This window comes from Zalophus californianus, chromosome 1 (genome assembly GCF_009762305.2).
Source record: "Zalophus californianus isolate mZalCal1 chromosome 1, mZalCal1.pri.v2, whole genome shotgun sequence".
Classification (NCBI taxonomy): Eukaryota; Metazoa; Chordata; class Mammalia; order Carnivora; family Otariidae; genus Zalophus; species Zalophus californianus.
The window spans coordinates 132,675,624-132,819,802 of NC_045595.1; the positions used below are offsets into that span (position 1 = coordinate 132,675,624).

General features: G+C 40.5%; 1 protein-coding gene, 1 long non-coding RNA gene and 2 pseudogenes across 4 annotated transcripts in view; 3 read left to right on the forward strand and 1 right to left on the reverse strand.

Annotated features, from left to right (window-relative positions):
* Window positions 1-12,058, forward strand: part of LOC113916824 — a 507,068-nt gene extending 495,010 nt beyond the window's left edge. For all 3 annotated transcript variants that reach the window (XR_003518048.2, XR_003518047.2, XM_027583874.2), the window contains one exon: window positions 10,814-12,058. Coding sequence is in view for 1 of the 3 variants with exons in the window: in XM_027583874.2 (XP_027439675.1) it covers window positions 10,814-10,852 (39 nt within the window). In the remaining 2 variants the exon portion in view is untranslated. The remainder of the gene's footprint in view (window positions 1-10,813) is intronic.
* Window positions 12,059-29,243: 17,185 nt separating this feature from the next.
* Window positions 29,244-33,471, forward strand: LOC113917774 (annotated as a pseudogene).
* Window positions 33,472-43,855: 10,384 nt separating this feature from the next.
* On the forward strand, window positions 43,856-118,861 carry LOC113918116. The gene is made up of 4 exons (XR_003518445.1): window positions 43,856-43,912; window positions 77,398-77,508; window positions 112,834-112,915; window positions 118,028-118,861. It is a non-coding gene; the product is annotated as an uncharacterized LOC113918116 (long non-coding RNA).
* Window positions 49,098-49,372, reverse strand: LOC118356053 (annotated as a pseudogene).
* Window positions 118,862-144,179: the final 25,318 nt, after the last annotated feature.

Below are 144,179 nucleotides of genomic sequence, written 5' to 3' on the forward strand. Positions count from 1 at the left end.
CAGTTCATTTCCCTGTGAGGGCTTCTGGCTATGGCCCTAGACTGCCATATCCAGCGGGTGTGGGGGTACATCTCTTGACTTGTGAGGCTGTCTCTCTTCTTCCCAGTGCTGTCTTCACAAAGGCAAATTCCACTAAGATAAGCCAACCCTACAGGTTGGAAGAAGAATCCGAAAGGTGAACTTCCCAGGTTCCTAAGAAAAGCTCTTAAAATCAGTAGGATTTGAGATTTTAAAAATAATCTTGTTGGACTAAGAAAGCATCTTTAATGAAATACATTCTTTTTGAGGGAATGAAAGAAAATCACTTGTTATATATTCCTAATACTTTGAACTGAGCACAGAGATGCCTAAAACAGTGATTAATTTATATCACACTGGTGGAGCTGTTTGCACGCAAAAGCTGCTTTCCCCCCCCTTTCAGTTCGCTTTCCTGCTTCCCCCCACAAACTCAAAAAAGATCTTGTTTAGAAATTTGTATCCCTACTTTTTCCTTTTGAGAATATTATCGAGTTGATACGAACAAATTGCAGAGGATATACCATTTAAGTAAGATGCACTTTTAATCACTGATCATTAAAATGGTTATGTTAAATATACTCAATTACATGCATGACTTAACTCTAACAGTACTTTCTATTCTCCCAGCTGCTCACGTATTCCTTAACGATAGTCTGCGGTAGAAACTTGATTATGCTGAATTCATACATTTCGATGGATTTCATCAGCCTAATTAATGCCTCAGTGTGGTCCTGGGGTCTTGAATGAACCCTTTACTATGTTTGAGGTTAGAGGCAGTGTTGGAATGTAGAAGGTTTTCCTTTCTTAGTTACTCCTGAGGTGCTTCGGGAGTCCACTAAGCAGGGTAGGTAGCAGTTGTTAAACAGAAAGACTATGCAAAACAAGGAAACCCATCCCAATGGCAGAAAAAAAAAATAAGGCTAATTCCTCCTTCTTATTTCCACATAAATATTTTTGGATTCAATAGACAATCTCCAAATATGTAGGAAAGAGGAAATTACCACCCCTCTGTTGTACCTTAAAACTACACTGGAAAAGGAACGTTGAAAATAGATTTATAACTGGTGGCTACATAAACTTCCTTTAACTCATCAAGGCTGTCCCTGCTCCCTCCCTTCTTGCTGCTCCCATAACTTTTAGGCTGCATTTCTTCTCCATTTCAACTTTCATCTTTCCCAAAGAAACACTTAAGGCCAGGATTCCTGAGAAACTCCAGTCACCCCCCATGTGGGTGACTGCCAGTCTTTTCAGGTGTAAATTAACATTTGAATACATCTCAACCCTGCTGACCCTTACCACCACCACCACCATCCGGGCCTCCTCAGAGTGGCAGCTCATCTGCACCCCCACAACTGGCCGGGCGGGCGGACTGAGGTCGAATTTCCCAAACTCCACCCCCAACAAAAGAACCAAAAAGTGTATTGCCTACAAGTGAAATCCTGATATCTGTCTATGTCCAATGAGACACCTGTGGAGGAATATCATTTAAGACATACTTTCTCAGTCAAAGAAGGGTACCAAAAGAGGGGGGGAGAAAAGAGAGATAGAGGTATCTTGGTTCTTTAAGAAATGTCCCAACGTGGGCAGGTGAAACTTGAAACTTCCATCCTAGTCTGAGTTCCCAAGGACAAACTGTTCACCCCAGCAGAACTTCCTTCGAGGGGTAGGGGGGTGGTGGTCCACTGACCCAGACTGTGGTGGCAACAGGGAGGGTCACAGCATCCCTGGACATCTAACTGATGGAACAGGAAGGATTTCAGATCTATAACCAAATTACCATCTTGGAACTTGGTGCTTGTTATGCTAATGTAATGACTTCTGTAGTAAGAGTATATTTTCAGGGTTGGAAATAGCTTTTTAGAATGCTTTGTGTAATGACAGACAAAATGTGCCAGCGATGGTGGCACAATACTCCTGGCAAACACCCTGGGCCATTTTAACAGATAAATGGAGACCCAGAATGTTTGTGAAATGAAGCCGAGAGGGAGCTTGGTGAACTGGTGAGAAAGCAGGTGCTGGTGGCAAGAGCGCTGCAGTGGCAAAGATGTGCTCTCAACCCCCCCACCTTTTCTCTCAGACCTAGCTGGGTAGCAGCAGAGTGCACTGCTCAGTGCCTTGGTGGGGTTGGGGGGGCGGTGTCTAGGGAGAGAAAAAAAAAAGGTAAGTGTTTCATAAATAGCACTGCAAAGAAGCAGTTACCTCCAGCTCATGGTTTGTGTACTCTTAAGTTTAGATTGCAGAGAGTAAGGGAAAGAAATATTTCCTGTGGGTGTTTTTTTGGGGGGGTATGCAAGTATAGACAGAAATGAACAACTTAGAATTTTAGAACCATGTACACTGGGGTTGTCCCATACAGCTTCCGTACCCAGTGTATCATATCTCTGCACTGTGTGATTAAGAACTTAGGCAAATTCTACAATTTGTGATATTGACCTCATGTGGTTTATGTCTTGGGAATCAAGGACAAGATAGTTTAATGTGCCATATTTCTAAAATAAGTAGGTAAGTAAGTAAATAAATAAATAAATAAGACTCTTCCGTGTGGCATATAGGAGTGGGATGAGATAAGTCATTTCCCGTAATTATAATAAGGTAAATTCAGACACTCATGTATCCCAGAAGAGAACTCTTTTCGTCAGTTACCTGCCTTTGGTGGACATCAGCTAGGTCACTCACAGCCTGGTTATCCCGTACCTAGTTCTTTCCTTTCCCTGACCCCTGCTACCTCCTCCTCCCACCCACCTATGGCATTTACTTTGGAAATCAGTGACTCGGTTCCTAGAGGGTTTTTCACCCCTTCTGCGTGACACGAGTTCCAAATGTCAACTCGCAGCTATGGAGAAGCCTGTGAACTATGATAATGGATAAACTCGACTGTGTTACAGTCCTGTTTGGGGCTAGAGCAAGGTTGCCAAGACATAGTCTGAATGAGTTGGGGGCTTCTGAGATCTTGTAAAATGAGGCCAATTTGAAATGTTGGCACTGAATGCTGAGCTTTTTATAATAGCACATGTTGTCCCGTTTTCTTCTAGGGTTGAATAGGAGCAAAATACCTGGCTGGATGCAGTGGTTCTCTGATGACAAATGAACTAATTAGAAGTGGTGTTTCTTGGTTTATCCCAAAGATCTTAGTGATGGTAGATGTGGGAAATGCAGGCTCCAACAGCTTTAGTTTTACAAAAGAGAAGTTTTACGTACCTATGCTTTGGCATTGTAAACTGAATTTGTCTCACCTAGCTTGCTGCTGTTTGATCCCCTCTAGTACTTTTCTTCACATAGATGGGTCCGGGTAGGCTAAGTATAACTAATATTTTCTACATCAGCTTGCTGACAGAGCAAATTCATGAGTCAGAATACTTTTCACCTTATGTGTAAATGATTTGTAGTATGCCACGTTCATGAGGCTTCCTAGCAAGGTTCTTCCTGAGATAAATTAACATGTTTATCACATAATCTAACCTACCGAGCAGGATAGATTCCACAGTAAGGCTGCCCAGTACCACTTAAAAAAAAAAAAGAAAACCCAAGATGAAACAAGTCATTGAGTTAAAAGTCCAGAGTAGTAGATCATAGTTAAAGGGAGCGGATACGGATAAGGAACGATTATGTCTTCTTCATGGCAGCATTTGTAGGTGGCAGATTGTAGAGAAGGCTGGGAGCACAGCAAAATACAGTGACGTTGAGGCAGAGAAACATCTTGCCAGAGATTTATGGGTTGCTGCTACTTAAAATCAGATGCCAGTTACTTTTGAGCCGAAGGATTTATATACTGCAGAACTCCCTTTCACATTGATGGGAAGGATCCAGGACTTCAAAGGATAGGTTTTGAAACTGTTGGACATTTAGTTTCAGATTTTAACTCCAAAATCCAAATCTGAATTGCTTATAGGTTTGGAGAGAAAAACACCTGTTTGAAATTCTGTTATAAACTCTAGAAGAGCAAACAAACATAGATGAACTTAAAAATAGCCTCAAGTCCTAGATCCCAATACTCAGACTTCCTGTTGGTGGAAGAAAAAAGGGAGCACTTGGTCTCTAACCAGCAGAGAAGCCTATTCTCATATCTCCTTGGTCTCAGCAAATCAGTCCTCAGCCATTCATAGAAACTCTGACATTTATGCTGTCTGGGTAGTAGTTTTGGTCTCATGTCATCCAAATAGCACATTTTTCAAACTCAGAAATGCCAGATCATGTTATTTCTGTGGTGAGGGGTTGCGTAGGACCTGTGACAGCTGAGTTTTTCTTATCGATTATATGACAATGCAGTTCATTTATGGAGTTCAGGGAAATGAGAAAAGCCTCCAGTTTAACAAGAAGACCCTTAATTCAAGTGCTGTGTTGTGTTTTTAAAAAGAAATTTAAACTCAAGTTGGAGAAAGAAGAAGAGTGAATTAAATTGTGAACCCAAACTTTTGTAGCTAAATCAACCTTCTAGGAGGGCTGTGACTGATAATTTAATCTGAAATCTTATGATTAGTAACTGGATTTGTAAACCTCAAAGAAATCATATCTTACATAGAAAGTCATGTTTAGATCAATGTATGCATTTACAGTTGTTTCCAAATTTAAAACACAGAGTCCAGAATGTTAAAAAAAAAAAAATCAAAGGGTGCTTTTGTGAATGTGTGTCTGTGTTGGGTGGGGCGATGTTTATAGAGGTGATAACATAGAAGCACTTTGAAAGATCTTTTTCAGATCTCTCTTAAGTTCTGAAATGAATTAATATGCACACATTCTTCCAATGCATCCACAGATAAAAACATCACTATTATTTATCTTGAGCGTCAATTCCTAATAATTTTCTCTGTCTCAGGATACAGACAGGCATGCAGAAGTAACTAGACGTCCAACACATGCCAAGGTCTTGCGGGTCCAGCATTTCAAACAAAAGAAAACTCGGGTAACACGACTGTAAATCAAGGGCGCTTGAGACCACAGACACACGCACCCAGAAGGGTTAATTGGAGGAAAGGGTAGAGAGAGGTTTCCCTGGGAGCAGCCTGTGTGAGCAACAGGAAGAAAGAGCAAGGGCTCGAGCCGGCTGGTAGGCGCCCTGCAGTCCCGAACTGAACAGACGCATTCGCTTGTTGGGGGGCAGAGCATGGCCTGGTGGGGGGGCAAACCTGGAAAAGTATGCACTGGGTGGTTCCGGCATCCTGCGCCCCCCACCTCTGTGCATCTGCTTCTTTATAGCCTGAAAGCCATCCAGCAGTTTGAAGGCGTGATTATTGACAATTTGTCAGCCCAAATTTGTCGCTGGCAATAACTTTTCGTGAAGTTTCACTCTTAAGCACTGGAGTTTGAGGATTAGGAAACTGGTGGTGGGAGCGCACTTTCCCGTGGCCCGCTTCTCACTGAGAAATGGCAGGTAGAAGAGGGAAAAAAAGGAACATTCATCTGACTCCAGTCCCTCCCAGCACATGAGCCATGAAGATCCAGGGAAGAAACTGGTTCCACCTCCTGTTAAAAAACTCTGCCCTTCTCTCGAGTTCCTTCACAAAAGGGTCCCTCACCCCCCGCCCCCAAGGGCCCTGTTGTTGGGCCCACAGTTCAGGTGAGCAACCTGGGACTGAGACCTGAAGTTACCATTTTTTGTTTTGTTTTGTTTGCCACTTCTTTTGTATTTGTGGATGCGGATGACTCCAATGCCCAGGGCCAGGGCCCTTATTCGAAAATGGAAACTTTCACCTTCATGCCCCTCCTTTTCCCTTCCTCTTGTTGGCCTGGTGGGTGTGGTGGCCAAGGGGCTGGGCTGTCCTGCAGATGAAGCAGCTGCCGTGCCTCGCCCCTCTTTGCTGATAATCATTAAAATTCAATTTCAAAATTTCCGTCTTTAACAATTTCCCAAGGAGCCTATGAAAGATGCCAAAAGAGTAGGCCTTTTTTCACATGGCCCTGTCCTGGGAGCAGGCAGGCCCTGGTCAAAGTTGCTTCAGAGCCCGCTCCCAGGAGCGGTTCAGGGCATCGTGTCCGGGCTGGACTGCTGTGCCCACTTGGACGGAAGGAACAGCTCTGGGACAGTGTAAAGGCAGGTTAAGAAGCTGGGAAAGGGAACTAGCATTTTTGTCATCCACATTGCCCCTGAAGCACAGCCAGTCTGGTCCTGGGGGTGGAGCTCAGAACCAAGTGGAAAGTTCTCACTCTTTAATCTTCCAACTCCTCACTGACTTTCTTCTGCCGGCTCAGCTCGCTGGCCTCTCAGCCTTGATTCCAAGAGGAAAAATATTTCTCTATCAGCAAGTTCCCTTCTGTCAAAAAGCTTCCTTTAACAGCTCTTTCTCCTTTGGGTGGAGAAGTCAGCTTCTGGGTCAAGAGGAGGGTTTCTAAAGTGTTTTGAGAAACAGAACAATAGATGCGCATGGGCAAAGTGGGGTGGCTGAGCTTCTTCTGGAGCTTTGACTGAGAGTTGCCAAACAAACATTGTTCAGACCCAACCTCAGAGTAGTGTTTTTCGTTCCCTGCAATTAGTACCAAAGATGCCCCCCATTGGAATAGATGGAAAGAATACAGCATTTCTTTGAAATTCTAGGTGGCAGTTAGGTACCTGACTCCTATTGCCTTCACCTCTTAATCACGTATGACCATCTTCCTAAATACCAGCTTTCTTTCCTATGAAACCATTGGCTCCTCAGCATACCTGGTGCTTTTTAATCCTCCCCTTAAATTTTTATCCCTTGCTCTTTTTTCCTCTGGGGCCCAGAGGCAAATTCTCAGAATTAAATCATGATCTCACAAATGCCATGACAAGTTAATAGGAGAATTTGGGGGCAGTGCTGAAAAATACATGGTATAGAGAATAAGTGTTACAACTGGATGCAGCTACAAAGTGGCAGCTTGGGGTATCAGCAATGAATTCCACATTTTTCTATAGGCTTCTATTTATTTAATTTTCAGGATCTACTGATCCTAATAGATACAAGTTAAAACTGAAGTAAATTAGGGAAATGTTAAAGAAAGACCAGATTAAGCCCTTTCCGGACTGGCAGCTGGGGTATCTTATACAGTCTGTGATTTTTTGGACAGATTTCTTTCATACCACTGGAAACCTAGATAGACTGATACCCAAAGCCCTGCCTCTTGGTCTTTAGTTACAGACCTGGCAGAGTGGAGCTCTGTACCAGTTCTAAGAAAATCAATCAGTGCTTACTAGCCATAACAAATCAATAAAAACAATTAGCTGGAGAAATAATATTAACAACATGCCCTTGTTACCACCAGACAGGAGTCCCTAAGAACTTTGAAGCTTCCTATAACACGTATTATTTTATTGCTTTACTACCTGATTTTGTAGAATTTCTGCTCACGTGCTATCTAAAGTTGTTTCCTGAAAGTGCAACGTGAATGAGTTTTACAATCATTTTATACCATGGTCTCAGATTAACTGTATCCCCGAGGCTTTGAATATGTCTGTTGGTGTGGACTTCCAATATTCTTTTCCGCTATGAAGGGGCCACATATTGTAGTAGAGAACACACTAGGCTGGAAATGCCAAGCAGGATCTAGGTCCCAGTTTAGGCATGTAACTAATAGTTGGTATGCATGGCAGTTCGTGGTTTGGGGCTTCGGATTTCACATAGAGAAAGTAAAAAGCTAAGACTAGGTCATCTCTTAGGACCTTCTCAGTCCCTAGATTCTGTAGTCCTGTGACATACTTGTGAATTTTCAACCTAAGAAAAGATCTAGGTCTATGAGTTACTGAATAAAATATCTATTTCATCATCCTTTCAGTAAAAGTTTATACAGAAGATTGACAAATGATTTTTGTTTTTTTCCTAAAAGATCCTAAATTTGACTAGAGGAAATCAAGCTAAGAGACTTGGCATTGTTTTCTCGCATACAAATGAACCATTGTGTTACACTTAAACTTCTTTTCCTTTTCAGATCCAACTTAGAAATAATGTTTCACTCAAGATAAGGCTTGTGGTTTAGGAGATTCTGGTCTGGCTTGCCTCATTTTAAGACTTTCTATCATCTCTTTTCAAAACCTGAGGAGGACCTCATTTCCTATTGGATAGTTCCTCATACTTTGCCAGCCTCTGGGTCTTTAGGGAAGCTTGCCAAGAGTTCCCAACTGGGAAGGACAATTTGAGTTCATCATAGAGAATGAGCTGGTACCACAGTTGTAATGACTCACCAACCTGGTTGCCCACTTTGCGATGGCAAGAACCACACCATCTAGTTGAAAGACCTGTGTTTTAGCAAAGTGCAGTTGGATCACATGACAAAATCACCTCGTCAAAATAGTCTCTGATCTTCCCTTTTACTAGCTGTTTTGAGAACAAGGCAAGAAAGGAATTTATATCCTGAATTATATTTTGTTTCTTAAAAATTAAGATTAATTAACAGATCCTTGCCTTTATGTCCAGTCTGTTCTAAGAATTTAGTGGTGATTACAGAATGGGGGAAATAGGTCACAGTAAAATGAACATTCAAGATTAGGTTAGAACATACCTCTGAAATTTGAAATGAATCAGTATTCATTTTTGGAGTGTCAGTTACTACATTTCTATAATTCATCTTTTCTTTTTTCTTGGCTTAGAGTCAAGATGAGAAATAATATTTAGACCAAAGACATTGTTTTGTTATATAGCCACTGATTTTTAAAATGCAAATCCACTCTCCCGCTCACCCTTGCTTCATCATTTGTGCGCTCATGCTCACACACTCACACACACACACACACACACACACACACACACACACACACACACACACACACCCAGCACCCAGATGCTGGAGAAAGCCTTTTCAAGGCATCTAGGACCTCAGTCATGTACAAAGTAGATGGGAAAATTAAGGGAGGGCTGGAGCAGCAGCAACACTAAGAGTCATTGGTTTTGCTTTACAAAAAAATCACTGTATAGTACATAGGCATTTTTAAAAGCAAGTATTGTTATGATCAAAGAATATTATCCTTCTAAGTTATTGCAATTCTCGTCTAATTTCAAGTCACATATAGGAGCCATTTTAAAGTATTTTGTATTACAATCTGTCACCAAAAAGCAACTAGTAAAGTCTTAAAATGTGTATAGGTTTACCCCATGGGGAATTAAATTTTAATTTATAAGTCTTTCTATTGTTGTGGAACTTTAAGACAAATTAGCATTTGATATTAATATGGACGAATATGCTATGGCTTTTTTAGCTTTAATGTGCATGGCTCTAAAATAAAGTGCACATTGCATTTTTTCCTCCCTGCCTTCTTTTGTTATAGTAAATTATTTTTGCGATGTTGTTTTTCATGTACACATTATTTTTATAAAGTCACTTGGTAAAAGATAGAATATATAATAAGGGTAATAGCCCCTTGCTTTTCTTCTAATTTTATTATTTCAAGTTAAGCAAAAATGGACACTTTTCTTTCAGAAAAAAATATTGAGTTTATTTTTGAGGCAAAAATGATTATTTAGTTACAGTATTTTTTCCCTAATAGATTAGCATTTATGATGGGTCTTATTTCAAAGCTGATTATTCTCAAAGAAAAGCAGAGAGTTATTAGATATTCCAAGTAAATTACGTTGTTTAGAAAGTATTTTAATACATTATTCAAATTGTCAGCTATTGGTAAGGAAAAAAAAAAAGCAGTATCTGTTCCAAATGTGAATTTTGTGGCTTGAAAGACCTTAGAAATTCCAATTTCTTTAGGACAGCAGTAGAAATCAATATCAAAGACATACACAATTTAGAACTCCCTCAATTTTTTTTTAAACTTTAACTGTGAGAGGCATCTCTGCAAGGTAGGTTTTAACATATTTTTTCCTAATTTTTTTTCCTCCTTTCAGTAAGAAGGATAAGCTTTTAGAGTACCCAGTCACCGTGGTAACTGCCAAAAAAATTCTCCTGAAGTTTGAAGAGGTCAGCTAGCAGGGTCAACCACTCTGGCCTCTCTCGGAGCTCCGGCTAGCATGCCCCAGCCTGCAGTTGGAGTGTCAGGCCAGATCTGACCCTGGGAGGTGGACTATTCCGGCTCTGATATAAATTTTTTGAGTCAGTTCATGGCCTGGACTCTCCAGGTGGCCTCCAAAATCTATTTTGACCCCCTGACCCTGTCTCACGGAAGCATAGCATCCACGCTAAGTAAGGATTTAGCCAGGAATGACAGCTTTCTGCTGAGTGTTATTGGGGACAGTGTAAACAGTTTGGAAAGCAAGTAAGGAGGTGTGAGTGCTAGAAATTGTTAAAAGCACATTAAAAAGCAACTTAAGAAATCTTTCTTTGTAAAGAAAAGTTTAAAATAGATATTTGTTACATAATTTTTATGTGATTTGTAGGATTTTCTTAATCTAAGGAAAGTTTTGAATATAAATACTCAAACCAGGCATCTTTCTCCTTTTATATACTTTGTTACAAATATGCAAATAAGATAGCCTGGCTTGCAATGAAATAGGCACAGCAGAGATGTAACATATACAGAAAGAGAAGCTAGTTATTAAAATACATTAATAGAGAGTTTCTCGGATTTTAAATACTAAATTATGTGTGTGTGTGTCCTGATATGTTTAAAATGGGAAAATTAGGAACCTTAGAATGAAGACGCACCTGCACCAACTGGCCAAGTACCTTGTTACTTTGTAAAACAAAGAGCCGATATACCTATTTGGATACAAATGAGATTAAAAATTATAAATATGGAAGGTTAGCTCTTAAAGCACAAAAGGGGAAAAAACCAATAAATTAATAGTGTCTCTGAATTAACTATGTATTTTCAGTAGTTTAAGATGCCAAAAGCTTGAAAAAAAAATAATGTATATAAATCATCAGTGATTCTTTCTTTTTCCTCCTTTTTTTTTTCCAGGATGCCACCCTGAAAGTTTTATTTTCTCCAGGAAAGTAGAGTTCTCTTTGAGAGTTCTAGCCTGTGAACTCAGTATGTAAATGTGGTCATCAAGCAAGATGGAGCTGCCAAGAGGGAAGATTTTGAACGTTTCTCTTTCCTAAAACCCTTCCCAGCATTCCTTCTTCTGGGGGTGCTTTACTTGAAGGTTCCCCCTTTCCCCAACGCTGTTAAAAATAGCTCCCAAGCAACACTGCAGTAGCTAAACCAATTGTACTGTGAAGTTGTTGAGCTGGCATTTCATCTGAATCCTTTGTAAAAATTAGATTTTAAGTAGGGGTGAGTGTCATTTTGGGAGAGGGGACAAGGGTGAGGGGAAGAAGAGGGGGAGGGGATGAGCAATTTATACACATATATACTCTTTGTGTTTGAAGGCCTCTGTGTCTTGGCTTCTCACTATGTTAAATCCCTATTATAAAACTTATCTTCACAAAGCCTATTATAGTATTCTGAGAACAAATTGGACCATGAATAACTTAGTTGGAAGTGTAGATTATTTTCTACTCAGGAAAAGTTAGAGATGACAACAGCTTAACTAAAAGAATAGTGATTAATCTTAAATAGATGGATTTCAAAGTTTCACTCTTGATAAAGAGTACCTTTGATAGTTCCCCTCTTCAGACTCATGTTTCCACTTTCTTTGTATTAAGAATTGTCCTAGTGATTACACTGTCCACCTAATACAGCATGACTCTGACTGTAGACCTTTTTCTTACAGGTTGCTAATCTGTCAGAGAGGTGAGCAGAAAGACACTTGACTTCCTATTGATTAAATATATGGTTCCAAAGTGGGACCTGTGCATAGAGATCAGACTCTCTGTTAGAAATACTATCTGGCATAAATCAAAATTTCTCAATTAGATAAAATTATTATTTAAAAACACCTTAAATTTGTTTAATGCCCTACAGCTTACAGAACACTTCTCAAATCATAATTTTGTTTGATCCTTAAAAGACTGTTATGATATAAACACATAACACTAATCTCATTTTACCAAGGAGGAAGCTGAGTCACTTGTACACTGCGAGCCAGCTGATAAATGGAAGAACTGGAATACCCACTCAGATTTTACAGCTTCTGTTTTAAGTGATTAACCTGTAGCAATAGGCATTTAAATTCCTTTTGTGTTCTACATCCCTGAAAATCAAGATTTTGTATGAAGGAGCAAAGTTTTTATATTTCACAGATACAGAAGTTAAAGGACCTGATTGAAAAAAAAAATTCTATTCACTTAAAAGTAAATGTCATGAATTAGTGTTTTCCCCTGTGTGTGCACGCACATGCATATGTGTGCGTATCAATAGTCTTTCAGAGGTGACAGTCTTAATTTCTAAAAACCAAACATGGGCAACCCTGTATAAACTAATAACTGCCTGGAATTTTTTAAAGTGTCCTTGAAAACCATAAATTGTTTCAAAATAGAATGTAACAACAAATAAGCCTTTAGGACCACGTTCTGCCTATAAAGTACTGGATAACATGGCATTGATCAAGTTCTAGAGTGTTATAAGTGAGGTTCCCTTCATTTTCACTTTCAATGAGATAAAATCGACAAAATTGGAAGATATTTAAAGTATATATCCTGATGATTTGATAAACGTAAACATTGTGAAAGTATTCCTCCTATCTGCTTAATTAACACATCTATCACCTCACATATGTCTTTTTTTTTTGGTAAAAACATTTAAGTTTTTCTTTCTCTTAAAAAAAAAAAAAGATTTTATGGGCGCCTGGGTGGCTCAGTTGGTTGAGTGACTGCCTTCCGCTCAGGTCATGATCTTGGAGTCTCGGGATCGAGTCCCGCATTGGGCTCCCTTTTCGGCGGGGAGTCTGCCTCTCCCTCTCATGCTCTCTCTCTCTCTCAATAAATAAATAAAAATCTTAAAAAAAACTTTAAAAAGGATTTTATTTATTTATTTTTCAGAGGGAGAGAGAGAACAACAGGGGGAGCGTCAGGCAGAGGGAGAAGCAGGCTCCCCGCTGAGCAGCGAGCCTGATGCGGGTTGGATCCCAGGACTCTGGGATCATGACCTGAGCCGAAGGCAGACGCTTAACCCTAACTGACTGAGCCACCCAGGCGTCCCTAAGTTTTACTCTCTTAGCAAATTTCAATTATTCATTACCATGTTATCAATTACAGTCACCACGTTAACCATTAGATCCTCAGACAGTATTCATCTGGTAGCTGAAAGTTTCTACCCTTTTACCAACCTCTTCCTAATTCCCTTACTCCCCAGCCTCTGCCCTTCTAGTTTTTATAGACTGGTATCTTTTAACATCTTAGCAAGTTGGATAAACAAAGTTGTATAGGACTACTTTTGTTTCTCTTTCGTTTTTACTTTCCATATTAAAAAAAAAGTTTGCAAAATACTCTAGAAATAATAAAGAAAATGTTTAACTTGCTATTGATATAATCTATCTAAACAAACAGAAATCAAGAAATACAAAAAGGTACTGCCCTGTGATTCTTCTTAAGGAGGTTTTTATTTTTATTTTTTTATTTTTTTTAAAGATTTTATTTATTTATTTGAGAGAGAGAGAATGAGAGACAGAGAGTATGAGAGGGAAGAGGGTCAGAGGGAGAAGCAGATTCCCTGCTGAGCATGGAGCCCGATGTGGGACTTGATCCCTGGACTCCAGGATCATGACCTGAGCCAAAGGCAGTCGCTTAACCAACCGAGCCACCCAGGAGCCCTTTAAGGAGGTTTTTAATTACATTGTTTTAATTAATGAAGGCAGTGTGGTGTGGATGTTAATACAGAAATTATTTGTTTATTTCTTAAATTGTATGCACTTAAATTAGTCATTTTATATATACTTAAATTAAGGTTTTTGTCCTTAAATTATGTGGGCAGCCAGACAAATCCAGTTAAGATTTTTGGGATTAGATAAAATGAAAAGGTATCCAGAAAAGGAAAAGCAACTGTTCTAGCTGGATGTTGCATCTGTCAATTTGTTTCAATAATGACATATATGATAACCTTTCTTGTACTAAGGTTTGTCAATTAAAAACATTAGACCAGAGATTGTTCATTTTGACTTGGAGGTAGATGCTCAAGCCTCCAAATTCAAACTTGGATTATCTTCTCTACTAATTCTCAAATTAAGAAATGACAAAATAAGGACTCTCATATTAGCACTAATATGTTTGTTTAGATGCCTTTTGCAATTTTTAAGTTTCTTATTAGATTACCGATTTCATTTAGTTTGTTCATGTGTGTCTTTAACATCTGTCATTGTCCAAAACAGGTTTCCCTCCTCCTCCCTCCCTCCCTCCCTCCCTCCCTCCCTTCTTGTCTTCTTTTCTCTCTCCTCCTTCTTCCCCTTTTTTCTTTCCTCCCCCTCGTGTTACTCCTTGGTTTTTAGGTAATTTTGTTTTAAAATGTAGAGCAGCTTGGGCCTTAAGGGGCTTATCTAATGCAATCTGATGCTAAACTGATATGCTGCACAAGAAAACATTTACTTTAGTTAAACTTACAGCAAGTCAGAGAACCCTGAAGTATAATATCAATAGTTCTCTGACAACCAAAATTCAATCCTGAGGGATCAACTTTTAATGTTATAGATTCTGGCAGTTCTCCTCTTGTACTGTCTTGATGTAGTCTTTCTAAGTCATTTAAGCTATCAGGTAGTTTTCAGGTAAATTTCTCCTGTTGCAAAAGAAGAAGATGAAGGAGGAGGAGAATTATTTTAGGAATCTGAAAAGAAATTTTGTCATATTTATATATAAGTACATAGAAGCACCATGGAAAACATTGAAAAGCATAAATAGGGGCGCCTGGGTGGCTCAGCTGTTGGGCGTCTGCCTTCGGCTCAGGTCACGATCCCAGGGTCCTGGGATCGAGCCCCGCATCGGGCTCCCTGCTCAGCGGGAAGCCTACTTCTCCCTCTCCCACTCCCCCTGCTTGTGTTCCCTCTCTCGCTGTGTCTCTCTCAGTCAAATAAATAAATAAAATTTAAAAAAAAAGAAAAGCATAAATAAAAATCAGAGATTCCTCATTTTTCTTTTAAGTCATCCCTGTCCAATATACTGTGGTAGCAAAGGTGTGTTTCCTTCCTCCTTCCCTCCTTTCTTTCTTCCTTCCTTTCTTTCTTTCTCTCTCTTTCTTTCTTTCTTTCCTTCCTTCTTCTCTCTCTCTCTCCCCCTTTCTCCCTCACCCCTGAAGTTGTTATCAGCCTGGACAGATTCATATAATTTTGGCAAAATAAGGTGTTACTTTAAATGGTACAAGAATTTTTTCTAGTGACATTTTTAAGTAAGTCAACCAGGCATAAAAAGGTTCTATATTCTTAGAGAAGCAAAAGTATATAACTGTGTAGTAGAAAAATCACAATGCATTGTGAAAAATTCAGTCAGCCGTTTGAGGATTAGTTTCTATAATATCAGATTTGTCCCTCTCTCTCCCAGTATTGTAAATATATCTCACTTATTTGAGAGCTGATGGATGCAATTCATTATTATGAATAAAGCATGTGACTTTTGATCTTGGGGTTTTACATTAGTGTCCCACGTTGGGTATAGGGGATACTTAAAAATAAACTTTTTATTTTATTTTTTTTAAGATTTTATTTATTTATTTGACAGAGAGAGAGCGAGAGAGGGAACACAAGCAGGGGGAGTGGGAGAGGGAGAAGCAGGCTTCCCACCAAGCAGGGAGCCCGATGCGGGGCTCGATCCCAGGACTCTGGGTTCATGACCTGAGCCGAAGGCAGACGCTTAACGACTGAGCCACCCAGTCATCCCTAAAAATAAACTTTTCAAAAAAAGATTTACCTATTTATTTTAGAGAGAGAGAGAGAGAGCGAGCACTGGAGCAGGGGGAGGGGCAGAGGGAGAGAGAATCCTCAAGCAGACTCCCCACTGAATATGGATCCCAGAACCCTGAGATCATGACCTGAGCCTAAATCAAGACTTGGTCACCCAACTGACTGAGCCACCCGAGTGCCTCAAAAATAAACTCTTAAAAAAATAAGAAAAAAGTAGGGATTGGAATCAGAAAGTACAAAAAATCTCAAGATTTGGGCCCAGCTATCTGGGAAAGAGAAATTGGCGTGTGCACAAATGTCTTTTCAGGATAAGCTATGGTAAAGGTGTGAACAAACAGCTATCAAAATACAGAGTAGCCTAGAGAAGCTTGTTGGAGAAAACGGGGATTGAAGAGTAGGTAGGACTATGGTAGAAAGACATGGGGCCGGGCCGTATTCCAGGTGGAGGGGAAAGGTAGAGGGGTGAGATTGTACCAGGGCACCATAGAAAATTGTTTAATGGATTTAAGATAAAGTTTCTAGAATAACATAAAATAAGACTGAATATTATCTATTTTAATAGGCTGATTTATAGGTTTATTTGCCCAGGAAACAAAGTCCTCATAAGTGCCATGACAACATTTTACCAGTTATAAAACCATTTCTTTTAAAGAGAGTTAAAATTCAGTGAAAAAGAGTAAGTATGAGAAATCTAGTGCTTCTCACACCAGATTATTCTTGGACCTGGGTGCCTCTGTGACCTTCAGTATCCTCATCTGGATATCTATTTCTCATATTTGCAAAATAACGTCGAATATCAAAATGAAGACTCTTATGGAAAATTAGTTATCATTTTTCAAAGATATTTTGTGGGTCACTTCTTATATGCCACTTGCTTCCAGCATTCCATTATAGAGTTACAAATAAACACTGAATCTTAAAATGTATTTTTAAATGAATGACTCTTCAGCCTAAGAGAAGAAAAAAATCATTTTTTAAATTCTGCATTCAGAAGCCGTACATTCATGCTTATGCAAGTGAATGAAAGTTTAGAAATATATTTAAATATGTTTAAAAGCCCGCAGAGATATCTTGCAATCAGGAAGTATCAGCAATTGTATGAACAACCTCAGAATCTTCAATAAAAAAATACTAAAAGGCAAAGAAGCAGGGAATAAAGGCACACTGCCTACATTCTGGAAACATCAGAATCATCCTGCAATAATCAAAATAGTAAACTAATACAAATGTTTTTGGTGATGTAACATGCAAGAGTCTAGGAATAGAATGTTGTTAACTGTCAATCTTCCTGATAAGAAATCTCAAGTCAAGTAGAGACTAAATCCTAGATCTAAGGCTTTGAAATCAGGCCCAAGGAATATTTTACAGGGGAAATGGGTTGAAATGTCTCAAACATCAAATTAGAATGAAATGTGAGACAAATACTATGGATGGATGCAAGGGTTCTCAAGGGTACAAGAAACACTCATTCTTGTATGTGGCTGGTTAACCAAGTTGGATAAAGCACTGGTTAATTGTCCAGAACCATATATTTAATTTCAATTTAATTTTGCTCTACTACATAGCCTCAAACTATAGCCCCGTCCTAACAGAAGTCTTTCACTTACAGTCTCCTTTCAGTCAGTACATACAGCTTTTGAGTGCCCCTAAGGGACAAGGTGCTACATAGGTGCTATTGAAAGAAAAAGGTGTTCAAATTAAAAGGAAAAGTGTTATATCTCCTGCCCTCAAAGATACAAACAATATTCATATTTAAGGCTCCACCTAAAGCAAATTATTGACATTGCAATACCCACTTAAGGACCACTTGTTTGCAAAGCTTTTCCTTTATATTTACTGTAGCTGTATATCAGATATCCCCAGTACCATAATTCTAAACTTGACAACGGCACTGCAAACAATATAAAAGTTTACAGAAGCAGAAGTGAAAGTGGTTTGTAGAATTGGTAAAAGTGCCTGTTGTCACTTCTCTGGAAGCCTGTATCCTTCTAGCTCTCAGATAGAAAGACGTGTATGTGAAGGCATATATGGAAAGATAGGTAGACAGATGGTGGCTAGTTGGTAGGTAGATAGATGATTGATTGATCTGTCGATAGATGATAGCAGTTAAGTACATAGACTCTGGATCTAGACAAAGCTTGAGTCCCAGCTCTACAACTCACTACATACATGATCTCAGTTTTCTCATCTGTAAAAGTGGGGATGACAGCAGTCCTATCTCATTGGGTTACTGTAAAGATTTAAGTGAAATTCTATGGGGACTGCTTACAACCGTGCTTGCTACATACTAAGCATTTTATAAGGGTTAGCTACTCTTTTTTTTAAAAGATTTTATTTATTTATTTATTTGAGAGAGTGAGCATGAGAGAGAGAGCACAAGCAGAGGGGAGGGGTAGAAGGCAAAGCAGACTCCCTGCTGACCAGGGACCCCGATGTGGGATTCGATCTCAGAACCCTGGGATCACGACCCCAACTGACGGCAGACGCTTAACCAACTGAGCCACCCAGGCACCCAGAGTTAGCTACTCTTATTCAGCACACGTATATGCTAAGTTTTTTTTTTAACAAATGAAATTTTATTATGTGTATTTTCTCACTTCATAATACGTCAAGGAGAACAGACTTATAACATGGATATCTGTTCACTCTTTGTAACTTGCTGCAGTAGGGTTGGGCCAGAATTTCTTTTACCATTCTCCTGTGGATGGTCATTTAGGCTTTTTCCAGGTGTTTCTGCTTCAAAGCAACTGCTAATATCTTATCCTTGAAAATAAAACAAGGGATGCAGAAGGGGTGGGCATATAATACACCCTCATTTTATAAATGATCAAAATGAGGCTCAGGGAAGTTTGGTAAATTGCATAAGGCCATATAGCTAGTAAGTAGCCGAGTTCAGAGGAGAACTTGTTTAACACAGTTGCACACTCTCTTACCTCAAATTTTCCCATGTGATGAAGAATAGCTTCACAAATACAGTGGTTTTAAGAGGTTTTAAATGTTTTAAGAAGACATTAAAAAAAAAAAAGAAGACATTTCTTTCTGAAATCAGCGCAAGGCAACCACAAGTTAATGTGCGGACAAAGTGGATAGGAGTAGGGAGATATAAAGGAATGTGCTAAAAGATTAAATAAAGTAGTAAGCCTGGCAATGTCCTCGGTACTAAAGAGAATATTAAGTTTATGACACCAATCTTAAATGTTTAAATGGTTTGAAACCAGGATAAATAAAACATAATGGTGGGAGTGGAATAGAGAGGATGACTTGCTATTTGACTGTTTATGGAGAATATTATTTGAAAAACTGCCACATTTGACTTCTAGTCTTCCCAGATGGTGTACATCCATTAATGCTGATTCTATTAAGGCTGATGATACCTGTGCCCCGCTATACCCAAACTCTACAAACAATATTAAGATAATCCAACTTCATTAATACATTAATACAAATACATATAAAAGCCAATGAAATCGATTTTTTTTTAGAGAGAGAGAACACGTGAGTGGGTGTTGGGGGGGGCAGGGGCAAAGGGAGACGGAGAGAGAGAATTTCAAGCAGACTCCACGATCCCACAACCCTGAGATCATGACCCAAACTGAAGTCAGGAGTCCAACACCTAACCGACTGATCCACTCAGGTGCTCCTAATTAAATCAATTTTAAGTTATTGTGATCTTAGAACATTCGGTCCATTTATAATACAATGGAGCCTCAGCCAAGTATAGTCCTCCCTCTCTGAAACAAGATACTATGGTACAGTGACTTGAAAATGTGCAGGGGGGCGCCTGGGTGGCTCAGTCAGTTAAGCGTCTGACTCTTGATTTCGGCTCACATCATGATCTCAGAGTCCTTGGATCAAACCCCCCCATCAGGCTCCTCGCTCAGTGGGGAATCTGCTTGAGATCATCTCCCTCTGCCTCTCACCCCACTCTCACACATTCTCTCTCTCTCTCTAATAAATAAATATTTAAAAAAAAATAAAAGAAAATGTGCAGGGCTCATTGTGGGAATACTCTTAATAACCCATGTTTTTGGAGCACCTGGCTGGCTCAGTCGGTTGAGCGGGTGACTCTTGATCTTAAGGTTGTGAGTTTGAGCCCCACACTGGGTGTAGAGATTACTTAAAAATAAAATCTTAAAAAAACCCAAAAACCCACGTTTCTAATTCCAGCAGTATTTGGCATGTAAGAACAGAGGACAGATTTCTCTAATCTCATATATAGTGTATATATGTGTTGCTGTTCTTGCTATGCTGCCAACATTGGACAAGTATGATGAAAAGACTAGAAGATTTAACTTCTGACTTTTATTCTCTGCTAGGTCATTCAATAGACATCAGGCCTGCGGCAAAGGACTTTCCCAAGTTGAAATTTCCTCTTTATAAAACAGGGGTAGTGTGTTTGTTTTGTTGGGAAATAGGTAGATTCATTTTGTTGATGTTTAGAAAGTTTGAGGAAGACTAAGAGATGCAAACTCTAATATTTTACTGCAATAAGAGAAATGCTAAAATTTAGAGACGCGAAGGACATAATACAACTTTAAAGCAGAGAATGGAAAGAAATGAAGCACCATGGCTTTTTCCAGATATATTTCTTAGATAGCGCTGTCAGTTTATTTATCAGTCTGTTTACCTTCTCTGCCTCTGTTTTGGAGTTATGATAACATATAAGAAGCTTCCAAAAATACTTACCAAAATCAGTCGGTCACAGTGCAGCGATTTAACTCCTAATGACAACCACCTCTAACTATGAATGACATATAATAAATTATGTTTGAACTGCAGATTTTCAGCTGCAGATCTGTATTCTGCCACCCAGACAGGCCTATAAAGTTGCACTTGTGGCCTTAATCCCACTTGGATGTGTGCCCCGCTGCCTCTACTTTCCATCATTCTGGTGCTTTAGTCTTCTTGAATAAGTGAACAATCTTTGTTTCTGTACCTTATTAGGCCAAAGACCATAACAGCTAGTGATGACATCGGCAAGCCCTGCGGGCAGGATTCTCTGCAGACCCAGCCAACCTCCAACAAACCCCTTTTTATACTCCTGTTTCTAGGAAGAATTATGATGGCGGTGCCCTGCTGTTGATCAGTCAAATCTGTGGTAGGCCTAGAGATAAGTCCTGTAAGTGTGGTGTACTGTAAAACAGCGGCTCCCATTCATTAGTAGCTTGTGTGTAATAAACCACCAAAAAGGAGGGGGGGGGTGGGGCGGGGCAGCAGCTGCAGCGTGCAAGGGCAAACAACGCATCTCATTCTTGGGAGCCAAAACTTTGTAATTTGCTACTGGGCAGCCTGCTCTGGCTGACATTCTCTCTGATAACATAGTAGTGCCCTATCTATATTTATAGTTTGACTACTAACCCCAGAGATTCCATGTGGTAACTATGTATATATATATTATAACAGATTGTTAGTAAGGAAGACATGAAAATAATATCCAACCGACTCTGGCAAAGAAAAATTGCCGGGTTAAAGGGACATTGTCCTCCACCAACTGATGACCTTACAAACATTTATGTTAGCCATTGTTTTTAGAATACTGGCTTTATAAAGATGGTACTTCAACAGATAACCAGCTAACATGCACACAGTGGGAATAGTCCCTCGGAATGAATTATGTTTCTTTGGTAATACTTTTTTTTAGATGTAAACATGTTCATCGAATAGAAAGGTATTTGGGGGATGCTTGTTGTTCTTTTTTTTTTAATTAAAAAATAGCCTATAAAAGTGTAAACTCAATTTTATTTTTAGGCTAATTAAGGATCTAAGAAACACTAACTTTGCAACACTACTACAAATTACTTATCTGCCTAAACCAAAACGTAGGGAGCAATTTAATTGTGAAAGGAAGACAATATACCTGTTGGGGGAAAAAAAAAAAAAGAGAACACTCTCAATAGACCCTTTTCATTCAGGATGGGTCAACCTAATACAAGGGAGACATACTTGAATTTGCTCACCACTGCTTAATGAAAAGATGAAAAAATGCTGCGGTTCCTGTAATAAACTTTTTCTTTTTACATCCAAAGCAGGTGCATGGCATTGTGATATCAACACTGTATTTGTTCCTCATCAGCCCCCCACCACTCTTCCAAATGGGAAGGGAATACTGTACATTCTAGGCATTTTTTCTTTACCACTCGGGACTCAGGGTCAGGAGAGTGGCTTTAGCCGAGTGGAAGGCCTGCCAGTTGTTTTGGAATTCTTGCAGGTGTTTAAAAAGCAAAGGATTCTTTTCAGAAGCACATCTGCATTTGTCATATGCTATTTGTGCTAAAGCCTGTGGTGTTTTTGTTTGTTGGTTTGACAGATTGACATGTAATGGCCAGGACCATCGGGCGGCTACTCCCAACAAAGTCATTCTATTCTGATAGCTGGAGTTCTCTAGAAATCAACTGCCCTGAATTACCCATGATTTTTCTCTGCCCTTCAAAGGGAAATGTGTTGTTCCAATGTTCTTTTGGCTTTTTGTTTGCTTTCACAATTTTTTCTGGTCACATTGTTTTAAATTCGAAGTTTAGATGAAAGAGGGACTTTGATAGGACGGTAATATCCACAAAGAGTTTTCAAAACCAACCAGTCCTTAAAATTTGCTCAGAAATTGTTCAAGAGATTTGTGGCATTTAAATACAGATCGGGATGTCATAAAATTTCAAAAAATTAAGAGAACACCTCCGTGTCAGGGAGGAATAAGGGAACTTAAGAGAGGCAAGAACCACAACTTTTAAACTTTTTAATATTCTTAAACACTAAAATAAAATCCTCATTTTAAGTAATTTTTGAAACCTTTTTTCCTTTCTCATATCAGTGAATAATATACCTGAGTTTTATACATTAGCCTGTGTCTTACCACCAAGCCAAGTAAACATGTGTGAAAGCAAACTTTAGTATGTTGTCTTTGTTGACGATGCTAAATCAGAAACCCTTATTAACATTCTCCATACATAGGTAGTGTCTCACAGAATTAAGAGTTCAAAGCTCACACTTCAAGTATTAACTTTATTGTTGACGTAAGTTTCTGAATTTTTTTACGCTCTTGCATCAGGTCTTTACCCTGTCAGCACAGAAGACCTGAAATAACAAAGGAATACCGAGTGTTAACGAAACACACGCAAAATGTCACAGACATGTCCAGAATACCACTTTACGTTTACTCCATTGACCTACACATGTCCTGAATGTACATCTCCCCTCACCTACATAATATCACTTTACTGAGGGGAACCATTCCTTCAGCCTGAGAATCTCGATTTGGGTGTCTTATTCGTCAGGCTGGTGTCAGCGCCACTGGTCTGTGTGCATACTCCAGTTTCCATGGAGCCCTGCACTGGAGAAAGAGGAAAGGCAAAACAAAACAAAACTGTTCCAGGCCTGGTAGTGGCTGGTTCGGAGCTGGCCGAGGGAACCTGGAAACAGCAGCACATCGCCATGGTGTGGGTGCGAGATTATTAAAAACCAAAGCCACGTGGTTAACTGTGAAATGGGAAAAGGGCAGTTGTTTTCCTTCTGATAGCGACAAGTCATGTTCTGGATATTTGAAACATTTTAATAACATGAATTTCATGTATTAATAATTTTTTTAAAAAACTTCCTGAAATAAGGATTTCTTCCCTATGACCTCCAATGAAACTTGGGCTACAGGAAGTAGGAATTAAACATACTCAGGTTTTGACTGTTTGCAGTTAGGTTGGCAGATTTAGCAAAAAAAAAAAGTTCAATTTCTATTTAAATTTTAGATAAACAATAATTTTCCAGTATGATATTGCATGGGACATACTTGTACTAAAAATATTTGTTGTTCATATGATACTCAGATTTAACTAAGAGTCCTATTTTTTATCTGGCAACTCTGTTTGTAGCCATTTGATTAATGACAGATTCATGACCAGAAACCTCATGGTTTGAAGGGCTTAGGGTATTTTTTTAAATTAGATTTTATTTTCCTGGGGTTTATAATTTTCTTAAGAATTTCTGTTACCTACTAAGAGCAATGGGGTTAATTATAATAATTATAATAGCTGTTATGATTGGGCACCTGCCCAAATACAACTAGGTGCTTTCCATTTATTATCTTACTTAATCCTCGCAGCAACCAGAGGAGGCAGATGATGATAACCCCATTTTGCAGATGAGAAAACTGAGGCCCACAGACATTACATAATCTTTCCAGAGTTAGAGAACTAACAAGTGGAAGCAGTAGGATTGGAAACCAGGTCTGTCAGCTTCCAGAGTTGGGACCCTTCCTTTTATCTGCACTAACTTGTTAAGTGTGGAACTTCGTTGAAATCACAAATAACGGTGGAATCCGCTAACTACAACTCATAATGATCAATGTCATATTGCTAGTCATCTTTGTTGGGATGTGTCCTCTCTTTCTTGCTAGTTTCCAAGACAGCATCAGTGTCTCAGATTCTTAGTACCTTCCCTTACACAAGTAGTCACATAATTTTATAATGTTACATTAAAATGTCAGTTTATTTAAGGTAGTTTGGATTGAACCAAGTGTGTCTTCATTATTATTCCAAATGTAAAGTATATTGTCACAATAACCTTCACTTGGTTAACAACCTCTGACTTTGTCCATTGTCTGTATATTCTGTATTGTTGCACTTCCAAAGTTTTACTTGCTTTATAAACTCCTCACAAAGCTCGAACATCAGCATTTCCCTTGCCGAAATACCAAAATAGACACAATTATTGCTTCCGCGCCTTATCCTTCCTTGCTTTCGATGGGCCAGGGCCATGAAGTATTGAATTTTAGGCTCCTCTCCCCCTAGAGATACTTCAGCCGGTCGTTTACCTTGGCCTGCGGTGCCTTGTATGATGTAAATACTATTATACGGTGACGCCCCTCCCCCTAGCCCTTTTGTGGTTCTTTGATATTACTTAGAAGGTGATTACATAGCTTCATGTATTTCTATGAATGCATAGGTTTCATGGTCATTAAAATAATCAGACTCATCAGCTCTCCCCATGCTTAAATAAGATCAATACAGACCAGAACAAGGGGCTTCTTCACTCCTCTCTTTGAGATTTCTCTTTTCCTTCTCTCACTCCACCCTCACCCTCCACTCTAAATGCGTCCCTTCTTTCCTACCCTCAAACCCAGCATATAGGAGAATACAGTAATTTTTCCCAGTTCTTTCTGTAATGGGTCACGCCACGCATTCACCTGTTTTCCAAGACACAGTGAAGTTTTGCCTTCCTACAAACTGTCAGAAGCAGCTGTAGCAATTTGAGTGTTTGCTAGAGGAGGAAAAAAAAAAAAAGCCTGCTGGCCCTGCCTTACAAACCAATTCAGCAATGAAATGGTTAATGGGATGAGTAAAGGCTATTTTTAAGTCTGGCTCCCCTCTCTGATGCACTCTTGAAAATTCACCCTGTACTGCAGAAATCCTAAATTGCAGTGCCCTGCACCCCACTGAAACTCTTCAGTCTGCTGTAAGTAAGCCTCAGCATGGGCAAGATTGGGGGTGAACAGCTGGAGGAGGGGCTCAAGCCCTGGGCCTTTGTAATGGAGGGGCGAAACACTGAGATCCTGCGGAGAAGGAACACAGAAACCCTCAAGGCACAGAGAAATAGACCCAGACAAAAGCCCCGTTACATGGTTGCAAATCACCCCACTGCTGTTATTTTATTTATTGTGGTCTGCAGGAGGATTGTTTTCTCTTTGCAAAATTTTTAAGCTTCGTGGGCTTTTCTCCTCCACAACAGCGGTCACTTATACCACAGTGCCACATAGAGACCGTCTTCACCTTCGGTTTTCTTAAGGAAAGGCGGGGGAAAAGATCTTGCCCAGTCAGGACGCAACAGACAGAGACTGAAACAGATGAATTTCTAGTCTGCCAGTTCTTTTCCCGAGATGACAGATTGAAATACTGTGTATTTAAAATATTGACTTATATTGGTTCTCTTGGTGTGGTTTTGCTCCTTGTTTTTCTGTCTTTATTTGATTATTTTTCTTAAAGATGACACCTGCATTCATGCTTTTGGACTTAGGTTTATTTAGATGTGGGAAGGAAAGCCAAGGCAACACAAATTTTGTATTGACTCAATCACAGCTATATAAATGAATAAACATTTTTCCGCAGTAAAAAAACAATTTTTTTTTCAGTTTCAAAATTGATAGAGAAATACCGTCCTGTCACTATGGCCAGGCACTGGCTGTGAGTTTGAGGTTTTTTTCTGTTGGAGGGTTACGAGAGGAGGAAGGCTGACAGAAACAGTTATTTTTAAAATCTGAAGGGAAAAAACTGTGAGTGCCATTCTCTTTTGTACAAGTTGCTTCGGGTATTTGTAAAAAGGGGTTCTTGCCTCCCTGCAGAGGGAGGGAGAGAGGCCCCGGAAGAAAAAGCAGCTTACTTCTCTGTATAGAAATATGTGGCTGACTTTGGTAAACATTTCTCTACAATTGAGCCAGAGCGGCAAGCTATGCCTCGGGGTAGCTGAGGAGGAGTGAGCTTCACTTCACCAGAACCGGAGCGGTAGAAGGCCTTCATTGTCACGACTGGGAAGTTACAAGGGGAACTTGCAATAAGTGTGCTCAATTTAAGAAAAATTAAAAAAGTGAAATCTTCCTATGACAAATCCACGGAGGTGTTTACAAGGTGTTTGAGCAGGTAATTAGCACCCAAACCAGGTTTCAGGAAATAGTTCTGGTCACCTCAAATGAAGAATATATAATGAGCTGAAGAGCTTGATTTTCAATGGATGATTTACCCAGGACAATAGGCCAAACAGAACCGGGTAAAGGGTTTACAAATGGTAACTTGAGAAGCAGTAGGCTTCCTTCCTGGGAGCTTAATTCTGTCCCCTTCTTCTAGTACCCTCTCCTTTCCCTTTGACCTCTCTTCTTCCATCACTAATACACACAAACCATAACTTTTCTTGAAAGTTTGAACGGAGTCCTTAAAAAAAATTCTGTCAGAGAAACATGGGGAGGATACAAAAAATACAGAGTAAAATTTGCCTGTTGGCATCTAGACTTGACTAGTTCCGGGCTATTTCGGGCTGAAACTTTGGAGACTGCATTTTAGCTTACTTGCTGAGGGACGTTGTAGAGTCTTCCCTTATTGGTCTCTCGCACTGATTAGGAAGTGAGGCTGAAAAGATAACCTATTCTTTTCCAGGGCTATTCCAGAAGACTGACAATACCGAGAACTGAAGATGACCACGTTCAAAATGGTCACCATGTCTTAACTGACAACGTCACATGATTTTGTTGGTTTAAGAAGACTTCTCTCACCCATAGGCACTTTGGTTTGCTCTGCTGCAAGCATTAGTATTTCTAGTAAAATGGTAAAAAATGCCACGGTAACTCTGGTTACAAAATGAACAATAGCAGATACCTTTCATCTACTGAGCCTCTTGTATATGGAAAGGTGAATTTTACTTTATCAAAATGTTTGCACGATTCTTATTTTGCTCATTTACATTTAGGTTCTCCCCCACCTCCCAATTACCTTGGGCACACATTTAAAGCAAAAAGAAGGTAACTTAGATGTCATGTTTTAAACTAGGAAATAGGTTCAGAAAGTTCAGATTACTGCCCAAGGTCACCTAGGTGTCACAACTTGGACCAAAATCAAGATTTCCTAACTTCTAATTTTGACTGTTTTTTTCCAGGGCATTCGACCATCTTCCTATGCGGTTAATAATATATGAAGGTGCCTAAGAATACCAATTTCTACTGAGGCATGCTCTCTGTCATTAAGTGCTCCAACAAACTGTTAATTAAGATTGTTTTGAGCTGTTTACCAATTTAGGTGATGTCAAGATACTTCTCTTGGATTCTGTTAGCCTCTTGGGATGGCAGAATATTCTGTTGATTCTGTTGCCTGCGGTTTGGCCATCTGTTCTAAATCATGATTGCGGCTGCCATTTGGAAATCCATAATCTGACACCGTTACCAGAATTGTACATTTAAATGCATTAGGCTCTTTGTGAGTCACAAGGCCTTCATAAGATCCCCTTAATTTTATAGGCTGTCCACAGAGGGTGCTAAATTTTAAAGTTGAAGGGTATAGTGGAGAAATTCTACTATTGTTCTCCTCCCCAGGCATTTTGTTAAAGAGGTCTGAGGTAGAAAAGAGAATACTGGAAGGTGCAATGTGATGACTAAGCACAAAACGGTCAGGAAGGGTCAGAAATAGGAATGAAATCATAGGTATTTCTGTCAGACATACAAAGTTCTCCCACAAGGCACACTGGGTATTCATCTAGGAAATGATCAACACAATTCAATGTGCATGGGACTAGGGAAGACTTTCGAGAAGTATTCTGTCTTAATATAAATGTTTACTTAAAGAAACAAATTTGGATGTCACACTTTACACTTTCCAGAATTAATTCATAGTTCCTTAATGTTCCTAATATCCTTTATCATTCAACTTAACTATTAAGCCCTTAAGGGTTAAAACTTTTTCTGAAATAATGAGTAAATACACAAAAAATACATAGAACAGTGTCTGGCACATAGTAAGTGTTCTGTAAATGTTTGCCATTATTATTTATTTGTTCACGTATCATTTACTGGGTGCTATTCTAGTCATTGGAGACTCAGTAAGGGTGACGGTCATGGGTCCTGCCCTCAGGGAGGTTACAGTCACCTGAAGGAAGCAGGTAAGTCGGTTCTAACACACATACCTACAACAGTATACAGAAGATGTTGTGGGAACAGCTAGGAGGGGCAAGCAGATTTCCTGGGCCCATCCTAGATTTGCTAAATCCCAACATTAGGTGGTAGGGCCCAGAAAATACCTGTATTTTCAAAAGCTCCTCAGGCAATTCCAAAGCAGCCAGGGGTGTGTGTCTAATCTAAGTTAGGCTGGAGGAAGATTTCTGGAAGAGTTGATATTAGAGTTGGACTCTGGAAGAATGGACCTAGGCTGAGGGAAAATTGCTCAAAGAAAGGTACAAAAGCGCCTCTCCTGTTTGGAGACCTGCTGATAGATGGGTGTGGTTGGAGGGAAGGACTTGAGGAAAAGGGTTTATACAGGTTGGATGACCACATATATATCATTACTCAAAATAGTACACTTTTGAGAATGAAAAGAAGTGTTATTAATAATTATGTGGGAGAATAGATACCCTCTTTAGGAAATAATGCAAGGGGGCACACAAGAGCTCGGAAGAGATCTCAAGGGTCCTTCAGAGTGGAGCTTTTGAGTATTGCCCAGAATGACGGCAGCCACTGAAGAATGGGGCAGACTGATGACCAGATCAGATCTGTGTTTTAGAGTTCTGCTTGCTGTCTTGCCTATGGCATATTATTCTAAGCAAAATTGCCAATTTTAGAGAATAGTTCATGTTTATACAGTTTCTTTGAGTATGTCATTTACAGTTATTCTTTATAAGGATCCTAGTGTAAGGCTGAAAATGCACTTAGCAATTAAAATCAGATGTAAAGGTGGCAGTCTGAGAAATCCACAGTACTAGCTAATATGGTCCTAGAATAACATCATTTCATTCATAGAACAATATCCACATTCACTCATTCATTATTTATTAAATACCTACTATTTATTTTTTAAAATTTTTTAAAGATTATTTATTTGAGAGAGAGAGAGCCAGCATTGGGGGGGGGGTGAGGGGGGGATAGGGGCAGAGAGAAAGGGAGAGAGAGAATCCCAAGCAGACTCCCCACTGAGTGTGGAGCCTGATGCTGGAGTGGACCAGTACCTGAACCAAAATCAAGAGTCAGACACTTAACCAACTGAGCCACCCAGGTACCCCTAAGCACCTACTATTTACCATTCTTTCCTTTAGGTACTGGGGAAACAGAGTGAATAAGCAGATGAGGTCCCTGTCTTTATGAAGCTTACATTCTAGCAGAAGAGATAGACAGTAATTAAATAAATATGTAATATAATTTTAGGTATCAGTAAGTGTTGAGGAAAAAGTCCAATCAAGATAAGAGGCTAAAGGATTAGAGAGTGACTAGTAGTCAGGGAGATGGTATTTTAATTAATTTGGTTAGAGGCAGCCTCCTTGGAATGGCACAGCACGTGTGAAGGAGTGAGCTATGTGACCACTTGAGATTCACATGTTTCAAGTCTGCTTGAAAAGGAAGAGGAAGTGCAGAGTCCCCAAGGTAGGAACAAACTTGGTGAGTTGGAGGAGCAGAAGGAAGAACCTTAAACTGCTTTCTGATCAGGCCACTCCGAACTGCGTGTCATGGCCTACAAGGCTTCATGTGATCTGGCCTTTATCTACCGATCCTACCTCTTGAGTCCTACAGTTTGGGAGGGAGCTATGGCCTGTAAGTGGACAGTCCTTGAGAAGTGTGAGGGAATCCTGGAGACTCAGGTTAAGGAAAGCTAAGTAACTGAGTAACTCAGTTTTCCTTAACCTGAGTCTCCTAACTCTGTTATTTTGAAAGCATTTTTTTTTTCAAGAAGAAGAAAAGAATTTTAACACTGAGCATCTACAATCTACTAGCACAGTGCTTTACGAATGTCATTTATTGAAGCCTTATGCCAGCACTGTGGGATTAGCAATATTGTCACCATTTTGTAGGTGAGGAAACAAACTCAAAGAGTGTAAATAACTTTTGCATGGTTAGATTCTATTAAAAGGTGATTTCAGATCTTTTTGCCGCAAAATGTCTTTCAGTTCTGTGAAGCCATAAGTAATATGAAATAGGGTATACCAGTAAGGCACTCTACCTGAAAGTCAGTTCCTGACAGCAGCTCCAAGGCACTTTGGAGAATGGTACCTTTTTTTCTGCATGAGGAAATCTCAAAGACTAGTATATAAACCTTGCATAGAAAGTAATATTCCATTTCCCCCCACAAAAGAAGCCCATAATAAATAAGAAAGGCAGATTTTAATTCTGGTGCCATAGCTAATTAGCCCTGTGACCCTGGTTTGTCCTTTTGTCCATCTGAGTCAAGTTTCCTGATCTGCAAAATGGGTGCTATAATTTAAGTCTAGAGAAAGTGCTTTGAAATGGGAAATGATAAACACATAAAAGGAATTACAACTTTACTGTAAATATATTTGGCTAATAAAAAAAACCTGCCCTAGTGAATGATGGGTTCAATTTCCGAGGTTGGGAAGATTAAAACACACATTAAACACACACAACTGTTGGAGTGATAGATAACTGTAAATTTCTCTCTCTTAGCTAAACAGGCTATTTTCACCTTTCATTCTTTTTCATCTTTGAACTCGAAAGTCTATATAGAAAGGGAGATGACGTCACCTGGAGTTTGAGCTGCTCCACGAGGGTTATCGAAGACAATGGCCAAGAACAAACTAAGAGGGCAGAAGTCCAGGAATGTATTTCATATAGCCAGCCAAAAAAACTTTAAGGCTAAAAACAAAGCAAAACCAGTTACCACTAATCTTAAGAAGATAAACGTTGTGAGTGATGAAAAAGTTAAGAGTGAAAAAAGCTTTTGTAGATACACAAAGGGAACTTCCACATTTCTCAAAAGACCTTTCCCTTGAACCTCTACAGAACAGCTGATTCCTCAGCAGTGTCATGAAAATGAGCCCGTTAATGTTGATGAAGCAACAAAATTAGCGGCTCAGCTATAATACACTGGGGATACATCAAATACCCCCCAAAGAGCAATATATTAAATGTTCTGTACAGTTTTATTAAAAAAAAAAAAAAGTCTAGGGGGTGCCCGGGTAGCTCAGTTGGTTAAGTGTCCAACTCTTGATCTTAGCTCAGGTCTTGGATCTCAAGGTTGTGGGTTCAGGCTCCACGTTGGCCTCCACTCTGGGTGTGGAGCCTACCTAAAAAAACAAAGGCTATACAGAAAGGATAAGGAGCTGTTGAGGTTACCGCCAAGTGAGATGAACTGTGGGGTGCCTTCATTTTAGGCAGTAGAAAAAGAACAATTATTTCTAGAAACTAAAAAAAAAAAAAAAAAGACAAAAGGAAAGAAAAGAGAATGGAGGGCAGGTAAGATTGAAAAATTTCCATCTATCTAGGGCCATTTGGCCTTCTGTGGAGTGACTTAATTTTAATCAGCTGTTTTTGGCCAATTATGGTCTACCTAACCTATAGTCAGGGCTAGGCGCTGAATAGAACCCAACTCCTCCGTGCTGCTGATATCCTAAGGAGCTGTCCATTTACACCTGCCCTGCAGAGAAGTCTTTAGCCTCTGCAGGCACTAGGACTCCTGGGTTGGACTTGCACAGGCTATCACTATTGTTCCTGCAGCCCAGGGAAGGAGGCTGAACCAGGAACAGGAAAGGTTCACTTAGGAAGAGCGGAGTTTGGGGAAGGCTGTAACATGTAGAGCTGGTGGAGAAAGATCAGTTGACACAGGGGCTGGCTATAGCCTTTCAAAGCAAGGTCCGAATGGTGGAACCTTATTTCCTGACTTTTTGATTCACAGTTTTAAATTTTTGTGCTTCCCCAGAAAAGCATATGTGCTACTGAAAGAAAGAAAGGAGAATTCAAGTCCTCACAAATGTCCCTGTCAACAGTAATCTTTTAGAACTGAAAAAGGAAGGTTCTACCTAGAAGAATCTAAGCGGAAAGGAAGGACTCCCACTATTACACTACTATTCAGAAGACTGAACAAGAAGTTAATTATTGCGGCATTTTTCTTCTTAAAAATGTCCCCTTCACTTGAAGAAGACCCCATGTCACCCTTGTGTTTTCAGATGAGGATTTGAGATCTCTCCATGAGACCTAACCGGATGCAGGGGTTAGCTGGTGAGGCTGGACAAGAGCATGGGCTCTGAAACCACATACCATGGTTTGAATCCCATCCTTTCCGCTTCCTAGCTTTTGTGACCATGGGGAGGTTACTGATTCTCCTTGAGCCTCAGTATCCCCATCTAGGACATGAGACTATTCACGCCTGTCTACTAACTGGGATTTAACAGGACAATGGGAAAAAAAGATGCAAAATCACCGAGTTACAGTCAATGAGGCAACACGTATTAATTCCTTTTCTCTTTCTTCCTTATTTGGTAAAGCACCCACATGTCCTTAGTAAATCTTTCTAAAGGGCAATCAATAGGAGAGTATTTTGATCTGAGATTTGCATAGCTAAATCTTCAAAGCTTTTCAAATTTTAGGGTCAGAGGCAAAAGGCAGGGGTTTTAGAATAATAATTCATTAGGCTGTAAATCCCTTAGCATTTGGGAATTCTCCTTTCATATTTTTATACAAAGCTATTCACTCAGTATTTATTATGTGCCAAGAACTGGTTTTAAGTGATTTACATTTGTTCTTTCACTTAATTCTCACACACCCTAAAATAAAGGGTCTCTGTTCCCATTTTAGAGGCAAGAAAACCAAGGCTCAAGCTCATAAGCACTGGACAGCTTCCTTGGAACCTGATGCCTAGTAGATCCTCAATAACTAATTCATGGTTGAATTAATAAATTGCCCCGTTATACTTGTAGAGCACTTTCAATATATACATCCTTTTCACACACCAGATCTTGTTTTATCCTGTTTTAGGCAATCAAATCATTCTTTGCTTCTTATTTCGCAGACTGGGAGGGACCTCATTGCTCTTAAATACAAGTAAGTGCCTTAAAATATTAATGGTTTTGAACAGAGTAAGACAGGTTTTCCAATGCAGTCCTTCTGATTGGTAAAGTCTTCCAAAGGAGGGAGGGAGAAATTGGCAGGAGCGTGCCCGATTCTAAATAGCCCAAACCTGCTGCTCATATGCTCTATTCCTTGCTAAGAGTGGAAAGCCAAATGACAAGACAAAAGATGAAAGTAAGTTTTGATGTTAAAGTCTGCTTTGGCGTCCTTGTAATATTGTCATAGATCATTTATATTAACTTAATATAATTACTTCAATCATGATGCATATTATAGATAGATGACTCATCTTGAATGCAAACCACAGAAATTAAACAAATTTAAGTATTTAGCTCAAAGGTTGTTTTTTTTTTTCTTCTTCTTCCTTCTCCTCTTCTTCTTCTTCTTCCTCTCCTTCTGTGTCTCTTCCTGAACACAGGCAGCCAGAGATTCAGGCCCCCAGATTTCTCTCTGCAGAGTGTACTTTACCTTTTGGATGGGACTTTAAAGACTTTAAACAGCTTGAGACTTATAGTTTGCCACAGGAGCATGTAGCAAATTCCTGTTTCTACTTTTTGAACCAGGAGCTGGAGTATAAGAGCCCCGCGCAGGAAGTCGCAGGTGGTGGGAAAGGGGAAACAAGGTCATTTTCAACCATGTACATTGAGGTTGTACCTTTAAAGTCAATTCTAAATTTAATTGAAAGCTGAGGGCAGAGAAGCCAAGATCGGAGCAATGTGGTGATTTATTCTGAAGCCTGTAAGAAGTCATGCGGCTGAATGTGGGATGAGCTGGGGCTTTAATAAAAATGGCACTGGGGAAGCCAGCGGGAAGAGGCACAAGAATGGAACTGGGTTAGATGAAGGATCTCCAGGCCTGAAAGGGAGCGGGGGTCTGAGAGAGCAGTGTTTGCCCAAACTCTGCTGTTTTCACCATGATGGATGCACATAAGTAATCCGCATCAAAAGCAAAAACGAAGATCAGACAGAAGCCACCAAGACTCTTTAGACAGTGAATTTTGCATGAAATCATTAAGGCATCCAAATTGCAGTAAGGCTCTGGAATGAAGGGCAATGAGAACTTACCTAATATTATTTCTAGCTGAAATTTAGCTGAAGAAAAATGACATGTTCCTTTATTAAAACACTACAGGACTTGACAGCAAAGCTCCCACACATTTCTATGGGTGTTATTGTCTACTAAATTATATCGGACCATTGCTACAGAAAATCCATAACGTGTTCTCAGGATCAAATCTTCTCTGTTGACAAATGTTTAGGAACAATCTTTCTGAGCTAAGAGGAAAAAAAAAAAGGAGGAAACAGAAACTTGTTAGCAGATATTAAATTAGAAAGGAACTGAGCTAGAAATTGTACTTCCTGCCTGGGTTCTAGGCTCTCTGACCTGAGTAAGGGGCTGTTTGTCCCTCTAGCTCTAGGGACTTAAATGATCTGTTCCCATGACTCTAATTTTTATAGTATTTTTTTGGGGGGGTCAACGTCACATCCTATTCAGCATCACTATTTTTTATCTTAATCTTAGAACAAACAAATTACATGTTCTTTGCAGAAAATTCAGCCAATGCAAGAAAGAATCAAGAAGAAAATAAACATCACTTGTAATCTTACCATCCAGATAGCCACTGTTAACATTTTGGTCAATATCGCTCTGATTAAGATAATATTCAAAGGACCGGGAAGGTTTCACTTCAGAGAACCAGGCGCTGCTTCCTGTTGAGGAGTAATTGTCACATTCAGAATTTGGATGTGGTGGTGGTGGCTCTTGTACAAATCTTTAGAAAAAGTGATCACCAACTTCGAGTGAGCCTTTTTTCATTGCTCTCTTCTTTCTAGTTGGCTGGGTTGCTATGAAGATCTACATCTCCAGATGAAACCCACACGAGGGTCAGTCTGGATTCGGTGAATCACGTGCTTGTGACTACCAACTTTTGGCCACCACCAAGTTTCAAATAACTTCGTAGGGGAGTTTAAATCTTTATTTGTGTGTGCGTGCGTGCGTGTGTGTGTGTGTGTGTGTGTGTACACACGTGCGCTTTTTGGGTAATTGGACAAGGACTGGATAGCAATAATAGAAACCTAAAAATAATTGATAAGTTGGGGTACAGAAATGAGGAATGAAGTTTCTTCTAATTATTTCCTTTATTCTTGTCACAATATTTGTGGAACAAATGAAAATAGTAAGAAAAAAGGTGACGGGGAGGGGGGCAGATGAGGATGAGGGAGTGGGCATGAACCAATTCTTTAAAAACAAGCAGTTTTGTAAATGGCAGACTTTCAGCTTTCTAGTTTCAAAACAAATCTCAATAACAATGCTTTTGCGGGGCACCTGGGTGGCTCAGTCGTTAAGCATCTGCCTTCGGCTCAGGTCATGATCCTAGGGTCCTGGAATCAAGCCCCGCATCGGGCTCCCTGCTCGGCGGGAAGCCTGCTTCTCCCTCTCCCACTCCCCCTGCTTGTGTTCCCTCTCTCGCTGTGTCTCTCTCTGTCAAATAAATAAAAAACAAGCAAACAAAAACAATGCTTTTGCGTTGAAGTTTATTAAATTCAAAAGCAAAAGACCCAGGTTCCAATCCCCCGGCTAGCTGCTGTTGTTTCTCTGAGCTTCAATCTCCTCATCTATAAACGAGATCATAATACTGCTCTTACCTAATTGACTTTACAAAAATGTAAAAGAGAAGTTCGAATGAGGTAATTATGTGAAGAATAATGTTATTTTAGGATTCTGAGACCTTGTGGTTTTACACTTATGTTTGATGGTTAGAATTACTTTGATTTGCCATAGAATTTCACGTTTCTAGGAGATTTCCCTCATGATAATGTTGCTTCTGTTATAGCTGATGGTGTTTAAGTTCTCCTTTCAGGGGGTCAGAGTAAAGCCGTGGAAATTTAGGCATGAATTTTGAGAGGCCTTGGACAAGTAACTTAGGCTCACTGAACCTCAGTTTCCTGTCCTGTAAAATGGGGATATAAGATCTACCTTTCAGAGCTGCTAAAAAAATTGGGAATAATGTATGTAAAACACCGATTGGCCACAAAATAAGTACCCTTTCTATGGTGGCTTTTATTGTTGTAGCAGGATAAATTTTTAAAATACTCTCCCTCAGCTCTCTACTCTCACGGTTCATATGTAACATATGTAAAAATACAAGGACGGGTTGCTCAGAAACTCCTGATACACTGCCCTTCCAGTCTTTGGGAATTTTTTTTTCTCCCTTAGGAAATTTTTCTAACTCAGTACTCTGGGAGCAAGTCCAATACCTTAGTCTTCTAAGGGATTCTGTTTGCTGATGATTCTGTTCGGAAAAGGCAACCAGTGAATACAGTCAAGACAGAGTTTAGTTTTACCAGCAAATTTGGACTTTTCTGTAAACTGTCAGCCTGGAAATAAGACTAAAGAAAGTCACGGCCATCTGCCAACCTGTACCAAGAGAAACAGGCACATAGTCAAGAGGTTTGTCAGCATGTTATGATTCTGGTTGTTTATTCAAAAGCATGTCTTGGACACTAATTATGCATTATCCAGAGCTGCCTGGGCTCTGGGGATGCAAAGCTGAGAGGTAGTGTTCACTGTGGTTACTTTTTTTCTTTCCTTTTTTTTTTTTTTAGTTTTATTTAAATTCCAGTTAGTTAACATTCAATGTGATATTAATTTCAGGTGTACAATGTAGTGATTCAACACCTATATACGACAGCCCGTGCTCATCACAAATGCCCTCCTTAATCCCCATCACCTGATTAACCCCCCCACCCACCTCCCCTCTGGTAACCATCAATTTGTTCGCTATAGTTAAGAGTCTCTTTCTTGGTTTGCCTCTCTCTTTTGTTTCCTTCCACAATCATTTGTTTTGTTTCTTAAATTCACTGTGGTTACTTTCAGTTTCAACTCTCAGGTTTGGCTTTGGAAGGATATGAGTTTGAATCCCAGTTTAGCAGCTTCGGGGACCACTGCTCCAGTGGGGTACTAGCTGAGTGATGTTATGTAAGCTGACCAATCTCCCTGAAAATCAGTTTTTACACTGGTACACTGGATAAAAACAAAGTGTCTGCTTCCTAGACAAAAGAATGAATTGAGAAAATGAGTTAAAGTGCCTGGGTCTGCCACATGATAGGTATTCGGAAAATTATAATAGTGGTTGTTATTAGTAATGATGAGATGGAATTTTCATCTGCGAGGAATGCTCACAGAGTGGCAGGAAAACGGTGCACGAATCAAGCCCTGAATAAAAGTATGTGCTCGCAGTGCTTCGGTATTATGAAGGCAGAGGTAATGCAGGCTGTGTGAAGAGGATAAGATCAGGGGAGGTTTCAAAAGAGGTATTTGACCCTCACCTGGAAAGGTGGATAGAAATTCTCCAGGAGGAGATGGGGAGAGGGTGGTCCAGGAAGAAGAGGAAGCACAAAGTGGGCATAAGGGTACAAAGGATGGTGCTTGGGCAGGGATGCTGTCCTGTGTCTTGCATGGAGCACGGTCCCATGGTTAAGAACGGTGGGAGATGAGGTGGAAGGGCACTGCGGCTCCAGACTGGAGATGGCTTTGGATATGCATTGCCGCTGGGCTTGGTTTCTTGAGCAAGAGACAATGCAGTTGTGCTAGACATCCTCCACTTGCTCCTGCAGATTCATCCTTCACCTACCTCCATCTGCTCATGACCTAGGGGGCTGACATGTTGTGGACCTCATCCACAGGCTCCCTTGACCTTGGCTTCCAGTAGAATCTGGCCAGTGGGACACAGGGAAGAAATCAGAAGGAAGAAGACTGAGATTAGGGTATTTATTCCCTTGATGGAAGTCATAGCACCTGTCAGTTGGCTCTCCCACAAAGCTCTCTACAAATACTCCTTCTATTACCCTTTCCTAAATTACCCAGTTTGAGACACCAAATGTTCTGTGCCAGGACTTCTGACTGAGACGTAATTTAAATAAGTAATAAAAATCAATGTGTTTGTTGGGGGAGGACAAGGGCAGAGAGACCATGGCGCCAATGCCGAAAGACACGAAGTTCCATGGCATGCGATTTAGCATGCGATAAAGCATAAAGGTTTGTCCGTTCCTTTGTGGCTGCTAGTCTGGAACAACACGGAGACACGGCATGGCTTCTTGGAAAGTGTCCTCTTATCTCTAAGCAATAATGAGGACATGACTGACTCATGACATGATTGAAGGGTGCCACCGTGAAATGCTGTTCCCCACCCCTGTGGGTGGACTGACTTCAAGAGGAAGACCTTGAGATAAGCGGTCTCATGTCAAGATTGTTTTTATTAGGATAGCCACAGAGGATAGACAAAAGGTGGAAGTGGTTGTGATGACTGAGGGGGCAGATTATCAAGAAAACCCCCTTCTTCTAGGCCCATTTTTCCTATGCAAGGAGCCAACAGAGCTGCTCTTCTCCACCTCCGCTCTTCACCTTACCCCAAGTATGTAGGCAGAGTCTACCCCGTCTCCCCCCCACTCCTGTCCATCCTGTGCTCTGGGAAGGATGGGATGCAACCATTTCCTTTTTACGGCTCTCCCCAGGGGTTTGAATTCTGAGCCTCAGCTTTAATTATGTAATAAAAACATATGTTTTCTACTGCAAGAATTTTAGACAGCAGTGAGGAGGAGGAGGGGGAGATGGGGTGAGGATGTGAGGGTAGACAGGACTAAGTGACTTCCACTGAGCAGTAATTGCAGTGGAGAGTAGAAGACCATTCTCAGACCTCGGAGGCATAGCTGGAAGCATTTCATTCAATAATCATTTCAGATTGAGAGCTGTGTATGCAGGGCACTGCTGGGCTTTGGGGAAATGCAAAGTGGAATGGAGGGGGATAATGTGGGGAGAGCAGGAGACCTATACACACATATGTAAGTAGATGAAGGAGCTGGGATGGGGTTTAGAAGACAAAGAGATGAGATCAGGTTGTGGGAACTGGACCATAATGACAGTATTTGAACTGGGTCTTGGAATGTGGGCAGACATGGAAATATCAGGGGATTTCTGGGCCCTTCTTCTTCATCCTTGCCACCTTTCTTGCCCTTCCCCCAGAGCAATGAATTTGCTTCATTATGTGTAGAGAACAGTTTCAAATATTTGATGAATAAGTATTACATAGATAAAATTTATCCAGGATATGCTTCAAGGTGTATGTGGTCTAGCACAAATCATATTTTGCATCAGCTACCTTCATCATCACCTCAACCACACCAGCAGTAAATTAATATCTGCTTCTGATTACAGAATTAATACACAAATACTTTTTGATCTTAACAAAATTGAACCATTTTATTCATGACAGAAGTTCCCATTGAAATCACCACCCCCAAACCCATATTTACTTCTAGAAATATATTGTTCTGTGTGTGGGTCTGTGGTTACATAATGGTATCACACTGTGTGTTCATTCTGCAGTCTGCATTTATCACTCAATATATCTTGGAGCTCATTCTGAGTTGCTTCACAGAGATCTACCCTCATTCTTTTTAATCCCGCCTAGCATTTCTTTGTTTCTAGAGATAGTTTTGGAAACACTTTTCATTAGTTTTTCAGAAACATTCCTGATGATAAAAATCACCCAGACCTATCCACGGCCTTCCCCAAGAGAATGTGTTTCTGTAGGACTGGGAAGGCGGTTGAAGAAATTATTTTCCAATATTGCAGGTGATTTTAATTTTCAGTAAGTCTGGAAACCCTCTCATGGTTTGCTTAACTATTTCCCTATCAAAGTGCATTTTAGCAGTTTGAATTTTTTTGTATTACAAATAATGCTGCAGTGTACATCCTTATACCTTCTTCCTAGTGCATGTGTATTTTTCTGAGGTTGATACTGAAAAATGGAACTGATGGGTCAAAGAATGTGTGCATTTTAATATTATATTAGATACTGCCAAATTGCCTCCTAATGTGGCTAGAGCTGTGTTTGGCCCCATCACTGTCTCAACCTTATTCTACTTAGTATATTAGAAAGATGAATTACATCTGCTTTTTCATCATGTCCCAACATCAAGTTGTACCAGAACTCATCATCATACCTCTCCCAGGCTGTTCTTTACTATTCCAGTAAAAGGAACTAAAGCTCACCCAGATACCTGGAGGTTCCCGGCTGGCTCAGTCGGTGGAGCGTGTAACTCTTGATCTCCGGGTTGTGAGTTCAAGCCTCATGCGGGGGGTAGAGGTTACCAAAAACAAACAAACAAAAAATAAATAAACTTAAAAAAAAAAAAGCAAGCAAGCAAGCAAGCAAGCAAGCAAGCTTACCCAGATACTTAAGCCAGAAATCTGGGAGGCTTCTTAGCTTCCTCTTACTTCTTCTCACTCCCCAGCACTAACTGGTCACAAAGATTTAGCAAATTTTATCACTTTACTACCTGAAGACGTGTTTCCCATCACTACATAATTCAATCCCTCCCTTTTTTTTTTTTTTACTTTAGACAATGTAATAAACTCCTCATGGATCTCTCTGCTCCTCCTTCCACAACCCCCTAATATTCGTACATATTAATTATATCAGCACACTGATTACAACACTTTTTTTAAAAGATTTTATTTATTTGTTTGAGGGAGAGAGAGAGAGAGAGAGAGAGAGACAGAGTGAGGGAGAGAAAGAACGAGAGGGGGAGGGACAGAGGGAGAGGGAGAAGCAGGCTCTCTGCTGAGCATGGAGCCCCTTTGAGGGCTGGATCCCGGGACTCTGGGATCATGACCTGAGCCAAAGGCAGATGCTTAACTGACTGAGCCCCTGATTACAACTCTTTAATGCCTACCAATTACCACCCAAATCAACTTTATACTTAAGGATTTGCAAAGAATACAAAATCAACCAACTACTTTTTGTCCAATTCTTGTCAAAGTCCTACTCGATAGAAATGTTATCTATGAAGAATTGTTTGAAGGACATGCAGCCTATCTATTCTTCTAGCTATTCTAGATTTTGGTTCATTAAAAAACCATAAACAATACTTAGTCAAAACTATTATAGTTCCCTGTAGAATTGCTTTCTATGAGTTATTATTTGCTTTGTCTATTTTCCTTGTAAGAAGCACGGCAAAAAAACTCTCTCTATTCTCAAAATCTAGAACAATGTTTTATTTACATAAATATTATCATATATATGCGCATATATATATATATATACCTACACACACACACACACACACACACACACACACACACACACACACACACACCGAATTGAAACCAATAGGAAAAATCCAAACTTAATCATCCTCCCTAGGATGTCTTTTCTGGTTATTTTTACCTACTATACATTACGTAACCCCAGACCTACTTACTCTTCCCTGCATGATCCAACCTTTGTTATGCCTCTGTGCTATATCCTCTGCCTGGACTCCTTCCCCCGCCCCCCTTCTTGTCAAGCTGAGGACTCTATTCAGCCAAAAGACCAACTCAAAGTCACTCCAGGTAAGCTGAGTTGCTCCTTCCTCTGTGCTCCCATAGCACATTACCTATCAATCAGCGCTTCTCACACTGCTTTGCAGTTACCTGCTTTTATGTCTATCCCCTCCTCTAGAATGTGTGTTTCTCTAAGTCAGGGCATGGGTCTTCCTCATCTTTATATCCCTCACACTGCCTAAGAGAAGCATGGAACTTCACACAGTAGCTGTTTAATAAGTATTTATGGAATAAATGAGTGGATAGCAGGGCTTTGTGATATGAACAGAGGCAACTCCTTTTAATCTTCCTTCCATCCAGTGCAGCAACCTGGAGCCCCTGAAATGGCCACAATTACCCAAATTGTCATAACTGCTATGGACAGCTGTGATTGCAAAAAAGAGAAGTCTTGAGCTATGAAGGACATTTCACCCCCTGGCCTTTGGCACCGAACGTATATGGCTGAATGTCCATGGCCAGAGGACACAGCCTGCCATGTCTGAGATTATCCTTCTGCCTAAGAGCCTGGCTTGTGGGGTAAGAGCAGAGGCTGGGGTGGGGAAGTTTGGACATATTATATATTTTTTTCTTTTGATGGTACCACCTCTTCCTACAGAAGGCTCAAAAACTTTGGAAATTAAGTCATTCCACAAAGGGACAGTTTGCTGTGTTTGTTTTTAATACATCACAATGTATATCACAAACATATATACTAAATTCCATTAAAATACACAGATTTTTGGGTGCCTGGGTGGCTCAGTTGATTAAGTGTCTGCCTTTGGCTCCGGTCATGATCCCAGGGTCCTGGGATCAAGTTCCGCATTGGGCTCCCTGCTCAGTGGGGAGTCTGCTTCTCCCTCTCCCTTTGCTACTCCCCCTGCTTGTACTCTCTCTCTCTCTCTCAAATAAATAAATAAATAAATAAATAAATAAATAAATAAATAAATAAAATCTTTAAAAGATTACACGGATATTTTTTAGCGTCAAAGAAGTCAGCAAATATTTTCTATCCTAAGGTGAAGTTGTGTCTCTTGAGCAGTCAGAGACCACGCTTTGGGTTTTGTCCTGTGTGTGAGATAAATGTCATACTATGTATTTTGAAAAAGAAAGCAAATTTTAAAAAGAGAAAGCAAACCAAGGACCCATCACAAGCAGTACAATGGAATGAGGAACAACTGGGTGTAGAAAGAAGGACATCTTCATTAGTACTTATTAGATGTCCCATGGGTATGGTAAAGGCATAATAAAGCAGCAGTTTTGACTGGACCCTGTGGAGGGCTTGGGGGGACATGGAGGAAGGGAGGGTGGTCTTGCTTCCTCCTGGGAAAAGCCTGACTCCTGACTTGGGGTTAAGGCTTCCTGGGAGGCCTTAATTAACCACCAGGGAGTTCCATTCAGGGATTTTATAGTTTTCCACGACAACTTTTAATTTAGGGTTTTTCTCAATGTTTGAGCCCGAGTTTCTGTTACGGTTAAGTTGGTGCCAAATTGTGTTACTTTCGTTGTACCTGGCTAACAAGAAAAAAGCATTATTAGACCTGATGCATAAGAGACATGCTAGCACCATGCCAAGATGTAAGAGTGCCATAGCCAGCGGTGGAGGGCGGTTTCACAGAAAAGCCATGAGAAATTGGGTCATCAACTAGTACACAGCGTGGCCTGGGCATGGGGACCAATGAGAACCTGCTATTGCGTGTGCTCTGGAAGAGCCATGATTTGGTTTCAGCAAAATGTCACCAACTGTCACATTAAATTAGTGTTCACTTGGGGGCGCCTTGCTGACTTGGTTGGAAGAGCATGTGATTCTTGATCTCTGGGTCACGAGTTCCAGCCCCATGTAGGGTGTAGAGATTACTTAAAGAAAGGAACAGCTAAACAAACTTAAAAAAATTAGCGTTCACCTGAATTCCACCAGTTTGGGATTTGGTTTTCATTTAAATTTATTTTTACTGTATCGTTGCTTAAGTTCCATGTATTGAAGGAGTTAATGCCTATAAAAATAATACTATCTTATTTAAATGATATAATTAAAAGAGCCTAAGTCAACACTGGGTTCCTAAGAGTTTGGTGTTTTATTTTGTTCTCCTTTGAAAGGGATCTGTACCTTGTTCAAGACTGAGAAACATTGATTTGAAATCTCCTTCCTCCAACAGTTGGACATCGGCCTAAGTAGAGCTCTGCTCTAAGGGCAGAAAAACTAGGGCTGCTAGTCTCTTACAGTGGTCACATGAGAGCATGAGAACCTTGGCCATTTGACCGACGAGCTGACATGAATTGTCCAATATGGACAAAGGACCTCACACATTAAACCTCATTTAATTTTCACAACCGCCATTGTCCTGATTTTACAGGTGGAAATCAATAGGCTCGGAGACGATAGGAAGTCAAGCCCGGGCGGACTTAGGTAAGTGCTACGGTGGGATTCCAACCCAAATATATGTATAGCTCTAAAAGTCAGTTCCAGCCTTCGCTTTTTAATTTTTCATTTTTTTCTAGTCTTCTATCAAAATTATATATGCCCATGGTTTAAAGAATAAAATGGTTCCACAAGGTTTACAAACAAACGCAATAGTTCTCTACCTCTCCGTCCGCCACTTTCCCCACCCCAAAGGCCATCACTTTCATGTGTCAGCCGCTGCTTTTTATATTGACCTCCATGTCTCTATCTCATATGCTTAAATTGCAGACTTCTTGATTTTTTCAGTTGTAGGTGCTAAGTAATAACTTTTCACTGTGGAAGATGAGGGTTGGCTCTCTTCCTCCCTGCCCCCCAGGACGCTCTACTACACACACAACCTTCCTCATCCCCTCTGCCCTCCCAATTTAATTATGTCAGATTTTTTGTACCATCTGCACGAGGGTTTACACGACAATGACCATTCACAGCTGAGTCATTTTGTAAGCCATGATATCGCTTACTTTTTCCATTTGCCTTGTGTTCTGTGTGTTTTGTTTTATTTTCTTTTAATCATTTCAATCTATACTTTTTGGGATTTGGCTTCACTGGAGATATGCAGATAGATCACATACCCTACCAGTTTTATCCCTTGTAGATTCTCTCCAGGGGCATTATGGTTTGCAGCAGTTTGGGCTAGCTGCTCTCAGAGATTCCTTTTACCATCACCCTGTAAACTCCCTTCACTCCCCAGTGAACTGAGGACCACCCAGACGCCCCCTGTTTATCTGTTCTTTTTGGAACTCCTGTTCTTTGGATATTACACCCGTAAGAATATCTTTTATCTTTTCTTTCCTATGTTCTGTCTAATTTTTCTTACCTTTAGTTTTCTTACCTCTTAATTTTCTGGCATAGTTTATGGGGCATCTGGGTGGCTCAGCTGGTTAAGCGTCTGCCTCTGGCTTAGGCCCTGATCTCAGGGTCCTGGGATGGAGCCCCGAGTTGGGCTCCCCACTCAGCAGGGAGTCTGCTTCTCCCTCTGCTCCTGCTCCCATTTGTGCTCTCTTTCTCTCTCAAATAAATAAAAATCTTTACTAAAAAAAATGTTTTTGGCATAGTTTTATCTTTCAACACTTTTGTTGTGTTTTTCATATTTTTTATTTCTAATCATTCTTTTTTGTTTTTTGAATGTTCATTTAAACATAATAGTCCATCCTTGTTTCATAATTGCGGTATTTTATCTGATAGTATTTTTTTCTTATTGTATAATCTTTGTTTCATTCAAATTGCTATTTTCTGTCCATTTGTTTTAGTCACTGTTCGAGGCCTTTCTTAGCAATCTGTCAATCTTATCTGTCTGCTCTGATCTTAGTGGTTGGGGGCTTATCAACTGGGGTTCATTGGGGGGCCATATGGCTAGACCTTTTAGTTGGGGAAACTCTAGGGTAGGTTCGTATCTTTAGATTTTTTTCCTTTTCGGTTGTCAGAGAAGTGCTTCCATTTTTTGGTTGAAGGGTGAAGGCATGGCAGCTGAGTGTGGAGAGGGCACTGGCGCTGTGCACACTGGTGTGGTGTGCATGGGGAGCTCTCAGCATCTGCAATCAGACACCCTTTGACTTTGTACAGTACTTCTGTCTTCAGCTGTGCCCCATCTCTCTCCACTCCAGAGACCCTCTGTTTTACTCTCAGAAAATACATCTTCAATCCTTTGCACGGATGGGGGGGGGGGTTGTTTCTTACCCAGCTATACAGGGTGGGGGGCAGGACCTGGAGTCCCCCAGGGGAGGAAAAATAGCCTTAAATGTATTTTTTAAATTAATCAATTAATTTTATTATTATTATTAACATATGTTTTATTTGTTTCAGGGGTACAGGTCTGTGATTCCTCAGTCTTACACAATTCACAGTGCTCACCACAACACCTACCCTCCCCAATGTCCATCACCAAAGCATTTTTCTCAATGAAAGGCAAATAGTTGTTAAAAGTAGAAAAATTATAAGTAGACCAAGACAAAAAAGTAGAAAATAAAAACCATTCCAAATCTCAATGTCCAAAGATAACCACTGCTAACCTGTTGGTATATTTCCTTCTCATCTTTTGACCTGTGTGTGCATTTTTTTATGTTTGTTTTATTTCTTCAAGTAGAATTGTGGGAATGCAATGAGTATTGCTTCTTCATTGTATGAGATTTTTCAGGAATGGCTTTTAAAGACTCTTACCAGCTTCTTGTAGGTAAATGCCTTTTGGAATCTAATAACAAACAGGACTGAATTAGTAAGCCAGTCCCTGAATTTGGAGGTTAAATCCTACCCCTGTCCCCATGTGCACATTTTATCCTTTTAAGTTAGTTAATAGGGAAGGGAAACATTCAATAAAAAGAAGTAAAATGCCCTTAAACCCACCAAAGGTTTTTAGGAAATGCACTTCGTTGCATTTTTAATTCATTCCTTTTCACTAGCAACACCAAAGTTGAAAGTGTCAGGAACTCACTGTGAGAGAGAAAAAATAATTTGTTATCAAAAGTAATAGGATGAGATCTTGGAAACCCAATTCCATTGTTTTGTAGAATTAATTTCAGCAGGTCACGTGCTACTTGCATTGACCTAAAGCCAAACAGGGGCAACACAGACTGGGCATAAAAGAAATGCGTGTTTCCTGATACAGGGGGGTTGCGGGAGGTAGCCTTTGACTTCTTTCTTCGTTTTGGGGAATTCGGTCCCCTACATTTGGCCCCTTTCCCCCAACCTATTTTGCACCTGCCCCCCATCAAAAAGAACAAAAACTTGTCTTGCTAATGTGCCTGGGGAAGAACTCACTAAAATAGGCATTGCAGATTAAATTTCCTTCTGGGTATTAGTCACATGAAGTATAACTACCTATGTAGGGATCCTGGCAAATTGTGTATTCTAACCAGGGTTATAGGTCCCTCTCCTCCTCATGCCTTGTGGGTTATCTATTCTCTAAGAAATTGTGTACAACTTTCTGCTTATACATAATTGGATTTGTTAGGTATGTCCCCATCGAGGATAAGATTTTTCATGAATAGGTTTATTAATATTACCATAGAGATAAAATACAGGAATTTCTCCAACTGAATATGAGTACCTTAATATGCATGCGCAAAAAAGAAATGAAAAATAAAGCAAACATATTTTGTCTCTGCTACCCATCTATTAGCTCTTGAAAGCTGGCCAAAACCAATCTTATTAAGGTAACCTTTCCCCAGTGCACATTACAAGGCCCAGCCATGATAGGGTCCTAATAAACATTGAATAAATGAGTGAAACTGAATGTGACTTCCATTTTTCAGATTGAGTTTAGGGAACTGAATTCCACGTTAACTCAGAAGAAATCCATGGGAGGGACTCATTTGCGAGGAGGCCCCCGTGGGTGGTTGTCAGCACAATGCAAACATTCTTCGCTTTGTCACCCTGCCTCCTTCTTACCACTGGCCCATTCCCTCCCTCTGTCTGGGTGTCAAGAATGTGGAAGTGGAGAAGCCCTTTGCCCCTTTCCCTGCCCTTTTCATCCTCCATTTTGCTGGACTCTCTGCCGCATTCCGTCGCGCACCATGGTCTCCCTTTCGAGCCTCGTGATCAGCGTGGACAGCCTCCCCCCATCCCCGGCTGCTTCACCCATTGCCGAGGTTGAACCAAGCCCCTCGCTCACACTGGCATTTGGGCTTCCCTCTTCCAGTTTAAATGATGCCAGTGCTACTTGTGGGCCAGTTATCCTGGCTGTGAAGGAAGTAATAGTCAAAGAGAGAAATGATAAAGTGGAAGGGAGGTGACAAGGTTGGGAAGGACGGGGAGAAAGCGTTGGCAAGGAGGCAGTTAACATACAAACAAACAAACAAAAACAATGTCCGGAACTTTTTATACAGTTAAATGTATCTAATTATTTTACTCTGAGATGATGAGCTCTCAACAGTTTCTGGGTTAGTGCGTTCTTTCTTTTATGAGCAAATGGCAATGAAATAAAGAGTTGGTAAGTTGGTTCATAATTTTATGATTATTTTTTAAATGAAATTGTATTGGTCTGGGAAATCCCAATGCCTGGCAGAGAGATTGAGAACTCTTAATGGCTTTGGAGTCAGTGTCTAGGCTTAGACACTACTTTGTGTCCTTGGGCAAGTGACTTAACCTTCTGGATTTCAGTTTCCTCATCTGAAAATAATAAGTCCCTGGGGGAGGTTAAAGATGACAATGAAAGACACGTGCTTAGCACCACGTGGAGAACATAGAGCTCACTGTTAGTTTTTATTATTATTAATCTAAAGATAAAAGGAATTCACTTGTATTTAGGTACTTGTTAAGGGACTAGCTTCATGTGTGGGGGTGGGTTTTAAGTGTTGGCAGACTGACAACAATTTGGGAGGACCAGGTTGATTTTTCTCTAGTATAATTGGAAAGGCGATGGCCTTGGTAGCAGATCTGTGTTTGTAGCCTGGTTTTGCAGTGTACCAGCAGAGTGACCTTGGGTAGTTTAGTTGACACCGGAGCCTCATTATCTCCTCATCCATCAGATGGGGTAATCATGCTCACTATGCAGCGTTCTTGGAAGGCACCGTGTTCAATGATGGGTACTAGTAATGGCCCAGCACAGTAAATAGCTGTTGGCATAATTAATTTTCACATAACCCTTTAAGGCAGGTTTCATTATTACCCCCAGTTTAAATATAAGAAAACTGATGCAACAGTGTTGTATGGTATCTGATGGTAGCTACGCTTGGGGTGAGCATAGCATAAGGTAGTTGTCCATTCGCTAAGTCGTACACCTGAAACTAATGTAACATTTGTGTGTGAGCTATACCTCAATTTAAAAAAAAACACATACGTGTAAGAAAACTGAGAATAAAGTACCTTGCCCAAGGTCACACAGGTGGAAGAGCCCAAATATGAACCTAGACTGTCTTTATTTTATTTTCCTCTGACCAGATTTATTGAACATAACAAAATTCTATGTACAAAGTGACCTGGATCTGCTGCTTCAAAACATGATCTTTTCTTACTAATATTTTGATAAGTCAGTCCATCGAGTGTCAAAAGCAGCTTAGTCTAAAATTAATGGAAAAGTGCCCAATGCACACTAAATAAATGGCCTAACTACTGGAACTGTAATAGTTCTGCAATACAATCAACATCGGTAGGATCGAGCCCCCGTGACAGGCTGTTGGAGAACTGATATGAGATGTCAAGAGGCTGCTTTGGGCACTGCCGCTGTGATGCTGTCATGTTTCTGGATCCTAATGTTCCCATTATCTGATTCTAGGCACACCACAGGAATATCAGTAGGGTCTGAGGTCAGCTGAGCCACTTGCTGGGCTAGAACAGATATCACCCCAGCACGCTCATCTGACAGGGTCCCACGGCAGCCCAATGAAGTCCTTGTGAATCTGTGCACAGGACTCTGACGATGGATGGATTCTTCTTTGTGTCCTCCAAGTGCTGCTCCAAGGTGGTCTCCATCCTGCCCGCTGTCTGCCCCCCTCAAACCTAGACTGTCTTTAAAGGCCACTCCCTTAACCACTAAGCAACACTTTAAGGATAAAGGTACCCTGTGGAGATGGTCTGGGGATGCTCACCAGTGAACTAGATTTGGGAGGAGATGCAAATCACAAAGGTAAACAACATCGATTTGGAGAGGAAAGACATTTCCTAGGGTGTATGTTCTTTTTTTTTTTTAAGTTTTTATTTATTTATTTAACAGAGAAAGACATAGCTAAAGCAGGAACACAAGCAGGGGGAGTGGGAGAGGGAGAAGCAGGCTTCCCGTGGAGCAGAGAGCCCAATATGGGACTGGATCCCAGGACCCTGGGATCATGACCTGAGCCCAAGGCAGATGCTTAACGACTGAGCCACCCAGGCGCCCTAGGGTATATGTTCTTAATTCATATTTCTGAGGGGCCATAATTTGTTAGATTTTTCTATATACACAAAGTAAGCATCTAATAGCATTTGTTTGCTGAGTCAGTCTCCAGTTTGGGATTAACATACCTTCCTAGAATAAGAGGACTAAGGCACCATCCCTGCCTTGGGCATTGGGCACTTATTAGAGGGAGACCCACACACAATCGCACTGCAGGGAGATAAGCTTTGGAGCCGTGCTTGAATGCCCAGGGTTAGAACACTAGGCTGGGGGGAAAGGGGAGATGAAGAGAGGTGGCTGGGGGCAGCTTTCCCCACACAATTGTCTCCCGAAGTGATTACCTGACGTTGAGTAGGAGTTAGCCACATGACAGGGAGATGAAGAGCCTTCCAGGCCAGAGGTTGCAAAGTGGCTGCTCCCTTTTGGTCTGCAGATGTGTTTTGATTATTCACAACTACTTGCCAATGTTTAGCTATTGGGAGCTTTCACATAAATAAGACGATTTCTAGCTTCTCTTGAAAATCTGGAAACTCTAGAGGCCCTGGGCCCACCTTCCTGCCTGACCACAGTTGCTGGACCAGGGTGAGGGACACTCTGAGTGCGACGGCTCACTAGCACTGCTCCTAGCAACTGAGTTTCCTAGCCCTCTCTAACCCAGGGCCCCAGAAGAAAGGAAACAACATGGGGTTTGTACTGGCAGATGTTTAGTTGCTCGGATATTAAAGTTCCTGACACAGAGCTTCTGAAGAGGAGCCAAGCAAAGTGATTAAAAATCTTAATGGATTTATAAATGGCCAGTTGATTATATTAAATGACAACAGGAGGAATGGCAATAGTAAGAATGATTTCCTCTCTCTTTGATTAACTTTTCAGCTCAGAGGAGGGGGAATTTCTTTTACCCTAATTTATCGAAGGCATAAATGTGAATTTTGTATACTTTAAAATAATGATCCTCAAGCTTTGTTGCTTTTAAAAATACCAAGGCCCAGGCCATATCCCAGGCCAATGATATCACACCCAAGCATTCAAAGAGTTTTTTAAAACTCCCCAGGTGAGTCTGTTGAGCAGCTAGTTTTAGTTTTGAGCACCAGGGGTCTGATGCCGGCCTTTTTCACTTAATGTCCCTGGAGCACTGGCTCATCTCGGTGACCTGTGAGTCCATGGCAATGCTGTCCTTCAGAACATCATGATTCCAGACTGTTGGAAAGAAGCTCCAGCCTGAAGGCCACACGTGTTGGTCCCTCTGAGTCAGAGGAAAGCCCAATTCTAAACCCTAGGGAAAAGCAACTTCTCTGCATGTTGAAGAGGACTGTTGCTTTTTGGCACCTGGAGCATTTTTACCTGAGGGTTCTGACAATTTAAATAATTGGTATATGCTCTAACTATTCTGGCTGACAGAAGTGTGGTTTTGCTGATGGGTTGTAAAAACATGTAACAAATAGGCTTCAGGCTAAAGATATTTGGAGAGAGAGAGAGAGAGAGGGAGAGAGAAGGAAAGAAGAAAGGAAGGAAGGCAGACAAAACAATTAAGTAAGCTAGCTCTCTCATTTTATTCCACTGACTTGTTTAAAACATTTTAATCAGATTTCTTCCTTCAGGATAGCAACTTAGTGAATATGACCACATTTCCAGAGGTCCAGGTCCTTTTGGATGACTAACCTGTATAAAACTCGGCTAGTGTGAGCGGTAAATTATTTCAGCATAAACTAAAACAATTTCTCAAAGAAATGTTCCTGTGAAAAAAAATTGCTGAAAAAGACCCCCAACTGTCTAAACCCAATCTATACTTTTGGCCCAAGCACTGAATTCTCTAGTCCCCAGAAGGAAATATCAGTGAAAATTGTAGCTCTGCCTTCATATAAGTAAGCCATTGTAACAATACTTTTTGGCCAAAATACAAATGGATCATTGACTAAAAATGATGAAAAGTGAAGACTTCCTAAGCTTTTTCCACCCCCCCTCATAATCATCTCATGTCTTGGAGCTGAAGTATCTTTCTGTGAGACTTAAAACTGAAAATACATGAGTTACAAATTTAGCAGCTCTAGCTTCTCTACTAAGACAATGTTTGGATGCAACTCTTATTTCTGGGGCAGATCACACACTTGTTCGATACTTGAAGAAAATGAGTCAAGATAATGTCTTACACTGAAACTTGGCAGTCACTGGTTGAATGAAGAACTTTTAGAGCTAATCAGAATGTTGAGTTGTCTTCAGCTTAAAAATGATTTTGTTTCAACATATGTTAGCTGAAGCAAAAAATAATACAGTAGGAGCTATGCGTCTATCAGAGTGACTGACAGATTGAAATTCTCTAGAAAAATAGATTATTTTCCCTCAAAGAGAGTAAAGTTTTGGTTTTCAAAGTCAATCAGAAAACTAATAATTTGGACAGGAAAGGAATCAGCTTCTCTCTTTGAGACAGTATATTTCTAATGATTTTTATGGAGACTATAATAAGGATCAAGAAACAAAAGCTTGATATGGACATGTTTTTAGCTAGCAGATTGAAAAGAAATAATGGCATGAAATAAAGTGTTTTTTTCACACTGACAAAATTCTCCTGTCTTTTATATTGTCTGAAATAAAATCGATAAATAAAAAAAAAAATCTGTAACAGTTCAGATCTCTAATACTAGCTATCTTTTTGGTATGGTTAAAACCTTATCAGTTATGTTCCTATGTATTTTTTTAAATATTTTTGGGAAGATTCAGTCTTCTAAATACTAAGTATTTATATGTATATATAGTATTAAAATTAAATTTCGATGATAAGAAAATTTCCTGATATTCAGATTTCAACACACAATTTAAAATGTGATGGCTTATCTTGGCAATACTACTTCTAAGACTATGGGGGCAAACATACTTAAAAAGACATTTTAAACACTTACATTTAGGGGCGCCTGGGTGGCTCAGATGGTTAGGCATCTGCCTTCGGCTCGGGTCATGATCTCAGGGTCCTGGGATGGAGCCCCGCATCGGGCTCCCTGCTCAGCGGGGAGCCTGCTTCTCCCTCTCCCTCTGCTGCTCCCCCTGCTTGTACTCTCTCACTCTCACTGTCGAATAAATAAATAAAATCTTAAAAAAATAAACGCTTATATTTGTAAAAATATCAGCATTCTTTGATGAGGAAAGGGGAAACTCCCTCACATATCTGCCTGCCTTTAGTCTTTAATTTCCTTTCCATAAAATGGCATTGATGGGCTTGAGCGAAAAGTAGGTCAGCATGTGGAAGAAAATTTCAGATGCAAACATCATTCTTTCTCCTTTCTCCTCTAGATGTGACATCGCACCTGGGTGGTTCCCTGAAACAACAGCATAATTTTGTGTAATTTCTATAGCATCCTTCCTTAAAGGCTTTGGGGAGATGTCTGTCTCCTCCCTCATCCCTGAGAGGAACATGTGTTTTCTAAGCAGTGATGCTGTTACCTCCATTTTGTCACGTCTTGTCATGTCCAGCCTCAAGTCCTCCCCTCCCTTCTCCCGTCGGCTAACTCCAAGCTCAATGGAGGTGTCATGGACCCCTTTTCAGGGGAGCCCTCCCTGACCGCCCCTCTCCGGACAAAGTCTGGATCTGTGCTCCCTCTCCAGGCCCCCATGCCCCCTGCGTCCGGTTGGTGTCACAGTCTGTACGAGCCTATTGTCATTCTTCATTATTCCCCTTTCTTTAGACCGTCCATGAAGGCTGTCTTGTTCACTACTGTATTCACAGTGCCCAAAAAGTTGCCTGGCAAATAACAGCCCTCAGTTAATATTGGTGGAATGAGTAAATAAATGATAGCTCTAGAGAAGAATTCTCAGATAGAGGTGTAATAGAGCCATAGAGTAGGAAAACCTTAGTGAAATCTGGTTGGCAGTTGGTTAGCAATGCCAGTTGACCACACAGCTTCCTTCCATGGGAAATGAGAAAGTAGACAGACGTCAGTGGTCTGCAAATTTAGCTTTGGAAGCTACTTCCTTTAAATCTGTCTCTCCCTTTCATCTGCATTAAAGAGCCTCCCTGGATCTATAATAGACAAGAATATAAAAGCATCATTCTCTTTCTCATCCCATCCTGTTTACTCAGCAACCCCAGCCCCCGCCTTTGCCTCAGCCCACATGTTCTCTATTAATAAGAGTTAGGAGAGGCCAACCTCACCCAGCACAGTTTCCCCCCTTTCTTTTCTCCTCAGGGAGGCCTCAGCCAACTGCCAGAACTCATGAGTGAAAGGCCTTGCCTGCTCTTGGGCGCTTCTGGGGGAGGGTGAAGACAAAGGTGATGTCTGGGCCTCCAGTGTCTCTGAGGCCCAAATAACCTCAAATGTTTTCAAACCAGCAAGCAGCTCATTTAAAATTTGGTGATAAGCCATGGCCCTCATTTGGGGAAATTTAGAGGCACATTTTAAGGAGTAAACACATTTACTATAACTGGAAATGGGGCCAAATTCTGTGCTTTTGGAAAAGTCAGTAAAGCAGTCACACCCTGGTGCCTTCTAAGTGAATTAACGTACTGTATTCCGTTTGAGAGTCATTTCTCTCTTCATCTTTAATTCCTGCCCTGAGGAGCCATCTGTACTTGGAGGGTTATGTGCACAGGATAACTCACTGTGGACCGAGGACCTTCGTGCTCAGCCCTCAATGAATGACCCTTTCATACGCTGGGGGCTCCCTCTGATTTTCCAACTAACCCGAACTTAGCTGGGCGTAGAAATTTCTAACAGCAGAAAGGTTCACACAAATGTAAAAACAAAAGGCAATGGGTAAATTTTCTACATCCTTTTGGCTGGTATTGTTGATGTGGTGGTTCTTTTTTTAATCCATAAATGCCATATATTAATCCATGATACAATATTATTCATCTCAGGATCTCCTGCTTACCTTTGAAAAAGACAGATTAAAGTTCAAGTTATTTTAGGGCTTTGGTGGAGGGATGTTGCATGAATTCTTCTTTCAGGAGAGGCAAAATCCTAGAGTCCAGGAAGAGTTCATGCCTTTATGAGGTGAAGGGTATATTTCTTTCTTACCAAGGCTGAGGCCCAATGCTTGATTTAAAAAAAACAATCAATTAAGTAGCTGGAGTCATGCTGTCCATCAATACGATTGTCAGTCAACTATACCAATCAATGGACTTATTTACATTTGAATCTCTTCCTTCTTTTGTATAGACTTTTGGGGGCTCTTTTCTTTTTAAGGTTTTTACTTTATTATTTTCTGTTTATGCATTGTATATCCCTATTGTAGAAAAAAAGTAGAAAGTATAAAAAAAAGCATCACGAGGGGAAAAAGCCCACAGTGTTACCCCCGGAGACATACAGACGCCATTAACATGAGGGCCTGTTTCCCTGGAGACTTTTTTCAAGCCTACTTTTTGAACCCTGCCTGCTCTGCTTCGGAAATGCTTTTTTCCTTTTCTCTTTCCGCAGTACTTTTGCCAACAAAAGAGAATCCTTGTTGTGGCTGCATCTGAACGTGCAAAAACCCATCCCGCGGCTGGTTCTCATATGGCACATAGTAGGCACACAGGAAAAGTTTGTTCACTCAATAGGACTGATTATTTCCAGAGACCCAGTGAACTAACTCTTGGCTAACAGGTGCTATCCATCAGCTAAGCCACATGAGATAGGACATTGAATGCAACTTAGAGAGAATGACATGTTATAGGAATGTTAGTAAGTATGGTTTTTAACAGTTGCTCAGCAGTTAGGATGAAGAAGCTAAATTAAAGAGGATGGGTACTACTGAACTTCTCTTTTCTTGCCAGAACCCTTGTGAAGGGTAAACTCTGGGACGCCATAGGACCCTAAACGCTTCTGAAACCCAAGCTTGTGCATTTGGTTTCCACATTTTATGTCACCTAAACCTACTCAAAGTCTCCATTAAAGACTGTGAAAATAGCCCTTATTTTACATAGAATAAAATTTGGGGTTCTGAATTTCTAATTCATGCCTCTTACTTAAGTTCCCACACAAAACCTAGCATTCAGTTTCTGTAGCACCTCCACTGGGTTTCAGCATATCCTTTTCAGATCATTCACCAGACAGCATCCTACAGCTCTCATTCATAAAGTCCAATTATAAGACAAGAAATGTCAGGAATATACACTTTGAGAGTGGGAGGCAAACAGAACAGTACATTGTGACTTTGTAAGAACAGCCATGCATTTCCTCTGGGCTTGTTTTCAGTTCCTTTGTCAGCTGATTACATGGTCTTTTATAATTTCTCATCTACAGAATGGAGCTATTTGCTTGTGGATTATTTGAAAGACACAGGCTTATGCAAAAGAAAAACGAAATCATCATGATCTAGAATGATATTTCTGGCTACATGTTTTTGCTTTTCTTTTTCTTTTTTAACATAATTATAAGAATATAATTTATACTAGTGACTCTTTAGATGTATGAGACAAGTAAATATCCTATTAATTCAGTCTTATTGCATATGTAATGCTATATATGGATTTGTGATTTATATAATCGCATTGTCAATAATTTTATTTATTTTCATGTAAAGAAGAAGAATGCTATCTTACAAGCATTTTATTTTCAAAGCACACATGTTTTTAGAGCACACACTTTGTGCTCCTTGATTCCTACAAAAGTCATTTTAGTTTAGATACTTGATAGTTTACCAAATGCTTTCATTATACGTTATGTTACTTAATTCTCAGACTGCTCCCCAAATGTCAAAGTACCCTGGGCTTGAAATCCTTATCTGGAGGAGGCCTGGCTGGCTCAGTCGATACAGCATGTGACTCCTGATCTTGAGGCTGTGAGTCTAAGCCCCATGTTGGGCTTAGAGCTTACTTTAAATAAATAGATAAGTAGATAGATAAGTAAATAAATAAGCAAATAAGTAAATAAATAAATCCTCTTCTGTGGCTTTACCTTTCCATCCAGTCCCATAGATAAGCTTCCTCTTCTCTCAGCCTGCCATCCTTTTACTTGCTAACGCTAAGATGTGTGTAGTTCACAATGATGGCTCCTTCATGAATCTTTTCCCTAATTAATTAAGGTGACGTGAACTTATCTATTCACTGTGTCCCTTCACTACTCTATAAATTCAATTTTCATGTGAAGTTTAAAAAAAAATAGTTCTTTTTTCAAATTCTCAAAGCACATGACTATATCTTTTTTTTTTTAAGATTTTATTTATTTATTTGACAGAGAGAGAGAGACAGTGCACGAGCAGGGGGAGCGACAAGCTGAGGGAGAAGCAGGCTCCTGACTGAGCAGAGAGCCCGATGTGGGGCTCGATCCCAGGACTCTAGGATCATGACCTGAGCCGAAGGCAGACGCTTAACCAACTGAGCTACCCAGGTGCCCTGCACATGACTATATTCTTTTTTTTTTAAAGATTTTATTTTTTTATTTGAGAGAGAGAGAATGAGAGATAGAGAGCACGAGAGGGAAGAGGGTCAAAGGGAGAAGCAGACTCGCTGCTGAGCAGGGAGCCCGATGTGGGACTGGATCCCAGGACTCCAGGATCATGACCTGAGCCGAAGGCAGTCGCTTAACCAACTGAGCCACCCAGGCACCCCTTTTTTTTTTTTTTAAGATTTTATTTTTTTATTCGAGAGAGAGAGAATGAGAGAGAGCACGAGAGGGAAGAGGGTCACATGACTATATTCTTATAAAATTATTATAAAAACCTCTTAGCCTTGTGAGTCAATAAGCACTTAAATAAAAAGTGAAAAGCAAGCAAACAAAAAACTCCTATCCTTCCATGGCAGTATATAGGGAACTTCTGAATTCTGTTAAAATATGGTGCAGTATTTCATACTATATTCTATGAGTATTCTAGATCAGCACTGTTCAATGGAACTTTCTGTGACAATGGAAATATTCTGCATTTGTATTATCCATTTTGGTTATCACTAGTCCCATGTGGCAACTGAGTACTTGAAATGTGGCTAGTGAAACTGAAGAACTGAATTTTTAATTTAATTTAATTTAATTTAATTTAAATTTAAATAGACTTATGTGGCTAGTTGTTACCATACTGGACACTGCAGCTTTATACTTTATATTAAAATCTGTTGTTAGTTTGTTTCCTAGTCCCACTCCCCCCATATAAGCAAATTAAGTGTTATAACCAAGTAAAGCATGAGACCAGAAAGGAATTATTCTTGCCTTGTTCTATGTATTAATCCTTGGAAAGTTTGCATTCATTCAATTTTTTAAAATTTTTATTTATTTATTTGAGAGAGAGAGAGAGAGAGAGCATGAGAGGGGGGAGAGGGAGAGGGAGAAACAGACTCCCCACTGAGCATGGAGCCGGAAGCAGGGCTTAATCCCAGGACCCCAAGATCATAACCTGCGCCGAGAGGCTTAACTGGCTGAGCCACCCAGACACCCCAAGTTTGCACTCATTCTAATGCAGCCTTCTTTGAAGCTCTATCAGATGTTATTGCATCCAGTAGGAAGAAGGGCACTTCTACTACGAGTATTTTCTATGTGAAAGAATGCTTTAGAACGTGCAGCAAGTAAAAATATTTGTGTCAGTGTTTATCATTATAGTGATATACTGGAATCGATCCTGTACCTAACAGTGGGGAATTAGCTCCAGTATTTTATGATCCTCCGTGTAATGAAGGGCAAGGTAGTCGGTCATTAGATATGATGAGGAAATTATAATTTATTGAGATGAAAACAAGTCTAGGGTATATTTTCAACTAAAAAAACCAGGTTACTAAATATGTGCATAATATAGTCCTTTTTTCATAAATATAGGTGCAAATATTTATATAAGTTTTGGTTCAGTGGTGAATCAGTGTACCTGGTTAAGAACACGGTCTTCAGAGTCACACTGATCTGGGTTTGCAACCAGGCTCTACCATATAACATCTGTGTAACTTTGAACAAGTTTCTCCCCTCTCTGAACTTTGGTTTCCTCATTGCTAAAATGGGATGATGATATATATATCTTGGGGTTGATGTGTTAAATAATATATGTAAAGCACTTGGTACGGATGTAGTACTTAATCCATGTTAGTTGTTTCTCTAAGACTAGTAAGTGCAGGCATAGAAAGAAATCAGAAATGATATTGCAAGATCATATTCTGAGAAATGATATTCCAAGATGTTGAAAATGATAATCTCTCAGTTGTGAAGACACGGTTGATGTTAGTTTAATTAATTGGATAGAACATTGCTTTCTTGAATATGAAAAAGTCCATTAAAATTATGTATACGTGAAACTAAAAAAAAAGTGAGTAAACTCTGGATGTCATGGAGAAATATGCCAAGATAATAAATTGCAGAGCAGTATGGATAGTGTGATCTCATTCATGTTTGAAAAAAATCTTTTTTTTTAAAATGAAAGATAAAGTTACTTTTGGTAAGCGACACTGGATGACCTAGCAAGGAGAAGCAGAGAAATCTTTTAACTTTTACTTTATGACTTTTGATTCTGTTTTAAGCTTTTACTTGATTTTATTTAAAAATTTTTATTAATTGTTAAAATAATAAGTACTGTGAGATCTTTCAACAGAAAGAGAGATAAAAAGAGTGAGAAAGAAAAAAATTGCTTTTCATTCAAGTCTACCTTTGCCTAGTCTGAAGAAACATGGTTTTCAAAGCCATATAAAGGACTTTGAAATTTCTTCAATATTAGCAAGTTTCCAATTCAGATGAAAACCAATGACAATTCTGCCACTGTATCATAGTATTTGTGCAATGTCTTGTTTTCTCTACTGAAATACTACAAATGTTTATTGAGCATTTATTAAGATAAAAATGAGAAAGTTAAGAAAAGGTAATTCCCCATTTTCTTGTATTAAAGAACATTGCAGAAAAACAGATATGGCACTTCATTTATGTTCTTTTGGCCTGTTTCTATAATTTTTTGCCTTTTCCCTTTAATGTAACATTCCACAGACCAAGCTCCACAGACTAAAAATGTAGGTTTTTCTTAATACGGGATTTTCTTAATACGGAATATGTGTTCCTTACAGAATAGAAAAAATAAAACACTTGTGAGGCACCCCAGAAACAGTCATTGGTAATATACTTGTGTGAAATTACAACAGTATTTTTTTATGTCTACTATATTCCTTTACATTATCTTTAGACTCCATAGTGTTACCTTCATGAATCTATAGGGATTTACTAACTAATCCCTTATTGCTGTCAAGATTGTGTCTAGCTTTTGGTCTTTGTGATGCACATTCTTATAGGTGGATATTTGTGCACAACGATGACTATTCCTTTGGAATAAATTTTTAACGATGTCACCGCTGAGTCACAGTTCAAACAAGAATCTGGGATTTTGATGTGCCTCAATAAATAACTGTTGAAATGAATCAGTGAACGGCTGTGAGTTACAGCAAACATGGGACGTCTGTGGAAGAGGCATCTGCAGTCAGGCGCAGAAGTTAAGTTCCCGAACGGGATAACTAGGGACGTGCTTAAGCCACTCTGGGGTCAAGAGAGTAAAAAGCGTGGAAGAATGTTCACATTCTCATGAAGGCAGTGCACTAGCTGCTCAAGAAAGGAGGCTTAACCTTCTTATTACAGTCAGCTCCTGACACTCCTCTACAGTGTGTCTTGTAAAAGAATATTTAAAACAGAAAAAGAGCAAGTCTTCATCCAGCCTCTCTCCTGCAATCGTGACTATTCAGAATCTACTCATCTTTCAAAGAGTAATTTAAGTCTTCCCTTCTTCATGAAGCATCCCTGACTTTCAAGGATGTCTTCCTGTATTAATGCATAGTGTCTCTTGTCTTCATCTCCATGTTCAAGAATCATTTTTGAAACTACTTTGTGCCAAGCACCAGGCTTGCTTGTCACTTTAACCTTCACAAACATCAAGGGAGGTGGTTGTCATCACTCTCGGTTTACAGATGGGGCACTGAAGCTGGGCTAGATGAAATAACTTGCCACAGTACAAAGAGGCTGACGCAGAATGAAACCAGGGTCCTTCGCTCTCCCCACCTTTGTTGAAATCTATTTTTCCTAAGAGGTAGGAGAAGGCAGAAGGTGGAGCGCATGTATAAGTGAGGGGGAATGAAAGTGAAAAGAAAGAACAGTGGTTTAGGGGATTGTGGGGAAAGGTCCAGTGCGTCTGGCGTGGAGAATTCGGGCTGAAGTGGCAGGAGATGCATTTGGGAAGGCAAGTTGGGACCAGATCTTAATGAATGCAGAAGCACATAGCACAGCTCTTGGAACACAGTGAAATTCAATAAAGGCACTTGAGTTTTATAATCTGTTGAAGATTGAAGGTGTCCTTGTTAAGTGGTTTCCTTTCCTAGTTAGACTGTGAGCCCTATGAGGCCAGTGGTTGTTTCCACAGAGTTCATCTTTATATCCAAAGGGTCCAGCACAATGCCTGGCATGTGGTAATGCCATGTAAATCTTTGTTGAATAAATTAATCGACGCATGAACATCCTCTTGGGAAGCAGCATAGACAACACCAAGCCAAAAACAAAGCTCAATACTGCTTTTAGAATCAGAAGACCCCGTTTCAAATACCTTCTCTAGCTTACAGGGTGTGTGACTTTGGTTAAGTTATATAACCTCTTTGAATAGCTTATTCACCTGATGATAATACTCACCTCAAAGTGTCATTACGAGGATTAATTGAGATCACACTTTTGAATTGCTCAGCGCAGTGCTTGACAAATTATAGACATTCAACAAATGTCAGTTTCCTACTTCCACCTTTCTACTATCCAGAACTGAACCAAGCGCTAGGAGAGCATATATGCAGATTGAAGGGAAAGCCTCCATTTCTAATATTTGTTCCTATTGTCAGATCATGGTTCTCAATTTAATATTTAATATTTAAAAGCCTGGGTGACTCAGTCAGTTAAGTGTCTGCCTTTGGCTCAGGTCATGATCCCGGGGTGCTAGGATGGAGCCCCTAGTGGGGCTCCCTGCTCAGCGGGGAGTCTGCTTCTCCCTCTCCCCTCCCCCTCTCCCTGATCATTCTCTCTCTCTTTCTCATGCATGCACGTGCTCTCTCTCGCTCAAAAAGATTTTTTAAAATCTTAAAAAAAATAAAATAAAAAAGATGACTTTTCTTTAAAGCATGGGTTATAAAGTGCTGCATATGGTTCTCAATAAACAGATGTTGAATGAATGGAGGATGGATGGATGGATGGAATTGGATTTGAATACTCAGAATTTTGTCAGGGTATCCACAGCACTCTCAAGATCTAAGATATATAAATATGTCAGTCACTAGCTGAGTCATTCTTGAGTTGATTTGAAAGACCCAGCAAAAATTCCTTTTGTTTTGATTCTATTTGCAATATTTAATCAGCCAAACAAACTTGTGATGACCTAATTAGTCTCCTAGCTATCTTTTTTTTTTAAGATTTTATTTATTTATTCAAGAGAGACAGAGAGAGAGAGGCAGAGGGAGAAGCAGGCTCCCAAGGAGCAGGGAGCCCGATGCGGGACTCGATCCCAGGACCCTGGGATCATGACCTGAGCCAAAGGCAGATGCTTGACCATCTGAGCCACCCAGGTGCCCCTAGCTATCTTGATGCCAGAATAAGAGGACCCTGGAATCAGTAAAAAGGAACAAATATTAGGAAAATACCCTGTTGTTGTCTGGCTTAGATATCATTTCTTTCTTTTCTTTTTTTAACAGCTTTATTGAGATAAAACTCACGTACCATGCAATTCACATTCATAAAAGTGTTTATACATTTACATTTAAATGTAATACATTTAAATATTTATATACATTTAAAGTGTACATTTCAATAGTTTGTAATATAGTCACAGAATTGGGCAACTATCACCACAAAGGAGTTTTAGATCTTTTTAATCATCCTGAAAGAAACCCTGGGACTGTTAGCAGTCACAGCCGGCTCGCTCTCATTTCCTCAGACCTGGGCAAACACTAATCCACTTTCTGTCTATAGATCTGCCTATTCTGGACGGTTTTGTGAATGAAATCATACCATATTTGTGTGTATATGTTTTTAAGAATAAATTTATTTATTTGTCATAGAGAGAGAGAGAGCGCAAGCAGGGGCAGCGGCAGGCAGAGGGAGAGGGAGAAGCAGGCTTCCCGCCGAGCAGGGAGCCTGTTGCGGGACTCGATCCCAGGACCCTGGGATCATGACCTGAGCCGAAGGCAGACGCTTAACCCACTGAGCCACCTAGGCGTCCTGCCTTCTTACTGTTTTTACGATAATGTTCAAAACACTATATACGGTTTTCAGTGCTCAGGAAGTTTTGGCCCCAGTGATGGCTCTGGTCTGGCCTTACACTCTTTACCTCTTGTTCTCTGTGCTTCATCCTTACCATCATTCTCTCACTTCTGCAAAAGAACTAAGCCAAGGTCTTTGCATGTATTTTACCCGCTTCCTAGAGATGACCACCTCTTTACCCACCCACCTCTCCCCTCCCCCACTTAGTTAATTCCAATATATCCTTCTTATCTGAACGCAAATATTTTCTTAGAGAAGCATTTTCTGAAATTGATCTCCTTGTCCCATCTCTTCCCCATCCCCAACCAGACATAGGCTCTGTTTCATTCTCTGAGCTCCATATTTCTTTCCCTCAGTTTATAATTAAGCATATATTTGTGCAATCATTTTTAATGCTTTTTTTAAGTGTATTTATTTATTTTTAGAATCTCTACCCCCACCGTGTGCCTTGAACTTACAGCCCTGAAATCAAGAGTCACTGGCTCTTCCAACTAAGGCGCCAGGCACCTCAGTGCCGTTATTTATTTATTTATTATCATTATTTTTTAAAGATTCTATTTATTTATTTGACACAGAGAGAGAGAGCACAAGCAGGGGGAGCGGCAGGCAGAGGGAGAAGCAGATTCCCCGCTGAGCAGGGAGCCCGACGCAGGACTCGATGACCCGAGCCGAAGGCAGACACTTAACCAACTGAGCCACCCAGGCGCCCCCCCAGTGCGGTTATTTAATCAATATCTCTTTCCCCATGTAAATAGGTGTTGAAATAGGTTTTGCCCCTATTGCCTAACAATGAACACAGTACCTAGCCATTAGTAGATAATAAATAAATCTCTGCTGACAATATGAGTAAGAAAGACAACCAAATTTTTGGCTTGAATAACTAATGGATCATGAGGCCATGCGCTAATTTAAGGAATGCAAGATGAGGAGTATACCTGATTGGAACGAGGAAAAGAGAGGCGTTAAGTAGTAGGAAAGTTGCAGTTGAGGAAGTCGCAGTGAGCAAAAACAGCAGGAGGCTGGACTATAGATTTAGAGCTTTGGGAAGAGATCAGGGATGGAAATGTGGGTTCAGAGGTTATGTGCATAGAGCTTTTGGTTAAGATCTTGGGAGTGGCTGAACTTGCCCAGGAAGAACCCGTAGCATAAAAGGAATAAAAGGCAGAAGACTAAACTCTAGAGATACCCATATTAAGAAACAGGCAAAAGAAGTTTTAGAATAAAGTTTGGAATGAAAAGTCAAATTATGGGAGAAGAACTCTGTCACATGCTTCAGAGGGAAGCTTCTAGTTTGGTCATTTGGGTGAGGTGATGATCATCAGATCTTTCCATTTTAAGGGATTTTTGAGGATCCTATTCCTCAACAACTTTTCACCTACTGGTTTTAGCATCCATAAATGATCCTTGATTGAATCAATTATTTCACTGGGGTTTGCTCAATGGTGATTTTTACATTTCATTTTGATTTCTTCAAGAACTCCTACCAGCCTACACCCGCCCTTAACAAAAGTCCTATGTTCCTCTCAGGGAAAGATCCCCCAGGGCACCTCCCTCTTCTGTTAGCCCATGGCTGGAATAATTTACCCCGTGGGTTCTGGACAACAACAAGGCTCCTTCCTGAGAAGGTTGCAGGGGAATGGAGCATATGCTGGAGTGAGATGTGCTTAATCTTTGGAGAGTATATCCAAATGGATGAAGACTATTCCTTTTGGTAAATAACAGCACTCCTTCCAGCTGTATACCTCATCAACAAAAAATGCAGAGAGATGGGATTTGCACAAGGTCACACACCACATCCCTTTACAGCCAATCTCTAAACACAATCTCATTCTTCAGACAGCTTTCCACCACCCTCCAAGTCTAAGTAAGCTGCCCCTTCCCGCACACCCTTAACAGCACCTTGGTCTTTCCTCTCACATTGGTCAGCATCCAGAATTGTAATGGCCACTTTCCTTCCCTGAGCCCTCACTAGGACGTCAGGGTCTTTGACAGCAGGGGCTGTGTCTGTCTGGTTGCGTAGCTGCTTCCCAACATTTAATCCAGGACCTCATACATAACAGGGGCTCAAAAATTTTTGCTGGGTGAATGAATGATTAAGGAGACACAAGCGGGAAAACTGCATCTAGGGAAGTGAGAATAGCATTCTATGGCTGGAATCTGGAGAGGGAGGGAGCGTGCAGAGACTTGCTGAGGAGGCATCCAGTGGGGTTGGATTTTACCAGGAAGGCACAGAAGAGCCCTGGGGGCCTTCGAGGAGTAGATGTCAACCTTCTATTGGATTGGCGATTCAGAAAGATCTCATTTAATCCTCTTAACAACTTGATGAGATAGCTGTTCCTATCTCCATTTTACTGATAAGGAAATGGGCCTCAGAGAAATGAAGCAACTTGTTCAAGGACACCCAGGTAGGAGGTAAATGGAGTCAAGATTCGTGACTACCTCTCCAGCCTGCCTCTGGCTTTTTGTAGGAATGAGAATAGATTCAACAGCAGACAAGGGACATAAGCTCTCTTGGTCACGACTTTGACAGGCTCGTAGCCTGGCTTCTCAGTACTCAATCCTTTCAGCCTTTCTTTACTCATATAGGTCCAAGATGAAAATAGACGTACCCGGGCGCCTGGGTGGCTCAGTTGGTTAAGCGACTGCCTTCGGCTCAGGTCATGATCCTGGAGTCCCGGGATCGAGTCCCACATCGGGCTTCCTGCTCAGCAGGGAGTCTGCTTCTCCCTCTGACCCTCTTCCCTCTCGTGCTTTCTATCGCTCATTCTCTCTCTCTCAAATAAATAAATAAAATCTTTAAAAAAAAAAAGAAAATAGACGTACCCATTTGACTTCACATGATATAGCTGCTTGGGGGATAACTGTCCATTTGAAAGTTTTTCAGTGTTTGCATCTGGCTGCATCTTCTCTATCCAAGATCCCAAGGTGAAAATGAGTTTTAACTTGGTGCAAGGTCAGCGGCAAAGGTCTGTGTGGAGCCACTGCGCGTTCCCACAGGTAGTAAGACTTCCAAACTTTGTACCAAAGAAAGAGTGAAGACTCCTCTCCCTGAAGACTTCCTCTTAGGCGGCTTAGGAAAATGAGCTAAATTTTTATTTTTTAAAAAATTTGATTAATTAATTAATTAAAAGATTGTATTTATTTCTTTGACAGAGAGAGAGCACGCACATGCACAAGCAGAGGGAGCAGCAGCAGACGAAGAGGGAGAAGCAGACTCCCTGCTGAGCAGGGAGCCCAATGCGGGACTGGATCCCAGGATGCCAGAATCATGACCTGAGCCAAAGGCAGATGCTTAACCGACTGAGCCACCCAGATGCCCCTGAGCTAAATTTTTTAAAATTACAGCTATGTGCCAAGCTTTACATTGTTACTTCACTGGTCTTGGCTCCTTTGCTTGTTAGCAGTGTGAGATCACTAAGCCTCAGTTTATTTGATTATAAAGTAGAACTGGTACCTCTTTTCTCATTGGGCAGTGTATTAACTAGAAGTACAAGTAAAGAGTCTAGCACATGGGGGTGCCTGGTTGGCTCAGCTGGTTAAGTGACTGCCTTCGTTCATGATCCCGGGGTCCTGAGATCGAGCCCCACATTGGGGTCCTTGCTCAGCGGGGAGCCTGCTTCTCCCTCTGCCTGCTGCTCCCCCTCTTGTGTTCTCTCGCTCTCGCTCTCTCTCTGTCAAATGAATAAATAAAATCTTTAACAAAATACACATTAAAAAAAAAGAATTTAGTACAGCACTCAGCACATTAGAACCATCCAATGCATGCTAGCTACTATCATCATGATTTATTTATTTATTTATTTATTTATTTATTTATTAACCCATGTAACAACCACCTCCTGAGATAAATGGCATTATTACTCTCTTTTATGTAGGAGAACAGACCAGGAAGATAAATAACTTGACCAACATCCACCAGCTAGTAAGACAAAGCTGTTGAGATTTAAATTCAAATCTGATTCCAAAGCTGTTTTCTTTATTATTATTATAATTTTTTAAGTAATCTCTACACCAACATGGGTCTCAAACTCACCACCCCAAGACCAAGAGCTGCATGTTCTACTGAGTGAGCCAGCCAGGTGTCCCTATTGTTATTATTTTAAACAATATATTGTCTCCCACAGGGAGAAAAATAGTGGTGGGAAATGCTCAGGAATTCTTCATTTGGGGAAATATAATGAAACAGTTCTAAGTGTCCAGCTCAGAGTCTTGCTTAAATTTCTAAGACTTCTCTGAGGAACTTGCATGGGCTGAGTCTTTAAATCCTTCAAGGTGGTCTCCCCACCTGAGTAGGGAAATGGCTGCTTCCACACCCTCCTGGATTTAACCAGAATTTTTTCTTCAAGTCTTTGAAATAACTCATTATTTCAGCTAGAATAAGGTCTCCAAAAGTGTTGCATGAACTTTAAAATTGCCCCTTCTTTTAATAAAGGAACAAAGAGAGAAAATAGTCTAGTTACTTGTCTGATATAGCCCAAGAGAGATTATGTATTTTAATCAAATAAGGAGTTTAGATATCACCAGAATTGCCCTTGTTCTTTATTTGCAATTTTCCCTCTCATAAACAGCTTATTCATTTTTTTTTTTAGCCTACATGTTAATAAAAACAGTAGAAGAAACAATTGGCTAGTTCAAGACTGCTTGTGAAAGTGCTTTCACACACATGATTTAATTTTATTCTTACAAGAAGTGTGTGGGGTGTTTATTCCCATTCCCTTTTCACAAATGGGGAAATGAGGCCCAGAGAGGTTAAGGGACTTGTTTAAGGTCATTCTGGTGGAAATCCAGAGCCAGGATCTAAGCCCCGTCTTTCTAGATGCTGGATAAGAGCATGGGCTTCGGAGACATGCTGCCTGAATTCAAACCTCACTCTCACCTTTTACTTGAGTGAGGTTACCTTGTCTACCTCAGTTCCTCATCTGTGAAATAGGGATGACAACAGTATCTACCTTAATGGCTTGTTCTAATGATGAAACGAGTTAATATATTTATAGTAAGTAGGAATGTGTCTTAGCTATGATAGATAATCTGTCCTGGTTGTGACATAAAAGGATTGGTGATGATGATGATGATGATGACTCTAAACACTGATTTGTTCCATTACCTTATGCTAGATGTACACCGTGTAATTATGGAAATGAGTTAATCCAGGAATTAATGGAAACCTCCAAGTCAAGTTGGTTCAAGATTTTAAGAATACAATTATCTTAGAAAAACTTACTAATTAAACTTAAATAAATTTGTAACACCAGTATTTAGTCTACAAACCCAAAATAAGGAAACAAATTAGTCAGACAATGCTTTTATTGACTTATGCAAAAAACACGTTATTCTTTTATTTTTCTTCCAAAATTATATATTTTCAAATAAACATAAATGTTGTTAGAATTCAACCTGGCCTTTTTATAGCTCTCATTCACTCACCATGGGTCCCCAACCACCTCCCACAGTTGTATAAAATGTTCTCAGTCTTTCTGAAGAGATAGACTGGTCCCTTTGCAGATAGATCAACTTTTTTTTTTTAAAGATTTTATTTATTTGTCAGAGAGAGAGAAATAGCAAGCACAAGTGGGGAGAGGAGCAGAGGCAGAAGCAGGCTCCCTGCTGAGCAGGGAGACCGATGTGGGGCTCGATCCCAGGACCCTGGGACCATGACCTGAGCTGAAGGCAGACGCTTAACCAACTGAGGCACCCAGGCACCCCGGATAGATCCATTTTTGCGTATTGGGCCCACATTTATAGATATCTCTGAAACTTTGTCATACGAAATTGAAAGCATCCGTGTCTTGCCTCTGCTTGTTATGTGTGATCTCACGGGAAATACCATCCCTTTATGGATCCATTTAGAGGTAAATTAAGGAGCAAAATCTTGTTTTATAACTCTTAGGGAAACTAAGTAGTCTGCTAGATCCCAGGTTGAGTTCCTAAGAGGAGATTAAAAATATGGTTACTCTGATTTTTGTATGGGCGATTTCCCAAAGTCATATTATTTTCTTTATGTGTTTAATGCCTTCAGCTAAGTTAGAAAGAGAGAGTTTCATTTAGGTTGAGTAGATAATCCTGGATTAAAAATAAATTCTTACAGTATGGCTCAGTCATTCATTCCATGTTTATTGAGAACCTACTATATATTAACTACTGTATTCACAGATTTTATCATAATAGCAAAAATTTAGTAATTTTAAGTGCTCATTATAAGAGAATGCTGAAAAAATATTATAGACCACTGAAATTATGTTGTAAATTTTATTTAAAATCATGCCATTCAACAATGTGGTAAGAGGTTATAATGTTAAGTGAAAAATGAGTTATAAAAATAAATATGATCTCATTTTATAATTGGAAGGATATAGAGTAAAACAATAACAAAAATTCAAATCTAATTTTCCTACAATAAGCTGGCATAGATTTTGTGATATGAAAAATATATATATTTATTTAAAAGCATATAAATCAGTTGGACCTTAGTGCCACGAAAAAGGGAGATATATCTTTAGAATTTGTTTTAAAAAAACATAAGTAGTACTTAAAAACTTGGTGTAAATATGTATGTCTTCAAATGAAAAAATATGTGGGTGCATGTGTATGTCTTTTTTTTAAAGAAGAAAGCAGTGCATAGAGAAATATGTTTTGAATAATTCCATATTGTAAAAAATCAAAACAAGACCAAATAACTTATATGGACGCATATCCATAAAAGTCTGGAAAAATAATACTAAAATATAGAAATAATATTTCTAGATGGAGAAATATAATCAGAATAATTTTTTAAAAAGATTTTATTTATTCATTTGAGAAAGACAGAGAGTGAGAGGGAGAGAGAGAGCACAAGTGGGGGTTGGGGGAAGGCAGAGGAGAGGGAGAAGCAGGCTCCGCACTGGGCAGGGAGGCTGACACAGGGCTTGATCCCCAGACCCTGAGATCATGACCTGAGCCTAAGGCAGATGCTTAACTGACTGAACCACCCAGGTGCCCTTAGTCAGAATAATTTTAATTTTTCCCTATCTTTTGTCTTCTGCTTTCATTTTTAAAATGAGCATATATGATTTTTTTAGCTAGAAAAAAAAAAAACAACCCAGAAAATGGTGTAAAATAGATTAAATTGAATGGCAACGAAAGCAAACCGTCTCTTTGTCTGGCTCCTGTTAGGTGCTGTGCATTGTGCTGCTCTACCACATACAGCTTTACACACTCCTTCCTTGGGAGGAAGACCTGTAGCCAGCCTTATAGGAAGGAGACACACACAAGAAAAAACTTAAAAAATGTCCATCCTCTTGTTTATTTCTTGCCTACAAGGTTCCAGACATTGTGCTACATAGAGCTTTATATACTTAATTTTGTATGCTATAGCATCCCTGCAAAATAGGTCTAGTTGTACCTATTTTGCAGATGAAGAAAAAGGACACAAAGCAAATGATGTGTGGGATCCAAGCTTGTCTTGCTCCAAAAAGAGGCATACAAGTATCTCTGAGAAGGGAGAGAAGAAAATCCTTGCAGTGGTTGCAAACTGGTGACTTGTGTGGCCAGTGTAGCCTACAGACATGATTAACCAGCTCAAGGTTTTTTTAAAAAAATATTAAAATCTGGATGTCTTCACTCATGGTTATATAGTAGTTATGGACACAAGCTCTGTAACTAGACTCTTTAGATTTAAATCCTAGGTTTATGTCTCAATATAAAATGGGGGTTAATAATTATACATCATATAGTTTTAATAAAGATTAAATCAGTTTATACATGTAAAAAGTGTTGGCACAGTACTTGACATGTGGTAAGAATTCAGTATTTAGCTCATCTTCCATTGCCTATCCTGGAGATTTTCTATAATTGGAATCATATGTGGACTTCTGTATCCAACTTCTCTCATTCAGCATAATGTTTTCAAGGCTCATCCATGTGTAGCATGCATCTTCATTCCTTTTTTACGGCTGAATAATACTCCACAATATGGATTTACCCCATTTTGTTTATCTACTTATCAGGTGATGGACATTTGTGTTATTTCCACCTTTTGGCTACTGTGACTAGAGATGCTATAAATATTCACACACAAGTTTTTGTTTTCACTTCTTTTGGATATATACCTTTAGATGGAATTTATGGGTCATATGGCAAGTCTCTGCTTAACTTACTGAGGAGCCACCAAATTGTTTTGTGTAGTGATTGCACCATTTTACACTCCTGGCAGCAATTTATGGAGGTTCCAATTTCTCCCTAGCCTCATCAATATCTGGTATTTTCCCTCTTTCTTTTCTTTCTTTCTCTCTTTCTTTCTTTTATTTTTTAAAAATATTTTATTTATTTATTTGAGAGAGAATGAGATAGAGAGAGAGAGCATGACAGGGGGGAGGGTCAGAGGGAGAAGCAGACTCCCTGCCGAGCAGGGACCCCCGATGCGGGACTCGATCCCAGGACTCCAGGATCATGACCTGAGCAGAAGGCAGTCGCTTAACCAACTGAGCCACCCAGGCGCCTCTTTCTTTCTTTCTTTCTTTCTTTCTTTCTTTCTTTCTTTCTTTCTTTCTTTCTTTCTTTCTTTCTTTCTTTCTTTCTTTCTTTCTTTCTTTAATTATGGCCATCCTAGTATGGTGAAGTGGTATTCCATTGTAACTTTGATTTGCATTTCCCTAATGACAAATGAGGGTCAACATCTTTTAGTATGCCTGTTGGTCACTTGTATATCTTCTTTGAAGAAATGTCTGCTTGAGTCCTTTGCTTATTTTTATATTGGATAGTATGCCTTTTTGTTAATGAGTTATAAATGTTCTATATACATATTCTGGGTACTGGACCCTTATGGGATACATGATTTGCAAATAATTTCTCCAGTTCTGTGGGTTGTCTTTTCACTCTCTTGATAGTGGCCTCTGAGGCACAAACATTTTAAATTTTGATTCCTATATATTTTAAATGTGTCGCTGAAGATGTTTTTGAGTGTTGTGCCACTAAACCCCATTTTCCCATAAACCCTGTGGTTTTTATTACACAATTTTACATAGCATGGTGGTTTCTAGGGCCACCTATGTCTCCTTACAGCAGAACTAGGAAAAGACCCAGTGGCAAGAAAGCTTGGCTCGTTTGGCTAACTGGAAATGGTTCAGCATTGCCATGGCACCACCCTTTGCAGAAACTTAGATTAGAGCTCACACTCTAAGCTCTTGCTGTGTGTCAGGCAGTATTGGAAGCAATCATCACACACATTAACTTGCTAAATCTTCATGATAACACTTGGTGGTAGGTTCTATTTAAAATATTTTATAGATCAGAAACAGAGGTGCAGAGATTTGAAGGAACCTTTTCAAGGTCACACAGGGATAACTGGTAGAGATAGTCTCTGAACACAAGCTACCCCAGAGTGCATGTTCTTAACTAGACCCCAGGACAAAGGTTATTCTGTTTCTCTCTTCTTTCTTTTTCTTAAGATTGTGCTGGAGGGGGAAAAAAATGACACACACACACAAAACTGTTTTTCTTTTCCATCTCTTTTACCTTTCTCTTCCCAAATCTTTTGTACTTATTTTCCAATTATACCTGAAAGAAATAATTGCTAGTTCCCATCTCTGGAGAAGAGGCTGCTTAGCTCAGTGCCTATGAGCAGATGGGCTCAAGCAGTTCTAAGGCTTGATACCCGAATACCTGCTTTTCAGCCTCAGTTTCCTTTTCTATCATTTATTGCTTCTCTAAGATATCTAACAAAAATTTCCAGCCAAAACAGAGCTCTCGATTCCGAGTCTCTCCCCCAGCCCACCACACAGAACCCAATCCTGAATGTTTCCTTACCAAACCTTCATCAATTCAATCAATACCACCAATTGCTACCTTGGTGCTCAAGCCAAGACATCAGGGTCATCCTTGATTACCTCCCCCTGACTTCACACACATTCAGTCTATCACCAAGGCCTTTTAACTTGACCTCCAAATGACATCTCTGCCATGCCTACTTGTCTCCATCCCCGCCTTTGCTCTCCTACCCCAAGTCTGAGCAATCATCACCTCTGGCCTAGAATCCTGGAATAACTCCTTCATCTGTCTCCTGATCTCCTGCTCTTTAATCCACTCTCAGCAGGGACCAGAGTGAATGCCTTAAAATTTTATTCTGACCAAGCCAACTCCCCTGCATAAAACACTTCAAAGACTTCTAGCTCAGAGTAAAATCTAAACTCCTTACTGCACCCCAGTGAGGTCCTTCATACTGGGGTCTTTTTCCAACTTCATTTCATACCACTCAACCCTGCTCACTATGCCCCAGCCACGTTGGCCTTATTTCAGTTCCTTAAACAAGCCAGTCCCTCTTCCTCTTCTGCTGCTGCTTTTCTCAACTTTCTGATCTCAGCTCAAGTGTCATCTTCTCTGAGAGAATGCTCCTGATCTTCCTGCAAAGAGTGACTCCCCCCCGCGGGCTCTATCTCATCAGCTTAGCTCCTTCATAGCAGTGATCTCAATGTGTAATTATCTTGTTTGTTTATTTACTTTTGTTTATCACCCCATTTGTTTGTTTTGTGTCTCCTACACTGTAATGTAACCTCCATGATGGCTGTGACCTTGTCTATCTTAGTCACGGTGAGAACTTGACTAGACATGGTGGTCTCCAATGAACAAATGAAAGAATAAATGAAAGAGGGTCTCAACTCATACTATTGATATAAACAATGGAGTGTCTTCTAGATGTGGGGTACTGTACTAGTTGCTGAGATGATTAAGATTCACAAAGTATCTTGGTGTTGAAAGGGAAAGCAGAGACAAAACAGGTAAACAACTATATAAAATATCGATATAAATATGAGTATAAAGCAAGAGGAAATCATAGATAAAGGGGTAATTAAGTCTGGGAGAAGAGGGATGCTGGAGAAAATACAGAGAGCAGCATGAGCTGAGCTTTGAAAAATGGAAGAGCCAGGGAGACATGGAAGAAGAGGCATTTCAGGACAGAGGCAGCAGTGCGAACCAAGGTGTGGAGGTGTAACAAGGGTTCGTTGTGTGTCTGAGGAGCTGCATGGAGCCCAGAGTGATTAGAACTTAGGGTGATTTGGGGAAGGTGGCTAAAGATGAGGCCAGGAAGGTAGGATAAACCCAGTTACCCAGGGTTTTGGAGGGTCAGGAGAGTTTGGAATGTGTTGGACAAGGCAACAAGGCACTCTTGTGTAAGCAGAGGAATGCCATCTTCATTTTATTTTTTTTAAATTATTTTTTAAAAAATTTATTTATTGGGGTGCCTCGGTGGCTCAGTCGTTAAGTGTGTCCTTCGGCTCAGGTCATGAACCCAGGGTCCTGGGATCCAGCTCTGCATCGGGCTCCCTGCTCTGCAGGAAGCCTGCTTCTCCCTCTCCCACTCTTCCCTGCTTGAGTTTCCTCTCTCGCTGTGTCTCTCTCTGTCAAATAAATAAATAAAATCTTTAAAAAAAGATTTAAAAAAGATTTATTTATTTGAGAGAGAGAGTGCATGCACTGGGGGAAGGGGTAGAGGGAGAGGGAGAAAGAAACTCTAAGCAGACTCCCCGCTGAGCACGGAGCCCAATGTGGGGCTTCATCCCACGACCCTGGGATCAGGACCTGAGCTGAAACCAAGAGTCAGATGCTTAACTGGCTCTGCCACCCAGGCACCCCCTTGAAATCTTCATTTTAGAAAGTTCTCTCTAACAGCAATATGGCGGGAGCCAAGTCTGGAGACAGGGAGCTCAATTAGGAAGAGACCTAAAATATGGCAGAAGACAGGGCAAGGAGATGTGAGGTGCATTTCAGGGACAGAATCCACATGACTTTGTCCAGCTGGATATGTTTAATGGGGGAAAAAAAGCCAAAGAACAGTCTGTAGGTTTTAGTTTGGGTAAAGAGTGATGCTGTTAAAGTATGGCGGTATGGTTAAAGTCCAGTGAGCTCCACTCCTTTATTATAGATGTGGAACTTGTACGCTTTGCAACGAAGTGAGTTGCCCATACAGATAGTTGATGAAAGAGCAAAGCAACAGCCCAAGACACCTGAATTATGTATAGTGCTCCATTATCTGTGCCAGTGCTTCTCAAAAATATCTGTGGGAATCCAGATTTTTTTAAAAATATGCTCTAATTCTCAGCCAATATATACTTTTAAAAAAATAAAGTAAAAATGAATTATTAGAAAAATGATTTAAAAAAAAGACAAGCCTAACTTTTTAAATGATTAGATATAACATTACCTTTTCTGACTGCTAATATCGTTTCTAAGGGCTTACTTCCAAGTTCTACACTCATGGCTAACCAGCATGGATTCCCAGACCATACTTAGAAGTCTCTGGTCCACGTCATTCTGAAGGAGAAGTGAGCTCTGAGTTTCCTGAAGTGAGGAGACTAACAAAATTGAGACGAGCTCTGCTGGGCTACCATAGAGAATGATGCAGCCTGTCTGTCCTGTTCACCAATTACAATTTTACTCTCTGCTAAAAGTGTTCTTTCCACCGCATCTCTTGTGCATGGGAGGTCTTACTGTCACAACTGCACTGAATGGGGTCCCTTACAGAATTTTCTTCATAAAGAAATCATTTCCGGTAAACCCCACCAGAACAGTTAGTGGCCATCTTGAATTTCAGTCCCTAGGTTATTGGACACATTCCATACCTGGATTGGCAGTCTGACAGTCTTCTCAGTTCAATATCCCTGTCTGCCAAGGGGAAGAAAGGTATGACTCTTTGCTTGTTCATTCTATCCTTCTGCAAGGAAGGGAAAAAAAGAAAAAGTTCTCAAACATGGTTTGCTGGATTAGCACTGGAGGGAAGAGCTAATATGCATTTACACAATCCTACTTCTACTTGCATAATCTGTTGAAGGAAATGGCAGAGTGACATTTGTACTTAATCCTTCCATGGGGCTGTGACTAAGACTGCAAACAGCAGAGGGAAAGCACATAGGTGCCTGGAACATGGGGGCGAATGAAAGTTATTTGATAGGTAAGGGGCACCTGCAAAAAGAGGAACACATTTTTTTTTTTTTAAAGGGCCTTTTACCTCTATAATCCTCAAAACCACAATAAACAACCGGATTATTTACAAAGCTGGGATGTGAGGAATGGAGCCCAGGCTGGAGGGGAGATGTAGGACGATGGGGGATGAGGGGAGGGAGAAATGAAGGGGCAGAGAGTCATAAGGGCTTGGACGCCATGTGGACCCGGCAGAGTTGGGCGGTGCTTATTTTACACAAGTGACTGAGGCTTTTCTCCTGGCATCCGGTCACATCGTGTAGTTGGCATTTCCTTGTTCCTTATTCAGACGAGAAAGGAGGGCAGTGGCCTGTGTGTAAGTGCTCTTGGTCCTGTGAAAAGCAGATGTGAGGCCAGAGCACAGCAACTCCCCAAGCTAGAGTCCTTATTCTGCCTTAAGCCATTTCAAGTCTGAACCGCCATTGCTGTCATTTTGCTGGTCTCTTGAATGTCGATGTGTTTTAGTGACAGAATGATAGCATTCTGGGGCCAGCATGACGATTTGGGCCTTCTTGGTATCTACATCAATGTCCATTTGGGTGCTAGTGTTTGAATATTTCTTGTGTAAATGCAACTTAGCTGTCACTCACCAACTGTTCTAATAGGAAGACACCTCTGAGGGGTTCACTTGTTGGCCTTCGCACTCCAGGCGCACCTGAATGGCTCACCTCCATTGCCCTGATGTACTCCTCCGAATGCAAGTGCTCTCTCACCAGGCCTCCACCCCCACCTCACCTCCCGGTTATCCAAGACAGAGACACTGTTAGGAGACACTAGGACACTAGTAGGAGACACTATGGACCACAACCTTTTCTTCGTTTCTGCCTCCATACCCGCACATTCAAGCAAGCACACAGTCTTACCAGCTCTATCCTTTGCATATTTTTGATGGCTACTGCCTGATTTCTTACCTTATTATCTCCGGGACTATTATACTTCCTGTCTCCCTGCCCCTACCCCACATACACCTGTATCACTACCTTCGTTCTTGCCCCTCTTGGTGACATCTCCACTGTCACCAAGAAATCCAACTAAAGCACAACTCTAACCATGTTGCTCTCTAGGTTAAAAACTCCAATGGCTCCTCCTAGTCAAGAAGGTAAAGCCCCGGCTTTCAGCATGGTAAACAAAGCCTTCTTTGTCCTGTTTTCTGCTCACCTCTGTAGTTTCTTCTCTCCAGACCTTTTGCTAATGTCTAGTGACTTCTGAAGTAGGGGGCTTGGGGTTGCCTGGTGTACCTTACTACTTCATACCACTTCTCCTTTGCTTGTCTCATCCCCTGCCTGCTGACCCAGCTCAGGTGTCCTCCCTGACATCCCAGACTGGGGGAGGGACCTCAGTGTTCCTCTATCACATATGGTAGAAATTATTTTTCATGGGCCTGTCTTCTTTGCTAGGCTGTTAAGTCTAGCAGTAGGGATTGTGTTTTCTTCAACTCTGTGTCCTTAGAATATTGTTTAATACTAAATACTATTAGGCATTCAATTAATATTTAAAAAATTTTTTTAAAGTTTATCTATATTTGTTTTTAGTGATCTCTACATCCAACACGGGACTCAAATTCATGATCCTGAGATCAAGAGTCGCATGCTCTTCCGACGGAGCCAGCCAGGCGCCCCAGCATTTAATTAGTACTCACTGAAGTGAGTAGAATTCACATTCTTCTGTTTTTCCTCATTTCCTCATTTTATGTTTATTCTTTTGCATGAGCCAAGTAAACCAGTACTTGTTTTCATATACTAAGAGCATTTACTTGTGAGAGATGATGGTAAAGGGGAAAAGTACTTATAGTGAAAATAATGTATGTGTTGCGTATGTGTGTGTGTATAAATGCTGGATGTGAGTGCCCTTAAATTTAGATATCACCAGTGCCTTTAATTGTTCCATTTTGTTATTTTTGATTTATTAATAATAATAGTAAGTAACAAATTAGGGTCCAACTCCCTGCTCAGCGGGGAGTCCGTTTCTCCCTCTCCCTCTGCCACTTCCCCTGCTTGTGCTCTCTCACCTGCACTCTCTCTTTCTCTCAAATAAATAAATAAATAAATTCTTAAAAAAAGCAAAAAACAAAAACCAAGGGGAGACCTTAACCGCATGCATTTATAGACTATTTGGCATAGTGTTTGTCACAGGGTAACTGCTTATCAAACTACCTCTTCATATAAATTTTAGAATAATCTTATTTATATCTAGAAAACATCTTGCTGTGATTTTGACAGGAATCGTTTTAAACCTGTATATCAGTTTGCGCAGAATTGATGTCTTTACTATGTTGAATCTTTTAACTCATCAGCCTGATATGTCTCTCCATTTGCTTAGATCTTCTTTGATTTATTTCATCAATGTTTTATACATATAAATCTTATACATATTTTCTTAGACTGACACGTAAATGGGATGCCTAGGTGGCTCAGTTGTTAAGCGTCTGCCTTCAGCTCAGGTCATGATCCCAGGGTCCTGGGATCGAGTCCCACATTGGGGTCCTAGCTCAGCAGGGAACTTGCTTCTCCCTCTGCATGCTGCTCCCCCTGCTTGTGCGCTCTTTCTCTCTCTCTCTCTCTCTGACAAATAAATAAATAAAATCTTAAAAAAAAAGATTGACACCTAAGTATTTCTTTTTGGGGAAATCATTATAAATGGCATTGTACTTCTAATATTGGTGTCCATGTGTTCATTGCTAGTATAAAGAAATACAATTGATGTTTGTAGTTTACATCCTGTGCTGAACTCACTTATTTGTTCTAGGAATTTTTTTGTAGATTTCTTGGGATTTTCTATGTAAACAATCATGTCATCTTCAAATAGGGACAGTTTTACCTTTTCCTTTCTGATCTCTATGCCTTTTATCCATGTTTTTTGACTTTTTCCACTGGTTAAAATCTCTAGCCCTGTGTTGAATAAGAGTAATGAGAGTGGACATCCTTCTCTTGTTCCTGATCTTAGAAAAAAAAGCATGCAGTCTTTCTCCACTAGATATAATGTTACCTGTGGGTTCTTAGTGGCTGTTCTTTATCAAGTTGAGGAAGGTCTCCTCTAATACTTTTTTTTTAAGTTTTTATCATGAATAGGTGTTGAATTTTGTCCAATTATTTTTCTGTATCCATTGATATGATCATGTGATTTTTTTCTTCTCTAACCTGTTAACGTGGTAGATTACATTAATTGGTTTTTGAATATTGAACCAGGCTTGCATGCCCGGAATAAACTCCACTTAGTCATGTGAATCATTCTTCTTATATATTGCTGAATTCCATTTGCTAATGGTTTGTTAAGGGTTTTTATGTTTATATTCATGAGGGATGTTGGCCTGTAGCTTTTTGGGTTTTTTGTTGTTGTTGTTTTGTACTGTCTTTGTTTAATTTTGATATCAGGGTAATACTCTGTAAAATTAATTCAGAAGTTTCTCTTACTCATATTTTCTGGAAAGAAATTGTGTAGAATTGGTGTTCAATCTTCTTTAAACATTTACTCGAATTCTCTAGTGAAGTTACTTGGGGAGTTTTAAAATTAGGAGTTCAATTTCCTTAATAGTCCTAGGACTATTCAAATTATCCATATTGGGTGAGTAGTGTATTATTTGAGGGCTTATTACATTTTATTTAACTTGTCAAATTTATGTGTATAGAGTTGATCATAGTATTCCCTTATTATCCTTTTGTTGTCAACAGGGTTTGTAGAGATATTCTCTGTTTCGTTCCCAATATTAGAAATTTATATCTTCCCTCTTTTCTTTGTCAGTTTTGCTAGAAGTTTGTCAATTTTATTGATTTTTTCAAATAATCAACTCTTTGTTTCACTAATTTTCTCTAATTTTTTCCTTTTCTATTTCATTGATATCTGCTCGTAACTGTCCCCTAAATATTAATATATTTTCTTTTTTTAAATATTAATGTATTTTCATTCTGTTCAGTGTATTTTTTATTTCCCTTGATACTTTCTCTTTGACTCATGGATTATTTAAAATTATCTTGTGTAGTTTCTAAGTCTTTGGAGATTTTCCTATTATCTTGCTGTTGTTGATTTGTAGTTTGACCTCATTTTGGTTGGAGAGTACATTTTGTATGATTTCAATTTTTTAAAATATGTTGAAATTTTTTTAAGGACCAAGATATAATCTATCTTGGTATGTGTTCCATGGGCATGTAAAAAGAATATATATGCTGTTATTGTTGGGTGGAATGTTCTATAAATGATGAGTAGATCCTGTTGGCTGAGAGTGTTGAAGACTCCTATCCTTGCTGGCTTTTGTCTATTTTTCTATCAGTTGTTGAGAGCGGATATTGAAGTCTCTAAGTATAATGGCGAATTTGTCTATTTCCCCTTCTAGTTTTACCAGTTTTCCTCACATATTGCCTCACATATTTGCACATTGTGTTGTTTGGTGTATACACAGGATTGCTATCTCTTCTTGGTGGATTGACTCTTTATTGTTATAATGTACCTTTCTGTCTCTGCTAGTTTTCTTTGCTCTGAAGTCTACTTTATCTGATATTAAAATAACCACCTCTGCTTTTCTTTGATTGATGTTTACATGACATATCTTTTATATCCTTTTACTTTCAGCCTGCTTATATCATTATATTTGAAATGAGTTTCTTGCAGACAGCATATAGCTGGGTCATGTTTTTAATCTGGTCTGTCACTTTCTGCCTTTTAATTCTGTGTATTTAGACCATTTATATTTAATGTAACTGTGGTTATATAATATGGTTTTAATCTGCTCTTTTGTATTTCATTTTCTGTTTTCCATTTCTGTTTTCTTCTTCCTGCCTTTCTGTGAGTTATTTGAATATGGTAGCCACTGGACATATGTAGCTCCATAGTACATATAATGTGGCTGGTACAACTGAGGAATTGAACTTTTAATTTAAGTCAATTTAAATTTAAATAGCCACAATTGGCTAGTGGCTACCATATTGGACAGTGTAGTTCCAGATAAAGGATGAGGTAAATTCTTTGGCTGAGAGTAAAGCTGGGAGGTGAGAGTATGGAGAGAAGTTGGAAGTTTCAGAAGACATGGCAAGATATAAAGGAGTCCTCTTGATTAGTGGTCATGACTGGTCAGCATAGGTGTGTGATTTTCTTCTGCAGAATTCAGTGGCAGGAAAATCATATCATAAAAATATTATGACACCAAAGCTGAAAATCTCTTTAGAGAGACAAACTCCTCACACCTCTAGTTTTCCAGCTGATGAATCAAGTGATTGTTAAAAAAGTTACTGGCCCAAGGTATCATGACAACCAGCTGGCACAACCAGGTCCTTTGGCATTTTTTCCCTCAAGATGAATACTTGTTCCTCAATTTGTCTGCCTCCCTTTGGCACCTTCTATCTGAACAATTCATGGCTACAGGCAAAAGCTTTAGTATTCTCTGAAATTAGACCTGCTCTGGGACCCAGACTGATCTCAGCAAAAGATGTGATTCCCAATATTTCTCGTTTATAAAATGTGAATGGATATTTTGTCTCCTTTCATGTTAAGCTATTTTCCTTTTGCTTCTTTTGTGCCCATCAAGAGTCTTGCTACCTTAACAGAAGCAGAGAAGCTGCAACCAGATAAATTATACAGGAAAGTGATGCCTCGGGAATGGCAAGACCAATTCTTCAACTGCTTCTTCATAGTTTCTAAAACATGCAAGATGATTGGTTGTGTTCCCTTATTCCCTGATAATTTGGACACTGAGTCTTCCATTATCTGGCCTGGTCTTGTGGGGAGTATATTGCAATACAACCTGTTCATGTACCTGCCTATACCACTGTCGGTCATCTGGAGAGAATCCTTTACCTCCATGAAAGAGGAGCACGATTGTATATCTCTCCCATTTTTGTCTCAGTGTTTAAAGTCATTTCTTTGACTATTTTCTGTCTTCTATAATAGACAGATCATTAGTCTTTAATAAGAAAGGAGAAAAGGAAAATAAATGATCATTTATTAACATCCTACTTTGTGACAAGTGTTATCTCAAAAATCATTTATTATCCAACAAATAGGATATACACAATCTGACAAAATGAATAGAGGATACCTAAACGATGACAAGAGGGTACATGTTTATTTTATTTTATTTTTAAGATTTTATTTATTTATTTGAGAGAGAGTGAGAGAGAGAGATCACAGGCAGGGGGCAAGGGTAGAGGGAGAAGCCGACTCCACCCTGAACAGGGAGCTAGTTATGGGACTCACTCCCAGGACCCTGGGATCATGACCTGAGCCAAAGGCGGACGCTTACCTGACTGAGCCACCCAGGTGCCCAAGAAGGTCCATGTTTAAAAGGAACTCATAGTCTACTGAGAGTAACAGATAATGTTTAAGGAGAAATAGCAGAATAAATAATACTATAAGAAAGTTTAATAATCGGGGTGCCTGGGTGGCTCAGTTGGTTAAGCGACTGCCTGCAGCTCAGGTTATGGTCTCAGGGTCCTGGGATTTAGTCCTGTGTCGGGCTCCCTACTCAGAGGGGGGGTCTGCTTCTTCCTCTTTTACTCCCCCTGCTTGTGTTCTCTCTCTCTTTCTCTGTCTCTCTCTCTGTCAAATAAATAAATAAAATCTTAAAAAAAAAAGAAAGCTTAACAATCCTCAAAGTATTTTTATTCCCACTTTACAGATTCAGAAACTGAGGCCACCAGAGGGCAAGGGATGAATTCATGGTTAGAGTCAGAACCAGGATTTCAACTCAGGATTCAAATCATACCAAAACAACTTTCCTTAGAACAACAACAACAACAACAACAAACTTTCAGAAAAATGCACTTCACATTGTATTTGAAATGTCAGGCTTAGAATATAAGAAATAATTAACATATATCATTAAAATTTTTTTTTGTTATGCTCTAAAATACTAGCAGGAAAAATCATCACTTTGACTCAATCTTTAAAAGACACAGGAGTTGGAGTCTGTTTTTTTTTTTTTAAGATTTTATTTATTTTTTTGAGAGAGAGACAGAGCATGAGCAGGAGGAAGGGCAGAGGGAGAAGCAGGTTCCCAGCTGAGCAGGGAAACCCAAGCTAGATCCAAGGACCCTGAGATCATGACCCGAGCCAAAGGCAGCTGCTTACCCGACTGAGCCATCCAGGCATCGCAGGAATTGGAGTCTGATAAAATGAGTACCAGGAATGAGTCAGGCAGAAAGCCACTGAAATTCACCCCTGGCTTCCAAAAACTGTAGCTGTGTGATATGGACTTTTCATGTTATGTCTTCTAAACTTGAGGTCTCGTATCTTTAAAGAAACAGTAAGAAACACCTCACCTGGGTGAGGATTATGCATGAAATGTTTAGGGAGGTAGGAGATATGGATGACTTTGAATCAAGCAATTTCGTTCTGGCTTTCCTCTAGGATTTAATTTTACTTTATTTGGTTTGTTTACTTGTTAAAAAACATAGTTAAGGGGTTGAACAGAGGGAGGAAGCAGTGGGATGGGGGAAGGAATGAGGAGCATTCCATTAATGAGAAGAGTATGGATTTGTAATTTGTAAAACGGAAGTTTTAGCTTTAGAATTGCAAAGTGGACACTGACAGAGGGTGGAGCTCCATGGGGCTTCACACCCTGGCACCTGGGCATGACTTCACAAGAATCTATAGACTTAACAAATTAAAACCACTATTATCTCTAATGCCATTTCTAACCAGCGCATCCTACACAGTAATATGAGGTGTTTTTGCTTGGAACCACTGGATGAGCTACAAATTGACTTAAATTAGTTGACACAAGGCAATTTTGGTTGAGTTAAATTGACCTAGCAAAATGCAAAATCATCCTAACAATGGGGCTGTTCATTTCACTTTGGGGGGCCTGAATACAATGGGAACCCCCACACTGTCTAATGACATCTCTGGGTGTGCCACTCTCCAAATTAGTGCTTCCCTGAATAATAAAGCAGCACTTTCTAGAAAGTGCTGAATGGCCAACCCTAGGAAGCCATTATGCAAATTACTGCCTCCAGAAATGGATTGCTTCTTGAGGATGCCAAGCCATAGCAAAGACACTTTTGAGGACCTGCCCACAGATAGTTAGGTAACTTGAGAACACAAGAGTTTCCACAAAGGCCTTAGGGGAGGCCACCAGTCTCCCCATATCTACAGTCATTTGGACCTGGGTAAGCATGGGCTTGAGTAGAAAAGCACTGAATTCCCACTTTCTCCATCCTGGTACTAGGGTCATTTGTGTGCTGGAAAATTTGCATCCATAGCAATGCCCTGCGTGGGACCTGACCTCTCCATCCCAGTTGGCTGTGGAAGGAAGCCAAGGGAGGGGGTGGGGGTGTTTGTTAGTGCATTTATTTGCATTTGCCATTTTTATTTGCCTCAGGGACCTTAGAGTGCAGGCCTCCTTAAGCATGAACTGTTAAAGTCTGCTGTTAGCTTTTGTGGACTGGTCTAGCCAAGAGTTGTTTTAGCTCAAATGGGGAGATGGGGGTGAGGCTGGGGTGGGGTAAGACATCTGCAGAGCCCAACAACCGTTACCAAGGCCTACCCCGGCTCTGCCTCTACCTGCCAAACGGTAAACAAAGCCCCTGGGAGAACTCCGGCGAGCTGAACACCTTGGTCAAACACTAAGCAAACCACCACCAGGTGTGCTTGCAGAACAGACTCTCCATCAGCGTCCTGTCATGCAGAAAATGTTTATCCAATTTGTCAAGATAATCTTTCCTCAAATAAGCCTTGGGCCTACTCCTTGGAACAGCCTGAATTTAGTCGGTATAATGTAACTCTATTTTTTTCACCCATTTTCCTTTAATCGCTGTGTCAACTTTTCCCTGGCTTTAAGCAAACTGAAAGTAATTATATCATTCTCAAGTGAGTAATCTTTTGACTGGGTTAGCCGATTCATGAGTTACTCTAAAATTCTTCTAAACTGTGCAGTCCTTTGCCAAACACGTTTTCTTAGATGTTTCACAAAGTTCGGCTCATCGATGACCCATGGATGTGTTGATTCTGTCACATTTTGTGGGCTACCCCATGACTCTATGAGGACATTTGAAGAGAAGTTGAGTGTAGAAATTTGAGAGAGGGGGGAAAAAGGTAACTTCACCTACTGATTTCAGTATTTCTTGGGAATATTACAGTCATTGTAAATAACTCACAGCCTCAAGCATGAAGAAGGTTTTGATTAGTGCTTTGAATCATGGTGTAATATTAAAGGCTGGGCTTGAGGGACTTAAAAGCATTCACTTCTTTCATTTCATTATATAATTCCTTTGCTATTTGACACCCTGTGTGATATTGTTTTGTTTAAAAAACAGAAACACTCAAGGTTACCACATTTTTCTTAGTTCCACTCATTGACATACTCCCGCAGAACTCATGAGATATTTAAAAATAGAAAGCTCAGCCATCTGGCTATTTGATGGTTTCTATTTTTGTCTCTCTTCGCATTCACAAACTCTGTTGAGTCTGAAATTTCCTATGTTCTGCCCTATATGTAATTGTGTATATGTACACATACACTTTCTCATTTAAATTTAGCCATTATCAATCTGGATTTGTTTTACCGACCACAGTGGCATGTTGGTGGGGATGCCCACCTTGTTTAATCTAAGCATCAGTCAAATCTGCAGTAAATTCTGGCTCTGAAGATTGTTACCCTGAGTCCAGGGGATGCCAAATCAAAGGCATTTCTTATGAATAGGTACCTACCCATGTTTACTCAGAAGTCTCATTGATAGAAAAATGCTTCTTGCCTTGGCTTTGATGAAAAGATGGAACCACAGGACTAGAGGGAACTTTAAAGCTCATCAAATTCATCCTCTTCATTTTTATACCTGAGAAAACTGGGGGCTAAAGATGGACAGAGACCTGTCCAAGGTCATATAGCTGATTGATAGCAGAGTTGCCTTTATTTATTTATTTTTAAAGATTTAATTAATTCATTCATTTGAGAGAAAGAGAGAGAGAGAGCGAGTGACTGTGGGTGGGGAGGGGCTGGGGGAGAGGGAGATAGAGAATCTCAAGCAGGCTCCATGCTGAGTGCAGAGCCCTACTTGGGGCTCAATCTCTCGACCCTGAGATCATGATCTGAGCTGAAATCAAGAGTCAGACGCTTAACCCACTGAACCACTCAGGCGCCCCCCCCCCCCCAGAGTTTCCTTTAGAACCTAGGGCTCCTGATTTTTCTAATTCTCTGTCCATTTTCATAAAACTAGAGAAGAGCTATTAAAGATATTTTTGTGATGCTCACAAATGCATTTTAATTATATTCATTATACATTTATAACTTTTGTTATTTATAGGGTTGTGTTTACAAGCAAAATTAAATGCATTGTTATGCTTTGATGACTGAAGGAAAGATTTTCTCACCCCTCAAGTGACGGTGACCTTCAAAGTTTATTGTACACATGAATGAGCTGGTTAAAAAGGCAGATTTTTCAAAAGAATAAGAAGACAAGCCACAGATTAGAAGAAAATATTTGCAAAAGACACATCTGGTAAAGGATTCTCATCTAAAATATACAAAGAACTCTTAAAACTCAACAAAAGGAAAATGAACAATCCAGTTAAAATCCAGACAGATACCTCACCAAAGAAAATAAGCAGATGGCAAGTAAGCATATGAAAAGATGTTCAACATCATATGTTATCAGGAACTTGCAAATTAAAACAACAAGATACCTCTACATATGTATTAGAATGGCCAAAACCCAAAACATGAACAACACCAAGTGCTGGTGAGGATGTGGAGCAACAGGAACTCACACTCACTGCTGATGGGAATGCAAAATGGTACAGCCACTTTGGAAGGCAGTTTGACAGTTTCTAACAGAACTAAACATACTCTTACCATACAATCTAGCAATCGCACTTCTTGGTGTCTGCCCAAATGAGGTGAAAACTTATGTTCACACAAAAACTTATACATGGATGTTCATTGTAGCTTTATTTATAATTGCCCAAACAGGAAGCAACCAAGATGTTGTTCTGTCGGTGAGGATAAACAAACTGGTACATCTAGACAATGGAATATTATTCAGTACTAAAAAGAAATGAGCGATCAAGCCATGAAAAGACATGAAGGGATCTTAAATGCATATTATTAAGTGAAAGAAACCAATCTGAAAAGACTACATATGGTGTGATTCCAACTACACGGGTTTCTGGAAAAAGTAGAACTATGGTGGCAGTAAAAAAGATCAGTGGTTGCAAGGAGTCCGAGGGGAGGGAGAGAGGAATAGGTGGAGCACGGAGGACATTTAGGGCAGTGAAACTTCTCTGTATGGTGCCATAATGGTGAATACATGTCATTATGCAATTGTCCAAACCCATAGGGTGTACAGCATCAAGAGTGAACTCTAATGTAAACTATGGACTTTTGGTGATAATGATGTAAAAGGTAAGTTAATGGATTGTAACAATTGTACCACTCTGGTGGGGGATGTCCATAGTGGGAGAGGTTGTGAGTATGTGAGGGCAGGGGTTATTTGGGAATGCTGTGTACTTTTGGCTTAATTCTGCTGTAAATCTAAAACTGGTCTAAAAAATAAAGTTCATTAATTAAAAAAAAAGTCAGATCTCTGCTCTGCTCCCCCTCCGTACCCCACTTCTCCACCTTTCCACTCCCCATCCCATTCTTCCTTTCCCCTTCCACCCATCCCCACCAATGCTGACTTAGCACTTCTGAGGCAAGGCCTTGGAATCTGCATTTTCAGCAATTTTTATGAGAGGTCGGAAACAGCACTTTCAGAGATCCTGGTTTCCACTTTCAAGCCCACTGAGGATGTAGCTCATTGATGACGAGACACCATGACTATTGAGTCTGCAGACAGTGCTTGCTTTTGACATGCATTCGCTAACCCACAACCTCCTGGTGGAACCTACTGCTTGGGAACCCCTGCTTTGCAATGAAGGGAGTTAAACCAGAGGTCAAACTGTTTCGGAAGGAGGCAGCACACTAGGCAGAGGCACCCTGTGGTTATTTCCCTCTTTCTGCCGGTGGTGAGAACTGGGGGGAGCTTTTCTGTCAGCCAGACTGTTCGGCCTGCCCTGGTTGGCTGCACCTGCTTCTGGTCTTTACTTTCTTGTCCTGTGATAAGAGAACAAAGCTTCCAACTGAGGAATTGCCTGGCAGGAGTCGGTAGGAGCAAAGTATTCCTCAAAGAGTTTGATCCTAATTAGTTCTCTCAGCCAGCTGTAGGCAACAGCAAGCCAAGAAAGAAATTGTACATTAGTTGGAGAATTCAAAGCCTTTCCTGATTTCTTAACATTTCTTGGGGTGTCAGTTGCTGACTATGTGCAGGACACTCTTTTGGCGGTGGGCATCATTCAGGGACCAAACTCCTTCCCTTCATGGAGCTTGTATTCCATCTGGAAGAGCTCACACGTATACAGTGTCCATTGGGTGCCTGGCACTTTTCTATGCCCTCTCTACATATTACTTTATGCAACCCTCACAATGCTATGAATTTAAGTGGTATTTACAGATGTTTACATATGTAGAAGCTGATGCACAGAGAGATTAAGAAGTTCGCCCAAGGCCCCAGGCAGCTGGATCTCAGCAAAGACTGTAGCTGAGTTCTCCCTACGGGACATTACTTTCCTTTGGATCCTTGGGCCTGGATAGCTCTGCCTCAATAGCATTGAATTAATCATAAGGAAGGAAAGGGGACTGACATTCATTAGATAGAGGCCATATGCCAAGGACTCCGGAGCTTCCTATTTGTGACCTTATTTAATCCTCACAGCAACCCAGGTGAAAAGTCAGAGCTGATGAGAGGTGGGGTTTTTCTGATTCCAGCGTCTACACTGTGCTGAGAAATGTGTATGATAAACCTAATGTCAACTCACCGCCCCTGCCAGAGAAAAACGGCAAGCACATAATAGTGTTTTTCATTCAGGGGACACCAAGGCCTTCAGATGTCTGTGAATGCTACAAATTGTATTAAGTAAATGTGATGAGGAGCGTGATCTTTATGCCGTTGTGCAGTATCTCCTTTAAGAGACACTTTGAAGTCACCACAGACTGTCACAGTTGCCAGGGAGAACAAAGCACAGCACCTATATAGTGGAGAAATTGCATAACACCATCACTGGGTGATCAAAATGAACTTCACCAATGAGGAACAGAAGGACACACTGTGTGGTGAGCACAGCATGCCTTCCATAGTTTGCCAAGCTAGAATGCAAAACCTCCATCTAATCACAAAGAAACCTCAGATAAACACAAAATGAAAAATGTTCTATTTAATTTCTTAAAAAAAAAAAAAGAAAGTGAGGGTATCTTTACTCTTTAAATATATTAATAGCAAAAAAAAAAAAAATGAGAGAAAGAAAGAAAGAGAAAGTCAAAAAGGGGGCCGGGCTGGTTCAGTTAGCAGAGCATGTGGCTCTTGATCTTGGGGTTGTAAATTCAAGCCCCATGTTGGGTGTAGAGTTTATTAAAAAAAAAAAAAGACAGGGACACCTGGTGGCTCAGTCAGTTAAGCATCCGACTCTTGATTTCAGCTCAGGTCGTGATGTCAGGGTTGTTAGGCTGAGCCCTGCATCGGCTCTGTGTTGGGAGTGGAGCCTGCTTGAGATTCTCTCTCCCTCACCCTCTGCCCCTCCCACCCACTCTCTCTCTAAAAACAAAAACAAAAACACAAAGAAAATTGGTGGAAATGTTCTAGATTAAAGGAGACTAAAGAGTCATGATGATGAAATGCAATACTCGACCCTAGACTGGATCCTGCACTAAAGGAAAAAACAATGCTATAGAGGATAATATTAGATCAACTGACCAATTGGAATAGGCGTGGTGGATTCAATACTTACTTATCTACTTACTTATCTACTATTTCTATATTTGGTGTTCAGCTGTCACTGCCCCCTAAATATACAAATTTATGAAGTTGATTACTGTAATTACATAAGAGGATATGTAAGAAATATTTTTTAGGAGATACATACTTAAGCATTTAGGGGTAAAAGGCTTTGATTATGCAACTAACCTCCATATTGTTTAGGAAAAAATTATATATCTATATAATTTAAAAAATATGTGGGGGCTCCTGGCTGGCTCAGTTGGTAGAGCATGTGGCTCTTGATCTCAGGGCTGTGAGCTGGAGCCCCACGTTATGCGTAGAGATTACTTAAAGAAATAAACTTAAAAAAATTTAAAAATATGTGACTATGTGTACCCACACAGAGACACATGTAGAGCAAGAATGAACAAACTAGGGGGTCAAATGATAAAAGAAAATGTGTTAATAGGCAAATTTGGGTAAAAGCATATGGAAGTTTCTTATGCTATTTTTATTTTTTTAACTTTTTGTAAGTTTGAATTTATTACCAAAAAAAAAAAGATTATACATTACTATGTGTCTGGGTGTAAAGATGTATGTTTTTATGGGGAGAGGGTTTTCTTAGGTGTTAATAAGAGTCTGTGACAAAAGTTCTGAGTCCCAAATACCAGGTGACACCACTTGATTTTTGGAAAGAAGAAATGACCTGATCATAAGTGCCATTTACCACACTTCAAGCTTAGAAGCAATCTACAGTCAAAACAAGGAAGCCTTAAATACAGTCACAGAACATAATGTCCTCCTCGTTCACAGCCTGACACCCTTCCTCACTCACGGATTATCTGTTGCAATTATTTGCTGAAGGCCTTCCGACTAAAATGCCACCTTTTTCCAACTGCAAAAGAACAAAGCATTTTACACAAATCTATTTCAATTCCTAGAACTGTATAACTTTTCTTTAGGACTGGAAACAATCTCAAGATTAATAAAATTTCTCAAGATCTTTGGAACAGAAAAAAAAAAAAAAGAGTCTGTGACAAAAAAGTGTCTCAGCCATAACATCTTGATTTGTGAGAAGCAGTTTATTCTTCATTGGAAGGAAGTTTGTCCTCTAAGAAGAAGAAGCATGGATTTCTTTTTTTTTTTTTAAAGATTTTATTTATTTATTTGAGAGAGAAAGAATGAGAGCCAGAGAGCACGAGAGGGAAGAGGGTCAGAGGGAGAAGCAGACTCCCTGCTGGGCAGGGAGACTGATGTGGGACTCAATCCCGGGACTCCAGGATCATGACCTGAGCCAAAGGCAGTTGCTTAACCACCTGAGCCACCCAGGCACCCAAGAAGCATGAATTTCTAACTTGTGGATTCCAACTTCTGGTACTCACAACTGCTTTTTATCTTAGCTACCCCGAGGTGTGTAATTAGTCTCAGCATCTGGTTGACCAGTACTCTTGGTTCATTAAGCATTCATTGAGAATCTACTATGTACAAAGACAGAACAGATGAGATTGTTAATAATTCTTTGTTCCTTTAGCTTTGTGACTTTAGCTAGAATGTGCTGAATGTTTCCAAACAGGTATGAATCAGAAAGTTAAGGGGTTCAGAAGACTTCAAGCTTAGAGATGTCAAGTAGGCTTCCCAAGAGAAAAGTCCTGCAATTTGGACTTTGCAGGATGAATGAGCTCTGCAAAACTGGTGTGTGTGTGTGTGTGTGTGTGTGTGTGTGTGTGTGTGTGTGTGTGTGTGTGTGTGTGTGTGTGTGTGTAGAGCCGGCAAGATGTACAGATGGGTAGATGGGTAAGTCTGGGCTGCCTTGGGGGGGATTTTCCATTTGAGTTGGGGTGCCTGGTGAATGTTAGGGAGAACTTGGAGGTAAGGTTGGTAACAAAGAACACTGAAGTTTGGGCTAAGAAATTTGTATTTAATTACCAGGAAATAGGGTAATGCTGGCTTTTTGAGCTGGTAAGTGACACTGAGTGATGCTTTGGGAACACTGACCCAGTATTGCTATGGAGGTGGAGCTGGATGCAGGGAGGAAAGGGGAGGGAAACAGGGCCTGACTCCAGTGCTTCCCTTTGAATTCTGAGATATCCAAAGTGGTGGCAGAATGCAGAAGCTGGGAGCCAGAATCCCCAAGGAAGGCTGAGAGAGGGACGTAGGCTCCCACCAAAGGTAGGATGTATAGAGATGAGGGCTAAGCAGACATCAAAAAACCCTCTTCAGCCTGGAGAGCAAAGCAGGCTGTCCTGTGGCTCCTGGGCAGAGACCCAGGAGGAAGCTGCTCCTGGAGTGTGCCCTCCTCCCCCAGCATAGAGCTGGGCCACCCCTTGTGAACACACCTGGCAGAGGACAGGGACATTTGTGTGGGGATAAGTGAAGGCAGTGCTGGGGCTTGTAGCCCACCCCAGGTGCTGGATGACATCACAGTAGCCCTAGAGTAGGTCTCTGTTTGGAAGGTTCTCAAGGTTGCCAAAATCCAAGGGCTCACAGAACCAACCCTTTTGGTGTTCAGCTGTCACTGCCCCCTAATTATCCATGAACACTTCCGCATGGCACAGCGATGAGCTTGTGTCTTTGCCATGGAAATAAAAACACAGCTCCAGCCATCCAGGAGAAAGACAAATGCCCACTTACCTGATGCATCCAGGCCTTTTATTTGGAGGAATGTTTAAGGTTGTCAATCTCCCCTCTCATTCCTCAGTTTTCCAAGAGTAGGTAGGGCTAGATGGGAATCCCTCACATTTCCCCTGAGACTTAGATGCTGCCTAAGTCTCCATTTCTCTAAGTAGGAAGGTAAGGCCCATCAGTACCCCCTGGGCCTTCCTGCCACCGACCATCAAAATGGATTTCTTCTGAGTCTGAGTTTTAGAACTGAAACAAGACTTTAGAGGTCATCTGCTTCAATTCTGTCCTTGTAAAATGAGGAAATGGCGGTGTCCAAAAACCTGGTGACTTGCCCAAGGTCATATCGACAGGGCAAAGTATAAGCAGACTTCAGATCTCCTGCCTCCTATCCAGTGTTAACCAGTTTGGGGCCCCCAAAATGTTTCTTAGAGCTCATCTTTTTTTCTGGAACTTTGTATACAGGGCAGATTCCTGGGCAGCAGACCCAAGGGGAGGTTCTCCAAAGTGAAGCTCCAGTGGAATTGTAGAAATGATTGGGGCAGGATATTTAAGTGTGATGACATGGCCCGAATCTCCAAAAGGCTTAAAAGAAATGGAAGAAGCTTGTATTTTATACGACCTGAAACAAGTGTCTTGTGTGTTTACAGGATCTTTCCCGAGAAAGCCATAATGCATCCTGAAAGAGAAGAGAAAATCATAAAGTTTGAAACAGATAGTTGAGATTAGCTTTTTGTGATCTTGCAATGTTTTCATTTATTCCCAAATCATATAACGCTGAGCATGTTGAGCAATCAGGTGAAAATCACAGGCAAACAGAGTCTAAGTACTGATAAGAATCCTAAAAGTAAACAATGAATTCCTACTAATGGCTAAGTCACTAAGGTAAGATCCAGTCTAAATACACACCCTTGGTTAAATAGGGTTTCATTAGCTCAGGTTACAGTGGCTCAGGGAAATTTTTCCTTTATGCTTGTCAAGTGAAATTAATTATATATCATCCATCAATCATTCCTGCCATAGAAGTTCTGTGGGAATATTCAGGATTCCACAGTGGCCCCGACTCAGCCCCTACCCCATCCCCACCCCACCAGGAACACTCTGGGCATATTTTGGTGCCCATAGCTGGGATTTTTCTGGGAAGTCACAACTCTGGCTTCTCACAATAACCCATAAAAGTTTCCTTTTTCAAAATTTGACACTTGGTGTGTGCTTCAAGTTACTGACAAATATTTGACTTTGCAGAGTATATCTCAGATTGCATAACAAATTAGATTCTTGCAAGTTTCTGACAATAACTTTGTTTTCATTGAATAAATAATGCAAATAATTCAAAAACATTTAAAGATATAGAAAATAATAAAATAAATAATAAACCCATGCCCTCACTACCACATTAAACCATTGTTAGAATTTTAAGGTATTTCTTCCATCTATTTCTCTTTCATTTTCTCTTTTTTCTCACTACAAAAGCAAAGCATGTGTAGGATAGAAAATTCAGCAAATATAGATAAAAGAAGAGCATAAAAATCAGCCATTAACTCATTGATCCTGAAATAATCAAGCTTCCTAATCTTTTTCACATTCATAAATTTTATTTTACTTAGTTCCAGTCATATTGCAAAACTTCTTTTCACTTATCTTCTGAAAAAGCATATATATATAATTTTAAAATCTATTTTTATCAAAGAAATACATATGCATGCTTAAAAATCAAGTAGCATATAGTAATTTTATTGATGGCTTAATGCAGTCTATCTTGTGGATGTTTATTTAATAATTACTCTGTTATAAATGAGATAATTTGATTTTATTGGCTTAAATATTTAAGGTCTTCCCCACCCCCATCCCCCCTTTTTTCCCTTGTAATACTTCATTCTTCACAGAGTAAGCACATTTCTGGTCAGACACTAGGTTAGGCATTAAGGATAAAAATGTATTTGTTTATTTTATTTTTATTTATTTTTTAAAAAATTACTGAGTATCTAATATTTGCCAGACAGTGTTCTAGGCATTTGGAATATAGCAAGCAACAAACCAGACACAAACCTCTGCCTTTTTGGAGTTGAAGTTCTGGTGGAGATGAACAAGAGATAGTTCTTGCACAGATCAAAATATAGCATCCTTAGGAAATAAGAGTAGCAAAAATTAGCATCCACATTTGATCTTTATGAATAGCTACTCTATTATGAATATCTATTCCAGGCGATTAGGACACAACAGTGAACAAGACATCATCCCCTCTTCTTATTGGGCGTATAGGCCAGTGTGTCTAAGAGGGTATTTGAAGCCCCTGGGAAATCAGCATCCTCAAATGGATATAGTGATATTTGTCCTGCTACCCCTTTGAATGAATGTTAAATCAAATGAAATAAATCTGCAAGTGCTTTGAAAGCTTTAAAGTGACATACCTGATGGAAGGGTTGGTATTAGTGCTCTTAGTGCAGAGACCTGCAACATACCTGAAGAAGAATCATCATACTCAAGAGCGATCACCAAGGGCCAGGGGGTCAAACCATCTACGGGGTGGGTTTTCTCCCCAGGAGACATTTCCTACTGGCGGGCAAAGACATCACCCACAATTAAGAATTTATACTTCCAGCAGCAAGCAGCTTGTTCTGCCCACGGGTCCTGTCCCTCCACTTTAGTAAAACCACCTTTTTGCACCAAAAAAAAACAAAAAAAAAAGAGAGAGAAGAAAGAAAAAAAGAATTTATCCTTCCCAGGGACACCTGGGTGGCTCAATCAGTTAAGCATCTGCCTTCCGCTCCGGTCGTGATTCCAGGGTCCTGGGATTGAGTCCCGCATCAGGCTCCTTGCTTGGCTGGGAGTCTGCTTCTCCCTCTGCCTGCCGTTCCCCCTGCTTGTGCTCCCTCTCTCCCCCCACCCTCTCTGACAAATAAATAAATAAAATCTTAAAAAAAAATTATCTTTCCCGGAAGTAAAGTCATTGAGTAAACAAGACCTTATGATAAAAATGAGGATATTTTAGTAGCACTCAACACTTAATGTATCATTCCACTAATTGTCACAAGAGCTATACATTTGCGAAAACTCCCCTTTCATAGTTTCCCTAATTCAGTGGTTCTTTTGGTTAGTTTCAGAATTTCCAAGGCACCTGATAAACATTCTGGGGCCAGTCCTACCCTCTGACAGTTTTCAGAGCTGAACAATACCTTGGAAAGCATCCTGTCCATGCCTTCACTTCACAAGACAGGACAGAGGCTTAGCCATGTTAAGTGGCTTGTCCAGCGAGGGCTGCACAGCCAGCCAGTGTCTGAGCCACCACCCACATACAGGCCTTCGGACTGGATGGATCAACGCATCGCAAGCTCTTTTCTGCTGTTTTGGGTCCTCTAGGTGCAGGAGTGTCCGTACGACTGTTGAGTGTTGGTGGCACTCAGCCACCAGCTCTTGTGTTTGGAGCAAGTGTGATTTCCCAGAGAAAAGCCACCCTTCAGAGTTTCTAGCATTGCCTTACCAAACCACAAAAGCACTTATTTTGTCTGATAAAATGTGCTTTGTGTAGCGGCCCCCAAGATAAGTTTTTAAAGCACTGTAAAATTTCCAGCTGAACACTAGTGAATTTCCAAATTAATCTTTCCAAACTACAGCCTTATCATTTCCCAGAGAAAAGCATTTCTCCATCCATCAAGGTCTTTTGCTTTTTCAGTCTCCTGCCTAAAACTAAAGGCCTTCATCAATCTTCCCTGGTTCATTCTGAGTCGAATATCCCCACAATCTGAATCTATGCACCATAAATGATACAGCTGCCAGAAGGCACACTCCTATGCTGTTTCTGTTTTTATTTTTCCTGGGGGACAAAGAGGGTAAGTAGTGATGTGCTTTCTTGTCCCATGATAATACACGCTTGCTCTTATAAAATTTTGACTTACCTGGTGTGGTGAAGTGATGAGAAGTAGGCATTTTCATCCATTTAGGGTGGTTTCAATATCAAATCAAATGAAAATGGATTCTTGGAGCAGTTTTTTAAAGAAATCATACATTAGTATCATTAGCACAATCGTGCAAACATATATGCACAAGGGTGTTAAACCATATTTTTGTAATAGTAATAAAAAGTAAATGCATAAATAATAAACAATTGAAGGAAAATAAATATCTATAGATGTGGGATTTTTAAAAATATTTTATTTATTTGACAGAGAGAGAGAGCGCACGCATGCACTCATGCATAATCAGGGGGGAGGGGTAGAGGGAGAAGTGGACTCACAGCTGAGCAGGGAGCCCATACGGGACTCTTTCCCAGGACCCTGGGATCATGACCTGAGCCAAAGACGGACGCTTAACCCACTGAGCCACCCAGGCACTCCATGGATGTAGGATTTGATAAGAAAAATAGGGTTTATATATATATGCTAGAATACTATATGGCATTAAAAATGAGTGAAACTATATTGCTTGGTGATAAAAAGATGCAAAACTGCATGTATTGCTTATTTGTTTATGTGTGGATTAATGTTATCTATCGGTTTCTTCTCTAGCAATCAAAAAAATTAGTCAGAAATCACATGTGACCACATTGCTCACCTTAGGCGGGTGGCGTTATGGAGGATTTACTCTCTATAGTACTCTGTTTTTATCGGTTCATTGCATTAGATCTTTTGTAATCAGGTGAACAAAAAACTAGTTAAACATATGTTTTTCTTAAAGCGTGATTTCTTATGTTAAAAAAAAAAAAAGAACCGTTTCTCCCCGCCAAGTTTTACACCCAGGCAATGCCCCAGAAGTTTTATCTTACTTTTTTAACCTTTTGCAAATGACAATTACACTACAGTAGCCAGAATCTGGGGGAGGCCCAACACGTGAAGTGGCCTGAGGTGGTTAGGGTTAATTTAATGCAAAAAGCTAGGTTGGTTGGAGGGGAGTATTTCAAACCAGAGATTTCTGGTTTCAGGAAGAAGTTCATATGAATGGGAATGCAGATTTTCTGGTGAGGAGGTGATAAAGACCTCCATTATCTTTAGTGGGGATTTAGGACGGGACAGGACCACAGCCAGAAAGGAGCCTGTGGGCTAGGAACTGAATTACGGACACTTTAGCCCCTGGCCTCTGAGGCCTCTGCCTCCCTACCTGCTCATGTGAACTAGGCACTTTTCTGTGTGCGTGTGCTCTCCCTCTGTCACTGGCCCGGAAACCCACTGAAGGCAGGACTCAGCACGGTTAAGTGTATACAAGTATTGCCCAGTCCATAGAGCACCACTTTCCCAGAATAGTTGCCTAATGGATGCTTAACCGGTGGTGCCACCTCCTTGGTCAGACTTTTGTTTCTCCATTTCTTAGTAAGTAGGGGACAATTTCCTGGGATCAGTTTCCAGCCAGCTTCCCAGTTCTGTCTTGCCTTATCACCCTAAACGTACCCTGCGCTCCAGAAAAATGTGACTGTGAACTTGTCCCTGAATACAGCCAGGGCCCTCCCCTCAAGCTAGAGCCTTTGTCACCACCTGTGCCGGACAAAATAAAATCCGAATTTTGGATTCAATGTCTTCCACAGTAGCTCTGCAGTGATAACAAAGAAAACCATCCGGTCCATCATAAGGCCTCTGAAACAAGTTCATGTCCCAGCTCACCAAATAGGAACTCCCACCTGGGGTAAATTATTCACCCTGGGAAATAGGAATAAGAATAATACCTACTGGTAGGTTGTTAATGAGTAATTTGCTTAGCATAGTTATGGGCCATGGGCTAAATGCTGGATATTGTTATTATTATTTATTTAACACCTTTATGTTAATTATCTGTCTCCCCTCCATCTCCTCCCTGGCATTTGAGTTTGCCTCCAACTGGGAAGGGAACTGTGGACTCTGGGGGTATGGAAGAGGGAGGAAGAATAGCTTGCAGTGAATGAAACTTGAACTTCTTGAAACTTAGGATGGAATTAAAGAATGGATTTTGAATACCTTGCTAAAGACTTAGGTTTGTGGTTTTTGTCAATGAACTTTGGGGAGTAATGATATATTTCTTTTTTTTTTTTAAAGATTTTATTTATTTATTTGAGAGAGAGAGAGAGGGAGGGTGAGCACACAAGCAGGGGAAAGGGTAGAGGGAGAAGCAGTCTCCCTGCTGAGCAAGGAGCCGGGATGCGGGACTCGATCCCAGGACCTGGGATCATGACCTGAGCCCAAGGCAGACACCTGGAAATAATGATATATTCCAGACAAAGTACTTAAGGCAAGATAATTGGCCAATCAGGTATTTTTCTTCCAATGCTTTCCAATACATGATGACGGTAATGACTATTATTATGAATAATGTTTTACCTCAGTTTATTAAATAGTATTTTGTGTCATTCATCATATTAAGTGCTTTACATTTTCATTTATTAATTCACTCATTATTCATTCAAGAAGCACTTGCTGAGCACTTACTAGAAGCTAGGAACTGAAGTAGGCTTTTGGGGAGAGTGGTAAATAATATCGACCAGGTCCTTCCCCAGGGAGCATTCACTCTAGTGGGGATTCAGGCAACAGACAAGGAAGCTCGTACATTTTGGGCCAAGTGTTGTGAAGGACGGAGCTGGGCACATGTGTCATTCCTGTTGGCTGTTGTTATAATCAGTATCTGTTCTCAACTCACTTTCCCATCTTACTTTCCCTTGACGGAATCACAAGCGCCATGTCCTCCAGCTCCACCGAACTTCTTTGCGGACTTTTCTGTCTTTATGCTTCTGGCCACATAGTTCCCTCTAATGAAACATTTTACTGTGGGGTGTTGGTTTTTTTTTTTTTTTTTTTTTTTTGCCTTTTGAAGGTCCTATGCACCCTTCACCACCTACTTCAAATACTGCCTCTTCCAGGAGATTTTTTTTTTTTTTGCTCTCCAGTTGGGATCAGCTACTCCTTCCTTCAAGCTGCAGGGTTAGTGTTTGGACTTCACTCCTAATATTCCCCCCCCCGAATACCCAATATAATGATTTGTACTTGTACTTTGTACTGTAACTTGCATCTCTTGCCTGTATTAGTTCGACTAGTCTAGCACAGCCAGACTTGATCTTCTACAGTCTCTTTTCCAAACCAGGAATCTTGAATCTCCTCTTCTCCTCTTTCATTCCAGGTGATCCCATCCATGTGGCTGAGTACATAAGTGAGAAGAGCTGCTGACAGAGTGATTCTAAATGGCAAATCTGAACATTTCACTGCCTTATTTGAAACTTGTCAGGGGTTCTCACAATAAAGATAAAACCCAAATTCTACTGCATGGCAAATTCTATGCCTTTTCATAAACGTATGTGCTGAAACCTTCAGCTTCCTCTCTCACTTCTGTCTCACCCCCTAGGCCCCAACTCTACCTGCCTTCTTCAGCCTCCATCCAGCAGTGGAAACCCTTTCCCCTAACTCTTGCCAATCTTCCAAGTCTCAACTTAATGGTACCCTCTCCAGAAAGCCATCCTTGATTTCTCCTAAGCCTCCTCTGTGCCTCATAGGGACCTAATGCTTACTCTGGGCCAAGGTGTTGTCATTTCTTATTATAATCACATGTTTAATGGTCTGTCTTCACTGCCAGACTATAAACTCTAGGAGGAAGACACCCCTGCTATTGTTGTTTACTGAGGTATCCTTGTGTCTAATTAGTGCTTGATGCATAGTTGGACCTGAATGAATATTTATTGAATGAGCTCTTTGCATTTCCCAAAGTCCTCCCCCAACTTTCAGATTTTTTTAAAATATACACTTGTGGGGAACCTGGATGGCTCAGTTGGTTAAGTGTCTGCCTTTGGCTCAGGTCATGATCTTGGGGTCCTAAGATCTCCCAGCTTCCAGCTCCCTGCTCAGTGGGGAATCTGCTTCTCCTTCTCCCTCTGTTCCTCCCCGGCACTGTGCATGCACTTTCTCTCTCAAAGAAATGGATAAAATCTTTTAAAAAATCTGAAAAAATTATACATGTGTAACATGAAGACACGTGTATTAGAAAAGAAATTCAAACAAAACAGAATATTTGAATGCAAATATAGGCTTCCTTTCATCCTACCCCTAACCTTCTCACTCCAGTTTTACTCTCATCACTGGGATGTTAATAGTTTAATGTGTATCTTTCCATTTCTGTATATCACACACACTCATGCACACATACATAATATAGTCCCTACTCCCAAACCTACATGGAGAGTTTAAGTAAGCAGAAATGCAACATGATAGGTGGCATTCTACTCCTTATGTCTTGAAATACATTTCTTTTCTTTTCTTTTAAGATTTTATTTATTTATTTGACAGACAGAGAGAGAGAGAGAGAGAGCTTGAGCAGGGGAGGGACAGAGGGAAGGGGAGGGGCAGAGGGAGAAGCAGACTCCCCAGTGAACAGGGAGTCGATGTGGGACTCAGTCTCAGGACCCTGGGATCATGACCAGAGCTGAAGGCAGACGCTTAACCAACTGAGCCACCCAGGTGTCCCTTGAAATACGTTGAAAGAGATTTTTCCATTCCCCATGTAGATTTACCCCTACCACCTCATTCTTTTAATAGCTCTTTGTATTCCATAGTAAGGTTGTATCATAGTTGATTTATTAATTCCCCATGGATAGACTTTGTATGTTCTTCTTATGCTCACAAATGCCAGTATAGTTGTAGGACAGGTTTCTAGAAGTGGAATTGCTGGCTCATAGAATGTATGTGTCTTAAAATTTTTTTCAGTTCTCAGCTATTTCTTCACATAGTTCTTAGTGGGAGGATTACAAGTTCTCAAAATGTTTGATTTATCAACCTGGCCCTTGGCAAAACTGTGAGAAGGGGGAACTATATCTTCACATCACTTTCGACCTCCTTAGAAATACACTGTTTTGCCCCATTTTCTTTCCATCTCTTCCATCCACCCAGAGGCACCCTCCCCCACCCCATGTGATTGATAAATCCAGCAATTTCTAGTAGTGGAAGAACATTCCTTCCTTATGTGTCCACCACCTTCCACATGATATTTCCTGTTTCAGCTAATGGGGCCTTTATCTAGCCAACAAAATAGACCTCATGACCTAGAAACTGAGATTTCTCTAGACTCCTCCCTTTCCTTATCTACCCTCAGGCAAGTACCAAATCCTTTTATACTCTCTCCAGACTCTTCTGGAATCTAGCCTCAGTGCTATCACCATCACCGCCGGCCAGAGCTCCATCTACCACCATGGTCTTGGAGGAACAGGTTGTAGCCAGAATGATTTTCTAAAATTCTCATCTGTTTTCATCTGTCTTGTGCTTACAACCATTGAGAAGTTTCTTCAGGAAAAACCCAAGCTCCTTAACACTCCAAGGACCTGTCTCTGGCTCTAACCTACCGTTTAGCCCCACCCCCAGGGAAGGTCTCTCATACCCCATTGGCACCATTGGCACCTCTGCAGGTATATGCCTGTGCTGTTGTTTCCTGAAGGATACCACCACTTCTCTGCACATGTTTTCTGCTTCCACTGACTGGAACGTCCTTCCGGCTGACCCACTTTTGCCTGCCTCACTCCTACCCATCCTCCTTGGCCCCCGCAGTCTGGCCTAGGTGCCAGTCCCAGGCTCCTACTTCATGCTGATCATCCTCTCATGCTGGCCCAGTCTCACTTTTGGTGTAATTGCCTATTCACCTGCTGATTCCCCCTAGAATGTAAGTCCTCTGAGAGAGGGAATTGTCTTGTATGTTGCTGAACACCCTAAGCTTGGCACAGCTCTTGTCAAAAGAGAAGTTTGTCGATCTGAGTGAAGAAGTGAAGGAGTGAGTGAATGAGATATTTTCTGGCAGCCTGTATATTTAAACTCAGACCTGATAATAATCATAACAATTTCCACCTTGAAAATTTATTTTGTGCCAGGCTTAGAAATTGGTGAGCTTTTAGGTCATTTAATCCTTATCATCACTCTATGAAGTAGGTGTTGTTTGATGGGAATGCAGAGATGCAGAGAAGTCAGGCAACCCGCCTCAGTCAACAAAGCCAGTGAGAGGCAGAAAGTTAGGACTACAAACTCGTTGATCCCAGAGCTTGTGCCCCAGACTAACTCGGTTCCCTCCTGACTCAGCCCCTGCTATTTCCAGCTGTCCCTGACTCGACTGGAGGGGTGGCTGACTACAGTGGCTCAGCATTCTGTCTGGTGGGGATTTCTGTGTCTTGCAAACTGTGCAAAGGAGGTACTTATCCCTTCTCTTTCAGAGTAGACCGGTCAGGATGGGATCGTGGAAGTACTTTTGCTCAGTGTAAATACATAGAACATCTAGTTTTTAAAATATTTTTAAAGCTTTTATTTTGAAATAATTTCAACTTACAAAAGAGATGTAAGAAGTTGTATGAAGAATCCCTGTAGGGGTGCCTGGCTGGCTCAGTTGGTAGAGCATATGACTCTCGATCTCAAGGTTGTAAATTTGACCCCCCACGTTGGGTATAGAGATTACTTAAAAATAAAATCTTAAAAAAACAAACAAACAAAAAGAATCCCTGTATATCCTTCACCCAGATTGACTACTTGCTAATATTTTGTCAAATTTGTTTTGTCTTTCTCTTTAAAAAATGTATTTTTTCTGAACCATTCAAGAACAAATTCCAGGGACGCCTAGGTGGCTCAGTTGTTAAGCGTCTGCCTTCGGCTCAGGTCATGATCCCAGGGTCTTGGGATCAAGTCCCGCGTTGGGCTCCTTGCTCAGTGAGGAGGCTGCTTCTCCCTCTCCCTCTGCTGCTCCCCCTGCTTGTGCTCTCTCTCTCTGACACGTAAAAAAAATCTTTAAAAAAAAAAAAGAACAAATTCCAGCCATTATGCCTTTTTAATACCTAAATATTTTAGCATGTATCTCCTATGAAAAAAGACATTTTCTCACATACCCACTGTAGTTATAAATTTAGGAAATTTAACATATATCAGACACTATTACTCATATTCAGATTTCAAAAATTATCTCAATAATGTCTTTTACAGAATTTGCCCCCAATGCAGAATCCAGTCTAGTGTGTTTGCTTGTTGTGTGGTCTTGTTTTTTAAAAAGTCCCCAGAGTTTTCCCTAAGCCCTTGAGCATGGCCCCTTGAGTCAAGTTCAGGGGATGCCAACGTGCTTGTTGTGACCTGGGCCATTGGACCAGGCGCTCTAGACTGGCACTCCAGGCCTTGCCCTGCTCTTGACTTTGAGGTCCCTAGGGTCTCAGTGTCTGCACCTGCCAGTGGGAAGAGGGAGAGCTAGACTAGTGGGTCCCAAGTCCTCTCCAGCCCTTAAGGCACCAAAATAAATAAATAAGCAACAAAAAAAATCATTTTTCATAAGCTGTTTTTCTTTACAAAAATTTAGGTAGGAACAAAACTGCCTCCTTCAGAACCTGTCAGTTTTGAAAGCCTGCTAAATGATTTTATTTTCCGGATGTCTTACTTCTATGATGTTGTCTTTTCTTTGCCATTATCTTCTGCAAATGCTTGGTTGACAGTCTTTTTCATCTTAGGAGTATTTTGAACATAATATGACTGTTTATTTAATGTCTCATGCACTTCAGAAGATAATGACCAGAAGAAGGGACTGTTTACCTATTTTTTTCAAGCATTATAGCTTACTCAGCTCTAGACTTTCCAGAGAGCCTACATTAATTTGTCTTTATTTTGTCAGCTTGGAGTTAGATTAGCACTTGTGAGCTTTTATTCTTTCTCTTCTGAAATCTGATGTGAATATGTCACCCCTATTCCTTGGCATTTACATTTTACTTCCCTTGCTTTCACCACCCAGACACAAATACTTTGCTGGGAAATCCATAAAGTGGTTGCAGAGTTGTGAAGTAGGGAGAATGACAGTTCAGCTGCGAGATTTCAAAATAAGTTTCATTTTCCCTTCCCCGCTACCCTTAACTTACTATTTCAAAAGAGTTAGTAGCAGATTTTAAAGTGGCAGGTATTTGTTTTTTCAAAAGGCATTTTCCCTATGGCAGTTGTGAACAGATTTAAACACAGGCACCTTCAGTGAGCTTTGGCTTCAGGGTGTCTAAGCTTGAAGCCATGTGTATAGTAGGCCCACAATAAGTATTTGCTGAAATCAGGAGCTGCATTGATGTTAATAGTTGCCTCATAGGGCCACCCCATTTGGTATTGCCAGAAATAGAGCTCATTCCTTTGATGAGTTCACATGAAGGAGGCAGTTAGACATGAAAGAAAGATTGGGAATGGACATAACGAGGTGGCATTTTAGGCATCCCCAAAAGGCTGTGAACCTCCTCATGTGGGAGAAAGCCAGGAAGCTCTAGAGCCAGGCACGTAGCCCAGACTGCTGGAGTGTCTTGAAGAGAGTCTTACTTTGTGAGTCAGAGGAAGGAATGGATATGGGGGGGAGGGGATACCACAGCACAGAGTTTCCTTCTATAAGGTGGGGGTTCCAGGCAAATTTAAAAACTGCGTGGTGTTAATTCTGCAAAAAAAAATTTTTTTTTTGATTTGTGGGCAAGCAAATATTTTCTATATACATCTGTGAGCATGCCTCTTTCGCCACATTTTCTACATTGAATACTCTGCAAACGAAGCAATAAAAACTTAAAAAAATAATCTCGATAGGCTTGGAATGATGGGTTAAAAACAAAATATTTTGGGTCTGGGTGGAGGAGATGTGGTTAAACAGTAACAAATGTGAAAAAGAGGGCTCTTTCGGTTGACCAAAAGCTTCATGTGAATAAGCAGCGCATTCAAGCTGTTGCCCAAAATGTTGATGTCATCCAGGCTATTGACAACATGGCATTGCAGACATGTGGCCTAGTGTCTTGAGGGAATAGTCATAAATGCATCCACAAATTTATCAGCAAAGATGTTTATTAGCATTTTATTTCTGAGTGAAAAATGGAAGTAAATTAAATGTCCAAGAATAGGAGCTCGGAAGTAAATCATGATGCAATATGAAGCTATGAAAATTTATTTGAAGAATAATTAGTAATATGGTAAATATTTTTATACTAATAAATTACACTGAAGAACATAAAAGCAGGAAGCTTTTGCCTAGAAAACTCTTCTCAAAATGGCAGAAACAAAGGAGAATTAACAGATGTAGTGTACCAAACAAGGGAGAATTTCTTCATCTGTTCGCGCTGCCATAACAAAATAGCACAGACTGTGGCTGCAAACAACAGAAACTTCTTTCTCACACTTCCGGAGGCTGGAAGTGCAGGATCAAGGTGCCATCATGGTCCGGTGCAGCCTTCTTCCAGGTCACAGACTTCTCTTTGCATCCTCACATGGTAGAAGGGGCTAGGAAAATTCCTGGAGCTTCTTTTATAAGACACTAATCCAGCTCCAAGGGCTCCACCCTCATGATGTAAGCACCCCGCCTACTAATATCAGCATCTTTGGGGTTAGGATTTCAATATAAGAGTTTTGGAGAGGGGACACAAATATTCAAACCATAGCAGAGAGGTTTATCTCAAATGGCTCACGAGGACCTCAATGGATACTATGGATGGAAATTACCATCCAAAATAAGGGTGCGCTTTTAAAAATTTACTTTGTTTTAATCTGTAGTTACAAGATTGTAACTGCAATAAAAAATTGTTTAACAAAGGGGAAAAAATGAATCCCAGTTAGATTACCTTTAATTGCCTCAGCTGTTAAACTGTCTTGTTCTCTGCTGGTACTTGTCAGTTTGCATACATCCTTTTAGAGTTGCAGCCATAGTATAGTTCAGAAGTGGTTGGCAGTCATGCGCACCTGTGCTCTCCTGCACCATGGCTGATCTTGCTCACTCATGGCCACCTGGAAGGAGCTGGAGTCTTTTCATCATACTTCTCTGAGAAGCCACAACCAATCATAACCAAACTAGCTAACATGGTTCCAGACATCGTCCCACAAATTTTATTTATATTAACTCATTAAAGTTTGTCTTAACAACTTTGTAAATGTGATAGTATTATTGTCCCCGTTTTACAGATGGGTGAACTGAGGCCTAGGGAGGTTAAGTCATTTTGCCCAGTTGATAGCACTTGGTATTGGAGTTGTAACTCTTCAGTCTTACTGTAGATATTATTAAGCATTATTTTTAAAATTAATAAGACATCATTAACAATTTCTATTTTGCTCCATAATTTTCAAAATCATTATGTGCAATGATTATGTAAGAAATGAAAATCTTTATTTTAATTAAGCTTGACTAAAACTGGAATGAAGAAAGAAGTTTTGTTATAGTTATTTAAGCAAAAGCTGGACAATCACTTCTTAGATGGGTGGGGTTGTATCTGGGATATGGAGATAAATGAAATTTTAGTTTAGAGGCTTTATTTTTTATTTTTTACATTATTTCTAAGTAATCTCTACACCCAACGTGGCGCTTGAACTCACAACCCCGAGATCAAGTCCCAGGCTCCACCGAATGGGCCAGCCAGGAATCTCAACTTAGATTCTTTCTAACTTTGTAATTTTATAATTCTATAAGCAGGTGTTACCTGTCTGGTCAATTTCTTATACCTTAAAACAGTCTTCCAGGAACAAGCAAAACACAAAACCAGAAATACCTTTTTTTTATGTTAGGTACATTTGTAAGTAAATGGTTGAAATTCTTTTAATTGAGGATAATGATTTAAAAATAAGGCTTAATTCTTAATATAAGGAATTTTGACACATATTTGTATAAAGAAGTAATGACAAAGATGATTCTTTTCCAAGAGGAGGCTTTGAGGTGGACAGAGCAGGAAAACACTTTAAGACATTTCTCTCCTAGTGGGGTGGGTGGGATGGAGTGAGAGGAAGAAACCTTCACAGAAATGAGTAAAGGAAGAGAAAGGGGAAGTCCATGGCTCGCAAGAGAACATCACTATTTAACAATTTTGCCCAGAACTCGCCCTGTTAGGTCAATGTACTCACTACCTCTTTCACCTGATTCTGATCAAATTGGTCTGGAGAGTGTCCCGGGCATCAGATTTTTTTTTTTTTTAAAGATTTTATTTATTTATTTGAGAGAGAGAGAGAGAATGAGAGATAGAGAGCATGAGAGGGAACAGGGTCAGAGAGAGAAGCAGACTCCCTGCTGAGCACGGAGCCCGACGTGGGACTCGATTCCGGGACTCCAGGATCATGACCTGAGCTGAAGGCAGTCGCTTAACCAACTGAGCCACCCAGGCGCCCCCGGGCATCAGATTTTTAAAAATTTCCCAGATGGTTCTAATGTACAGCGAAGTTTGAAAACCACGTTTTTCAACCCAGACGTGTATTTTTTTGTTTGTTTAATTTTTGGTCTGTAGTTTTTCCTGCTGAGATATTTTAGTATGCAATTGTCTTTATTCTCCATGAAGACAATTCTAAAAATGTCTCAAAAGTCATTTTTATATTGCTAAATGGAGTGTCCTATAAATGTCAATAGGTCTAGTTTGTTGGTAGTATTGTTCTAGTCTTCTGTATCTTTTCTGATTTCTTTCTTTTTTTTTTTTTTGGAGGAGGGAGGGGCAGAGGGAGAGAGAGAGAGAGAATCTCAAGCAGGCTCCATGCCCAATGAGGAAATTACTGATATCAGGAACAAAAGATGTGACATTACTAAAGATCTGAAATACAGACATTAAAAGGATAATAGGATAATAAAGGAATGTTATGGACAATTTAATGTCAATAAACTCAACAAGTTAGATGAAATGGACAAATTCCTTAAAAGAGAACACTTACCAAAACTGGCACAAGAAAAAATAGAAAATATGAATAGTTTACCTATTAAAGAAATTGCATTTGTAGTTAAAAATCTTTCTCTTGAAACAAAACTCCCCCCAAAGTCACTTTGGGTTAAAGCCATTCAAATAAAATTTTGCTTTTAATTCATCTTTCCAGGGGTGCCTGGGTGGCTCACTGGGTTAAGTGTCTGCCTTTGGCTCGGGTCATGATCTCAGGGTCCTGGGATGGAGCCTTGCATCGGGGTCCCTGCTTAGCAGGGACCCCGCTTCTTCCTCTCCTTCTGCCTGCAACTCCCCCTGATTATGCTCTCTCTCTCTGTCAAATAAATAAAAAAAAATCTTAAAAAAAATCCATCCCTCCAAATTCTAGCAACTGGCTTCCTTACTATGAGATTTGGTTGTGTGTTTTTATTAAATTGGTGATATCCCTCAGTTCTATTTCAAGAGGCTGTCTATTTACATGATCATTTGCTTTACTTCTGCATGTATTTTAATTTGGGCCCAGTTTCAAAAAGTTGAAATAGGACACATATCAGAAAACTGCACATGTCATGAGAGCAGAGCTCAGTGAGTTCTCATACAAGTGTATACTCTCATAAATAGCATCTAGAGCAAAAATAGAATATTACCAGCACCTCAGAAGCCTACCTTATGTTCTCTCAGTCACCAAACCCTTTCTAAACCTCCACAAAGTGGTAACTAAACTTGCTTCCCAAACCATAGATTATTTTCACCTATTTTTGAGCCTATATAAATGGAATCTCACAGTGGGCACATTTGTGTTTAGCTGTATCCTCTCAAAATTATGTTAATGACATTCATCTATTATTACTGCTATAGAGTATTTTATTGCATGAATATGTGACAATTTATTTGTCCTTTCTACCGTTTAGGCCTAACTTTTATAGCTATTTGGATGTGCTTTAGAATATTTAGTATATTTTCCCTATGTCCATTAATTCAGCATTTTTAAGTGAAAAACCATCGTTTGGACACTGACCCACCTGATGTCATGCACGTAGAGCACGGCAGCATCTTCCTAAGTGGAAATGTAGGCTTTTTTGAGTATTGGTGGATCCCATTCTCCTCCCCTGCAGGTTGTCATAAGCAGGTTTTTGTTGAATAGGTATATGGATACCATGCAGCTTAGTACGACTTGCCTGCCATTTCTTTCATGATGGCATAAAAAGATTTTTCTATTTTAAATATCATAACATTGGTATATTTGAGGAAAGGAAGCCTTTAAATCATAACATCTCAGTCAGATAGTTCTTTAGAGAATACAAATTGGTATGTTCTTTCTTGGAGATAATTGAATAGCTTAGTGATCATTACCAAAAATCCTTAAAAAATGGCATGTCCTTCTAAGACACAGTGGTAGTCTAGTTTCAAATCTGTGCTTTTCTACTTACTGACTGTGTGACCTTGATCAAATTACTTACTTCTCTCCACCGCATTCCTCATTTGTACTTACTTCATTGGGTTTTTACGATGATTAATTTAAATTAATAAAGCGATTATTATACAAAGAAGATATGCAGTTGACACTGTATGTTCAAATATGCTTGTTTCTTAGGTATTTGTAATAATGGGAATTTGAAGCCACTTTGAATGTCTAATCCTGGAAAAATGAGAAAAATAAACTAGGAGTATACTATGTATACAATAACATGTTACATAACCGTTTAAAACAATGTTTCTAAATAACTTAAAAAGTTGTGGGGGGAATTATGAATTTATGGGGCAAAGTGAAAAAAACAGACTATAAAATTGCATCCCAATTGTAGAAAGGTATATATATATATATATATCCAAGGCAAAAAAGATTTGGGGGGGCATCTGGCTAGGCTCAGTTGGTGGAGTATGTAACTGTTGATCTTGGGGTTGTGAGTTCGAGCCCCATGTTGAGGGGTAGAGATTACTTAAAAATAAATCTTCAAAAAAAAAAGATTTGGGTTCTTTTGGTTTTTGAATTCTTTTATTTATATATCCATTTGTTCACTTTTTCCAGCTTCACTGAGGTGTACTCAACAAATAAAAATTGTATATATTTAAAGCATACAATCTGGTGTTTTGACAGGTGGTGGGTTCTGCTGTAAACTTAATTTTCTTCATTATTATTATTAGTAGTAGTATTTTGTACTTATTTAAAGTTAGCAGAATTAACCTTTCTGAGCATTACCATAAATAAAATGACTCAGAAAATAAAACAAAAATAAAAGCATTAGTAAATACTATTGAAGGGAAAAGTAGGGCCCCTAGTCATCAGACAGCCTGACCTTTGGTGGGGCTGGGAAGCCTAGACCTTCTCACCACGGTGGCCTCTTGGACTGTTTCTCTCTGTATGCATTATGTTGATGAGCACACCTCAGCAAACGGCCGTCAAGTCCTGGACTTCCTGTTAATGTTTTATTTTTATTTTTATTTTTAGATTTTATTTATTTTTTTCATGAGAGAGAGGCGGAGGAGGAGGCAGGGGGAGAAGCAGCATCCCCTCTGAGCAGGGAGCCAGATGCGGGGCTTGATCCCAGGACCCTGAGATCATGACCTGAGCCGAAGGCAGACGCTTAACCAACTGAGCCACTCAGGCGCCCCAAGTCCTGGACTTCTTTTTTTTTTTTTTAATATTTTATTTATTTTATTTGACAGAGAGAGAGAGAGAGAGAGAGAGAGAGTGTACAAGCAGGGGGAGCGGCAGGGAGAGGGAGAAGCAGGCTCCCAGCTGAGCAGAGAGCACGACACGGGGCTCGATCCCAGGACCCTGAGATCATGACCTGAGCCGAAGGCAGACGCTTAACTGACTGAGCCACCCAGGCACCCCAGTCCTGGACTTCTTAAAAATAATTCTGACTTCCTTCTTTCTAAAATAAGAAAGTAGTGACTGCACTGGGAATGAGTGTCACTCCAGTTGGCTCTGGATCCTGAACTGTTGCAGCCTGTTTGCCTGGTAATCTTGTCTGTGTCAGTTGGTAGGGTAACCAAAGGCAGCTGATTCCTTAATTGGTAAAGGCTCAAAACCAGCCTCTTTCATTAGTTCCCATCAGGGTCTTGAGAGGGGGTTGGGTCCAGCCAGGTTTTCCATCCTTTAGAATTCAAAAGGTATACTGATTTCCTGATAGTGTTACTGAGGCTTAGGCCCAATGAGTTGTCTACAGAATCCGCTGCATATTAAAAACAAATTGAAATGTTTCTACAGTTGATAATAGGTAATCAATTTAAGGCAGGTAAGTGAAACCACCTTGGTGTCATTGAGATACAGTTTGGTTTTTTCTTTGAAGAGGCATAAAAGTGCTCCATGTGTGCTATTTCATTTCTATTAGATTGTTGACTGAAGATACTTGAATGCACAGAATTTGTGAATTTGTGAATACCTGGTATACCTATCATGCAGAGCTGACTTCTCAATGGATCTGTTTTCTAATGTAGTCTAGACTGTTCCTGGCAAATGCAGTTAAATCTAATGTCCAAATTAAATTATTTATATGGGTTTTGAAGAGTTTAATTTGCTTTTAGAAAAGATTTCCCTTCCTCTTCCTCCTACCTCCCCGGTGTTTGGTTTTTCTAACACAGAGGCCATGAGAACCTAACGCCAAAGCAACCAGTTGGAAAGGGAAACATCCACGTAATTACTGGTTGTTTTGTCTATACAGTGTGAGACAAGAAGTTGGCATGATTTTATTTTTCACCTAGTTGACAGTTTTTTGTTTTGTCTTGTTTTGTTAGATTTCTTTGGACCAAAATGATTTGTTGATTCGTATTGTGTAAATAAATCCTAATTCCACAATACCTCTGTGACTGTTTTTTGTTTTGCTTTGTTTTTTTTTTTTTTTTTTTTTTTTTTTAAGCAACTGAGGAGTGAAAAGAATAAATAATTGAAAGCTGGGAGACTTTGTGATTTTGGTTCAGCTTTGTCACCAACCAGTTACGTGACCTTGGGCAGGTCATTTCACCTCCTGAGGCCTCCATTTCCTAAAATGAGGAGGCTGCCAAGACAAGTTCTTAGGTGCCTGGTAATTTCATGCCTTGAGTCTTTGAGCTAGAGGATGCCGAATAGAACTCCAGGGTGATTCTCAGATCAGTCGGTGGCTAACATTTTTGGTTGGCTCAGGGAGAGGATCATAGTTTTTAGTTGGCTTTTAATTATTTTTTAAAGATTGAATTTATTTGAGAGAGAGAGGACACAGAGGGAGAGTGAGAGGGAGCAGCATACTCTCCAATGAGCAGGGAGCCTGATGTCGGACTCGATTCCAGGACCCTGAGATCATGACCTGAGTCGAAGGCAGACGCTTAACCCACTGAGCCACCCAGGTGCCCTTTAGCTGTTTTTTAGAATCAGTTCACAATTTTTAGCTGGATTTTTAAATTTAAGAACATTTTCCCCCCCAATTTCTGATTACAAATTGATACATGTTGCTTGAAGGAAACTTAGCAAATATACATTAGTGGAAAGAAGAAAATTTAAAACAGTTGTAATCCTATACTGAGATATAACTAATGTCACTGCGGTGTACATGTTTCCAGGCTTAGGAAGATCATCTAAATGCAGTCAGTTCTGGTATAACATTTGTTTTGAAAATGTAAATTTGTTCCAACACAATTGCACAAGGGAGCAACTTGAGTAAGACTGCATACGCACAGTTTCTTCCAGGAGAAACACCAAGTGAACACACACACACACGCACGCACGCACGCACGCACCCGGCCGTGTACGCATGCGCACACGCCAACCCAAGGACTGGAGCTGCGGCCACCAACGTCTGGCGGTACAGCTCTCTGTCCCAATTCAGATCACCCTCCTTCCACAACTTCATGATGACTGCAACCCGAAATCCTTCCCTCCCCTGACACCCTGGTTCCCTTGGCGCCCTTGGCACCCCTGGCGCCCTTGGCACCCCTGGCACCCCTGGCACCCCGGCCAGGCCAGCGCCCTCCCTTGTCTTTAATTTTTCCTTCTTTACTCTCAGCCTGTTTCGTATTGTTCCTTTCTGTTTTCTGCTCATTTCCTCTTTATTTCACCTTTCTCTATTTTCTACCTGTTTTGTGCCTCTCCCACACAGGGTGATGGGCCTGGGAACCCGTTGGAAACCTGGCAGGCAGGGAGATGCCTCCTTCCACAGCAAACGGCAGGTGTCTTTCAAGGTAGAGTGCTATAGTTATAAAACACACATTGAACTTGTGGCAAACTGTGCTTTTTTTTTTTTTTTTACTGTGTCACTGACAAAGTTTTTGTTTTGTTTGTTTGTTTGTTTGTTTTTAAAGATTTTATTTATTCATGAGAGACAGAGAGAGAGAGAGAGAGAGGCAGAGGGAGAAGCAGGCTCCCAAGGGGCAGGGAGCCCGATGCGGGACTCGATCCCAGGACCCCGGGATCATGACCTGAGCCGAAGGCAGACACCCAACCATCTGAGCCACCCAGGCGCCCACTGACAAAGTTTTTGAGTGTCCTACCCCAAACCCATTTTCCCTTAATCTAGTAGCTTTCCTCCCCTGATTTTGCAGAGTGCAGTGTTAACTAAGACTTTGCAAATAGTTTATAATTAAAAAAATAATTAGATAATAGAGGAACAAAATAATTTATTTAAATCATCATTTAGCCAATTATTTAAAAAAGAAGTGATTAGTTTTATTAAATTTCAACCCTTGGGTAGATGTCCTATTAATATTCTGTGTGATGAGAGAAAGTACTCATAACGCACTTCCTCTGCATACTAAGGTAGCAATGAACATCTGGACGAAAAGCCCTTGAGTGATCGTTGGAGTTTCTAGTTCAGTTTCTCCGTTTAAATTTCTAATCTGGCAAAGATTAATAGATACCACCCACATAAACAACCGCTCTGTGGTGTACTTAATAATTTTTAAGCGTGTAAAGGGGTCTTGGGATCGAAACATTTGAGAACACCAGCTAAATCCAGTTTCCTATAGCTTTTCATCCTTGTAGCGAAAGTATAAAATTTCTTTAGTATTGGGGCTTTCAGAAATGTAACTTCTGAGTCTAAGAATATGAATATTTTTTAAAGGTTTCTCTATATAGTGCCAAAGTGCCCTCCAGAAAGGTAATGCCAGTTTACATTGTTATCCTCAGTGTTCGAGTATGCTCTTTTAGTTTTGGCTGACTTGAGTGAACATCCCAGGTCACTAAACACCATCTAGGGTGCAAAGGTGGGGATCCTGCTTAAATTGTCCCAACATTTGGGGGTGCCTGGGTGGCTCAGTTGGTTAAGCATCTGCCTTTGGCTCAGGTCATGATCTCGGTGTCGTGGGATCGAGTCCCACATCAGGCTCCCTGCTCAGCAGCAGGGAGCCTACTTCTCTGTTTTTCCTCTGCCCCTCCCCTCCGCTCGTGCTCTCTCTCTCTCTGTCAAATAAATAAATAAAATCTTTAAAAAAAATTATCCCAACTTTTAAGAAATATTTGGAGCTTTGTAAAGTTTAAAATGACTTCGAAAGGTACTCACTGATGTATTAAATTGTTGGCCAGAGATGAAAACTCTTTTTTGACCTCTTCTGAGAGGACAACACTAAAAAGGGGATTTTACCAACATCTACATGACACAACAGTTCCAGGCTTGGTGAAAAACAAAGGGACATACCTTTAAATAAATACTGTTGTGGCTAAAGACATGGAGTTGTGAGTTGGAAGTTTTCCTTTTGTAAAATTACAGCTTGGAGGAAATATGATGGTGAAAACACTTCTTAGGGAACGGGTTAGTCTCTGAGAATAAAAACATATGGACATGGCTCTCCCTGTCTTCCTTCAGGCCTTCCCTTTACTCAGTCTCTTCCCTTCCCACCTAATTAGACCACTTGAGTCCTTATTTGAACAAACCTCAGTCCCTCCAAGAACTGAGAGGAGTCTGACGGAGCTGAAAGGAAGTGACAGAAACAAAGTTGGTCTTCTGCTTCTCTTGTGTTTCCTTTCTTTACCTTAATTAACTCAGGTTTGGGTTTGAATTCTTTTCTAATTTCTCTCAGATGCTTTCTGGTTGCTCTTATAGAACATGATATATTAAATCAACTTTTGTAATTATGTGGAACAGAATATATTTCTTAAATCACCTCCCTCTGAGAATCTCCAGAAATTCTGCATGCACAACTTCATCGACCCTCTTGGTGTGTCTGGGCTTACTTAACTTTTAGGTATCCAAAACAAAGCCATCGATTTCACTGTCAGGAAAACAGACTAAAAACTAATGGTTTCACTACAAATTGGTGCATCCTCTGATGGAATACTATGCAGTTATAAACAAGAATGAAGCAACTCTCTGTGTACAGATTTGGAAAAGCGTTCTAAGGTACATTTGTTGGATGAAAGGAGGCAAAGTTCAAAATAGTAAGCCTAGGATATTATTTTTTGTGTAAAAAGTGAGCAAATATGAAGATCTGTTTGCACTTGCTTGTTTTTGCATAAATTCTGGAAGAATGTATGAGAAACTAAATACAGTGGTAATGTCTGGGCAGGAGGAAGGGAACAGGTAGATGGAAGACAAGGATAGATGTGAGATCTCCCCCCTTGTATCTTGTTTGTTTTGAATGTGTGAACATACAACCTTCTTAAAAATTAACAATAACAATAATATTTAAAAAGGATGACACTTGCGTTCGGAAAAAAGAACCATGACATATTAACAGTATGCAAGAGAGCCTGGTCCCTGATAGTAAGGAGGACTTTCTCACAGGCTTATATTTTATTCATAATTTTTTCTACCATTACGGTGTGTGACAGGCTTGACCTTGGGTTTTGGAGCTCTTCTGGGTTGGATGGTGTCCTTGGAGTAGAGGAAGTAGGTCTAATCCTTCTCCCAGGCAGAGAGTAAAGCCACCTCTGCCTTCCTTCCATTCTTCAGCTGCTGGGTCATGCTGGAACTGGCACCACCCTCCTCGGGCAGGCAGGGGGTGGAGGCAGCCATGGGTTCTGGCCGTGTCCCCCAGGTGAGCTGTTTCTGACTGCAGGTATCACAGAGAAAGCTTTGAAGAGCTGGCAAAACCAACCCCTTGCTTTCTTTGCAGGATGATGAAGATGCTAGTGCTCGGACAGTTAAAAGCAAACTCGGGAGGTTTGTATTTGAAGAATATGCTCCGAGGAGGACAATGCCATTAATGATCCTCAGCCGGGTCTAAGTTTGTTAATATTCCAAATACCTTAGAATAGTTCAGCAGCACATGTCTAATTTGAAGTAATTTATTCTGTTAATATTTTGGTTTTCTGCTGCCAGGAACTCTGGGCATATGGCATTCCCCTAAGACATGAAGAAGGAAACCATTATGGGTGATAATAAGGAACACACATTCATTGGTATGTTTAACATCTTGGCTTGAAGATGAAATTCTAAGCCATGAATCCCAGTGGCTTCCCAGCTGTGTACAGGTTAAAGTACATTTCCCCGTGGCTGCTCTATTTATTCTAATAATGTGATGTCTCTGGGAGCCAGTCTGCACCTTGGCTTTATGACAGTGATAAGGATCCCCTGGGAGCTGGCTAAAAATACAGATTCCTGGATTCCACCTAAGCCCTGGAAATCTGCTTTGTAACAACTGCTCCAGATAATTCTTATCTGCCAAGCTTGGGAAACTTTGCATTTTGGAATCTTGAGAGGAAAGTGACGTTATAGGGAATCCTCCTGTCTTTGGGCTGACCTCTTCCACCCGGAATGACAAATGTCTGTCCCCAGAAAGAAAGGAGCAAGCATTCTCCATACCTGGGATGTCACTGTGCATGAAATCTGTACCAGAACCTTCACGGTCCTCATTTGGCTTTACTAGTGACTCAGAGTTTTCTTTTTTTTCTTAGGACAAAGGATGTTTAATACCTTCCGTCCCTTCAGAGAGGTTTCTATTTTAAATACAGAGCTTGGAAATCCGGGGAACCCTATGAAACATTTGGGGTTGAAATGGGTAGAGGCCTCTGGTAACAGCTGCATGATTCAGTTACCCTTAAAAGTCATAATTTGCCACACCCTATTTCCTCATCAGACACATAGGGGTCTGTAAAGGGGACAGACTAGTCACAAGTACAGTGCATTTATGTGGCATACCTAGTGAACACAATAAAATACCCCTCCTGTAAAAAACGTAATCACCCGCTATTAAGTAAAAATCCCCAGTTGGAAGGTTCTATTAAATGAGGTTTGGAAGTTCAAATTGGCCTCTTCTGTTCTAAAGCATGGGCTTCTCCAAGCAATAACTTTAAAAATCTCACCCACAAGTGAATTTGTGATCATGTCAGCAAATGGGTTTATTTATTTTTTTTAAAGATTTTATTTATTTATTTGAGAGAGAGAATGAGAGATAGAGAGCACGAGATGGGGGAGGGTCAGAGGGAGAAGCAGACTCCTTGCTGAGCAGGGAGCCCGATGTGGGACTCGATCCTGGGACTTGATCCTGGGACTCCAGGATCATGACCCGAGCTGAAGGCAGTCGCTTAACCAACTGAGCCACCCAGGCGCCCCCAAATGGGTTTATTTTGACTTGACTTAACTGATCAGGAGAACCAGACAAGTTAATTAGAATTTTTTATTATTTTTTTTAATTTTTTAGAATTGACCAAATAGGTTGTTTGACAATTTTTTTTTTGATTTGTCAACATTGTGTCAAATGAATCAAAATGGCTAAAATTGGGATGCCTGGCTGGCTCAGTCATTAAGTGTCTGCCTTCGGGTCAGGTCATGATCCCGGGGTCCTGGGATGGAGCCCTGCATGGGGCTCCCTGCTCTGAGGGGAACCTACTTCTCCCTCTGCCTGCCACTCCCCCTGCTTGTGCTCTCTCTTGCTCTCTCTCTCAAATAAATAAATAACATCTTTAAAAAAAACAGCTAAAATTTATGAGACGAAAGGAAGCCTGAGTTTTAAACTAAAGATATATTTTTTAAGATTTTATTTATTTATTTGAGAGAGAGAAAGAGAGAACGAGCAGTGGGGAGAGGCAGAGGGAGAGAGAGAGAAAAACAGACTCCCTGCTGAGCAGGAAGCCTGATGTGGGGCTCCATCCCAGGACCCCAGAGATCATGACCTGAGCCGAAGGCAGACTGACTCCTAACTGACTGGGCCATTCAGGCGCCCCTAAACTCAAGATATTTTTGGCACTCTTCATGGCATTGACACAGAATTTCCACCCATCTCATTCAAGGGCACTGTGTTGTTTCACTCAGAGTTTGCTCTTTATAGGCTTTAATTTTTAATTCCTCAGACTTGATTTTCTCTTAAGTTGTACATTTCTTTTCATTAAAACAAAAACAAAACTTTTTTTTCTTCCAGCCCTAGGAGGAAGGAATGGAGGAGAGAAGAGGAGAAATTCAGCCTCTGAATCACCTGGATATAGGGGCCTGAGGCTTACCTCTTTAAGAAAAAGAATGCAAAAACCTCTCCCTTCTGCAAATATTTTACAATTGTATGACCGCGTGTATGATCATGTGACTCTTGGAAGGAGCCCCTGCCAGGGAAGGACTCAAGCTGAAGCTTCATAAGCTTTCTTGTAAACAGTCTCTGCCTGCCTTCACCTTTTTGTCTTCTGAATTTGAACACTATCAATTTTATTCCCTACCCTCAAAAATTATACATTTCTGAATGAGTAAATGAATACAGGCATTTCCATGCCCAGGTAAAAGATATTTTGAGAAATGCAGAAACATATTCTCCCGTGAGTCTCCTGATGCTAATGGCTCCAGGACAAGCCAGCTTTACCATTCCTCTTGTCTTTCCAGGATGTTGCAACTGGGCATGTTTCCATGGCATCCCTTATTTTTTTCTGGCAGGACAGAAAGGGCCCAGGGCAGGGGATTGGGAGATTGGGGTTCTAGTCCCAACTTCACAACTACAGAGAGGGCTGGGGCAGAAGCAGCAGTGGGTGAGCTGCATAATTCCCCAGGAGAGGCTGAGGCCTGGGGAGAGCAATGTGGCTGCTGACCCCAGGGGGTACAACTGGGTCCTCCTACAGCAAGAACTCCAAGTCCAGGGCTCTTTCCGCTGTACTCCCCCTTCTTGTATCTTCCTCTAGCCGTGCATTCTTGGGAAAATGATTTCTGACCCTTCTGATGTTTGGTTTCTTCCTCTGTACAAGAAAGGGCTAGAACCAGATAACCCATAAATTCCTTTCAGTTGAGTATTTTCTGATTCTCTGGCTGTTTTTCCTTTTTGGTCATCCTGATGGGCATGCAGCTCCTGGATGACCTGGTTGAGCCCTAGTGCCCAGCACAGGGTTTGCTGAATGCCTTGAGTGGAACAGAGATTTCACAACGTAAAGCTTCCAGGTGGGGCACTGAGCGGAATGGCTTTCACCTTGGCCCATGACTCATCTCTTCAACTTTGTTAATTTGATAAGCACAGGGCCAGAAGGGTCCTGAGAGGGCACTCACAGCCCTGTTTCATGACAGAGATGAAGAAACTAAGACCCAGAGACCCTCCCGAGGCTGCTTCACGAACACTACTGACAACATTTTGGAACACGGGTGCCCTAATTTTCTCCACTGCACTATTCCCAGCCTCTGGATTGCTTTGAGGCAGTCATTGCTGGTCCTCAAGTGTCTCCGTTTGGTTCTAATAGAACCACACTGGGAAACTCGTCTGTCTTGTCCACAGAACAGACCCAGGTAAAGATTCCTCTTGGGATCCATGTTGAGGTTATTCTTATTTATCTGACGTGGAGGTTCTATTGCTTCTATATTCAAATTAAAATGTGATTTAGTTTAAGAACACATTTCCTTATACTTTTCTGATGTCTGTAACTCCTGGCCACCACCATAAACATAAGGGACATCAGTTATTTTAATTTTGCTTCTAGAATTTTCTCCTGCCACTAAAAGATCACAGGTAAGTACTCCCTCTGTGAATCCATCAAGTTACCCTCCTCCTCCTCTTCCTTACAAACTGGACTCTTCCCTTTGAAACCATCTTTGATGACCTGCACGTCCTCCCTTGGTCATGACAGGTTCAGTTTTGGGTGGTGCTCTCAGGCGGCTCCTCCCTGTCCTAGACAATCTCATTTAGACCTCCCAGTCACCCTTTGAAGCAGACAGTTTCTCCATTCGTCTGAAAGTGGAGCTATAACTTTCCCACATTTCTACAGTTAGTTGGTGGCAAGATCCAGAGAATCAATTTCTGATACAGCCACCTTTCTGCTACAGTCACAGCCACCTTCAGGACAAAATGTGAAGAATGCCATTATGCCCTTGAGACAACATATGTGAGAACTTAGAGGAAGGGATCCCTCTACTAGCGGAGGGTGGGAAAAGCTTAATGCAGAGACACTATTGGAGTCTGGGCTGGGAAGGCAGGGAAGGTGTTAGAGGCATAGATGAGGGGTAGGTCTTGTCTCAGGGGAGGATGGTCCATGTACAGGGGACGGGGTGTGGGCTAGTGTGGACCGTCATCATCAGCCTCAGCTGTACCAGCTTGGTTTGGCAGCCACTGAGTTGTGCATGTCCATTCACTCATTTATCACCGTGAGGACAAATGGCCTTTGCCATCATCTCCTCTTGCCCCTTCTTCATCTATAAATAAATTATGCTTCCGTTCCCCTATGTATGCATTTCTCTTTTTTCTCTCCTTTTGTAGAAATAGACTTCGTAAAGTATGTATCATGAAAGGTAACAGGTATTACCTATGTAACTTGAAAGGTAAAATTCCACCATTTATTTAGCAGCTAGCCTTGGTCTCCATGTTAAGAACTCTTTAATGGGCAAGAACATTTTCTCCTCATTATCACCTCCTCAAGTTGAATAGAACTAGGAGGCCTAGACTTGGCCCTGGGGGTTTTTCAAGATGATAATGAGGCAGCATTTTGTTCAACTTGTGCCTTATTTTAAGCTCTTGGTGTATTTGCTTCGTTATCTCCACCAGATTTTAAGTTGTTTCAGCAAGGATTATGTCATTTCAAATTTGAATTCCTCACTGTGCTGAGCTCGTGTCTGGCACATAGTAGGTGCTCAGGCAGTCTGAGATCCAGGGTGGGGTTTCCAAAATTTTCCTGATGATAGAATCAAAGAGATGTGAAGAGAATAAGGATTATTCTACCTTCTGGGCAGCAATAACTTATAATTCATATAAGATTGATTTATATGTATTTGTAATGGAGATTTTTTTTTTCTAGGGCCAGGAATGTGTTCTTTCTTTCTTTTCTTTCCTTCTTTCTTTCTTTCATTTTCTTTCTTTCTTTCTTTCTTTCTTTCTTTCTTTCTTTCTTTCTTTCTTTCTTTCTTTCTTTCTTTCTTTTTCTTTCCTTCTTTCTTTCATTTTCTTTCTTTCTTTCTTTCTTTCTTTCTTTCTTTCTTTCTTTCTTTCTTTTTCTTTCTTTCTTTCTTTCTTTCCTCTTTCTTTTCTTCTTTTTAAGATTTTATTTATTTATTTGAGAGAGAGAGAGCCGGGGGAAGGGGAGAGGGAGAGAAGCTCAAGCAGACAGAGAGGAGCCTGACTCAGGGCTCCATCCCACAACCCTGAGATCATGATCTGAGCCAAAACCGAGAGTTAAACCTTAACTGACTGAGCCACCCTGGTGCCCCTCTAGGGCCAGGAATATTTCTGTTCATTCTACCTGGACACTGTCTGGGAGATCTAGGTGCTAATCAGAAGGTTGCTTGGTGAATGTGGAGTCTGAGCAATAAGTAGCTGAGAATCCTGAGGGTTATTTCATCCAGGTTTTGGTGAAGCCTGAACAAGCACACTGCTTTAGGGATAGATATACCATCACCTACCACATTTACCCCCAAAGGTCTGCCATATTATCAGATTCTGGCACACCTTCCTGGCAGCTTGGTGTCAGCAGCTTGAGATACAATCCGTTTGTACACTAAATTGAAGATAGAACTACTTGTTTTTAAATTGTTCATTCTGAGGTTAGTCTTATATTTCCATCTGGACTGCTGGACAGTGTCCAATCGTGTAGTGTGCATGAATGTTTATTTATTTATTGAGTTTTAAATTTTAATTTCATTATAGTTAACATACAGTGTTATATTAGTTTCAGGTGTACAATATAGTGATTCAACAAGGGTGTGCATGACTTTAAGAAGAGAAGGTGTGGTGAGCAGCCTTTTTACCACATCTCATTTAATTCTTTAGACTACCCTGTAGACAGAGCTGGGATTTGAACCTGGCTGATTCCAAAGCCCATAATCCTTACCCTACATTATACTGCCTCCCCATGGACACTGAGTGTCTTCTATGACCTCACTCCCATCCATCAAAATGGCCTCACCTCTTTCTGCTCATGCCTCCCTCTAGGAATGCCCAACTGCTCTAAACTCCCTGTATGTGCTGCCCTGTGTCTGATCCAAAGGCAGAAGGGTCTGGCTGTACTAGACCTGTTTGGCTGAGATTGGAGTACTCAGAACCAGGAAGATAACAATGTTACAGTAGGAGTGGGTAAAAGGGAGTATAAATTTATTATGGGCCATGCACACTACATAATAGATCGTTAATATAGGTTGTTTCATTTAATCCTCCCTGATTATCTCATGCAGTATCAGCAAGAGGGTATGTATGTAAGGGTCAAGAATTTAGACTCCAGAGCCAGTTTTCCCAGATTCGAATCCCAGCTTTGCTGCTGCTGCTTCTGCTTCTTCTTCTTTTTAAAGATTTTATTTATTTATTTGAGAGTGAGCGAGAGAGAGAGAGAGAGAGAGAGAGAGAGAGAGAGAGAGCAAGAGCACAAGAGCTGGGGTAGGGAGAAGCGGACTCTCGGCTGAGCAGAGAGCCCCACATGGGGCTCAATCCCAGGACGCTGGGATATGACCTGAGCCAAAGGCAGCCGCCCAACCGACTAAACCACCCAGGCGCCCCCCAGCTTTACTTCTTACCAGTTGCATGACTGCAGACAGGTCACTTACCCTGTCTCTGCCTTATTTTGCTTCTGCAGAAAATGGGAATGATAATAATTAAATTTGCCTCATTAGATTGTAATGAGGATCAAATCAACAGTGTCTGGCTCATGGTAAACTCTTTCCAAGGGTTAGCTATTATTAGTACCCCAATTTTAGAGATAAGCGATCTCAGCTTGAAGAGTCACTTATTCAAGGTCACACAATTAGCAAATGGTTGCACTGATTTTTAAACCCAGGTCTTCCTACTTCCAAAGATCCTATTATTACTAAAACGTATCACAGTGTTCATGAGGGTAATTAAGACAATGCGCTTTTCAGAAGGGGGTCTATATCTTAGGTCTGTGCTCCCAAGAAAAAGATGAAATATTAGGGGGTTAAAAAAGAATGGTTTTGAGATGAATCATAAAAAATTGCTCTCAGTTTACCTACTTTTCATAGTCTAGCATCATCTCCTGGGGTCATGGAAATACAGTTTGATCATCTGGGACCAAATGGCTGTAAATACGCAAACCCTACATAAAGATTAACCTTTGTTGTGAAATTGTGACAATTTTACAGCAAGAAACCTGGGCATAAGGAAGTTTAGTACAGGCCCCTAATGGAATGGACTATTCAAAAGTGAGATATGTGTGTGAGGCACACACATGGAGAAAGCATTTTTGGTGGGAGGTAAACAGCATGAATCAATCTAGAGCCAAGAGGCCAGCTTGGAACTAGAAGCTGACTGCTTATATTGCTTGTACTAGAAGAGGGCAAAGAGACTGAGGGCAACTACAGAGAGTAGGGGGGAGCATAGGTGGAGGGGCAGTCATAGTAAGGATAAGATAGGAACTTTCATGGCTGGAGGAAGTATCAATAGCCATGTCCTTTCTGGTGAGGAATATGACCCCATATATCAAATACTTCAAAAATGGGCTTTTTTTACTTTTAACACTGTCTCCTAGGACATAATAAATGATGGCCAAAGATTTGTATTTATCACAGTGTTATTAAAAATAGGAAAAATTGGGGGATGGTCTATTTTAAAATAAATTGATAAGATGAAATAGTACATAGCCATTAATAGTAATTTTAGGAATTTTTTTAACTCTATGGGAACAAGGATCTTTTATAGCTCATTCAAATCTGTGTTTTCCTTGCTTAAGACAATGCCTGACACATAAAAAAACTCAATATTTACTAAAGAAATAAATATAACATTAAGTGCAGAAAAAAAAATCACCCAAGGACACGAAACTGAATCTCTTGCTTTGAAAAGAATTCTGATCATTGAAAAGGAAGTATTAAAAATTCCTCCATATGCAGTGCATAGAAATGTCAAATCATTATGTTGTATGCCTGAAACCAACATAACGTTGTATGTCAATTACACTTAAATTAAAAAAAAGTCTCCACATTAAATGTGCCTCCACACTGACCTTGGATTAGATCTTGGAATAGAAAAAGGACATTCATTGTCAAGCCATGAAGACATGGAAGACATGTTGCTAAGTGAAAAGTCAATCTGAAGATTACGTACCGTATGATTTCAACGAGATGAGATTTCAGAGAAGGCACAACTAGAGAGATAGTAAAAAGATCGCTGATTGGGGTGCCTGGGTGACTCAGTTGGCTAAGCGGCCAAACTCTTGATTTTGGCTCAGGTCATGATCTCAGGATCTCAGGGTCGTGGGACTGAGTCCTGCGTCGGGCTCCCTGCAGTCTGCTTGTCCCTCCCCTCTGCTCCTCCCCAGTTCATGCTCACACTCTCTCTTTCCCTGTCTCTCAAATAAATAAATAAATAAATAAATAAATAAAATCTAAAAAAAAGAAAAAAGATCATTGATTGTCAAGGGTTCTGGGGGAGAAGGAGAGGGATAAATCTTTAGGGCCCCGAAATTGTTCTGTATCATACTGTTATGGGAGATACATGTCCTTAGGTATTTGTCAAAACTCAGAATTACACAACACAAAGAGTGAACCTTAATGCAAACTGTGAATTTTAGCTAATAATAATGTATCAATATTGACTCATTATTTTAACAAATGTACCACATTCATGCAAGATGTTAAAAATAGGGGAAACTGTGTGCTAGGGGTGCAGGGTAGGGATGGGACTGGTATGTGGGACTTAGGCTACCTGCTCGATTTTTCTGGAAATCCAAAACTGTACCCCAAGTTAGTTGATTATTTTTTTAATAGAAAGAACATAAGTAGAAAAGCTGGTGAAATCTGAATAAAGTCTGGATTTTAGTTCATAGTAACGTACTGATGTTAATGTCTTAGTTTTGACAAATGCACCATAGTTACGCAAGATGTTAACATCATGGGAAACTAGGTGAAGAGTATAATGAGAACTCTCTGTACTATCTTTGTCACTTTTTTGTGAATCTAAAATTAATCCAAAATGACAAGTTTATTTAAAAAAGAATGCCTTCCAGCAAGTACCAGTCAGGCCTCCTGGCTAACAGCCCCCCATGCCCTGGTGCTGCCTTCAGGCAGGGGCACTGTGACGGACACTGTGGCTGTTCTGGTGGCCAGGAGGAGATGATAAAGGGACAATCAAGTGCCCGCACTCCAGGTCTGGACTTGAGGTCATAGCCACGGCCCCCAAGTTCCTAAGAGATGAAGTTAAAGTGGTCTAAACCACGAAAGCAAGACCCAACAAAGGATGTATACAAATGTCATCATCTGTTTTTGGAAATACATACAAGTGACCAAGGAATGGAACCTGCAGTTGTACCCTTCTAACCTTAAGTCTCTTATGTCCCCTCAGAGAATCTTTCTTTCCTTCTGTCCTTCCACATTTATTGGGCTACTGCCTTGGACCCTGAGGAGTCTTCCAAGGAGCAAGACAGATGTGAGCCCTGCCCTCAAGCACACTAAAACTGGGCTTTCCATGGTTAGAGTGTTTGCCCCTAACCTGATGCCTGCTCTCATCTTGAATGACCTCAGCGCTGGTTTTACTTTTTTTTTTTTTTTTTAAGTAATCTCTAATGCCCATCATGGGGCTGAAACTCACAACCCGGAGATCAAGAGTTGCACGCTCCACCAGCTAAGCCAGCTGGGCGCCCCTATTGTTTGTGTGTGTGTGTTTTTAAAAAATATTTTATTCATTTATCTGACACGGAGAGAGAGTACAAGCTGCAGGGAGAGGGAGAAGCAGGCCTCCCGCGGAGCAGGGAGCCTGACGCGAGGCTCGATCCCAGGATCCTGGGATCATGACCTGAGCCCAAGGCAGACGCTTAACGCCTGAGGCACCCAGGCGCCCCTTATTTGTTGTTTTTTACCACGTTTTCCTGGGTCACAAGCAGAGGTGCCAGTACCACCCTGTGCTGTGCCACAAGATTTCAAAACGACTGGCTTGTCTCTGCTTTGCGATATTTTATCGGTGGCTGTCACCTCTGGAATTGGTGTCTTAAGGACTTCTTTAAAAACCCATCAACATGTCATTATCTTTCCTTTGAAAAGAACAGTAGCCACGTAGGAAGGCCAGAGGGGTGGGGAGGAGCAGTCATTTAGCTGTGGCCATATAAAGTGCTGAGTTTCACACTAGGACTCCTGAGCTTTGGCTCACACCAAACTGGCCCTGAGATTGGCTCATGGAAGTTCAAAGAGGAGAATTCTTTCTGAGGTCCCACGCCCAGCTTTGGCTCTCAGGATCACATGCCGGACTGTTAACCACTATCTAGCATCACTGCCTACATGTTTCATCTGTCTCATCTGAGGAGCAAGGGCAGGAGACCTATTCTTAGAGTTTGCTTTATTCGGTTGGTCAGTGAGGTATTGCAGAGCAAAGTACACTATTTCTCCCGGCCCACCCGCCACCCCTGGTCAGGGGCAGGGGATGATGGTGGTGGTGCTAGGCATAAAGAATGTGATAGAATCGTATTTTGAGGTATTCTTTGACCTCAAGGCATTCTCAGTCTCTTTAGGAGGTGAGTCTATCTACCTGACCCCAAGCATCTGAGCAAGGTTCACATTTGCTGGTCCACTTCTGCCTCTGACAGATGGGCAGGAACAGTTTCTCTGAGTGTGGGAGCACAGGGGTTCTAATGGACAGACTGGGAGTGAGGAGCTTGAGCTGGAATGTGGGTCATGACGTGGCTGGGCCCCAGGCACAGGGCTGATTTCATGGGCCCATGACCTGTGATGCCCCACAGACTCCGTGCTGAGGAGGGCCTCACACTAGGTTTAATGCTCTGCTGTCTCTGTCTTGAAATTATTAATAAATTTCAACAAGGATTTTAATTTTGCACTGGGCCCCTATCTTAGTCTGTTTGGGCTGCTATAGCAAAATACCATAGACTAGATGGCTTATAAACAACAAAAACTTATTTTTCACTGTTCTGGAGGCTGGAGGTGTGAGATCAGGGAGCCAGCATGGTCGGGTGAGGACCCTTTGGGTTGCAGACTTCTCGTTGTGTCCTCATGGGGTGGGATTTCTCTGGGGCCTCTTTTATAACAATCCCACTCATGAGGGCTCTGCCCTTATGACTTAATCATTTCCCAAAGTTTCCACCTTCCAGTGCCATCACATTGGGCATTAGGATTTCAACATATGAATGTGGTGGTGAAGGGGAGACCCATTCAGAGCATAGCAGTCCCACAAATTATGTAGCCAGTCCTGGCCATGTGCAGTAAGTACAGGAGGATCAGACAGATCAGGGTTCAGATTTGGACTCAGCTCCTTTTTAGCTGTGAGATCATGAGCAAATCTTTACTTAAATCTCTGAGCTCTAGTGTCCTCATCTGTTAAACGGACATCCTTCCTCATTAGGAGAAACATTTAAATGAGAAAACAGCTTAAAGAACTAGATTGGTACCAGGCACACAGTAAATATCTTGCTATCCATGCAAGCAGCCATCCATCCAATCATCCATCTATTCATCCATCTGTTCAGATATCCAACGAACATGTACTCTTTTGCCTGTTTGTGCAAAGCAGTATGCTAGGGTGCAGTTTTGAGGGTGCAGAATTGAAGAAAATGTGTTCTCAAATAGCTTACAGTGACATAGAAGAGATAAGATCCCTCCTTCCACAATGGTCCCTACCAGCAAAATTAGAATATAGTATCATTTTGGGGACGGGTTATTATTTGCCTGGAGATAGGGAGGAGTAAGAGGGAAGTAAGGTGTAAAAGTTAGGGATGAGAAACTTCAATTTGTAACTTGGGATAGTCCGAGTCATTGAGAAAAGTTAACGGAGAGCATTGACAAGTGTAATCTCATTTTAACAAGTACCCCAGGGAGGGAGAGGGTGATAACATGGATGAAGGGAGACAGAGGAAGAAGGCTCTGGATGGGATAGAGGGGCAGCAGAGTTACAGCTCCAGGAGTAAGATAAGAGCAAAACTGGATCCAATGATTGGAGAGAATACAAAATGTAACACTTCCATTGTCAAACCAAGCAGCAGGTTTTAAATAATAACAGATTTCTGGTTTTAACCACAGCAGTTTTTATCAGGTTAAGCATGAAAGCAGATTAGCAATGCACATACATGGGGAAATTTACCATCTTGGTTTAATAAACGAGTTTATGTGCTGTGTTGAAACAGTGCAACTTCCTTAATCCAATATCTGATGAAAGAGCAAGGATAGAAGAATTAATTTACCACACACTAATTAAAGAGGGGTACGCACTGTATATACGATGAAAGTCTCTGAAATGAATATTTGATAAACAATATCTGGTAAATTAAAAACCTGAAATGTTAAATTAAATGCAAATTAAAAATCTGGAATGTTAAATTAATTAAATACAGAAAACTGCATCAAATAACATTACAGGTCTCAGTTAAATTGGGAAGAAAAAAAAGCCAAGTTACTCAGCATTACATCTTGCCAGCATGCACTCTTGACTCACCTGTTGGGAATAAATGAGGGTGACAGGAGCTTCAGATTTATCCATGAATTTAAATGTCACACACACACAGACATTTCTGGGTACTTTTGACTTGTGAAGCTAAGTGGGGCATAAAATGGACTTTTTTCTTTATCATTGAAGAGATGCTAAGAGATTCATTCAAATCACTGGATCTTCTTCTAGCTTGAGAAAAGGACATCCCTATTGATCCATAAAGGGACCCTCTAAGGCGGAGTGGTTCACACTGTGTGGTGGCTGAGTTTATGTTTGGTGTGCAGTAGAAGAGTGAGCTTGGAGAATCAGGCTCAGAATGTTCCTGGAAACTTGCCTTTTTCTGTGGCTTTGCTGTGAATGAAAAACCAAAATGCCCTGGTTGCCTCAGAGGCATGAGCTCCACTGCCCTGTAAAGAAATCTAATGGATGGAGTCAGCCATATTTTCTTGTGTTTTCTGAAAATGGGTGATGCTTCTAAGCCATCATCTATTGTCCTCTGACTCTTGATTTGGACACAGGATCAATCCCAGTAGGTCCTTTGGATATGAAATTGTGCTCCCACCACTGACTATTGAGGTGTTCTGGGCAAGACACTCATTTTCCCTTTTCCTGTTTCCTCCCCCGTTGGATGAGGCTCGCGATGCTGACACCAAGAGAGCCGTTGGCAGGAATAACAAATCAACCCGAGTGCTTCATGATTTTCGTTTTAACTTCTGCAAATTAACTGGCATTAACAAGCTGTCATAAATTGCCGAAGTCATTTTTTAGTCTAAGCCTCTGGGTATCTATGTTATGAACACTTGAGATACAGTGTTTTATTTCTGGGGGAAAAAAAGGTATATTTAGTGAATGGGAAACTTTATAGAATAGATTATTTTTGCCTTCCTTTGGGTCACATTGTACCTTGCTCATATCTCCATTTTAGCACTTACACTGTATTGCAATTATTTTAAAAACCTTGTTAATTGTAAAAATTGATTTAAAACACCACCAGTAATATGTGAGAGAATTCTCTTTATTTTAGTTTTTTTAGAGAGGGAAAGACAGCAAGTGAGGTGGGGGGAGGGGCCGAGGGAGAGGGAGAAGCAGACTCCCCGCTGAGCAGGGAGCCTGACTTGGGACTCAATCCCAGGGATCCAGGGTCATGACCTGAGCTGAAGGCAGATGCTTAACTGACTGAGCCACCCAGGCACCCCTAGAAACATAATTTTTAAGAAAAAAATTATGTTGTTTTGTGCTGTATCTATTGGCAACTTTTTTTTTTAAGTGTAAAATGTCTTGGAGAATCTTGTATCATTGAATCATAATGTATTTCATTTTTTCTTTACTGCTGCACAGCATATGCTGTGGCTGTATTGTAACTTATTTAACTATTTCTATATTGGTGGCATTTATGTTGTTTCCAATTTTTCTGCTAACAAATAAAGCTGCACTCCTTGGCCTCATCCTTTTGTCTAGTGTTTCTTAAATAGTTCTATTTATTTCTCTGTTTCTAGTGCTTAGTACAGTGCCTGGCATATAAAAGTGTCTAACAAATGTTTATGAATGAATAAGTCAGTGAATAAGTAAATAAATTAAGAATGATTTCATACTTATAAACACACCTACCATAATAAAATTTTGATTGATAGGAGTAAAATTGAGTCAAACAATGGTATTGTTAGGTATATTAAGAGATACCAAAATCAAAAAGTATCGTACCAGAGTTTCTATTTCTGACTGTATTCTATTTGAGGCTTAGAAAAAGAAACGATTTATGTGAAATTATAGCAGGTGTGCCTGGGAAATTTGCAGAATATAAAATATAAACAGTTAAGATAACCATGATTGATTCAAGATTCAAAATGACTTTATCAGTTGAAGTATGGGATGGGGGAAAAATCTCCGAAGATAAAGCCCTTTGGAACACCTGCAATATCAGGCAGCTGCCATGCCCCTTCAGTATATACTAAAGAGATCGATAGATGTGTCCCTGCTGTCACGAAGCTTGGAGGGAAATTTCTGAATTTGGACACAAGTCTTAGGTAGAATTCCATATTAGGGAAAAAAGATGTTGGGGTTTAAGTTGACTGTTGCCTCAATAGGCAACAACAACACCAATTATGGAAGCAAATAAAGCTACTGTGGCTACAATAGCATTTGTAAAAATAATATCCACATAATCCAGAGTAGAAATCCCACTGACTTTGGAGTGTGTCCAGTGTGGCTCATCCTTAGGCCCCGTGTGCAACTGGTAGCTAATATAATCTTAACTGGTTCCTATGGCTGAAATTCCAGGTGAAGGGCTCAGGGGAATCTCTTTGGAAGGGGAGGGCTTTTGAATTGAGTCTTCTAGGGGAGAAAAGGTAGCTCATAGAAGAAAAGGCATAAGTAGGAGGAGGAGCAAGATGGTGGAGGAGTAGGAGACCTAAATTTCGTCTGGTCCCAGGAATTCAGCTAGATAGGGATCAAACCATTCTGAACACCTACGAACTCAACAGGATACTGAAGAAAAGAATAGCAACAACTCTCTGAACAGAAAAGCAACCACTTTCTGGAAGATAAAACGTGCAGAGAAGTGAATCCGAGGCGATATTCGGGAAGATAGACCACGGAGGGAGGGGCCCCCGTCAGCCGCTACCAGCAAGTGATAGAGCCGCGAGCACAGAATCGGAACTTTTAGAAGTCGGCTCCACCGAGGGACGTCGCTCCAGTGGCTAAGCGGGGGTGGGGGAATGGGGGGGTGGAACCCTCACGGGACAGTGTGGTCTCAGGACCTTCGGGGTCACAGGAAGACTGAGGGTGACTGAGTGCGGCAGAGCTCCCAGGTATCGGAGCAGGGAAGCCGGCTGCAGAGATGGAGCTGAGGCACGGGCTCTCAGCTCGGGGTTGCCATAAACTGTGATCGGTGACAGTTGGGCCACTGCTTCTCCAGCAGGGACCCAACAAACGGCAGATCCTGGGAGACTCCTCTCCTGCGAGGAGCGGCGCAGGAGTGCACCACAGGGATCTTTTGGGTTTGAAGACTCCACACGGGGTCAGGTGCCAGAGATAGAAATGCTCAGTCACAGACCGGGTGAGCACGGAGTGTGGCTGGAGACCAGGGAGACGGGAGTGACTGACTGCTTTTCTCTGGGGGCGCACTGAGGAGTGGGGCCCCAAGTTCTCAGCTCCTCCAGGGCAGAGACTGGGAGGCTGCCATTTTCACTCTCATCCTCCAAAGTTGTACGGAAAGCTTGCAGGGAACAAAAGCTGCCGAGAGCAAACCTGAGCAGATTACTTAGCCCGGAGCAGCAAGGGCGGGGCAACTCCCCCTTCGGCAAAGTCATTTGGGAACCATAGCAACAGGCCCCTCCCCCAGAAGATCAGCAAGAACAGCCAGCCAAGACCAAGTTTACTGATCAATGAGAATGGCAGAATGCGAGCGCTAGGGGACTACAGCACCTAGAATTCATGGCTTTTTTCCCCCTGATTCTTTAGTCTTTCAAAATTAATTTTTTTTAATTTTAATTTTAATATTTTTTCTTTTTCTATTTTTTTGAATTTTTCTTTTTCCTTTTTTCAACCAACATCTTATCAATCCCTTTTTTAAAAATCTTTTTTATTTTTCATTTTTAGAGTCAGATTCTATCCCTTCATTGTAGTTAAACTTATTTTTTGTATATGTATAAGTTGTTCTCTCTTTAAAATTTTGGTACACAGATTCTTCTAACAGACCAAAATATACCCTAAATCTCTAGTGTATGGCTTTGTTCTAGTCTCCTGCCTGATCACATTCTCTCGCTTTTTTTTTTTAATTTCTCTTCTTTCTTTTTTCAATCAACTTATCAATTCCTTTTATAAAATCTTTTATAATTTTCATCTCTACAGAATATTCCAAAACTTCATTGTATTTATGCTTATTTTTGTACATATATAAGTTTTTCCTTCTTCAAAATTTTGAGAGGCAGTTTCTTTTAACAGACAAAATATGCCTAAAATGTAGTGTGTGGCACTGATCTATTCACCAGCCTGATCATGTTTGATCATATTCTTTTTTTTCTTCTTTTTTTCACTTTTTTTTTCTTTTTTTCTTCCTTTCCCTTTCTTTTCCCCCCGGTTTTGGGTCTCTTCTGATTTGTTTAGTGTATATTTTTCTGGGGGCATTGTTACCCTGTTAGCATTTTGTTCTCTCATTCATCTATTCTCCTCTGGACAAAATGACAAGATGGAAAAACTCACCTCAAAAAAAAAGGAACAAGAGACAGTACCGACTGCTAGGGACCTAATCAATACGGACATTAGTGAGATGTCGGAACATTCAGAATGACGATTATAAAGATACCAGCTGGGGTTGAAAAAACATGGAAGGTACTAGAGAAACCCCTTCTGGAGAAATAAAAGAACTAAAATCTAACCAAGTTGAAATCAAAAAGGCTATTAATGAGGTGCAATAAAAAATGGAGGCTCTAACTACCAGGATAAATGAGGCAGAAGAGAGAGTTAGTGATATAGAAGACCAAATGATAGAGAATAAAGAAGCTGAGAAAAAGAGATAAACAACTACTGGATCACAAGGGCAGAATTTGAGAGATAAGTGATTCCATAAGAGGAAACAATATTAGAATAATTGGGATCCCAGAAGAAGAAGAAAGAGAGAGAGGGGCAGAAGGTATATTGGAGCAAATTATAGCAGAGAACTTCCCTAATTTGGGGAAGGAAACAGGCATCAAAATCCAGGAGGCACAGAGAACCCTTCTCAAAATCAATAAAAATAGGTCAACACCCCGACATCTAATAGTAAAACTTACGAGTCTCAGAGACAAAGAGAAAATCCTGAAAGCAGCTTGGGACAAGAGGTCTGTAACCTACAATGGTAGAAACATTAGACTGGCAGCACACCGGGCAGGCCAGAAAGGACTGGCATGATATATTCAGAGCACTAAATGAGAAAAATATGCAGCCAGGAATACTATATCCAGCTAGGCTGTCATTGAAAATAGAAGGAGAGATAAAAAGCTTCCAGGACAAAACAAAACACAAAACAAAACAAAACAAAACAAAACTAAAAGAATTTGCAAACACCAAACGAGCCCTACAAAAAATATTGAAAGGGGTCCTCTAAGCAAAGAGAGATACTAAAAGTAACATAGACCAGAAAGGAATAGAGACAACATACAGTAACAGTCACCTTACAGGCAATACAATCGCACCAAATTCATATCTTTCAATAGTTACCCTGAATGTAAATGGGCTAAATGTCCCAGTCAAAAGACACAGGGTATCAGATTGGATTAAAAAACAAGACCCGTCTATATGCTGCCAGCAAGAGACTCATTTTAGACCCAGGGACACCTCTAGATTGAATGTGAGGGGTAGAAAACCATTTATTATGCTAATGGACATCAAAAGAAACCTGGGGTGGCAATTATATCAGACAAATTAGATTTTAAACCAAAGACTATAATAAGAGATGAGGAAGGACACTATATCCTACTTAAAGGGTCTATCCAACAAGAAGATCTAACAATTGTAAATATCTATGCCCCTAACATGGAGGCAGCCAATTATATAAGCCAATTAATAACAAAATCAAAGAAACACATTGACAACAATACAATAATAGTAGGGGACTTTAACACCCCCCCTCACTGAAATAGACAGATCATCTAAGCAAAAGATCAAAAGGAAATAAAGGCTTTAAATGACACACTGGACCAAATGGACTTCACAGATATATTCAGAACATTCCTTCCCAAAGCAACAGAATACACATTCTTCTCTAGTGCCCATGGAACATTCTCCAGAATAGATCACATCCTAGGTCACAAATCAGGTCTCAACTGGTACTAAAAGATTGGGAACATTCCCTGCATATTTTCAGACCACAATGCTTTGAAACTAGAACTCAATCACAAGAGGAAAGTTGGAAAAAACTCAAATACATAGAGGCTAAAGAGCATCCTACTAAAGAATGAATGGGTCAACCATGAAATTAAAGAAGAACTAAAAAAATTCATGGAAACCAATGAAAATGAAACACAGCTGTTCAAAATCTTTGGGATGCAGCAAAGGCAGTCCTAAGAGGAAAATAGATAGCAATACAAGCCTTTCTCAAGAAACAAGAAAGGTCTCAAATACACAACCTAACCCTACACCTAAAGGAGCTAGAGAAAGAACAGCAAATAAAGCCTAAACCCAGCAGGAGAAGAGAAATAATAAAGATCAGAGCAGAAATCAATGCAATAGAAACCAAAAGAACAATAGAACAGACCAATGAAACTAGGAGCTGGTTCTTTGAAAGAATTAATAAGATTGATAAACCCCTGGCCAGATTTATCAAAAAGAAAAGAGAAATGACCCAAAAAATAAAATCATGAATGAAAGAGGAGAGTTCACAACCAACACCAAAGAGATACAAACAATTGTAAGAACATATTATGAGCAACTATATGCCAGCAAAGTAGATAATCTGGAAGAAATGGGTGCATTCCTAGAGATGTATAAACTACCAAAACTGAACCAGGAAGAAATAGAAAACCTGAATAGACCCAAAACCACAAAGGAAATTGAAGCAGTGATCAAAAATCTCCCAACAGACAAGAGCCCAGGGCCAGATGGCTTCCCAGGGGAATTCCACCAAACATTTCAAGAAGAATTAATACCTATTCTTCTGAAACTGTTCCAAAAAATAGAAATGGAAGTGAAACTTCCAAACTCATTTTATGAGGCCAGCATTACCTTGATCCCAAAATCAGACAAAGACCCCATCAAAAAGGAGAATTACAGACCAATATCCCTGATGAACATGGATGCAAAAATTCTCACCAAAATCCTAGCCAATAGGATCCAACAATACATTAAAAGGATTATTCACCACGACCAAGTGGGATTTATTCCGGGGCTACAAGTTTGGTTTAACATCCACAAGTCAATCAATGTGATACAATACATTAATAAAAGAAAGAACAAGAACCATATGATCCTCTCAATAGATACAGAAAAAGCATCTGACAAAGTACAGCATCCTTTCTTGATTAAAACTCTTCAGAGTGTAGGGATAGGGGGTACATACCTCACTATCATAAAAGCCATCTATGAAAAACCCACAGCGAATATCATTCTCAATGGGGAAAAGCTGAGAGCTTTTCCCCTAAGGTCAGGAACATGGCAGGGATATCCACTATCACCACTGCTATTCAACATAGTATTAGAAGTCCTAGCCACAGCAATCAGACAACAAAAAGAAATCAAAGGCATCCAAATTGGCAAAGAAGAAGTCAAACTCTCACTCTTTGCAGATGATATGATACTTTATGTGGAAAACCCAAAAGACTCCACCCCAAAAACTGCTAGAACTCATACAGGAATTCAGTAAAGTGGAAGGATATAAAATCAATGCACAGAAATCAGCTGCATTTCTATACACCAACAACAAGACAGAAGAAAGACAAATTAAGGAGTCGATCCCATTTACAATCGCACCCAAAACCATAAGATACCAAGGAATAAATCAAAAGAGGCAAAAAACAAAGAGGCATAGAATCTGTACTCAGAAAACTATAAAATACTCATGAAAGAAATTAAGGAAGACACAAAGAAATGGAAAAACATTCCATGCTCTTGGATTGGAAGAACAAATATTGTGAAGATGTCAATGCTACCTAGAGCAATCTACACATTTAATGCAATCCCTATCAAAATGCCATCCACTTTTTTCAAAGAAATGGAATAATCCTAAAATTTGTTTGGAGCCAGAAAAGACCCCGAATAGCCAGAGGAATGTTGAAAAAGAAAAGCAAAGCTGGCAGCATCACAATTCCGGACTTCAAGCTCTATTACAAAGCTGTCATCATCAAGACAGTATGGTACTGGCACAAAAACAGACACATAGATCAGTGGAACAGAATGGAGAGCCCAGAAATGGACCCTCAACTCTATGGTCAACTAATCTTCGACAAAGCAGGAAAGAATGTCCAGTGGAAAAAAGAGAGTCTCCTCAACAAATGGTGTTGGGAAAATTGGACAGTCACATGCAGAACAATGAAACTGGACCATTTCCTTACACCACACACAAAAAAAGACTCAAAATGGATGAAAGACCTAAATGTGAGTCAGGAATCCATCAAAATCCTAGACTAGAACACAGGCAGCAATCTCTTCGACCTCAGCCACAGCAACTTCTTCCCAGAAACATTGCCGAAGGCAAGGGAAGCAAGGGCAAAAATTACCATTTGGGACTTCATCAAGATAAAAAGCTTTTGCACAGCAAAGGAAACAGTCAACAAAACCAAAAGACAATCGACAGAACGGGAGAAGATATTTGCAAATGGCATATCAGATAAAGGGCTAGTATCCAAAATCTATAAAGAACTTATCAAACTCAACACCCAAAGAACAAATAATCCAATCAAGAAATGGGCAGCAGACATGAACAGATATTTTTCCAAAGAAGACATCCAAATGGCCAATAGACACATGAAAAAGTGCTCAACATCGGTCAGCATCAGGGAAATCCAAATCAAAACCTCAATGCGATACCACCTCACACCCGTCAGAATGGCTAAAATTAACAAGTCAGGAAATGGCAGACGTTGACGAGGATGAGGAGAAAAGGGAACCCTCCTACACTGTTGGTGGGAATGCAAGCTGGTGCAGCCACTCTGGAAAACAGTATGGAGATTCCTCAAAAAGTTGAAAATAGAGCTACCCTACATCTTAGCAATTCCACTACTGGGTATTTACCCCAAAGATACAAATGTAGTGATCCAAAGGGGTATGTGCAGCCCAGTGTTTATAGCAGCAATATCCACAATAGCCAAACTATGGAAAGAGCCAAGATGTCCATCAACAGATGAATGGAGAAAGAAGATGTGGTGTATATATATACAATGGAATATTATGCAGCCATCAAAAAGCCCAAAATCTTGCCATTTGTAACGATGTGGATGGAACTAGAGGGTATTATGCTAAGCAAAATAAGTCAATCAGAGAAAGACATGTATCATATGATCTCACTGATATGAGGAATTCTTAATCTCAGGAAACAAACTGAGGGTTGCTGGAGTGGTGGGGGGTGGGAGTGATGGGGTGACCGGGTGATAGACATTGGGGAGGGTATGTGCTATGGTGAGCGCTGTGAATTGTGTGAGACTGATGAATCACAGACCTGTACCTCTGAAACAAATAATACATTATATGTTTAAAAAAAAAGTAGGAAGAGAAAAATGAAAGGAGGGAAATCGGAGGGGGAGACAAACCATAAGAGACTATGGACTCTGAGAAACAACCTGAGCGTTCCAGAGGGGAGGGTGGTGGGGGGATGTGTTAGCCAGGTGATGGGTATTAAGGAGGGCACGTATTGAATGGAGCACTGGGTGTTATATGCAAACAATGAATCATGGATCACTACATCAAAAACTAATGATGGATGATGACTAACATAACATAATAAAATAAAATTAAAAAATAAAGAGCAAACGCAAGGATATCGGTGAAATTCACTGAGACTGGAAAAAGAGTAAATCCAAAACTAAAAGACTACAAGTTCATGGGGCGCCTGGGTGGCTCAGTTGGTTAAGCAGTTGCCTTCAGCTCAGATCATGATCCCAGGGTCCTGGGATCGAGCCCCACATCGGGCTCCCTGCTCCTCGGGGAGCCTGCTTCTCCCTCTCCCACTGCCTGCAGCTTCTGCGTGCATGTGTGTGCTCTCTCTTTCTCTCTCTATATATGCCAAATAAATAAATAAAATCTTTAAAAAAATAAGAAAAGGCATAAGTAACTGGGTGGACACAGGAGGAGGAATGGGACCCAAGTGGGCTTCTGCTGACCCTTCCCTCAGTAGCACAGGACTCGGAAGAGGAAGGAGTAGGAAAAAAGTTGGACTGTCCTTCCCCTGGACTCTAGTCTCTTCCCAATCTCTTTCCCAATACACCATGAGCAGCAGAGGCTGTAGTTGCAGCCAGAAATGGATGAATCCAGAAATGGGGGTGACTTGATGACAGGGTGCAGGAATCATGGCCGAAGGCTCATTCCCTCACCTATCTGGTGGTTGATGCTTGCTGTTAGCTGGGAACTCAGCTGGGTCCATGAGCCAGCACGTCGCCATGGGGCCACTGTGCCTGGATGCCTGGGCTTTCTTACAGCATGGGAGCTAGGTCCCAGGGGAAGTATTCTAAAAGAACCAGGGGGAGGCTGTATCACTTCTTTGGATTAGAGTCAGAAGTTACATAGCATCACTTCCACAATACATAAAAGCCCAGATTTAAGGGAATGGAACGTAAACCCTGCCTCTTACTGGGAGGAACATTCATACATGGTAAGGAGCATGTGGGATGGGCGATAGTATTGCCGCCATCTTTGGAAAATACAGTCTGCCAGAATATATCTCCCAAGAGACACTGAAATTTCTATGAGAAACCTGTTGCTAAAAGTAAAGAGTGACATTCTAGATAACTGTCCATAGAAAACCTGGTGTATGAAATACTCCATCAGAGAAGATAGTGTGGGAATTGGTTTGAGATTCAAGAGGCTTGAGGGATGTCCCTGTTTTACTGTTATGTTACCTTTGAAATTGGGCACATTATGTAACATCTTCAATCTTTAGTTTTCTAACCTGTAAATAAGGGTGTTGAACAAGATGACTTCTAGTCATAAACATAGATAAAGACAAATCACTTTTAGCCCATATATTCCAGATTGTTATCTTTTTGCATTATCCGTGACAGTTTGTGATGTCAGCGTATAAATAACACCGAGATCAAATGATGCTTGACGGCAAGAGATGGGGGGTGAGTTCAGTGTCACAGTGGTGAATTTGTGGCTGAGACAGATTAGGAATTTGCTTTGAAAAAGTTCCCAAGTTAAGCTTGGGTTCCAATTTACTGAATTTTTTGGAAAAGTCCATGAAAAGTTCATCAAATGATAATCTGGATATGAAAATATACCAGTGTTTAAATTGGTAGTTTAATTTAGCTTAGGTATACAAATCATATCAGATCAGTTCCTAAACTGACTCAGGTAGTTTAGTATTCAGATTCTAAGGGTCATAAAATTGGACCATTTGTGAGAAAAGAGGAGCAGCTGAGTTAGTATTAATTACATTTATAGTTGTTGTTGTTGTTTTTAGTACCCGATTTATCCCAGGCAGTAAGTAGCATGTGCCTATGTTTTAAAATTAATACATCAGGGGCGTCTGGCTGCCTCAGTTGGAAGAGCATGTGACTCTTCGTGAGTTCAAGCCCCACACCGGGTGTAGAGATTACTTACATAAATAAATAAACTTAAAATTAATACATCACCTGAGATTAATGTTTAAATTGGGAAGAACCAGTTAATAAAGTTGGCTCACTCCTTCAGTGAAAGGTGAACATAGTCACACCTTTGGCTAAATAAAAATATTTTACATGTGTATATAAACATGTATTTATGTGTACATAGCCACATATTTGTGTACATGTATGTGTGTGTGATGCACACATAATTAACAACATTCTAGGGCTCATAGAATAGAAAAGTAAAGTGATGTGATGAGCACTGGACGTTATACACAACTAATGAATCATTGAACACTACATCAAAAACTAATGATGTAATGTATGTTGGCTAATTGAATTTAAATAAAAAAAAGACTAGAAAAGTAAACATGACACAAGGAAGCAAAACCTCAGATGTGTGCTGATATTCATTGAAAGTGCAAATTAAATGTAATTTTTTTAAAGATTTTATTTATTTGACAGAGATATAGAGAGAGAGCACAAGTAGGCAGAGAGGCAGGCAGAGGGAGAGGGAGAAGCAGACTCTCCACTGAGCAGGGAGCCCGATGCAGGGCTGGATCCCAGGACCCTGAGATCATGACCTGAGCCGAAGGCAGCCGCTTAAATGACTGAGGCGCCCCACAGATTAAATGTGATTTAAAGAACAACTGCAAGAGTACTCTCTGCTTGGGAAGCAGTCTTGTGTAAGGAAATGAAACATACAGAAAGAATTGTGGGATGAAAGACACAACGCCCTCCCAGAACGTGCAAGTTGAGTGTACACGCACACACATTCATGATTAAATAATTACCTGCATTAATAGTAATCCTTTTTTGTTTGGTTTCCTTTTCTCTTTAGTACTAAGCCCACTTCTATCTTTTGTTTTTAAGATTTTATTTATTTATTTGAGAGAGAGAATGAGATAGAGAGGGAGAGCATGAGGGGGGGAGGGTCAGAGGGAGAAGCAGACTCCCCGCTGAGCAGGGAGCCCGGTGCGGGACTCGGTCCCGGGACTCCAGGATCATGACCTGAGCCGAAGGCAGTCTCCCAACAAACTGAGCCACCCAGGCGCCCTAAACCCACTTCTATCTTGAGGTTTTATTCATTAAGAAAGGGATGTCCCTCTTCATGGTCCACACTCCCCTGCACGGAAGCACAATGTGAGCTTGGTCCAGAAATAAAGTTGCAGGTCTGTATTCTGTAGTAATTAAAAAAGAAACCTCCTATACACTAGTAGCATTTCCCTGTAGGTATGGTCAGTTTTCCAGAGCAATAGAAGATATAATTATACTGATGTAAATCCCAGTTATCCCAGTGAGATGCCTAGGAGGGGTTGGCCTTTCACCTTCTTTAACTCATTGAAAGATCTTATCTTTTTGCTAGGTACGGTCAGGCAGAGCAAGGGGCTGGGAGGCGGGACATTTTTCTGGTAATTAATTTGCTTGGGAAAAAAAAAAAAGAGTATTGCAAACACTCAAAACCAGAGAGATAATCCACGTTTAGAAGAGAACTCTCTAAGTCTTTTTTTATCCCACCTTAATAATTGTCCTTTTGTGACCTGCCCTCTCTGTCACTCTGTCCCTAGGTCTTTCTTACTCTCTTTCTTCCCCATAAGACTCTAGCTATTCCTTCAGGCCTCATGTTTCCAAAATATTTGTAAAGAAATGCGTGTATATTTACACACACATACACACACGCGCGCGTATTTTTTTTCTGTCCTTAGAATGAATCCTTGCTGCCAAATTTTGTGCTTTACATTGTTTGTAAAGAAAAATCAACACTGGGAGAAGCCAGCATTCTGGCAATGACTTTCTACGAACCCCACGAAGTCTGACTTACTTTCACAGTTGCTTCCCGGTTTGCTGCTTTTGTTCGAGAGGCAGTTCCTTCCGGACAAAACCGTTTAGGGCAAAACACTGGATGCCTAGGATTGCGTGAGAGTCAGAGTAGCTCCTGTGGCTGGTGGGAAATGGTGCCGAGAGCCCCAGAAGCAAAAGGAGGTGTAGCCTTAGCCACCCAACTGGAAATGAAAAGATGCCTGAAGTTTGATAGTTTCTCTTACCCTCCCTTAGGTCCCTTTTATTTCTGTGGCAAAACTTGAAACAAAGCTAGAGTAAAAGTGCTTTTCATTCAGTGGGTGGTGGAGGTTCTGACTCAGGCTTTGCAAACATGACATTGCTTGAACCCCAAGATCAACGGGATTCTGCAGAAACAAAGCTTCCTGCTCCATCGAGTGGCACCATTAACCTTGGGAATTCTGGCAGAGTTGGGGGGTGGGGTGGGGGCACAGGTGCAGGTCTTCTGAAGCACATGAATGGAATCGCCAGAGTTCAAAGAGGTTTTGAACTTTAGATCTAGGCTTTCTTAGTTGCATTTAGTCTATTTGGATAACAGGTTTGGTCTGGAATTACTAAAACAGAAATTCCCCAAACTCTCCCTAATATATTTTTTTTATTATTTTAAGGAATCAGATTATGTTAGAAAAAAATTGGAAGCCTCCTAGTATCCAATATAAGGGAGTGCTAAGTAAATTATAATATGGCCATGTGATGGAGTAGTACATTGTTAGTAAAAATGATGCAGAAGATAATGGGAGAATTTCAAGATATTTTATGTAAAAAAACATTATAAAACTGTGGTAAACAGTATGCCATGGGGGGGGGGGAAGGAAAGGTGAAGAAGAGAAAAGACTGATTCATATAGAAAGATTGGAAAGTGTATTTCAAGATGTTCAATGCTAGCATTGATTATCTATGGGTGGCAAGATGGCAAGGAATTTAATTTTTTTCTTTTTGTTTCCTGGGTTTTAAGATACAGAGAATGTGTGTTACTTTGGTAAATATCATAGTGATAATAATATAAGAAAAGAAACAAATTGCATGGTGCTCTTGGAGCTTCCCTCTTGTTCCTGGCCCTTGGCACTAATTTAACAAAAGGAACAAAATTTGTGGCATAGTTGCGGAAGGATCAAATGATAGGAAGCACCCGGAAATTCCCCTACAAAGCCATAGCCTTTAGGCCTGGGTATGTTGGAACTTGGCACCCAGGCTCATTTCCCACATTATGGCAGATGGATACATTGGCAGGGCATAGGTTTGAGGTTTCCTAAGTCCAGGTGAAACTGACTTCATCACAGAAAGGAAATGTTTTAGTCAAATATTTTTTGCTGATGAGCCTTCTGAGGATGCAAAAATTCTAGCCCAAATGTTGGTGGTCGTGCCGGTCCATTTTAGCGTGTAGAGCTGTTCTGGGTTTGCTCATGAGCTTTGGAAACTCTTCACCCTGTGGACTTGCAGGAGGTGAATGGACAGTTGGGCTTCAGAGCTCATGAATGAGCAGCAATGTTTTAGATAAGCCACAGAACCAGGAATGCAGGACTCCTTGGTGTCCCTAGGCCAAGTGATCCCTAATCTAACATCGTTGGTCTTTCCATTATTTACATGAGTCACAGGGCCTTTGGCTTCCCTAGATGAAGAAGGAGGCTGTCATCTACTCATGGCCCACAGTAGACCAGGCATCTCACATTCCTTGTCTCATCTTGGGTTGAGACAGACCCAGGTTGTCCTTCCTTTCATCACAGAGGAGGAAACTGAAGCTCAGAGAACTTCAGTCATCAGGCCTGAAACTTGCTTGAGAACCCAGATCTGTCTGACTGAAAACCTGATGCTAATTCAATTATCGATACAATGGATTCATTATAAACCCAATCCTCTGGCTTTGACTATTTTCAAGTGACCTATACAAATCCAGCTATTTATATTATTTCCTCCTTAGCTGACACTCTTTTCCTTCCCCCCTCCTTCCTTTCATCGTATTCCATTCTCTTTTTCGTATCTTTTAAGCAAAGAGATGCAACATGTAAATTTAAGAAAAAGCAAAGGTGATTTCATTCATTGTTCTCTACTCTGTAGCCTACCAAAGATATATTTTGCTTTTTTCAAGTTATGCATCTATAGCTTTTCTCTTAAAACCCAGGCTATCATATTAAACTTTTACTTTACTAATTAGAGAACTGAGATTTTTTGATACTATTTATTGCAAAGAAACCTCTTTTTAAGGAAGATTTTAAAACAGATACAAATGAATAGTATGATGAACCCCCATGTACCCATTACCACTCAGCTTCAACTTGGGTCACTCTTAACTCATCTCAATCCCCCACTTTCCATATTATTTTGAAGCAAACCCCAGGCACCATATCATTTAATCCACAGTTAAGCATGTGTCTCTAAAAAGGCTGTTAACAAAAACACAAAATACTAATATCATATTTTAAAAAGTAACAATAATTCTTTAATATCATCAAATACCTCATCAGTATTTTAATTCTCAATTGTCTCATGCATTTCTTATTGTTTTTATAGTTTATTTAAATCAGTGTCCAGGAGCGCCTGGGAGGTGGAGTGGGTTAAGTGCCTGACTCTTGGTTTCGGCTCAGGTCATGATCTCAGGGCCGTGAGATCGAGCCCTGCATTGGGCTCCCTCCTCAGTGTGGTGTCTGCTTGAGATTCTGTCTCTCTCCCTCTTCCCTCTGCCCCTC